Source organism: Zosterops lateralis (assembly GCF_965231275.1).
Source record: "Zosterops lateralis genome assembly, contig: HAP1_HAP1_SCAFFOLD_57, whole genome shotgun sequence".
Lineage (NCBI taxonomy): Eukaryota > Metazoa > Chordata > Aves > Passeriformes > Zosteropidae > Zosterops > Zosterops lateralis.
In genome coordinates this window covers 436,182-580,360 of record NW_028154609.1, presented here as the reverse complement: position 1 = coordinate 580,360, position 144,179 = coordinate 436,182, and the positions used below count along the sequence as shown (strand labels likewise).

The 144,179-nt window shown below is 44.5% G+C and overlaps 1 protein-coding gene, 2 long non-coding RNA genes and 1 pseudogene across 4 annotated transcripts; 1 reads left to right on the top strand and 3 right to left on the bottom strand.

Moving 5' to 3' along the window:
- Positions 1-73,266: 73,266 nt before the first annotated feature.
- On the bottom strand, positions 73,267-75,562 carry LOC310923467. The gene is made up of 2 exons (XR_014592595.1): positions 74,748-75,562; positions 73,267-74,653 (listed from the first exon to the last, which is right to left on the bottom strand). It is a non-coding gene; the product is annotated as an uncharacterized lncRNA (long non-coding RNA).
- Positions 75,563-77,971: 2,409 nt separating this feature from the next.
- LOC310923468 lies at positions 77,972-79,562 on the bottom strand. Its single transcript, XR_014592596.1, has 3 exons — positions 79,419-79,562; positions 78,191-78,253; positions 77,972-78,090 (listed from the first exon to the last, which is right to left on the bottom strand). It is a non-coding gene; the product is annotated as an uncharacterized lncRNA (long non-coding RNA).
- A 1,433-nt stretch (positions 79,563-80,995) lies between these two features.
- Positions 80,996-114,422, top strand: LOC310923465 (F-box only protein 15-like; the record flags this gene model as incomplete). Its single annotated transcript, XM_083885460.1, has 10 exons — positions 80,996-81,527; positions 84,856-84,969; positions 86,871-86,975; positions 90,507-90,740; positions 90,991-91,200; positions 92,993-93,122; positions 95,404-95,486; positions 96,630-96,775; positions 102,161-102,285; positions 114,153-114,422. The coding sequence occupies exons 1-10, from the start codon at positions 81,508-81,510 to the stop codon at positions 114,420-114,422; spliced, it is 1,437 nt and encodes a 478-aa protein (XP_083741586.1). The 5' UTR covers positions 80,996-81,507.
- Positions 114,423-124,146: 9,724 nt separating this feature from the next.
- On the bottom strand, positions 124,147-128,552 carry LOC310923464 (beta-sarcoglycan-like; annotated as a pseudogene). The gene is made up of 6 exons: positions 128,520-128,552; positions 127,085-127,293; positions 126,112-126,297; positions 125,848-126,010; positions 125,204-125,335; positions 124,147-124,365 (listed from the first exon to the last, which is right to left on the bottom strand). The product of its transcript is annotated as a beta-sarcoglycan-like (transcript).
- Positions 128,553-144,179: the final 15,627 nt, after the last annotated feature.

The following is a 144,179-nucleotide window of genomic DNA, read 5'->3' as shown; positions in this document are numbered from 1 at the left end:
GAGACGAAGAGATTGGGCTGACGCTTTTGAAAGGGAATCTGGGATATCAATAGACCGCTGGCAAGAGGTTTATGATTCTCCTGAACAAATAATCTTAGCATGGATGAGATGGGAATTTAGGTTTTTGCTTTGGAAGCGACACATATTGACAAATTCTCATATTGTAAAAGCAAAATGTTGTAGTAAGGTACCACTGAGGGATGCAAGGTGGATTGGGCCTATCAGACAAGGCCAAGACCCGGAGCAAGTATTACAAAATCAGATTGATAATTTGAGACGATTATCTATTGGGAAACATTATAAGAAAAAATGATGAAACCTTTGGAGTTATTGGGAGCATTTGGTTATATCTGCATAGGTTATTGTTTTTATGTTCCTCCACAGCCAAAACAAAATGTATGGGTAACTTTGGCAAATCAAACAGGTCAGGATGCAATTTGTTTATCTTTAAGTTCTCCAGGTAATCCCTTCTCTACTTGTTTGGTGGGAGTGCCTTTGGAGGAATGGCCATGTCCCAATTTGCAGCCTTTGTCGTGCCCTTCTTCACAACCACGTAACTATACTAATCGGTGGGATCAAGTGGTCCCTTACTTCCCAGGAGCTGGATTGGAGCCCCAAGAGTTGGAAATATTGGGTTCAATCAAAGCAGATGCATGCTTTTATTTTAATTGGACAAGTGTTTTTAGAGGAACTGGGTATAATCAATCCCTGCCCATAGTGGTCAACGCCACCCAACCGATATATCGTAATAGTTCGCAATGGTGTAATTACACCTCTGTGAAAGTGTCACGATCGTCTAATACACCCATCACACTGCCACGGGGGGTGTTTTTGATCTGTGGAGATCGAGCATGGGCAGGTATACCATCCAAATTAGAGGGAGGTCCCTGTACTTTGGGGAGACTGACACTGTTAACCCCAAACATGACAATGATTTATACAAGGTATCTACAGCATCATAGGGTTAAACGGATGACACATGCTTTTACTAGTGACTGTAGTGATAAGGTGGAATTCTGGAATCCAACTCAGACTATTTTTGGTTCTTTGGTATCAGGGATTGGTACCGCTCACGCTCTGGCCAGTTTGCGAAAATTAGGGTGTTGGCTTGCAAAACAAACTAATGCTACTTCTATAGCCTTAGCTGACTTGTTACAAGATGTTGATTCTGTACGTCATGCCACTTTGCAAAACAGGGCGGCTATCGATTTTTTACTATTGGCTCAAGGACATGGGTGTGAAGACTTTGAAGGTATGTGTTGTATGAATTTGTCTGATCACTCACAATCAATTCATAAACAAATTCAAAAGCTTCGGGAATTGACACAACATCTACAAGTTAGCAATGGATGGGATATTTTCGATTGGCTAAAAAGCTTAGGATTGTCAGGATGGTTGCGTTCATTACTCATGTTTGGACTGTTGTGTTTAGCTGTGCTTATAATGCTAGTTGTTTGTATTCCATGCTTTTGTTCGTGTATACAACAAGTGATGAAACAGACAATGACTAAAATGTGGCATAACACACTGTTGGCACAAAAAGAAAACGGGAAAAATATGGAAGATTTAATTGAAGAATGGTTAGAAGGAAAAGGCCACAGTCGAATAGATTTAATAGCGATGTAAGTTTGCAAATTCACCTCGGACAGACGAGTCCCAAGGATCCAGGACTCGTCTTCTGAAATCTGCAGGTCGGTGATCAGGAAACCTCCGAGCTGAATTTGAGAACACCTGCATTGTGAGTGGAACAGACAGTTATGTGTTAACCACAAAAATATAAAAGTTTGGCTTCCAACAGTGCCTATGATGATAATAGCTGATAACCAATGATGAGCTATGATTTTTGTTTATGATTTTAATTGTCATTTCTATGTGTAGTCAGTCTTTAATGCTAGTAATTCTTAAAAGAAAAAGGGGGAATTGTGGAGAGGTTGAGAAGCTGGCTGAGAAATGGGAAGAAGATAAAGGACACAATAGCTTTCAGAAAAGACACAATGGATCTCAGAACTAGAAGCTAGGACAAGGCCAGCATGAGGATGAGGGAGAGGAACTGAGATCATGAGAAAGAGGAGTTAAATGCTACAAGGTGATACAAACTGTTGCAATATGCTGATATAACATGAAGTAAACTATTGTATAGTCACTACCAATTAGGAGCTTAGCTTTTGCAATATGTATGAGTTAATTAAGCAAAGTATATAACTCAAGACTGTACTTAAATAAACTGAGTTCTGCTGATGACCATATGGTGTCAGTGTCTCCCTTCTCCGACAGATGATCAGTTTGGACCTCCGGTTGAAGCCCTTCCCACATTCCCCACACTTGTATGGCCTTTCCTCAGCGTGGGTGTTCTGGTGATGGATCAAGTTGGATCTGTTGCTAAAGCTCTTCCCACATTGCTCACACTGGTAGGGCCGTTCTCTGGTGTGGATCCTCTGGTGGCAGATCAGGTGGGAGTTTCTGCTGAAGCTCATCCCACATTCCCCACACTCGTGGGGCCTCTCCCCAGTGTGGATGCGCCGGTGGGTGACGAGGTGGGAGTTTCGCTTGAAGCCCTTCCTGCAGTCGGGGCAGCGGAAGGGCCTCTCATCAGTGTGAATCCGCTGGTGCCTGAGGAGATTGGAGCTGGTCTTAAACCTCTTCCCACACTGGGGACACTCATAGGGTCTCTCCCCAGTGTGGATCCGCTGGTGGCTGATCAGTTGGGACCTCTGGTTGAAGCCCTTCCCACACTCCAAGCACTTGTGGGGCTTCTCCCCATCATGAAGCTGCTCATGGACCAGCTCAGAGCCCTGGCTGAAGCTCTGTCCACCTTCCCGGCTCAGGGAGGGTCTTTCCGCCTCAGAGGCCCCTGGGATGGGTTTAGAGCCTCTTCTCATGCGGGATCTTTCGGGCTTTTCTTCCCCATTGGATTCTTGCACTGTGGAGCTGCTCAAAACAGCCTCATCCATGAGGTTCTCTCGTGGGGATTTGTCCTCCCTGGTCTCCATCCTCAGCTCCTTGTCTGGGGAAGGAAGGACAAGGAGAGGACGGAATTTGCTTCCGTGCCAGAGGGAAGAGGAAGGACAATCCCCCCAGTCCATCCCCAGCAGGACAGTGTTGGCAGCAGGGTTGTCCTGCAGCCGGGGGTCGTGCTGGGCTGGGAGATGGAGCAGGAGAGAGGGGGAAAGGGGCACTGACTTCCTCCTCACCTGCCTGGCTGTCCTGGGACATCTTCCTCTTCCTTGCAGCCTCCTCCTCCACTTGGCCAATGCTTTGGAATGGGAGGTCCTGATTTGGGGTGAAAACAAGAGATCAGCAAGTTGAGTTTAAGGTTTTACCTAAGTCCATCTCTAGAGGTGACTGCCCATTTGGGGTCCAGAAAAACCTCCCAAACATCAACATTCAGCCCTGAAAATGCCTCCCAGCAGTTCCCCGTCTCTCCTCTGTCATCTTTGGTGTTCGAGGGTTCCCCCTGTCCCAGCTTCTGGGGGAAACACTTGAATGGGGGTCCCCCGTCTACTTGGTCCTTGACCTACCCCGACTGCTGTGATTCCCAGGAATATGAGAAGTTCCCCTCTTTTCCATCTCCTCAAAGAGATGCTGCAGGTTTTTGGGATCCCAAGGTCCCTTCTCCCCTTATTCTCTGCTTTGGGGTGCAGGGGGTCCAAGGAGTCCCCCCTGCCCCTCTCCAGGCTGTTGAGGGTCCCGCCAATCGCGGCGCTCCCCCCCCTCTGGGCTCCCCACTTTGGGCTCCTGGGGGACACAGGGCTCTGCTCCTCCAGGCTGCCTCTGCCAGCAGCTGCCACTGGGACCCCCCCAATGTCCCCCCAAGGGGCATTTTCCACTCAGATTTGGAGTTCTCCATTCTCCAGATATCCCCCCAAAAAAACCCAACCCAGGGACCCCCCAGGATATCTGGGCCCAGCTCCCCCTCCCTGGTCACCTGTGGGATGGGGGGTGATGATCCCACGGGTGGGGGGCTGTGAATTCAGAGAGTGCTCAACCTCATGGTTCTTTCTCTGTTAAGGGTAGAAGGTTCTTAGCTCAGGAACTGGCTGACCTCATTCAGAGGGCTTTAAACTAGGTTTGAAGGGGGAAGGGGATGCAGCTGGGCTGCCTGGAAGCAGACCCAAGGGTGCTAAGCCTGAGTTAGGGCTGAAATCAGTAGCCCAGCTGAAGGGCATGTACACCAATGCACGTAGCATGGGTAACAAACAGGAGGAGCTGGAGGTCATGGGGCAACAGCAAAACTGTGATGTAGTCACCATCACAGAAACGTGGTGGGATGACTCACACAGCTGGAGCACTGCACTCCATGGCTACAGGCCCTTCAGAAGAGACAGGAAAGGGAGAAGAGGTGGAGGGGTGGCCCTTTATATTAAGAAGGCTTATGATGCAATAGGTATTGAAACTAATGAAGATTCAGTTGAATGGCTGTGGGTAAGAATTAAGGGGAAAGCCAACAAGGCTGACATCCTACTGGGAGTCTGTTATCATCCACCCAACCAGGAGGAAGAGGTGGACAACTTATTCTATCAGCAGCTGGAGAATGTTTCAGTATCATCAGCCCCTGTTCTTGTAGGTGACTTCAACCTGCCAGACATCTGCTGGGAACTTAATACAGCAGAAATGAGGCAGTCCAGGAAATTTTTAGAGTGCATGGATGATAACTTTTTGTTAGGTGAGCCCATCAGGAGAGGGACTGTGTTAGATTTGTTGTTCACAGACATGGGCTGGTGGGAGATGTGGTGGTTGGAGGACAACTGGGGCAGAGTGATCATGAAATTATAGAGTTCTTAATAACTGGTGAAATCAGGAGCTACATCAATAAGACTTTTTCACTGGACTTCCAGAGGGCAGACTTTGGCCTATATAGGAGACTTATTCAGAGAGTTCCTTGGGAAGCAGCTCTTAAAAAGAAAGGAGTCCAGGAAAGCTGGGTGTTCTTCAAAACAGAGGTTTTGAGGGCACAGGAACAGACTGTCCGTGTGTGCCAAAAGATGAGCTGATGAGGCAAACGTCCAGCCTGGATGGGCAATGAGGCTTTGGATGAACTCAGGAATAAAAAGAGGATGCATCATGTTTGGAAGGAGGGTCAGGGGGCTCAGGAAGTATTTCAGGTACTGCTAGAGAATGTAGGAAAAAATTAGGGAGGCCAAAGGTCAGTTTGAAATCAAAATGGCAACTACTGTAAAGGACAATACAAAATGTTTCTATAAATACATTAATGGTAAAAGGAAAGGTAAGGCCAACCTTTGCTCTCTGTTGGAAAAGGGAGGGAACATAGTAGCTGCAGATGAGGGGAAGGCAAAAGTGCTTAAGGCCTTCTTTGCCTCAGTCTTCAGTGGGAAGATGACTTGTTCTCAGGACAACTGCCCTCCTGGGCTGGTTGATGGTGTCAGGGAGCAGAATGGTGCTCCTGGTATCCAGGAGGAGGCAGTCAGAGAACTGCTGAGATGACTGGACACTATAAATCTCTGGGCCAGATGGGATCCACCCCAGGGTGAGGAGGGAGCTGGCAGATGAGCTTGTGAAGCCACTCTCCATCATTTACCAACAGTCCTGGCTCACTGCTGAGGTTCCAGGTGACTGGAAGCTGCCAATGTGACACCCATTCACAAGAAGGGTGGGAAGGAGGATCCCAGTAATTATAGCCCAGTCAGCCTGACCTCAGTACCTGGTAAAGGTAATGGAGCAGTTTATATTGAGTGTCATCACACAGCACCTCCAGGATGGCCAGGGTGTCAGAGCCAGCCAGCACGCGTTTAGGAGGGGTGGGTCCTGTTTGACCAACCTGGTCTCCTTTGATGACCAGGTGACCTGCCTGGTGGATGCAGGAAGGGCTGTGGATGTCTGTTTGGACTTCAGCAAGGCCTTTGGCACTGTCTCCCACAGCACACTCCTGGATAAGCTGGCAGCCCGGGGCTTGGACAGGAGCACTCTTTGCTGGGTTAGGAACTGGCTGCATGGCCAGGCCCAGAGAGTGGTGGGGAATGGTGCTGCATCCAGCTGGGGACAGTCACCAGGGGTGTTCCTCAGGGGTCTGTGCTGGGGCCAGCTCTGTTCAGTATTTGTATTGACAACATGGATGAGGGTATTGAGTCTTTCATTAGTAAATTTGCAGATGACACTAAGCTGGGAACATTTGTTGATCTGTTGGCAGGTGGGAGGGCTCTGCAGAGAGACCTGGAATGGTTGGATGGGTGGGCAGAGTGCAACAAGATGGAGTTTAATGAGTCCAAGTGCCAAGTCCTGCACTTTGGCCACAATAACCCCTGCAGTGCTCTAGGCTGGGGATGGTGTGGCTGGACAGTGCCCAGGCAGAAAGGGACCTGGGGCTTCTGGTCAGCAGCGGTTGAACATGAGCCTGCAGTGTGCCCAGGTGGCCAAGAGGGCCAATGGCCCCTGGGCTGGATCAGGAATGGTGTGGCCAGCAGGAGCAGGGAGCTCATTCTTCCCCTGGACTCAGCACTGGTGAGGCCACACCTCGAGTGCTGTGTCCAGTTCTGGCCCCTCAGTTTAGGAAGGACCTTGAGACGCTTGAACGTGTCCAGAGGAGGCAACGAGGCTGGTGAGGGGCTTGGAAAACAAGCCAGAGGAAGAACGACTGAGGGAGCTGGGGGTGTTTAGCCTGGAGAAAAGGAGACTCAGAGGTGACCTTATCACTCTCTACAACTTCCTGAAGGGGGGTTGCAGACAGCTGGGGGTTGGTCTCTTTGTCCAGGCAGCAACTGACAGAAGGACAGGACACAGTCTTCAGCTGTGACAAGGGAAATATAGGTTGGATAGTAGGAAGAAGTTTTTCACAGAAAGAGTGATTAAATACTGGAATAGTCTGCCCGGGGAGGTGGTGGAGTCACCATCCCTGGATGTGTTTAAGAAGAGACTGGATGTGGCACTCGATGCCATGATCCAGTTGAGGTGCTGGGGCTGGGTTGGACTCGATGATCTTGAAGGTCTCTTCCAACCTACACATTCTGTGATTCTGTGATGGGATCCTGACTGGGGTTACTGGGAGCTACCAGAGCCACGCAGGAAACCAGCTGTGCACACACTGGGAGGAACTGGGGAAAACTGGGAATGACAGGATGCATACTGGTGACAACTGGGAGGTTCTGGCAGGGACTGGGATAAAACTGGGGGCAACTGAACCATGCTGAGGGAACTGGGAGTGCCTGGCAATGACTACAAGGGCAACTGGGATATACTGGGAGTACCTGAGACCATGCAGGTGGTGACTGGGATCACACTGGGAGCCACTGGGAATGTGCTGGTGGGAACTTGGACCAATTGTGAGTGACTGGGGCCCTGCTGGGAGAGACTGGCATCATACTGGGAGTGATGGGGGTTTTCTAGGGGTAACTGGGAGAACTGGGAACACAGCAGACAAAAGAAGGAGGAACTGGGAGCAATTGGGACCCTGCTGGGGGCAAATTGTACCATACTGGGGAATAATTGGGAATGACTTGGCTCATACTGGGAGTGCCAAGGAAACTGGAACCACACGGGGGTGTGTGGTTACTAATAAACCTCCTTCCTCCCCAAAAAACAACAACCCAACCCAAACAAACAAACAAAAAAACCCGAAAAAACCCCCAAACAAAACCAAACCAAACCCAAACCCAAAACCAACCAAACAAAAACAAACAAAACCACCTCCCGGGGACCCCCCCATGTCCCCCCGAGGGCCATCTGCGCCTCGCCTTTGGAGCCCTGCCAGCTCCAAACATCCCCCCAAAAACCCCAAGCCCAGGGAGTCCAAACCCGGGATATCTGGGGCGAGCTCCCCCTCCCCGGGCACCTGCGGGATGGGGCTGACCGTCCCGGGCCGAAGGAACTGCAGGTAAAGAGCGCTGAACACACGTGGGGCTTCCTCTGCCTTCTCCTCCTCCTGCTGCTGCTCCTCCTCTTCCTCCTCCTCTGTCCCTCCTCTTCCTCCTCCTCCTCCCGGCCGGGACACGCTGGGGCAGGGCCGGGTCACTCCCAGCCAAGCTCAGGGCAGAGTAAGTTTGGGGGGAACAGAGGGAAGGGGATGGGAGAGGGGGCCCAGGGGGATCTGGACCCCCCGAGGGTCCCCCAGTTCAGCCCCAAGTTCCCAGGAAAACTCCCCTTCAAAGGGCAACACCACTCCCGGTGATTCTGGCAGTGGAGCCCCGGGGGGGGGCTGGGGGTCCCAGGGGGGATTTGGGGGTCCCACGGGGGATTTGGGGTTCCCAGGGGGGATTTGGGGATCCCGGGAGGGTTTGGAGGTCCCGGGAGGGTTTGGGGGTCCCGGGAGGGTTTGGGGGTCCCAGGGGGGATTTGGGGGTCCCGGGAGGGTTTGGGGGTCCCGGGAGGGTTTGGGGGTCCCAGGGCGGGGCCGGTGACAGAGCTGGGACCCCGAGGCGGGTCTGAACCTTCTCACTGTGCCCGGGCAGCGTCAGCGTGTTCAGGGAGATCCTGGGGCCCGGGGGGTCACCCCAAATCCCAGGGGAGCCCAAATGGCCAGGGAGCCCCTGCAGTGCCCCCAGCGCTGGATCTGCTGCAGGCAGGGGGGCACCAGCACTCGGCCCCCACCCCCCACCATCACAGGGGGGCAGAAACGGGGGAGGGGCACGGACAGGTCGGGGGGACCCCCAAAGTCCTGGGGGAGGGGACACGGGGGGACTCCCAGGAATCCCCGTGGGGGGATGAGGGGGGACCCAGGAGGAGTTTGGGGGGGCCGGGGGGGTCATGGGGGGACCCCCAGGAGTCTTGTGGGGGGTGGGGAGGGCAAAGAACAGGGCGACCCCCAGGATGGGTTTGGGGGGGATCTGGACTGGAGCTTCCCTGGCAGTGGGATGGGGATGGGAACTGCCCATGGAATTCCATGGGAATGGGATGGCAGTGAGATCCAGCTCAGAATTCCCATGGGAATGGGACAGCAGTGGGGTCCATCCTTGGAGGCCCCACGGGAATTCCCATGTTCCCAAATTCTGCCCTCCCAAATCCCACATTTCCCAGTCCCACATTCCCACGGGAATTCTGCCCTCCCCCCCTTTATGCTCCAGTGCCTCCCGCCCATATCTGACACATTTCCGGAGCCATTCCAGGCAGGAGTGCCCCAGGGCATTTGTCACTTCCTCAGCCTGGATCTCCTCCTGTTCCCGGCGCCTCTTGGTGACCTGGGCAGCGCCGTGGCCACCAGGAATCCCCCGGATCCCCGGGGGCTCGGGAGGAATGCCAGGAGTGGGAGTGACTGGGCTGTACTGGGATCCTACTGGGATCCTGCTGGGAGTGAGCAGGAGCAGCGGGATGGCTCCAGGGCTGGGGCTGGGGGCGCTCCTGGGGGGGCCAGGGGGAGTGGGACCCCCGGCCCCGGGACCCTGACCCGCCATTCCCGGCCCCGGGACCTCCCTGCTCCCCTTATCCTGCACAGGGACCCCCTGAATCCCCCATTTCTGAACACCAGCACCCCCTGCTCCCCTTTTCCCGGCCATCCCATGGCTCCCAGCCTCCAGACTTCCCCTGTGCTTGACTTTGGGATGGTAAGGAATGCCTTGGACCCCCATTCCTGCCTTTCCCAACCCCCAGCCCCACCTTTCTTCCAAACCAGAGACTCCCTGAACTCCCCCTTCCCAAACACTCTGAGTGTCCCCACCCTGGTTCCCCCTTTTTGGGAAACCCTGAATTTTCCTTTCTTGGGCTCAAGGACCCCCTGGAACTCCCTTCTACCTCTCCAAGTCCCTGCTCCCCATTTCCCTGACCCTGAGACCCCCCTGCACCCCCATTCCTGAGAACCCAGGTGCCCTTTTACCCCTTTGCCCTGCCCTGAGACCCCCCTGCACCCCCTGATCCGGCACCAACACAACCTTTTCCCGGCCACCCCGCCTCTCCCAGCCCCCAGACCCCCCTTTTCCTTCTCCCTGGGACCCCTGGGCACCCATTCCTGCATTTCCCAGCCCCTCCTTTCCTCACACTGAGGAGCCCTGGCACCCCCTTTGCTGGGCACAGGATTCCCTGGACACCCCATCCCACCTCTCCCAGTCCCTGCACCCCCTTGCCTTGACTCGGAGCCCCTGAACCTCCTTCAGCTGTCCCAGCTCTTCCAGTCCCCCCTTTCCTTGGCCTCTTGACCCCCCTGGATCCCCAAACTCCCACTTTCAGCCCCTCAGCTCCCCCAAATCTCCGTGTCCCCCCAGTTCCCCACTCCCTGCAGTCCCTGGAAGTGGTGCTGTTGGAGCCCGGCCCGGGGGTCCCCCAGTCCTGGATTGTGGGGACGGGACCCCCTGCGAGCGCTGGGACAGCGAGCGGGGCCGGATGGAGCCGCAGACACCGGGGATGGCAGCAGGAGCTGGGCTGGGATATTGGGATAGCCAGAGCTGGATATGGGATAGCCAGAGCTGGATATTGGGATAGCCAGGGCTGGATACTGGGATAGCCAGAGCTGGATATGGGATAGCCAGAGCTGGGATATTGGGATAGCCAGGGCTGGGTATTGGGATAGCCAGAGCTGGGATATTGGGATAGCCAGAGCTGGGATATTGGGATAGCCAGAGCTGGGTATTGGGATAGCCAGAGCTGGGATATTGGGATAGCCAGGGCTGGGTATTGGGATAGCCAGAGCTGGGATACTGGGATAGCCAGAGCTGGATATTGGGATAGCCAGAGCTGGATACTGGGATAGCCAGAGCTGGGATACTGGGATAGCCAGAGCTGGGAAGCTGGGGGAGGAGGCAAAGAAGTAAAATTTTTAGTTGACACTGGAGCAACATATTCTGCTTTGAAAAAGGGTTTAGTGCCTATAGAAGATGATTATGTCACAGTAGTAGAAGCAACTGGCCCATCTGAAAAATCATATTTTTGTAAAACATTAAAATACAAGTTTGAGAAACACTAGGGCATTCATAGATTACTGTATCTACCAGGAAGGGATTTGCTGGAATTACTATAAGTAAATATTAATTTTTTTAATGTTAACATGAAATTTTTTTATGTCAACAATAAAATATTGTGGGATAATCAGACCTGGCATATTGGGATAGCCAGAGACAGGATATTAGGATAACCAGACCCAGGACATTGGGATAACCAGCCCCAGGACATTGGGATAACCAGGGGATGGAGGGAATGGAGGACTCTGAGGGGCTGCAATGGGATCTCTGGGGTTGGGGGGATCTGTGGGGCTGGAATGTGAATCCAGGGAGCTCCAAGGGGCTCTGTGGGGCTGGGACACGACTCCATGGGTCCCTTCTCTCCTCGTTCCCAGGTCTCCACACGGTGCAGGTGGTTTCCAGCTGTGACCTCCTGTCCAATGAAGAATCCATGGATCCCACAGGTACGGCTACGATGGGTGGGATTTCATCTCCTTCCAGCTGGGATCCAGGAGCTTTGCAGTGTCCCACGGTGCCACTGGATCACCCAGAGGTGCTGGGAATGCAAAGGGATCCTGGTGGAGCAGATGAAGCATTACCTGGGACACACCTGTGTGGAAGGGCCCCGAAAAGACATCAGATATGGTCGGGAGGCTCTGGAGCACAAAGGTGGGTGTGGGAGGGGAAGGGGAATTCCCATGGGAATGTGGGATTCAAAAATGAGGAGACTTGAGAATACAGGAATTCCTATGGAATTTCCATGGCTGGATCTCACTGTCATCCCAGTCAGGTGAGAATTCCATGGCTGGATCTCCCCCCCAGCCCACTGCCATGGGAATTCCATGGGGAAATGATTTGAATGGATGACCAGTGCAATGAGAGCAGTGAGGTGAGGAGCAATCCCTGCTGGGATTCCAGGGCCCATCAATGCCAATGCTGTCCCCAGGCCGGCTCTGCTGTGCCCGTGGCAGCGCCAGGGGAGTGCCCTGTCCCTGCCCTGAGCCCAGCTGGAACAGGGCATGGGGTACAGACACTGCACTGTGTCGCCCAGGGAGGAGGTTTTGGGCTTCCTGCATCAGGAGGAGTGTGGCTGCCACAGCCCTCAGGCATCCTGGGCAGCCCTGGGGAACATTGTCTGTCTGTCTGGAAAAGTGGCCCCAGCCCTCTGTGGATTCCCGAGGCTGTGCTGGTGCCCCCAGAGCCAGATTCCGTCTGTGGGCTGTGAAAAGTTCCAAAGGCTCAGTTAAGTCTGGCAGTGCCAGGGCTGGGGCTGGCCCTAGAGAGTGTTTCAGCTGTTGAAATGCTGCTCTGGTGTTCTCAGCCCACAGGATAATTCTTTTCTCAGCTGCTTTTCCTGCCCCATGTTGGGGTTTTTCCAGCAGTCCATAATTAGCCCTCCACAAAGGACACCACCCCCCCATTCCCAGGAAAGCTGCCTCTCTCTCCCAGTGTGGGGCTCTGGGAGTCCACAGGTGGCTTCTTTCCCTTCTTTGCTCAGCTGCCCGTGTCCACGGGAGATCTCCAGGCCCCAGTAAACTCCTGCTCCCTTGGCCATCTGTGCTTTGTCTTTAGAAACTTTGGACTCACTCCCTCCCAAAAAGTGTAATAAACTCAGGGTAAGTCGTGTGCAACCATCTCTAGTTTTGGCTGCACTCAGGATGTCATCTGCACATTGAAGAATAATTCCTTCTGGTTCTTGTTTTTTCCAGTCTTTAAATTCCTTATTAGCTGGTTTTCAAATATTGTGGGGCTGTTCTTGTAATCTTGTGATAAAACTGTCCATGTGAGCTGAGTTTTCCTCCCTGTCTCAGGATTTCCCCACTCCAAAGCAAAGAGCTCCTGGCTGTTTTCATGCCCAGGAATGCAGAAAAAGGCAATTACAACAGTAAACCCCCCTAATTCGTCTGTCAGTGTGGTCAGAAGGGTGTAGGGATTGGCCACTATTGGGTTTATGTCCTCGGTATTTTGTTAATTGCTCTTAACTCTTGTACTAATGGATAACTCTCCCCATCTGCTTTCTCAATGGCCAAAATTGGGCTGTTGGATTTGGGCTCCCATTGCACTAACAGACCGGGCTGCAGGAATGTTTTAGTTGCAGGTGCCAATCCCTTCCAGCTCTCTGATTTCCAAGGGAATTGTTTTTGCCTTCCCTTTGCTGTGGCTCCTGGTTTGAGTGCAATCCTCACTGGTTCTGCTGCCTTGGATCTTCCTGGGACACCCCTGGCCCCCACTATTGGATTGGCCACATTTTCCACTTGGGCAGGGATTGCATCCAATTTTTCCTGTATAAAACATGCAGCAACTTGGGGAAATTTAGGTACAGGAATTCCTTGTGGACCCTTCCCCTTTTTAAATTTAATTTCTGCTTCCAATTTCTGCAGCAAGTCCCTCCCCAGCAGCGGTTCAGGGGAGTTGGGCATAAAAAGGATGGATGCGGCACGGGTGGGGTTAAAGCGGTTCCTGTGCTTAGGAAAGGGAGCTCCAAGGGTCCCCGCTGTCCCCACTCCCATCCAAAGGTGGGAAAACCCGGGATGGTTGGGAATGGGGGTCCCGGGTGTCCCCGGTGCTGAGGAAAGGAGGGGCCCAGGGCGTCCCGGGCAAGGCAGGAATAGGGGCCCAGGGGGTCTGTGGGCCAAGGCCAAGGGGGCTCTGGGGGCAGGGAGAGGCGGGATGTCCGGGAAAGGGGCGCAGGGCTGTCGGTGCCGGGTCAGGGGGTGCAGGGGGAACCCATGGCCGGGAATGGGGGTCCGGGGCTCCCCGGGCTGACGGGAACAGGGGATGCCGGGGCTGGGAGAGGAGGATCCCCGGGCAAGGGGCTGCGGGGCGGGGTCAGGGCAGGATAAGGGGGCGCGGGGGGTCCCGGGGCCGGGGAAGGAGCTGCGGGGGGGTCCCGGTGCCCGGGAATGGGGATTCCAGGGGCTCCCGGGGGGGCTCCACAAAGCCCCTCCCAGGGGGAAGCAGGAGCCGGCTCAGGAGCTGTGGGGAGAGAAAAGGGGCCGAGCCCGGCACGGGGGGACACGGGGGAGTCCCGGGCGCTCCGAGGGGGGGACACGAGCCCCGGGGACCCCCCTCACCTTCTCCCGCAGGGGAGGCCGAGCCCCAGCCCCGGCAGACGGAGCCAAGACGGAGCCCCCGAGCCCCAGAGAACACTGGGACCCAGCAGGACAAGAACTGGGGAACAGGGATCAGAGTGGGACCAACTGGGATAGACTGGGATTAGACTGAGAGTGACTGGGATCGTACTGGGGGAAACTGGAACCTCACTGGGACAAGTGGATGTGGCTGGGAATGACCATGAGTTTGCTGAGGGCAACTGGGATATACTGGGAGTGTCTGTGACCAGACTGGGAGTGACTGGGAACACACTGAGAGGGACTGGGGGTAACTGGGTCTACACTAGGGGAACTGGGATCCAGGGATTCTCCATTGGACAGGAGGTCCCAGCTGGAAACCACCTGCACTGTGTGGAGACCTGGGAACGAGGAGAGAAGGGACCCATGGAGTCGTGTCCCAGCCCTGTTGGAAAGCAGATAGAAATCTCCCAGGACCCCGTGCACACAGGCTTAGAGGCAGAAAAGAATGCAGGGGCTGCTTTGAAACCCTCGGGGAAACTGAGATCCATAAAGTCACACAGACATGAAGTGGGAATGTGAGTTTTAGTTTTAGGTGAGTAAAAATATGCTTTAAGTGCCTGAAGTGCCTTAAGCAAATAAGAGACTGTATTAGTTGATAGAAGAGCCCCAAAGTCCAAGTTAAAGTTCAGCAGCATTACTTTGTACAAAGTTAACTAAGTCCTAGACATAATATAAACATACCAGAGCATTGCTGACATTGCCAGACAGAATAGACAGGCTGTAGGCACAGGCCTTGTGTAAGAAATGATTACCATTGTCACACAACTGGGTTAGACCAGGAGAGGTGCAAAAAGACAGGAACAGCATCGTGTTTGTGGCTGGTTGGATGATTTAGGAATAGAATTCATTGTACTGGGGCTGCTGCTGCTGCTTCTGCTTGGGCCATGGGGACACTGTGCTGGAAGGCATTTTGCATGATGGCCCGGACTGTAACAGCCTGACCTTGGTGAGGCTGATCCAGCCATGCCATCAACTACTTTTCCAAGCAGCAGCACCTCTCTTGTTCCTGGGCTGGCCGCTCCAACTTGCCAGCTGTCCATCAGCAATGTGCCCGCTGCTCCTGCCTGCTGCCAGTCCTTCCCTGGCAGTGACAGCAGGAGCTGCTCCTGCCGCCGGCAGCTCCTGTGCCTGGAGTCCCTTCCCGTGCTGGCAGCACCAGCTGCCTCTTGCCTTCAGCCCAATGCCTGCCTGCACCTCGGCCTGCCTTTGCCAGCTCTCTTTTCCCAAGCCTTTGGCTGCCAGGCTTCTGCCACAGCCCAGGGACATTTGTTATTCCCATCACCTGCTGCTTTGACACCAGGAACCATTCTGGTTTGACCTAAGAGGTGAATCATGAAGATTGTGGTGCTTTCTTGTCCACAATGTCCTGTTAAGGCCCAGAACACGCTGTTCTTACAGCTGGGATTGTGGCTGTTCCTACACCATTTATTCCACACTGCAGGACTAAAGGTAATCTCTCCTTTTCCTTACTAAGCTGAAGCTACAGCTTAGTGCAAGTACGTGTTAAAAGAGAGTGAATGCCATAATCCTCCTTTTCTTTTTCAGTCACTAGTGGATAGCTCCCTGAAGGATACAGAACAACTCAACAATGTTGTGCATACAATGAAGAAGAAAAAGCAACACAAAATTCCCTCTGGATGACGAGGTTAGAAAACCTGTTTTAATCCGTGCAACTGTTTCTCACACGTCTACTTAAACTGACAAGAAATTAAGGTGATTTTCTCCACACTGAGGCAGTTTTGCAATGAAGCAGCAGCGTGTCATGATGCTAAATAAGAATCTGGCATTACCTCTAATGGTCACTGCTACAAAGTGTATCAGTGCACAGCAAGGCACACTGGGTTATCACAGTTATTCCTCCCCTCCCGTCCCCTCCCCTCCATCAGCCTGAGTGCAAGTGGGGCATGTGCTGGGCATGGCTGGAGAATTCCATGGACAAAATCCTCCCCCATCATCACCTTTACATCTGCTCATTGCTCTGGGCAGCACAAACCTACACTTCTTTTAGTGGAAACATTGAATTGCTTGCAGATCATGACATCTGCAATACTAATGTACAAATACAGAAAAATCAACTTTGGTTTAAAAATGAAATATATTTTAAATTGCTACATCCACACTGCCGGTATAGAAGCACACAAATATCCAAGTTTAGAAAACTAGTTTATTGTTACAGTTGTGTTATGTAAATAAATGCAATAATAACTTTCAGTTAAAAAAACTAATTTACTAAAACCCTCTACAACCACTCACTACACACAAATATCCATGGAAATTTAACAATTTAATGTATTACATATTATTCCAACTGTACAGCCTATATACAAATACAGAAATATCAGTATCCCTCTCTAAAGGATCTTAGATCCAGTACTAAAGAAACAGAATTCTGTAAGCATATAACTGAAGATATATTAAAATATTTATATCCACATTATTATACAATATACAGATGTAAAACTGCAGTTTATATTTCATATGACATAAAGTAAAGCATATAGAAATACACACAGAACCTATCTATAAGTATACAAATACCAATGTACCAATATAAGAATCCTTACAACCCCATCAACAAACTCTACAGCCATACATCTGAACAAGTATGTCAGTATAAATACAGATGTCAGCACATCAATATACATGCATCAAGAGAACAATAGACATACATATATACCTGTACAAATACCAGTCTACATCAGGCTATATAAATAACCATCAACTTCTAACTCTCAGTGCCACTGTGACCATCTCTAACTCCAAGTCCATCAGCAGGAATTGCAGCTGCCCAAGTCCCCGGGCTCTCCCTGGGTCTCTTCCTCCCGTGCAGAGCAGCTCTCCTGGACAGGGACAGCAGATGGGACCCGTGGGGAGCAAAGGGAACACTGAGTCAGGATGGGGCCGTTTCCCTTGGCAGCAGCTGCCCTTCAGTCAGGGCAGGGCAAATGGCAGCGCCTCCCCAGGAGGGTGAGAAAGAACAAGTTTGTCCAAAGGCCAGGGCCAAAGGCCAGGCCACCCTCAGCCCCAGGCTGCCTGAGCGGCCCTGCGGCCTCACCCGGGCTCTGGGCTGGCAGCAGCAGCTCCCTGGGCACTGCTGGAGCTGGTGGCCTTCAGCTTCTCCCTGCTGCCTCCTGTCAGTGCCCGCCTGTGCTCAAGGTCTGCAGGGCAGCTGTGGCCAAAGTGGAGCCTCTGCAATTGGTTCCAAGGGCTGGCAGAGCTGCAGGCCCGGAGCCCTGTGTGCTCCCTGCTGGCCCCTCCATCCCCTGAGCCCCAGCGTGCCCTGGGCAAAGCCCCGGCCCCCTTCAGTTTCTTCAGCCCCTCACAGTCCTCTCAGCCCACTCCATCCCTTCGGAGCCATCCCGGGGCCTTGGAGCCGCCAGCGCCCTCAGCCTGTGCCACTTCCCTGTGCCCTGAGTGCCCCCGTGGCCCTCTGCTCCCCCAGAGCCCTCAGTGCCCCCAGCAGCTCAAGGGCACCGTCCCTGCAGCGTCAGCGCCTCCTCAGCCCCCTCAGCCCCCTGTGTCTCCCTGTCCTTCAGCAGCTCCTCAGGGGACAGTGCCTGGGGCCACTGGCAGCTCCCAGCGCTCCAGGGACACCCGGGGCTGGAACTGCTGCTCCGCCCGGCCCGGCCGCCAGCTGGGACCCAGCACAGACACAGGGGACACAGGGGGCACAGGGGGAAAAACAAGAGCTGAAAAAGGCAGCCCAGGGGGGACACAGGGAAAAATGCAGCCTGGGCCTACACAAACGTCACTCCATCCACCTGCACCAATTCACAGACCAGCACAGAGCCTTTGCTTTGTGATGTCAGGGCACGGTTGCCACGTGCTCGTGGTGACATCACAAGGTTGCCTTGGAGCACGGGAGGCCTCAGGGGTGTCAGAGCAGCTCTTGGGCTCGCTCTGTGCAGGAGTTCGCTCCTGTGCTGGAGGTTTTTGTCAGTGTTCACTGACAAGAGACTTCGTTTTTCTTGTTTTTCAAGCAGATTGAAAACTTGCACAGCAGTTCCCAAAATGATTGGGCAACTCGCTGCTGCAGTTTTCACTGCTTATAAAATAGGTTATTCAACCTATTTTATGACCAACCTGGCACGTAAGTAGAGGTTTTCCCTGGGTGTCACCTAACCTGCCTTTTGTGTCTTCCTGCTCTTTCGAAACAGAAAGACCACTTGGATGCCACTTGGGTAAAGCTCCTCCTGCCAACACGTTCAGCTCCAAAGGGGGTGTCTGTGGCCAGGGCTCTGCGGGCAGCATTTGCAAGGGAACCTGCAAGGGTTGTGTTCCCTCCATGGGACAGTCTGTGGCAGCAGAGTCTGTCATTTCCTCCCTTTGCTGGGTCAAGCAGCACAACTTGGAAAATGGGGGCTGGGAGACCTTCTAAAAATGCTCTGGTTGTTTCCAGTTTCCTCAAAGAATCTGGTTCATTTTCCCTTGCCCACTGCAGGTCACCTGAGCCAGGTATTCAGAGGGGCCGATCCAGAGGTGAGTGAGAAAGGAACATTTGATGTTCCTGGTGTTTAGGAATTGTGCAGCAAGCTGTGAGCTTGGCCTGGGGCAGTAGAGAGTAGAGGGCCAGCTGAGTAGGCTGCAAGAAAATCCATTTCCATGTCTGCAGCAGCAAGAGCAAAGGCATCCCTGGCTATTTCCTAATTTTCCATTGCAGAGCTTTAAATGAACTAAAAGCCCAGTTTTGCAGAGAGAATGTTGCCTGCCCAGAGTAGCCACAGGGGGGATTATCTAATTCAGAGCAATTTGCAGTCCACTTGAATCAGCCCATTTGAATTTAGTCTGAGCAACTTAGAATCCCATTGCTATCAAAGATGATGATTTGTGCTTAGTAGAGCTGTTTCTAGAACTGAACAGAAATAAGGTTATAAATGAGAGGAAATGGCCTGTGTCTCACACTCCTGTCTCTCCACAGAGCACAGAACCAAGACAAGATTCTTCCCTGGCTCCCTGTGCTCCTGGAGAAGAGGCCAGAGAGGAGCCCAATGACCACCAGGCTCCAGCTGTGGTCACACCACAACCACAGCTTTCCCAGACAGTAAGTGCCAGTTCTGGAGGGTGCTGTCTTTAGTGCAAGGCAGAGCTGCAAGTTTCTGAGCAGCCAGCTCTTGCTGTTGGTGGCTGAGGATGCTGAGTGCTGGAGTCCTGCCAGGACTCAGCCATTCCCCTCAGCCAGTGACCCCTGGAAAATGGGCTTTGAGCTGTCCTGTTTAGGCCCCAGCTTGCTGGGATTCTGACAGGGGCAGCATCTCACAGTCACTTGCTCTGCATTTGTGTCTACAGAACATGGAGGCAGAGGCACAAGCAGAGCTGTGTGTGTTCCCCAGTGACATCATGGGAGTGAAGAGGAGAGACACGGAACAGATCAGGCGACTTCAAGACCACTGGAACATCTATTGGCTGAGGCGCAATCTAAAAAACCAGGTGAGTAGAGCAGTGGCAGCAACTCCACTCATGAAAGCTTCTCCTTGTTCTTCTCAGAACTTTAGTGAGGAGCTTCAGGAAGAGCTGCAGGAAACCCAGGCTAGGATCAGGACAACGGACGAGGGGCTGGAGGACGAAACGACTGGCAGCGAGGAGACCCAAGATTCCTGCGAGGACCAGAAACTGTCCCAGGCAGAAGCGCTGCCCCTTGGACACTTTCTGAAGATGGGGGAGAAAAAGAGGACTCCATGGGAGGAGGTAGAACATCTGAACAAGGAGCTGCAAGTGTGTCTGCAGCCCTTGGAAGGGGGAAAAAAGTTCTTTCAGGGAAATGGAATGGTCATTTTGGCAGTCATCCTTCAGAAAATCCATGCAAATGGATTTTGGAGGAAATGGAAAATGAATCTGGTCATGAACTTGAGTAAAACCAGCCTTTGGGATTGTCCCATCCAGTTAGAGAAGTGAACAGCAGAAAAAACCCATGGCAGAGCCCTGCATGTGGCTGACAGCAGCTCCCTAAGGGCTTGCATTTGAAATGGCATCTGGGGCTAATCTCTGCCAGCCACTTTTCTGACACAAACTCCTTTGTTGTCTCAGATCTCCACAGGCTCTTCTGTTGAACCTGCAGCAGCAGCAGCAGCAGCAGCAGCAGCAGTGTCACCTGAAGGAGCCTTTGCTGGCCCAGCTCAGAAGTGGAGCCTGGGCAGTTGGTTCCTCTCCAGCAGTGACAGAGCTGCTGCTCAGCAACAGGAGGTGAAGGATGACTCCCTGGAGCTCCTGAGTACGTCTGGTGTCTTTCTTCTCTGAGGGACAGTGCACTGTGTGCACGTGTCAGCACAGCTGCACCAAATGATCCTCCTCACTGTGGTGTCCCGGGGGCATTTAGGGCTCCCCACAGGAAATGCTGTGCTCCAAGGCAGCAAGAGAGTGCTCTGGGTGTTCCTGCTGCCTCTGAGGGCAGCTTGGACGTGCTGGGCTTTGCCTGAGCTTCCCTGTCTGCTGAAGGCAGAAGCAGGGCTTGTTCTTGCATCAGCAGAAGGCTGTGACCTAGGAAATGATGTGGGCAAGTCCTGTGTGCTAGTGGCCAAACTGGATAGAATGGTTAGCTTCCTAAATTCTCCTTAGACTCCTGACTTCTCACCCATCACCAGGGCAAAAAACTTCACAGAATTTCTTTGGTTTTGGCGTTTTGTTTCTTGGTTGTGGTTTTAGTTTTAGTTTGGTGTTTTTCTGGATATTTTTGGGTAGAGTTTTTTCTTCATCTTGAAGCAGCTCTTCTCCCCCATGTGTCTTACTGGTGTCATTTTTATGACTGTTTTTATTACCACTACTACATTTACAGGGGTTTTTTTTGGATAATATTTTATATTTGTCAGTGAGAACTCATTTGAAAGAACATCAGGTGACACAGAAACAGAGAGCCAAATGTGTTCTTTTTGTGCCCACAATGAAAAGACAGATAATTTTATCACAATCTGTATTTAATATCCTAGTTTTGTTCTTAGAAAGATGTGTCCAAGAAACACATCCCTGGGGCTTGATCAGATCAAAGTGCACTGTAGGCATTTCTCAGGAGCAAGCCTCCAGCCCCTCTGCTGTATATTCCTCAGATCCATGGCACTTTTCCATCCCTGATTACCAGTCATTCCCATGACTGTTAGAATGCTGCCCATTGACCCAAGCCCTGCTCAGATCAGTCTCGAGGAACACACATCAAGTCCTCTGTGATTCTGCAGCACAAGTCATTGAATCTGCTTCTTGCCCAGAAGAGCTGCCAGTGCTGTGCTCTCAGATAAGACCTGGGGGGGCTGAGAACAGAGCCCAGGTGACTCTGTGTCTCCCATCCCCTGTTGGCACAAAAAGGGCCTTGATGTGCACCTGGGTGTGTCTGAGCTCAGAGCCAATCCTGCTGTGTCCTGTGGGGCTGCCTTTTGTATCTCTTGGATGGTGGGATCTCTGCTTTCAAGTGAGCATCTTGCATTTTGTTTCCCTCAGGGAAAATGGTGAACGTGGAGAATCCCCGCAGGAAATACATTGAACTGGAAAATGTCGGCAGAGGGTGAGTCCAACTACAGTTGCTTCTACACAGTCATGGGGCAGGTGATTTGCTGCTGGAATATCCACCAAGTGTGAAGTCAGGCACGCTGCAAACATATTCAGACACTGGGTTAGTCTGCCCCATGTCTCAGTACCAGCCAGAATTTGTAAGTGTGGTCAGGAGGCATTGTCAAAGACACTTGTAATTCATTGCCACAAACAGCAACCTACCCCCCAAGCACAGCAGTGAGATAACAGTTCTCAGGAATATTCCTTCCCAAGTGTTTGCTGAAGGAAATAGTCTGTGCTCAGGATAAAAACTGCCCAGTTTAGAAACTGAAACCCGAGATGAAAGAATCACCTGGCCTTTTGAGCTGAGGCACTACAGCCCAATGCTTCAGGAACAGGCCCAGTGCCCATGCACTGGAGAGGAAAATGCATCATCTGCCTTCTGGCAGAGCCCTCCTGGATGCTGCAGGTTTGAGGCATTTCCAGCAGACATCTCCTGTCTGGGCTGGCTTTCACTCCAAGATCTAAATGGCTTCTCCTTTCTTTGCTGCTCTTTTGTTTCTAGGGGATTTGGAGATGTTTGCAGAGCATTAGACACTGCCACAGGAGGAGAGGTAAATGTCACCAGCCCCTGCAGATCCTGCTGCTCTCCAGGGCTTTCCTCTCTTGTGTCAACTGGGGCTGGAGCTGTGGCTAGAGCTGTGCTGCAAAGGCACAAGAAGCACAGACTGGTGCCAGCCTGCCAAGTGCATTTGGAACAGTCTTTGTCCTGCTCAGCTGCCAGGAGGAAGGCAAGGAGGGCAGCGGTTCCTTTCAGAGAAGGACGCTCTCCCTGGCTCTCAATTGCTCCAACAAAGGTGGTGCCTTAGAGCATCTCACTGCTCTCTGGGCCGACGGCTTCAGAGTACTGAATTCTCATTTCTGGCTGCCAGCAAATCCATCTGAATGTTCCTGGCAGTTCCTCAGCCACCTGCAGTGCTGCACGTGGGAACTGCACGTAGGGAGAGATCTGCAAGGCCTCCCTAAAAGCCCCAAGCCCTGCCTGTAGCCCAAGATGTATCCACAGAGTACCAAGGCACGCTTTACTTCTTCTGAAGTGCAGACAGAGAAACAGAGAGTGTGCTCAGAGCTTTGGGGGTGATAGCTGAGACATGATTGCTGACAAGTGGACAAGGCAAAATGTCAGTGGCCACGTGTCCTGTAAGTGGCCCCCAAAGGAGCAGAGAAATGAGCTGTTGGAATGTCAGTTCCTAATTTCTCCTTTGTCTAATCCCAAGGCACTTTGGCAAGGCTCACCCGTGTCATTGCTAAATCACTCATCCCATGTGTGCTGTGGTCTCGTGCCACCAACTTCTAAAGTTGCTGATTTTCAATGTCATTCTAGGTGGCCATCAAGAAAATGGATATTCAAGGACTCATGACGGAAGGCATTCTTACGGAAATCAGAGTCATGAGTATGAGCATGAGTCCGCAAATTGTGAATTATTTAGACAGGTGAGTGATCATGGTCTCATCCAATGAAGGTGTGTTTACATACTAAAAGCATGCAAGGTTAAAAACCCACTTTGGACACTGGCAGAAATGAGAGCTGGTAATTATTGGCTAATTGTTGTTTCTCTACTCATCTCCAATGGATGGGAAGAGAGTGTATTTTGTCTGCATGAGTCTTCCCTGGCTTTCAAACACATAGTTGAAAAACTGTTCAAAAACCTGCATCAACCCTACCATACTCAGTCAATACCCTGTAAGCTCACTGGCTCCATGTTGTCTCAGGATTGATTTTTAAGGTTTCTTTAATGCTGATGAAGCATTCTAGAGAGGATTTCCCATTGGACTGTTGCCCCTCTATTCCATGGCTGTCCATGCCAGGAACACTAGGTGCTTATTTCCAGAAATACCCCGTGGGACAGGTTTTTCATCTTGGCTGTTACTAAACTGCACTTTTTGCCTGCTGGCCATCTAAAACATCTCCTTTTTCACAGATGTGCTGTTCTCCTTGAGACTGCACAGACTGCAAACAATGCACAGCCTGGAGGGAATGTCTATTCCTTTCATTCTGTCCTTGTCACAGAGGAATCCAGAAACAAGAATCAAGCAAAGAAACCAACACATGCATGTTCATCTGCATGGCCTTGTTCCCTTCTTTCAGCTACCTTGTGCATGAGGAACTCTGGCTGGTGATGGAGTTCATGGATGGAGGCACTCTGTTTGACGCTGTCAAGGCGTTCGAGATGACAGAAGACGAGATTGCCATCGTCAGTCGGGAGGTCAGTCAGGGATCCCAGCTGTGCTTCCCAGGGCTGGGGCAGGACTGTCTGGGAAAGGGGCTCAGAACAGGAGCCATTCCATGGGCCAGGCTTTGTTTCTGTGTCGCTGGAATGCTCTGGGCAAGCAAGAGCATCCCACGTGAACTGCCTGCCAGTGCCCCTGCACTCACTGGGCTCTGTTCTTGTCCTCTTCTCTTCTGCTCTCGCATTCTCACTCTGGCTCTTGTATTTGCTCTTCTCCATCTTACCTCTCTAAACTTTGGCCTGCACTGCATTCCTTGCCTGTAAAAGCAAAGGTGGTGGTGGCAGCATTTGAAAGGAACAGCAAAGAAAAAAGAGAGACTCATTTCTCTCAGTGCTCAGCTGAAAAGGTTGGCAGTGCAGCCAAAATGCTCTTGACTTGTGAGCACCTCCACTGCAGCAGCATCATCCTGGCAGGTTTGCAGGGCAGAGTCTACACCAGCAGTTGCTGTTGCTCTTTGACAAGCTGACATGCCTTTCTTTAGAAGGGTGCTGCTCTGCCAGTGTTGGAGCAGCAAGCTCTTCCTCTCAATGGCACTGTGTTCTGCCATTCCTCCCCATTCCCCTGGAGAGGGAATCTTGGAGAGCTGTTTCCTTTCTTGTGTGATGAAATCCCATCCCTGATTTTTGCCCTCCTGTTTCTGGTTTCTCTCTCAGTGCCTCCAAGGACTGAATTACCTCCACTCCCACCACGTGATGCACCGAGACTTGAAGAGCCCCAACATCCTCCTCAGGACCGATGGCTCTGTCAAGCTGGGTCAGTATATTCTTGGTCAGGTGCAGCATTCCAGGGATAGGGGGGGTGTGGGGCTGCTTTGGAGTGACTGCCAGCTCCCCAGAAATGGTGCTGCTGGCAGTGCAGGGAGCCCTGCTGTGAGCTGACCACACGGTTGCAACGTGCACAGAGCTATGGCAGGGAACAAGCAGTCCAGAGTGGCATTGCTCTGTGTGTGTCCCTTCCAGAGAGAGGGAGCTACAAGTCTAAAGCTTCAGGGCAACAAAAGCCACTGCTGGAGGCAGTGTAAAAAATGTGGGGATTTTGGAAGTAGCCAATGCCATATTTCCTTGGCTAAAGTCCTGAGGAAACAGAGCGGGGACTGTTGCAGGAGATTCAACCGCACATTCTCCAACTTCTACTGGGCAATTCGTTTGCTTGCTTTCCTAATTGCACAGGATTCAAATCAAAACAGTCTTTTGCTTTCTCCCCAGCTGATTTTGGCGTGTCTGCTCTACTCACCCCTGAGCAGAGTAGACGCAGCTCAGAGGTCGGCACTTACTGGTGGAGAGCACCTGAGCTGGTGAAAGGTCACCCATATGGCCCCAAAATTGACATCTGGGCCTTTGGGATTGTGACAATTGAAATGGTGGAAGGAGAACCTCCTTATTACAATGAAACTCCTCGCTCGGTAAGGTGTAAATACTCTCTGATCCCGCTGCCTTTCTCCCCCAGCCCACCTTCTGTGTGCCATTGGACAAAATCCCATTGCCATCTGCTGGAACTACTTCCACCACGGTCCCTTTCTGAAAATGTCCCTGCAGCACATCAGCATCTGCTGGAGTTTTGGTTCCATCACTGGGGGAGCTCAAGCCTTACCCCACACAAACAATCTCCCTTCTCAGGCAACATTTGGCTTTGGCTTAGAAGTCGTTCCAGTTCTTTTGGCCACATAGATGGCCCCACTAACAGGAAACAACCATCTTAGAACTGCTGTTCTCTTTCCTGAAATGAAGGGAAGAAGCCCAAACCCAATCAAGTTTCTAAAAGAGTGGTTTGGAGAGAAGAAACAAACAAAAAGCTTGATGACTTTTGTTTGATGGCAGCTGTGTTTTAGGGACCAACAAGCACTGCCGAGATGCTTTGCATGTAATAATTCTTGGAAATAGTAGAGTGAGTTAGTAGAGCAAAGTCCCTCTTCCAAATAGCCTGCCAAGCTGGTCAGGTGCATCCTCAGAGAAGCAAAGGGGCTTTTGCTGATGTAGTTTCCACTAACAAGGTCAGTCAATGAAATCAGCTGCCAAGGCAAGATCTGCTGCATGTTGGAAAAGCTGTGGCTGCATCGGGCTTTGGGTTTTTGTTGGTCCAGGAAGGTCATCTCTGCCTCTGTGCCACGGCAGAAACTGCCACTGCAGAGTGCAGCTTGAACAATGGGATCTGGGAGAGCAGTTCCAGAGGTGAAAGAAGCAGCTGAGAGACTGGTGTTTCCTTTTTCTCCAGGCTCAGCTCCTGATAGCCACCAAAGGGACCCCAGAGCTGCAGCAGCCCAAGCTCCTCTCCCCTTTGCTGCGGGACTTCCTGAGCTGCTGCCTGCAGACAGACGAGGCGCGGCGCTGGTCTGCCCAGGAGCTGCTGCAGGTAAAATGCCAAGGGGCTGCAGGGAAACAGTGTCCCAGGGATGGGCTCCTCCTCCACTCAAGTGCAAGGCATCAGATGAGCCCCCTCCTCCTCACCTCCCCTCTTGGTGCTGTTCAAATGGAAACAGCCAGGAGTCCTAGACTGGGCTGGGCTGGCAGGGACCTGGAAAGCTCATCTGGTCCAAGGGCCCTGCAGTGAGCAGGGGCATCTTGAAAGAGATCAGGATGCTCAGACGTGAACTCTTTCCAGGGCTGGGGCACTTAGCAGCTCTTGCAGCAAACTTTGCCACTGCTGCCTCACTGATGGTCCTTAGTCCTACTCTGACTCAATCCCCTTTTCATTTAAAAGATATTGGACAGTATTGGGTTATTGTTGTGTTATTTTCCCTTTGTGCAGCATCCATTTGTAACACTGGCGAAGCCGATATCCAGCCTGGTGCCACTGATCATGACCGTGAAAGAGTGGAGGGAGGAGAGAAGAAGGAGACATCAACGTTAAAACTGCTCCATCACCAGTTCAGAAAAGGATTATAGAGTAGGATTGTAGTTAAAAAATGTAGTTAGGACACTAGCGTAGGATTGGAGCCTAGGATAGTAGCACAAGATACTGATTGATTGTAAACAAATAAATTTTGTGAAATCTCAACTCCTTGCAAAGATTCCCCTCCTTCTGAGCCTCTGAGAAAGCTCAACATTTCCTCCTGAACTTAGAGGTGGAAAATGACATTGAGGGCTTCTTTGGTGCAGTTGGAAAGTGGGGAAGACTCTTCTTCAGTCATCCTCTCCAGACCACAGGGCCTTTGGAATGTGGCCCACTGGCTGGGTTTTACCCAGCTGTGGCACTTGTGTTTGAGGCAGAAAGGGCAGTGGCATTTGCAGGCAGAACCAAAGGAGGAGTGGGGCAGCCCAAACACCCTGTGCATCTGCAGGCCTTGAGCTCTGACTGGAGAGCATTTGAGTTCCTGCCCCTTGGATTTGTATCCCTAAGTGCAGTCTCTGTGTGTGGAGGAGAGTTTTGCCCCAGTGAGAAAGCAGCAAGGTCAGGGAGGCTGCTGGGAAAGGCGCAGAGCTGGTGCAGAGCTGTCAGCGGGCGCCAGGTGAGAGCAGGCCCTGCCTTGGCCAGGCTGGAGCCCCAGCAGAGCCCTGGCAGAGCCCGGAGCAGCCTGAGCCTGGGCAGGGGCAGGCTGGAAGGAGGCCCTTGGAGCTGCAAGAGGCAGCAGCCCGGCCCTGGGGGCCTCTTGGTGGCCGTGGGCGAATGCTGCGCTCTCAGAGCCCAGCTGGCAGCCGGCTGCTCCCGAGGGGAAGCGCAGCCGTGCCGGGCACAGCCCAGACTGGTGGCATTGGCCGCCCGCAGTCTGCACAGGAGGAGAGAAAGGCACAGCACAGCCCAGGGCTGCAGGCCTGCCTGAGGATTCCTACTCTTGTGCCGGCTGCCCTGGCACTCCTGGCAAAGGTGAGCAGTGTGTGCAGCACTCTGGGCACAGGGAGGGAGCCGGGCTGCTCCGCAGGCTCTAGCACAGGGCAGCGTCCTTCAGGCACGGCGCTTCTTCCTCCCGGGGGAACCGAGGCCAGCGGGAGGCAGGGACAGCTTGGCAGGTCACATCTGCAGCACAAAAGGGCCTCACACAGCTCTGCCAGGAAGCGCCTGCACTCCTGGAGCTCTGCACTCCAGGGCCAGAGCAAAGGGGTGAAATGCAGAGTGCTCTGCAGAAATATTCAGGGGCACCAGCCCAGCCTGCTTTGTGCTCTCTGGCACACAGCAAGCGCTGTGCAACACAGCCCTGAGCTGCTGGGAGAGAGGTGTTAGAAAGGAGCCAAGTCTTGGATGAAATTAAATGGGGACAAAGTCATCAAAGCAAAAGAGAACTGTTTCTTAGTAAGGATTCACCTGAGCTGGGTGTGTATCTCGCTCTCCCAAGAGCCAAACACACACACAACACACACTCACACAGAATGCTGCTTTTTATTGCCTTGCCCCGCCCAGGGTGAACTGTGTCCCTTTCCCTTTGGCTGGGTACTAGGGAACTTATATTCTCTCCCCACTGTCTCCTTTTCTGTCCCCTTCCCTCTTATCCTACTTCACTTTTGGTCTGGTCTTCAACCTGGCCCCTCTCCCAGCTCACAGCAACACCCAACAAATTAACCAGAACAAACACAAACCCTAAGTAACAACACCCAGGACCAACTACTTTGTTTCTTTTTTTTTTTAATACCCTCTCAGGTGCAGCAAAATATTACCTCCTATCTCACTGAGGGACTCGGGGATGTGCCTGTGCCTTGTGCTTGAGCAGTGAACTGATTTGGAAGGGAACAGAAGGGTTTCAGGAGGCAATTGGTGTTTTCTTTCTGAATTGCTGAAGGAAAGACACAAGGTGGTTTCAGAAAGCAAAAATACTTTCACAGTAAATTGAGGAAATGCTTGTGAGCAATTCCCAGAGAAGGAAGGTGTTGAGAAAACGCTGAACTGTAAAAAATCATGAATTCCCATTGCATTAACAGTGTTGAGCCCTCTATTCCCCCAGTGCAGTGATGGATGTGTGCAAGTGGCTACCTTAGCCTTGAGAATAGAGTAGTCCTCCTAAGAAGGAAGCTGGAAAACTACTGGTAGGGGAAGAAAGTGGTTGTAGGAGGCTCTTGAATATCAGAGAATTGGAGGAATGGGATGTTCCCCAAATGACCACCAGAGACCCTCAAGAGAGCCCTACTCTCCTGTCAGTAACTTCTGAGAAGTGATTCAAATATGTCAACTAATTGGAGAGAATGTTTAGCCTGTGAGTTTCAGCAAAGTAATGAGTAGGTCTTCTTTCCATGGTTACAAGTTAGCAAGTGAGATTTCTGAGTGAGCACCTGTGTTAGAAAAGTGATTCCCCATGCACCCAGCACTGAAATAAAGTCATGCCTCCTTTCTCCCACTGAGCTGGCACCAGGGATTGGGCCCTGCTTAATGACTTGCATTTGGGTCGCTTCTATTGCAAGGTGAAAATTAAACCTTTTCCAGCTGTTTCCCTCGGGGTTACCTTTTTGGGGGCCAAAGCTCTGTGCTGCAGCTGGCCCGGGTGTGTGCAGAGCAATGCAGCCTCCACAAAGCCCTTGGTTTCCCCACAAGTCATGGGGATTTGTTGCCAGCTGTGCCCAGCTGTGGCAGGAGAAAGAGCCCGCAGTGCAGTGGGCGCCGTGCCCTGCCCAGCCGGGGCACTCTGGCACAGAGGAGCAGCAGCACCAGCACCTTTCAACCCACTCCTGCCTTGGCCTCACCTGGCACACAGAAGCCTCTGGAAATCAGCACCACCTGGCGCCTTCCCAGCTTGGAGCAGCTCCTGCTGCTGGGCACATCCTGCCACTTCTACTGCTTCCAAACAGGAATCAAGGCACAGGTGGAGATGGACATACAGAGAAGCCCTGGGCTTGTGCAATCAATGGGCAAATGCATGGGGGAATGTGTTAGGAATTATTTCAGCTCTTATGCCAATACTGCCTTCTCTCCTTTTCTCTCTTCACATTTCCTGCTCTTTTCCCTCTCACATTCCCACCCCTTCCCCCTCTTGAGTCTCACAGTTTTCCTCTCATGTTTCCCTCCCAAGTTTTACTCATTTTCCCCACCCTTTTCAGCTCCCTTTCCTCACACTTTACCTCTCACATTTCCCCACCTTCCCACTGTTTCCTGCTTTTTTCTGCCCTCATGTTTCTCACAATTTTTCCCTGACATATCCTGCCCTTTTCTCCCCTCATGTTTCTCTCTTTTCTCAGTCATTTTTTCCCAAGATATCTCCTCACATTTCTCACTTTTGGCCTCATGTTTCTCACACTTTCCCCCTCACATTTATCATTTTTTCCCCTCATGTTCCTTATACTTTTCCTCTTGCATTTTGTGCCCTTTTTTCACTTCTGTTTTCTGACACTTTTCCTGTCAGACTTCCCACCCTTTTTTTCCCCCCTCTTGTTTTCTGCCTTTCTCTGCCCTCTGGTTTCTCACTCTTTTCCCCTCAGGATTCTCACAATGTTCCCCTCACATTTGCTGCCTGTTTTTCTCTCTTTGCCACTAAATTTTCTCACTCTCTTCCCCTCACATTTCCCTCCATTTCCCCACCTTCGTTTCTCACCCTTTCCCACTCATGTTTCTTAGAATTTTCCCATTGTATTTCCTGCCTTTTCCTCCTCTCACCTTCCTCTCCCATTTTCACTCACATTTCTCACCATTTTCCCCTCAGTTCTCTCACCCTTTCCCACACAGGTTTCCTACCCTTCTCTTCCCTCACACTTCTCTCCTTTTTCCACTCCCATTTCTCACACTTGTCACCTCACAATTTCTGCCTTTTTTCCCCTCACGTTTCTTAACCCACTGGTTCCTGTCAGTGACTGCTCCTCTTCAGTAGAGGATGGGCTTCTCTTGTTTTTCCCTGCAATCCCCGACTCCAAAGAATGGGTGCCAGAGCAGCGCTCCAAGGAGCCCCTGCCTGTGCGTCTGCTGAACAGAACGGCCGTGCTCAGCTTGGAGAGTCTCATGGAGAACAACCTAAAGTGCACTGGGCTTCCTGCTGCAGTTCTGGTTTGTATTTCAGTTCTCTGTAGTCTTCATGGTGTTCTAAAGAAATAGGTCCCCTGAGGGATACACATTGCGGGTGAGCAGCCACTGCACCATCCGCCTCCAGCAGATCCATCTCCGTTTTCATCCCCTCACAGTCACTGTGACTCCTGCCTGGACCAAACCACTTGTGATGCTTCTTGATGCTAAACAGAGTCCATCTGCACAGGAAATGCTTTTGGCCCTCTTTTGAAGAAACAATAAAAGCCTTTATTTTAAAATGTTCAGTGCCTGCAGTTTTTTCCTATTTTCACCAATTTGAATTGCCTTGACATCAAAATACTGCCAGCTGACATTCCAAACTGGCTGGTCTATGTTTGTGTGCACAGAGCAAATGTGCCACATCGTGCCCATTTCCCGGGTGTCTGTTAATGTCCTGTTCAACAAAGGGCTGAAGGGAAGGACTCTCGCTGCCCCGCGTGGCTCCCGGGCTGGAGCTGGGCTGGCAGGGGCCACAGACCGTGCTGGGAGGCCCCGCCTCAGCCCCATTTGCCATCTTGTGTGTGTCTGCCTCAGCCCCATCCGCCATCTTGTGTGTGTCTGCCTCAGCCCCATCCGCCATCTTGTGTGTGTCTGCCTCAGGCTCATCCGCCATCTTGTGTGTGTCTGCCTCAGCCCCATCCACCATTTTGTGTGTGTCTGCCTCAGGCTCATTTGCCATCTTGTGTGTGTCTGCCTCGGCGACTTCCGCCATCTTGTGTGTGACTGCCTCAGCCCCATCCGCCATCTTGTGTGTGGCTCCCTCCGCCCCATCCGCCATCTTGTGCCTCAACCCAGTCCAGCTCTGAAGTGAAAGTGTTGCTGTTTTGTCAGCAGTCAGGGTCAGCACCAAAAACACCAACACCAGCAGGACAGTCTACAGGAAATGGCCTAGGCTGGGCTCAAAGCACCCTGTCCTGACTTGTCACTGTCCCTTAGCCATTGACAGGTTCCCATGTCCAGCCATAGCAAATGTCCAACAGCAGCTCCATCAGCCTCTTCCTCCTGCTGGCATTGGCAGACACGCGGCACAATTCCCTCTGGGACACCAGGAACATCTCCTACACTGGATGTGCTGCTCAAGTCTTTTTCTTTCTGTTCTTCATCTCAGTGGAATTTTATCTCCTGACCATCATGTGCTCTGACGGCTACGTGTCCATCTGCAAACCCCTGCACTACGGGACCCTCCTGGGCAGCAGAGCTTGTGCCCACATGGCAGCAGCTGCCTGGGCCAGTGCCTTTCTCTATTCACTGCTGCACACAGCCAATACATTTTCCCTGCCCCTGTGCCATGGGTTCTTCTGTGAAATTCCACACATCCTCAAGCGCCCCTGCTCACACTCCTGCTTTAGCAAACTGGGCCTTCTTGCAATTAGTGCCTATTTAGTACTTGGCTGTTTTGTGTTCATTGTTTTCTCCTATGTGCAGATCTTCAGGGCTGTGCTGAGGATCCCCTCTGAGCAGGGACAGCACAAAGCCTTTTCCACCTGCCTCCCTCACCTGGCCGTGGTCTCCCTTTTCCTCAGCACTTCCATGTTTTCCTACCTGAAGCTCCCATCTGTCTCCTGGCCCTTTCAGTTCAGGGATCTGGCCCTTTCAGTTTTCTACTCAGTGGTGCCTCCAGCCCTGAACCCCCTCATCTACAGCCTGAGGAACCAGGGGATCAAGGATCCCCTGAGGAAAATGATGCCTGGATCTTTGCAGAAGCAATAAACTCCCTCTTTTCTGCTCCAGAAGCTTCAGAATGTAACTTTTTACAATCTCAGACTTTTTTTTCCCTATTTGTCCATTTTTTCACTGGGACATTTCCTGTTTCTTTTTCTAGAGTTACATCTTTATGTTATCACAACCCACTTTCTGATGTCACAGACTCACCTTCTATGAAGTCACAGCTAGCTCTGTGATGTCACAACCCATTCAGTGATGTCACACAGCTCACTCAGTGATGTCATGCAGCCACCCTGTAATGTCACAGCACACTCTATGACCTCACAGCCCTCTCTATGATGTCATAAAGCCACAGCAAAATGTCACATCTTGCTCTGCAATGTCACACACTCCCCTGTGTGATGCTGTAGCTGCCTGATGACCTCACACAACAAATTCTGTGATGTCATAGCCCAATCTGTGACCTCACACAACCCACTCTATGCTGTCACACAGCCCCTTTGTGACATCACAGCTACTCTGGGGCTCTGTGACATGGATTTGAGCGGATTTTGGCCATTGTATCTAAGATTTTCCTCAGATTTCTTCCTCTGTGTATCCCAAGATGTTTTCCAGCTTTTCTCCCAGAAATCCCAGGAATCTCCCAGAGTTTGGGGACATTTTTGGGTGTTAAAGTGCAGATTTTGGGTGTTTAAGTGCACATTTTAGATGTTTTAGTGCAGATTTTGGGCCTCTTGCAGCCACTTTCCATGTGATTTCTGGGCAGATTTTGGCCATTTTCCCCAGATTTTTCTTAGTTGTCATTCCCAACCATTTTTCCTAGATTTTCCCCCCAAAATTCCTGGAATCTCCTTAAGTTTGGGACCATATCTGGGTGATGTGGTGGTTTGAGGACGACTGGGGCAGTGATCATGAAATTACAGAGTTCTTGATATTTGGTGAAATCAGGAGCTACATCAATAAGACTCTTTCATTGGACTTCCAGAGGGAAGACTTTGGCCTATAAAGGAGACTTATTCAGAGAGTTCCTTGGGAAGCAGCCCTTAAGAACAAAGGAGTTCAGGAAAGCTGGGTGTTCTTCAAAACAGAGATTTTGAGGGCACAGGAACAGACTGTCCTGTGTGCCAAAAGATGAGTCGACGAGGCAAATGCCCAGCCTGGATAGGCAAGGAGGCTTTGGATGAACTCAGCTATAAAAAAACTGCAGTGTTGGAGCAGCGGTTATAAATCCAGCCAATGGCCAAACTATGCAGTGATTAACTAGTTCCTGAAACTGCATAGATCTCTACAGATAGCTGTAGCCTGCAAGGTGAAGTGATTGCTCATATTGACGGGTGTCAGTATCTACCAAATGATTTGTTTTGCACAGGCCTTTATTTCTGGAGTCTGCCACGTGAAGGGAAGACTCTTAAAGCCATTGCCAACTATTTTACTGACATGGATGCCTTGCTTTTAAAATTTGCTACCACTGTTGCATCTGAGGGAAGTCTAAGAGGATTCTGTGTAGAAGAAGGAAGATCTATCAGAATTGGGAGGGGGTTGAAAAACAGCTTGGAAAACCACTGAATAAACTTTCTAAAGTTATATCCTGCTGACAATTGCCTACTGCTGAAACCTCAGAGGACTCTTCTGTGACCCTCTGGGTGGGGAGTTTGAGTGCTTAGAAGTGTCATTGTGATGCTGCTACTTAAATGGGTTTTGAATGAATGACATTCTGGTCAGCACACCGTGACTTTAAATGTGCCTAGGATTTTACTCTTCTCTAGTAAGCAAACTTCTTGTAAGCTCCAGTACAAAGCCTTACTGTACAAGCTTCTTCCCTTGTCTGGAGTATTACTGGCTAATCCAGGTGTTCTGTTGCCCTGAATTTGAAGTATTTGTTGAAGTGGGGAGGAAGGACCTCTTTAAGCAATGACTTTTCTGTTTGTTTGTTTTTATAACTTGTTGGTTCTCACTTCCTAATCTGCTTTTTCAAAAACTTCCCTTTAGTTCATGGTCCAACTGGGTGATCCCAGCAATAGCAGCGATTATCGTGGCCCTGATGTATCGTTCCTACATGTCAGAGTAAGCGCCTTACTGAGAATTCATGCAAGAAGAGAATACATTCTCTGGGAGAAAATATAAACAATCCTAACCCAATGTGTTCATGGACAGAAGCCTGACATCTGAAGAAAAATTCAAGTGTTTCGGAAAACAAAACAATTCTTTTTCTGCTGTGCACTTTTCTTAACGTTGCCTTCTTATATGCTGCTGTGAAGTGATAAAAAGGCACCATTTCTCTTTTTGTATAACACTTTTATTCTCTAATTAATTATTTGATAACTGTATTGGTTTCTGTGGTAGAATATTATTTTGTATGTAACACTGATTCTGGTTATTTCTCTTTAATCTGTAATAGGGTCATTAGACTCTCTTTATGTATACATTTTACAGCTTTAAAAGACTACCAAAACTGTGTACATGTACACAACTTAACTTAAAAAAAAAAATCATGTTGTCTTTTTAAATGTAGTATGAATGAAATGCAAGTTAAACGTAATGAATAAAACTGAATGGAGTTACAGGTGCCTGGAAGTGGGTTGGCCCTACCAATCAGCTGTAATGAGCTGGAGTTTTTTTTCCATTTTTTTGGCAACTGCTCTTATAGTTGTTGTAGGTACTCCTACTAGCAAACTGTTCTGTTTGTCTCCCATTGAAAAATGCAGGTGAAATATACATCTCAATGTTTGGCCCAATTATGTCTGTCTCATTTTCGTGAAAAATAGCTCTTTTTTACAAAACAGGCAGAAAAAAGTAACTGCTACTGAATAGTACTGTTCCTGCCAAACACTCAGGTGACTATAGAATTTGTTCTGGAACTTTTAGCCTTCGATAAAATCTTCAACTTTGTCAAGTACATTGTGTGGAGAAAAATTGACAAATGAAATCTATTTCTGACTCTTCTGTGATGTGCTATGGTGCTTTACTATGAAGAGGTGACTGTTTTCACTGCTGAATACAAGTACAAGTTTGCATTTTGTGGTGAACATTTTTAGTCATATGTAAAGGATCATGAATAAAAGTTTAATTGCTTACACCTGCTGGCTCAAGCACCTTCATTTCTGAACTTTTTGAAGGCCTTGAAAGGGATGTCCTATTGGGGCACTTCTCAGAAGTGCACTTACAGTAGCTCCCGTCAGCTTCGTATCAAGCACTAACTTTTGTCCTGTTTTTGCCATGGCTTTCCCTCTGAATGTGGTGAAACAGAGTTTAAAACTTCAAGTTTTATTGATATTTTTATAGATAACCTTTAAAAAGGATATAATAACTCAGAGTTGGTATTTAGAATCACGAATCAAGCTTCATTTTAAAAACAATACTTGAGTCCATAAATCTAGTCAAGGCAAAAAAAAAAAAAAAAAAAAGGGGCCACTTTAGAAAGCTTAGCTTCCCCCCTCCAATAATTTCAGGCAGATAAGTATGTCCACAGCAGCAGATGGAGCAGTGCAATTAAGGTGGATCTGTAATGTGAAACACTTACTGTGAAATGTATTTTTTCCCATGCTGTGTAAGTTGGAGTTTTAATATGATGTAGCATTCTTTTGGTCCTGTATACTGAATATTCATGAAATTCCCTGGAGTAACTATGGAAGCTCAGTCCCATCTAACAATATTCAAGCTGCCATGTGCAGGGAACTTCCACAATGTGAACCAGAAGCATGTTGAGTACAGACAAGTAGGCAGTGCTTCAAAAACTGATACAAGTAAAAGTACTAATGTTGATGTGCACCCCTCTCCACTGGTGTGGATACAAGTTGTTCCTCAGAGATACACACTCCTTTTGAGTTTTTAAATGTAAACTGATTTTGTAAATGGAGATAGATCTTAACTAGAAAAATGATCACGCTTATTTTCCTTTTTAATACTCTTAAGGTTAGTGCTGCTTTCCTTAGAGGTGTCATATAGAACTTTTTATGTGACTTTAGCTTTTGAGTATGAATAGAAGATAAAGTATATATGGGTGTGGTGAGGAATGAATGACTATGCTATTGTAAAAGCAAGTGAATTAAGGGTAGTCAATGTTTTTACAGTCTGACAGCAAAAAGAAAAGAATATACAGTGCTTTCTTCTCAAAACAAAATCCTTTGTCCACAGATCCAATCTGAAAGTATTTGCTCTAATTGTCTGATAATAAATCTAATTTTTGTTTAAAGAGGCTGGCTTTAGTGGTTGATGCTTTAAATCAGTTGTCATCTTTTATTGTCTACTTGTACAACCTTGTAATGTTTACACTGCCTTAAATTATTTGGGCATTGCATTTTTGGCCTTTATTTGCCTGTCCTCTGGTGTTCACAAGAGTGCACAGTGATGGGGAGCTCCCCCTTAAATGGAGGTGGCCTTGGCTGCTTCTTGGTGTCTGTGGAGTAAAGCCAGCACAACTTGTTCACTTGTTCCCTCGGAGATGACAAGGAAAAATAGTGTGCTGTTCTTTTCTCTGGCTTCCTTGCTCTGTCATGTCGGTCCGATGCCTTTCCCTAGTCATCATGCTGCAGTCAGGATTTTGCAGAATGCTAAAGAGAAGCTGGCAAGGGGGTGAAAGCTAGGCAAATGGAAGCTGATCACAAATTTTCTTCAGAGACAAAAAAAATGCAAAGGTTTTTTTTAAATTTTCTGTATGTTTGACTACTGAGGGTAAAACAGTTTGTAAATCCATGGACATTTGAAGCAAAACTGTTCCTGTATTCTCTGCAAGGCTGGCAATGCCTTAACTGAAACTCAGCGGGAATGAATGAGCTATATCAGTGTGCATAAAACACAGAACAATAATAGTATTGCAGCATTTTCTCCTGAATGTAGAAAAGGATTTCAGAATTGCCATAGAAGGAATGAGAAGCAGGAGGAATCTCATGCTGCTCTATGCTTAGTTCTTAACACCTGTCCACATCTATGGTGAAGGTAGTAACTGATGGATGACGTATTTGAATTCCACTTTACTTTCATACTTCATTACATTTCTTCCTGTGATTTATTCATTATGTGTTGAAATATTTCGGGGTTTTAAGTAGGTGGGCAGACAAGCGCATGAATTAATGAGAAAATGTTGAAATGTTGGATCTTGGTAGATGATTAATGCTGGATTTTCTGTTCTTTCTGAAAACTAGTTAGGCTTGTTCTTAGTCTTCTTACAGATAGGAGTTGCAAAAAGCAATCTTTGATATTTTCTTTGCAAGGTTTTTTAAAGTAGGGACATAAAATGTGACTTTCTAGAAGTGGGAATATGCAGTAGTCCACATTGATGCTGCTAAAACAAAATTCTGAATAGATGTAATTGCACTGCAGTCTCGTGTGTAAGGAAACAGATTTTTACTTTTATTCTGTGTATAATTCCTGTGCCTGTACTTTTGTTCGGTGCACTTAGGCAGACACAGCATAAGTACTGCCCATGGTTGTCAGTTCTGCTTGCTGAAAGTGGCACTGTCAGGCAAGAAGAGTTATGCACAGGAAAGCCTCAGGGAAAGTTTTTTTGTGTTTCTGGACAGAACACCAGAGAGCTCCCACAGACCACCAGAGCCCAGGAACTGTACCCAGTAGCACAACTACCACAGAAATTTTCACTTGTTTCACAGACCCTGGTCTGTGGATAAACCTGATTGATCCTGTTACAGGGTGGGAGTGCCGCACTGTGTCTCTGGAGTCCCACCTATTTAGGTCTTGGGTAAATACAGCCGTGTATTGTTTGAAATTAATAGGGGGTTTACCTTTCAGCAGTGGGAAATGTGTTCTGGAAACTGCTTCAAGGTTTAGGAGGACATGAATAGAGAGAAAAAGGTCAGCCAAGCAACGGGTGTGCTTTCCGAAATGACTTTTTTTTTTTTTTAAAAAAAAGAAACATCATTCTCCTGATTTCTGAAGGCAATTGATGCTTTTAGTGTCACTCATCTTAATGTGGGTTGCAGAGATATCCATAAAAGGTGGGTTTTCTGCATAGGTGCTTGAGGGTAGATGTCAAAGAAGAGTCTAACCTGCTGCTTTAGAAGCCTTAGAAGCAGGGTGGTGGACTGGTCTCTGGAAACGAAAAAAAAAATCCTTTCATTTGTAAACTGAGTGGATTCACAACTTGTATTTATTTGGATCCATTTTCAGAGTAGTGTTACAGTTGGTAACATTCTGTGTATCAGTCTGAGGAGAGCAAGCAATTTAAAACCACTCAAGGGAAGTTTGTTCTTGAGCAGTCATGGCTTCTGGGGTCAGAATGAGAAAACCTTTGTTTTATTTTTAGGTGATTCTTTATTACTACTTTTTGACCCGATGGAAGTCACAAAGAAATTTGAAAATGCAGGTTATTATATATTTTGTTGTCATGGTGAGATCTTTAGGCATGAGAATATGGATGAACAAGTGACTAGAATACAAGCTGGGGTGTGCAGACTTAGAGCTAACTCGCTGCTCTCAGGCAGCTCTTAGTCTTGGTTGCATGCAAGATAATTTGTTGCCCCTTTGCTGAAGGCAAGACCATCACAGGCTTGGGAAGCTCAGCATCTATTGGATGTGCCAGCTGAACAGACAAGATTATCCTGCCTCAAGGTCCCAGGAGAGTCTTGATCTGAGATTGTCTCAGATCACATATAACACACATCTACAGGATCAGACTCTTCAAAATTGAAAATTATGTTTTTTCATATAGTAAAATGGTGTCTCCAAATAAATGTCAGCAGGTGAGGAAGAACAGGAATCATGGCTGAAGAAAAAAAAACCCAGCCTGTGAAACAAGGACTGTTGTCCGTGATTTTCTTTCCAAGCTCTCTGCCCTAACTGCTAAGTGCAGAGATTTTTACTCTCTTCTCCCTGCTATGAGTTGTTGTTTCTACTGGAACGGATGAACTGATTGAATATTTATCCTGATTCTTGGACAAAGTTTTACAGCCTGTGCAGACTCTGGCCTAGTTTAGAATGAGTTTGGATATGTCTGCATCATTCCTGTAGGCGTAACCTCACTGGTTTGTGCTGGGCCTCGCTTCTGGTTTGCCTGAAGCATGAGAATGCAGCTCCAGACTTGTCACACACTTTCATGTGGGAACCTTTCAGTTTGTTCTTGAAGTCATCACAAGCTTATTATGAATGCCTTAAAAATAGGCCTTCCTAATTTCAACTGCTGTTATGCAGTTAAAAAAAAAAAAAAAAAAAAAAAAAAAAAAAAAAAAAAAAAAAAAACCACAAAGCAGCATAGGGTTAAAAAATAAGTCATCAAACTATGTTCCTTTTGTACTTTAAAAATCCACATATTTTAAATGCATTGCTGCAGGGACTTCACTCCCGTGTGTAGAAGAAAACCCTGGGCAAACAGATTCTGATTTTGTTTGGAATGCTGAGGAGTTCTAGTAACACTGTTGAAAAGGGTGTCAGTAATGCAGCTTGCAAGCAAACAGATGAGTGTAAATTCCCTCATAAATATTAATTTTTACCTCTGTTAGATTTTTGTTTTGTTTACTAAGTAAACTAGCAGCACAATTAAAAATCAAAAGTATGGAATGAATTAAGACAGCAAACTTTGTCTTGAAACTAAGCACGGATTGAGTCCCGGAGTGTGAGCACTGTGAGGCACTGCAGCTGTGTGCTCGCTGTGCTGTGCTGTGCTGTGCACTATTATTGAAAAGCAAGCCAGGGGACTATGTGTCAACATCCTATTTCTTCTGGCACACAGCACTCTGGTAATTCTGTCTTCTGGGAAAGCTTCCCTTAATACTCTCATTTTGAATCCACTAGTACAATGCTATTAGAAGAAGGCTAAATTTACTTTAATATTTGCTTTATTAACATAATGAAAAATGACTTACAGATTTTGAAAATGTCATACAAATATCATGATTTCTATTATTCATTGATCGTGTCCTGGCTCAGATATTAACTCTGGCGATCAGTGACCAGAAAGATCATGAAGGAAAGAGGATTTCCACAAAAATTATATTCTATATCATAAACATACTTTCTCTATTTTTAATTTAAAACTTCAAAGAATCTTTAAACTCAAACAGTGTTCACTTTAGAGGGATCAACCGTGTCTATGCAACAAAGTGCCATCAAAATGCCCTGAAAAAGAGCAGTCTTCTTCCAGAAACACATTTGCTTAGGTATATGTATTTTTAGCATCTTGTTGCATAAATCAGACATGTGTAGGTTACAAATTCTTGTAGGATGTGTAGGCCACAAGCAGCTGTTCAGCATATGACAAATTTTGTCTCCTATGTGTACAACGAAGTTAGCATATCTTTGTCAATGTGTTACACTATAAACAGCATAAAGAGAAAGTAGTATCCAACCAAGTTTTAGTGGCTTTTCTTTAGGTGGCTCAAACCTTAGTGGAAGGTACACCTGGTTATCATCCTCCTCCCAGTTCCTCTATTTCATGAAATAGTGTGAGCCTTCTTCTTACAATTAATGTGCCCAAGTCAGAGCACAGGCATTTTATATCTCTGCCCTAGTAATAAAAATTTCATAAGGTACATTCTATGACTTTGCAAGATGAGAACTTGATTTGATTTCCATTCTGAAAGGCAAAAGGAATGTTTGCCAATGCTTCAAGTACTGAGGTTTGCATCCAAAAGGTCCTCTAGCTTTTAATTATACTATGAGTTAACATATTACCAGGCTGTTCAGCAATTAGAAGTATCATAGCAAAATAGAAAAATGCATGGGACTCACCAGGGCTCTTTAAATTGCTGGCAATAGAAGGAAATGCGAAAGGTAAGTGCAATTTTAACAGTTTTTAATTGGTGAAGTGAAAGTAAGTTTTGCTCCAGGCAATGGTAAAAGACAAAGCACATGGATTTGAAAACTCTTCTCAATAAACAGGAGTTGCTTTTCTTGTGCCACTTTCTGAGTGTCCTGCAACATTTCACTGGTGCTGATTTTCAAATGCAGAGGAACTCTGAAGTTATATTTGGGTAATGATAGTCCTCCTGTCTGACTCCTCCCCTGTTGCTCCTGTACTAAGCCCCCATGCTCTGGCTGCTGCAGCCTCCTCAGATATCAGTGTATATCCTCATGCTGAGCATTTTGGCAGTGCTTTGTTCCATTGACCAGGTTGGTCCCTCTGAAATGGGCACCATTGGCTCAGTTTAAAGATATTTTGTACCAGTGAGGCTGCATTCATGAGATGTCTTGTGCTGGTAAAACAAGGTCACCTTCACCCCCTTCTTTCATTTATACTCCAACCTTCTTGAAACCTAGTGTCAAGGTAGTTGCACTTCTTGGAGGCACAGACATGAAAGGCAGTATTTATTAGAAACACTTGAGCAAAGTAAGCAGATTCACTGAGCTAAAGTCAGATCTATAGTTGCTTAATGCCAAAGCCTAGCTGGATTATTGTTCCATGCTTCTGAAATCTTGCCAATTGTTTATCTAGCTGCATATATGGAGATATATATTAACATCTGAAAAAGGAAAAGCTCTCATTATACATCAAATTCTCAGACTTAGCTGCTCATCTGTGAGTACAGAGCACTGAACAATTCTTTTCTTTTTTTTTTTTTTTTTTTTTTTTTTTTTTTGAAAACTTCTGTTCACACTTTTACTTAAGAATTATTAGCTCTCTTCCACATTCTTTTGAGTCCTTAATGCCTTCTCCTGTGTCTGGGGTTTGTAGCTATGCCAAAATACAGCCAAGACAAAGAACTCAGCTCAAACATAGAGCTGTTCTGTTGTCAGACAATGTGAGCAGTAAGGAACAAAAGGTTTTCTAAGAGGTTGAGCTATTAATTAATTTTTTTCCTTCACATCTATGCCATATGAAATTACATGGCTTTTGTGAGTTCCACTACAGGGTTTTCTTCTTTCAAAGCTTTTCCATCCCCAGCAGGGTGATGCAGAGCATGTCATGGGCAGGGGCAGCTGGGGGATCTGTACAAACACCCCACTCAGTCCCACTCCCTCAGTTTTGCTGTGCCTTTAATTGAAAGTTAGACAGAGGCAGAAGCAAACTCTGCCATTAACAGATGTTGGGCCAAATGCTTTGTGACCATAAGTTCAGGCTAACTCCCTCTGACCTTGCTGAAATAACAGGGCTCTAAGCCATGGAGGGCTTGGTCTGTGTCCAGGGGAGTTTTTGGAAGATTCCTACATTCCTAGGGGATTTTATTGTTTTTAAGTATTCATGGTTCAGAGGAGGAAAAAGTGCTGCATGCCCACCACAGAAGATTCATATCATGTATTGTGTGTTTTCACAGTGCTTGCCAGTGCTGTTGTGTTGGCTGAAGGCATTCACAGATTCCTCTGTGGCCAAGGGTTTAAAAGCTACAGCTGAAAGTTTTTAAACACGCCTGGCTGTAGAGGGTTGGGTCTTAAGGGTGATGGTTCAGGGCTGCCTCTTGTGTTTCCATAATTCTTCCTTTTCTGCTGCTAGTGTGGGTTTATTTGCAAGGCTCCTTTCACAGGCACCTCTGAAGGCTGCTAAGCTCTGAGAGCAAACACTTCCCTGAGGGCTTTGAGGGGTTCTTTTGAAGCTGTGCCAGGATCAGCTGTGTCACGCAAGTGGATGTTAATGAGGAGAAATTCAGTGACCTTAGAAGTAAGGCATCACAGAGTTGTGCTAAGGGACCATATGCTGGGATCCTTGCAGGAGTCTTGTTAAGTTGATTAACTGTCAAAAAGGTTTTCTGCGGGGATGAGGCATATAGTTATGTCAGGCTGTGGGCTTAACTGCAGAGACATAATGAAGCTAACATTTTGAATTAGAGTAGTGTTGTCTTCTGTAAAAAGTTACTAAAACATTTAATGATAAAAAAATTGGAAAAAAACCCTTAAGATCTTTTTTTCCCCAGTGTAATGATAGGTCAAAAATAGTTTTTATTCTTAGAAAATTATTTTTAAACCTGAATGGTATAAACAGAAAAGAATATGAGATGATTGATCTTAAGTAAGATCATGGTCTTTACATTTGGTTTTGATTTCTTTTTTAAAAGAGAAGAAATCATAAGAAACTTTTCCCTTCTACATGTTCAGTAAGTTTTTTAACTTAGTGTCTATGTGTTGAATAATTTTCATATAAATACAAGTGGAAAAGGCTTTGTTCTTTTTTTTTCTATTTTTTGTCGCCACAAAACTTGGATAACCTCTTATAAATCTCTTATACTTTCTCTATCCCTGCCCTGCACTAGAGGCAACAATCAATCTTTTTATGGTTATCCAGGCAGTTTAATTTATCTTTCCTGTCCTTCCCAGTTGCCCAAGCAGACCAATAATCTTTTGTTTACTTGAACTTTGTGTCCGTCTGGACTATGTGAAGGCAACAGGCTCGGGACAGAGTCCAAGGCAAAAGAGTTAAATTGACCCTGTTGCATGACAACTCCATTCAGAGGTTCCCTGCTTAATTAACTATTTCTGTTGCCTAAGAGCCATTGTCATGGTCCAGTGTCCAAATTGGAAGGAAGAATGTCCAGAATTATGTATTCCCTCAGACCTAAGCCAAGTTCAGAGACACCAGAGAGCAGGAAGCCCAAAGGAAAACTGAGACTGCTTTGGGGACAGTGAACAGTTTTGGAGTCTCCATGAGAAGCCTCTCTCCATTTCCCTGCCTGTTGGCCCAGCATCAGTCTTTATAAGCTCCAAGCCTCCAGATTTAGGCAGAAGCAGCAGAGCAGCTGGGAAGCTGTGGGGGTGCTGGTGGTACCAGCTAGACTCAGCTCCAGCCTACTGCTGCTCACAGGTGCTTGCAATCCTGAGCCATCATCCTTACCCACAGCCTGGCCATAGCTGGAATTTGGGATATACCGAGGGAACTGGTAAGTTAAAAAAGGTGGTAGTGGGTTAAGTTGTCAGCTGATGCCTGCAAGGATCACTGAGGTTTGCCTCTGCACAGGGTCACTGAACAGGGGTCAGTGCTTTTGTTAGAGTTGGGGATACATGCAAAAACGTAGCTACGGATGTGAAGGGATGGATTACAGTGAATGATATGGGTTTAACTCATCAACACCTGACAGCCCTTTTGCAGCCCAAGGTCTTCTGGAAAAACCTTCCAAACTTGAGCTATGAATCCAACCTTAAGCCAAACTCTGACTCTTAGCATTAGTGTAACTGAAGTCTTATCAGACCAATTAAAAAGCTGTTATTCTGCAGCTTCATTTGTTTGTTTTTCAAAATTATTAATGGAAAGCCTCAGTAGTAATAATACAGTCAAAACTGTTATGTGCACATGTTGTAGGCTCTTCACCTTTCCTCTGGTGTCCCACTCGCTGTTCCACTGTTCCTCTGGGCCAATGGTTTCAGCAGGGGGGAATGGGAATGGGTATGGCCAGGCAACAGCTTTTTTTTTTTTTTTTTTTTTTTTTTTTTTTTTTTTTTTTTTAATTATTATTATTCCCAAAATGGGTTTTTCTCAGCTTCCAGGCCAGCACTTCTTTTTCTCACCACTGGCATGCTGATTATAGCCCTGCGGCACTCAGCACCAACCCATGCCCTGTCTCCAACATGCTGTGCCTGTACTCCTCTACGGCACCTTTTAGGAGCCCACCTTTGCAGCCTTTTCTCTCATACCAGGCCTGCATTGCATCATTCTGATAAGATTGCAAAAGTTTCACACCCCACACAAGAGCTGCATGTTGCTACTCTCTGTATAAAAGCCATGGTTGTACCTTTGGAAGGTAAGCAATGCAGGTTCAGTGTAGCTACTTGGTCATTAGAACCAACAGATCAAACCAAGTAAAAGGAAAGCTTTGTTCAGGTCTAGGCAAATTCGGGCAAAGCAAAACTTCCATATCAAAGCTCTACAGAGCCAAAGCAAAGCCTTGTGTCCTGTTACCTGCAGGAGCTGTGCTGGCTTAAAGGGGCTGCAGCCTGCAAGGATAACCCGTTTTTTTAAACCTGGGTACCCATGCTGTCCTGAAAAACTATCCCAAACCTAATCCTGGTCTAGGCATCCTGTGTAGCCTTAAGTGCTGAAATGTTGTGATGCAAACTACAGGGAGTAGCCCACAGTTCAGCCCAGCAAACCCTGGCCAGCTCAGTCACCTTCCTGTACTGGGCTTTGCAGGGTCTGATACCCAGCTTAAGTCCATGGCCCCACATGCAAGTGTTCTCAGGTTCTTCCTGGACCTCCAGCACACTCTTGGGATGAGCCTCTGACCCAGCAAACCATCTCCCATGGGATGGTTGGTGTGGGAGCCCTCACAAGAAAGCGAGTCCAGGCTTATCCAGAGACCCCTGTGGGTGCCAGCCTGGTGCCTTCTCAACACCCTCAAGTTATGGCTCTGTCCTTGGCACTGGGGCACAGTGGTGGAAGTCCCGCCGGAAGCCAGATCTTCTGCATAGCCTCAGGTCCATGCTTAAGGCCTCAACATTTCTGGCTCTCCTATGTCAGGAGCTGCCAAATCATGTGTCCTCAAAGAGAGGCAGGGAGGGCTGGAACTGTTTTGAAAAATGCTGACCTCTGTCAGAGGTAGCAAGATGAATTTTTCTCTGGCAATACCAGATAAGGCTCTTTTCTCTCTGTTTTGGCCTAAGTTTGACATGGATCACGTGCCAGGATCCCCTTGCCATGTCAATTTTGTAAAGAAGCATGGGATCCTTTCTGGGTTTGATGACCAATTTTTTTTCAGACAGTGTATTTTAATATGGTTGGGCAAGGGGGAAAAATTCATTCATTTCATAACAATCTTGGCTATTGTTTCAGCAACTGGTATTCTTAACTTTATCCCATTTCATTTCTTGATCAACCCAATTTCTAAGTGGGGGATATTTTTGGTAAGATTATGACTGATTCTGCATTTGTGGTTTTAGCTGTAGGAAGCTGGAGACTAAGCACAGGACAAATGCTAAAGGTCCTAAAAACCACGCCTAGGTATTGCCTCTAAGTACCCACAAAACACCTTTCCCATCTGACTTTTCTGAATGACTGCAGTAGCATCTATACGTGTAACCAGAGAATTCCCAGGAGTTAATCAGGTTGAGCAGGTTGACACCTTGATTAGAGGAACCATAAAATGTTCTTCTGTGTAAAGTCTCTGAGGGCATGACCTGAGAGGAATGAATGACTCTTCCTATCTTCCGAGAGCACAGGCAGGCTGAGGCTCAGTGTGCTGTGGGGGTGCTGAAATTGTCTCATAGGTTTTTTAGTTGTAGGTTTGATGTGATTTGGACTTTAACCCTAGCCAGGCAAAGTTCTTGTCTTGGAGGGTTCTTATCAGAAGTTGATAAGAGTTACTAAGGCAACCTAATCCTCTGCCCAGGGTTTCGGTCATCCTATTGTATTTTCCCCCATCACATTGTATTCTCCCCCACGTGTCCATCATCCCCCAGAACCCAAAACCTTCAGGAGAGGTGTCTGACAGTGATTGGTGGTCTCCCAGGACTCCATCCCAAATTCACCTGATTTGTTAATGTTGTGTATTGCATTTTGACCTTACCCACCTGGCTTTGTTTCATTGGTCTTGTAACTTGTATCCACCCCTGAGATTCTGGGAGAACAAAAACCCCCTGTAACCAAGGCCGGGGGTCACTCCCCAGAGGCACAGGCCTGGAACCAGGGGCTGCCCCTGAGTTACCTGAATAAAACCTTTCTCCCTGAGCCTGGAGTGTCCCCTCTTTCGAACCACGGCCGAGACAGCCAAGGTAAAAGGACTGCGGAGCCAAAGACCCACGCAAAGGTACTGTTGGGCGTATCAGAGCTAGCAGGGTGGCCCAGCCGACGCTGAGCTGACCTGAGAGACAGATACGCGAAGCAACAGTGTGCTATAGTGGGGGGGCTAAACTTTTCTTCTAAGAGATGAGATGGGTTTTTTCCTCGTTTGGGGAAAAATTCTCTAAAGCACACTGCTGATCCTAATAGCTCTGAAAGACAGGGACTGGTGAATTTAGTCCCATTCTGCTGGAGGTGTCAGCTTTGTGCCAGGGTGGTATAGAACCCAGTTTACAAATCAGCACGTTAGTACAAGCCCATCTTCATAGGTGAGAGTTTTGCCACGGCCATGACTGTGATGGATGAAGAATGGAGACAGGGCAATGTCTCCATGGGCTCGGCAATCTCCACTGGTGAACAGAGAGACCTTTAGCAGGATGAAGGACATCTGAAATTATTTTGACATAAGTTACAGCAGCCTTTGTTTTCCAGTGTCATCCTGTATTTCACTTGGGTCCTACCTATCTGAAAACTTAACATAGCTATTCAATATTTTGTATGTTTAAAACATTGTCTGTGCTAGTTTTTTCTCAAAATATATATATTTTAAGTGATTACATTTTATAATGTAAAATATCAATATTTTTCATAGCTTTCCAAAATAAATATAGAACTGATCAAATGCCACATTTTCAAAATTACCTCGAAATAAACCTATATTTTCACCAAATGATTTTATTATTTTGCCTACTGACAACTCTAAGGTGGTGAAAAAGATTTTTTTTTTTCCCCAGGTAATTTATTAAAAAGCCTAACTAATTACTTTTATAGCTCATTGAAAAGGTTCATCATTGATAAAGTGCAAAAGAGTTCAGTCCTGCCAATAAAACTTTGTACCGTTTGATTGCCAGAATCTATTAATGAGTAAAAGAAGTGTTTTAGTGTCCATGGGTGAGAGAGAACCTAAAAGGAAAGATCTGGATACAATTTAAACTCTTAAATTGCATGCCTGCATATAATGTAATTAACTTTTTCTTCTAAGGGGAAAAAGGCCTAGGATTTTTGTGATATTAGGGTGAGAGTCAAACAGTGGAATTGCAAAAGCAAAATTAATCATCAGAGCAGTAAATTATAATTGAAGCCCAGGTCTGGGTCTAGTGAATGGGATGAAGTGTCTATGCTTTTACATGATCCCTTCCACTAGTGTCCTTAATTTATTTTGCAGATAAACTCCAAAAGGTTAAGTCCTTGAGCTGTCTGTGCTCTAGATCTAAGCCACTTGTTTATTGTGGAAAGAGCATGTATCTCCATCCTTGGAGATAATCAGAACTTGACGAGACATGACCCTGAGCGATCCGATCTAATTTTAACATTGACTCTAAATTCAAGGTTGGCCCTGCTTTGAGCAGGGATCAGACTAGATGAGATCAGGAGGATCCTTCTGACTGGGGTTCTTCTAGGAGTTTGTGTATGTGTATACATGTGTATGCAAACAATTACTGAAAGAAGTTACTCCTTGGCTCCAGGCTAAGGATATAAGTTTCACACCAAAAGCATCACCATGAAATTTGTCATAAGGCACTTTGGCTAAATCAGTGTGTAGAGAAAATTATTTATCTTGCTATTCTAAAGCAAGAATTTAAATTCTAAATTCTGAATTAAATTCTAAAGCATTAAAAGCAATTAAATCAGCTACTGAGCAGTCGACCCATGTGAGTAAGGGGCCACTATTTGAAGATTTCTGCAAGTTTTTTTTTTTTTTCTCCCAAGATACTTTTTTCTTGCAGGAAAAAAACTATACAGTCTTGAGTTATTGGGTTTTTTGTATTTCTCACTCCAAAACAGGTAAATTTAGAAGTCCTGCCTGCCTGCACAGAAAAAAGTTACCTGCAGCAAAAAGGCAGAGGTGGTGGCCTAAGACAGTGTGGAGGCAGGGTGTTGGTCTCTCCATCAGTGTGACTTGATCAGCCATTGCTGGTAACCTGATTGCAATCTCCCTAGGTTGTTTTTTTTTTTAAATTTTCCTCCCTCTATTCCTGCTCTCCTTCAGCTTGTTCTTCTCTCTTCTAGTTGGTCTTATCTAGGAAGAGAACCTAAACCCCATCTAAGTCCTTTTAAAATGGCTGTAATATGTCTGCTGAAGTATTTGTTCGTAGGAGATGGAACACCATTAGGAGAAAAAGCCTCATAGAACACAAGATGTATTACTGTGCGTTGGTTTTTCAACATGCAAACAGAGAGCTACTCCAGTTTTTGGAACAGAATAAGAAACTTTGAAAGTTGGATGGATTTTGACAACTGTTCAAAGCTAGGATTATACCAAGTGTTTCTTCAGTCTGATCTCTGAGGGTTTAATGGGGCTCAGGTTCAGGCAGTTATCTGTGAAGCCTGAAAATTTTGTAATCTAAGGCTCAACTGCATTCAAAAAAAGTTGTGTAAGAAGATGAAAATCACTTTGCAGTGGATTACAGGAACAATATAATTGAGAAATTATATAGAAGCCTGATCATAGCTTAGGGTGATCCCAGTATAAGTCAATGTAACCCTGTGTCAATCCAAAGATTTATTCCATCTTTCAGCATCTGTGAGAAGATTTCCAGAGCAGCAAAGTAGTTACTGGTGTGTCGTGCTGCAAGGGAGAGGAAAGCAAAGCAAAACAAAAACCCTGAAAGCATGGATGGAAAAGTAAGGATTTTTCTATCAAGAAATCACTCAGAAATCTCTTTATTATTTCTTTCATTCATAGCATCAAGTTCAGGGTTTGAAATACTTTCATATTTAGAGTAAATATTTGTAGGGTAAGGAACACAGAACTATTTTAAAAAGAAAAAAAAAAAAGAGTAAGAATTAAATTGTGGCAACTTTTCCATTAAAAATGAATATTTCACTAAATACCTAATTAATGCCAGGAACATGCAATACCTATTTCTGTAGTGCTTCACTTCAGAATGTCACTGTAAAAACAGTGTAAATGGTGTTTCTGGAGAGAGAAATCAAAATTATCTTGAAATTAAGTATTTACACTAGAAATTCTCTCACTGACTCACTTTGACTTCTACCAAATGAAGTCAAAGGAAAAATGTACTATAAAATCCCAAAGAGACAGTACTGAATAATAAGGTTGGTCCCTTGATAGCATTTCTCTTTTATTTCTGTCTTTCTCATAGGAATGTTGATCACCCTCAGGGATGTGAGGGCTGGAGCAGGGTCTGGGGCAGGTGCTGACTTTTGCATCCCAACTGAAACCTGTTGCACATTTTGCAGCTCTAGAGAACAGTGTGCCTACCAGAATTACTTAGAAGAGCACTGTAATGATTTCCCTCTAGTGATGAAATATGTCAACTACAGATTATTCTACATATTTTGAGTGCTGGCATAGTACAAGTAGTTGTTTCTTCCTTCTTTTGAACAGACACTTTTGGAGAGGAAGAAAAGGCAATCAGAAGTTTATTGCTGTCTGGAACACTATGAAGTCAAAGTGAAAATAACAGCACTCTCTACTATGAAAGAAAAAACCCCAGCAACCAACCAAACCAACAAATGAAGCAAAAAAAAAACACCCAAAAAAACCCCAAAACCACCCAAACAAAAAACCAGCCAAAACAATTAGAAACAAAATTTTGCACTAAAAGTGCCTCTACATTTAGTTTGGTATTCTGCATAGAAAATGGCTACCTCTTAAATTGAATATCAGTGTATTTTTTGGTTGGAACAAGTAACTCTTTCATCAGTTGTTTTCTCTTAGTACTTGGAAAATACCTTATCTTCTCTGAGCCTGAGACACTACTTTAACAGTTATCATTTCAATGACAGGGCTTGAAAATTATAGCAGAAATAGGAATGAATTCCTCTATTTTTGCTAAGCCAATGAAGAAATTATTTAACTAACATGGGCACAAAATGCTTTAACCAACCTTTTATTATTTTCTAAAGAGCTGTCACTTTCGGCATCAGAAGTCTGTATTATTCCTCCTGAAAAATTATAAAATTATTGCCCATAGCCAAATGAATTTGACAGTGGGAAAAGGGTTTTGGAGATACTAAGTTTGACATTATTTGTAAAAATAACTAGATATTTACAAAGGAAAACTAATTAAAAATGCCCCGAAGGGCATCAGAACACCAGTAAAGTCTGTGTGGACACAGAATGCCTGTGGGAGGCTGACATGGAGAGAACCCAGCCACACCTTCACTGGTGTCTCACACCAGATTAGAGAGCAGGTAATTTACACCTAGCTCGAGGTGTCTCTTACATGGATTTTCTTGGCCACAAGAAGATGTGAGCAGAGGGGAACAAGGTTAGAATTAAAAAAAGTTGAGAATTTTGAGATAGGGATGACTTTCATCACAGTGATAAAAGAAAGATGGTACAGTTGGGCAAGAGTCACTGAGTACTGTCACTGGACAGGGAAAGGATCAGAGGACTTTTGGGGACTGCAGGTCCAACAGTGCTGCAGTAACCTCCCAAGGATATGAAGCTATGGAAGAGCCTGCATGGGTGGTTGTGGAGCTAAAACAGCCAAAGGTTGGGAAGTTTATTTTTACCTGTAGTTCTCCCTGGCCTTGATGCAGGACCTAGACTCACTGACTTCTTTAGGTCTTGTACTGCCTTATGGCTGCACAAATTATCTTTCTTGTGGTTAAATCACAGTTTGCTGCCTGAGGATGAGGTGGTGGCATTGGCATCACAGAGTTTTTCATGTAAATAGTCAATCAAAAATGAAACTTAAGGAAATGGGGCCTCTCTAATCCTGGTTAACTTGACAAATGCAGAGAACTGACTGATTATGTGATTAGATACCAAATTTTTTAATGAGTTAAGTCATGAATTGGTCACAATTTATTAAAATTGAAACACTGGATAGGCAACCTGGCTTGCACAAATGGCTTGTATCTTGATTAAAACCACTTCCTTATATGTTATCCTTAATTTTGCAGGAAACGCTTGATGCAAAATGCTAAAGTGAGGTGAACAGTGGCAAATTTCTGGTTGATCCTGACTTGTACAGTCACTCACCTCTGACAAACCCTGCCCTGTGTCTTTGTCCATCAGATGACCTAAGATATGAGGACAAGGTGGGGCAGAAAGAATAATATACTTTCAAACTGTCATTGGGGACATGCCAAACACAGTTTTGGAGGGTTACATTGCCATAATGTGCAGCTTTGGTAAGGGAGGTCCATGCCCAATGTCTCCAGCTTCTTGGAGGGGGGATGCCCCCCACTGCCTCTAGCCATCTGGGCTGTGGATGCACAGATGAAATTTGGTGTGTGTGGGACCACCAATCATAGTTTAGGCATCCTGGTATTGATGATCCCCAGTTTTTCAAGATTCAATTGGGCAAAGCCAGCAGCAGCTAAGTCTGACCTCGGGGCTGTGAGCAGGAGGTTGGGCTGAGACCTCCTGAATGGTGCTGTGAGCCTGTGGCCAGGTGCTGGGCTGCTCTGCAACTACCTCCAGATAACATTGTTTCTATACCTTATCTTCCACTCTCTTATCCATTCCTTCTTGCTTTCTTGATCGCCTTTTTCATTTCCCTCTCACATCCCTTTTCCCACCTCCCCCTATCTCCACTTAGATAAACAGTCTGCCCCAAATCAGTTTTTCCTCACTGCTCCCAGTTTTGCTGCATCCCACTTCAACTTTGCAATTGGTGACATCCTCAGCCTTGGAGGGCATTACCAAAGTAGATCCCCAGGTCTTGGGAGGTACAATGTGCCCAAAAGTCCCTAGCACAACCTTCAGCTGTCATGTCTGCCCCTTGCTCACACACCTTCTCCTCAGCTCCCTGTGAAACCTAGTTTCTCCCCCTGTCATCTGTCACCACCAGCAATTTCTCCATGTCCTGCTGAGAGAGGTGGCATCAGCTCAGGCCGGGGACCAGCTGTCCACCTGCAGTCATTAGAAATCCTCTCATTTCTTCCCTCCAGCTTACTCCTTAAGATTTCTGCCTCTCTCTCTGCCCCCATCTTCCTCTCCACACATTATACTCTAATTATTTAATGTGGTTTTATTTACGGAATATTCAGCATGTGCAGGAAGACAGTGTTAACAAATATTTAAAGAGGTGGAGGATAGAAGGACATTATAGTTGCTTGATACTCTGCATATCCTGTGTACTGTGGTCATCACAATTGCGAAAAAACCCCACCATCCTGTTAATTTTAAATTTCAGTCTCAGTGGTCATGAGATATCTATGTGAACATGCAAAAATCCAAAGCTGGAAGGCTGCAGAATCTGAAAAATAATCGGCATCACTTTAGCAAGACCTGAAAATCGCTAAATATGTGAACAAGTTTCTCTGAGGATTTTAATTATATTTAAAGAGCAATTCTTCTTTTGCACATGAAAACAAGAATGGTGTCTTCTGTGTCAGTAAATTTGCATCTAGGCTATATTTGCACTCAGTGCCATGGTTTAGTTGAGGTGTGAGAGCATGGGTTGGACTTGTTGATATTGAAGTTCTCTTCCAACCTAGTAATTCTTTGATTATATTTGAAATCAATTATGCATATTTTAAAAATTAAAATAAATTATTTTTGTTTTTTAGAGTTGCTATCATCCCAATACTGATGTAAAAAAACCCATCTATAATTAGATCTTTTACCTTCCCTCTAATGAGTTCACGTCTCCAAAAGTTAATTTTGTATATATTGCAAATACAAAATTTAAGGGCATCTATCTTTTTTTCAGCAGCACATTAACTATGTATCTTTTCAGTTTTATTTGCAGTGACTAGGCATCTTCGTCTTAAAAAATCCCTACTATGGGCAAGACCCATAAACTAACGTGCTCACAGCAAATTATTTTTCCACTGCAAGTGCACTTGGGATGAGAATCAGTGTTATTTTTAATCAGGAAGCCAGTCAAAAACCTTCAAGCCACTTCACAGTTTTCAGTATAGTTTAAATGGCTTAAAAAGAATAGGATACAATTGTTGGTGCTGAAAAATGGAAACCTTTGCTCCTGCGGGAACTTAATTAATGAAGATTAAAAAAAAAATAAAACAAAACAACAAAACCCTCCTAATTTGACAGCTCTCTGGCAGGCTTTGCAGGGCTGACTATGTAAAAACTCTTTGACCTCGTAAACTCATCAGATTCAAAACACATCTGAGAGACAGGGTAGGTACCAAGCTTCATTCTCACACTTGCTTAAAACCTATCTGTTCAAACTTACATCTCCAAGTACATAGAAACCTTTATTAAAAAAAAAAATTGAAGTAGATTTTGGCCAAATTAACTTTTTTACTGAATGGTATCCAAAATACCCATTTTGTGTCAGTATCTTTCTGTAACTACATCTATGTAGTTTAGTTTTCATTTAGATGAAATCATCTATGCATGATTTCAGTTCCTTTAAGGCAAGAATTGTTCTCCTATAGACATTTTGACTTAAGGCATGCAGTAGCCTTCCTTAAACCAGGAAAGTAGGATCAACTCCTAAGTACTTTGTAGCTTTACATTTCAGCAGTGAGATGTCAAAGCAGCTTTGCTTGGCACATCGATTAACTCCTGTGTCAGGGAACAACAAGAACAGACCACAAAAGCTTTAGATAAATACAAGAAGAAAGCTGTTTAATGTGTTCAGTGGATATTTATTTACCTGTGTCAGGGTACTACAAGGCAAGACATACACAACTGTTAAGATCAGCAGCTCTGATAGATAAGTAGCGTGTCACTGCATGTCACAGAATCAGAGATGTTTTGGAGAAGGGTGAACACATCTCATTTATTTTGGAGGAGAGTCTAAAACTGAAATGCTGAAATGTCCCAAAAGCATTAATCATCAGCAAAGGTTTAGGATCCAAAGTGCTTCTCATCTAAACTCATTCTTGCTAATTAAGCTAAGAAAGGGGGCAGAATCCATGAGGCAAGCACCTAATGCTCTTGTGGCAAAAGAAAGGAGTTATTAATTTTCTGCTAGTAATACACAAAGGAATATGTTTCTGTGCTCCAAACTATCAAATCAATCATGTACAAAAAGAGGCCAACAATTCTTTTTCTTTGGGATTTATTCTCTTCTGAGGCTGTCATCCAGGCCTTGGCAGGAACTCAGAGTGAACTAGGACAACCCATCACCTCCCAGGGACATAGATGAGAAAAATACCATCCAACTTTCTTTCCAGTATGGCAGCAGATACTGCAGCAGTTCAGTCACACAAATGGCCCATTTGTAAGCTGCTGATCAATATGAGTTAATGGCAATTATGGGAGAGTGTTTCCTCTAAAACCCAGGGGGAGAACAGTCTGTACCTGCAGATGAAAAATATTTATAGTAAGAGCAATAAAAATACATGGGTTTTGTAGGAAGAATGAGTTGCCCTTATACTGATACCTAATTTTCATACACATAAAGAATTTTTGTATACATTTTTTACCATATCAGAAGTTGACACTGTACATGAAACCAAGCAGTGAGGTTGCTGACATTTGCAGAAGACAGTTTTTTTATGTTTGTTCCACATTATATATGTCCTAGAGAAGGTACAGCGTCACCCCTGCATTTCTTGCTTTCAAGTGTTTGAGTCTTTGCAGCAGCTTCTAATGCTGCTTCATGTAAACAATATGTATTCTTAGAATTTATCTGTATGTTTTGCATTCTTGTTCTCTGAGAGAGAACTTGACTGATGGTCATATTGACCAATGGAGTCAGGAGATTGTAACTTCTTTGGGCCAATCTTGGCTCTCTGTACAAAATGTATATAAGCCTTTGGAGTCAGATAATAAAGAGCCTTCCATGTTTCACCCTGCTACTGCCTGCTGTCCTCTGTGAGGGTCCACACCACGTCGCAACGTGTTGCCCCTCTAAGGGCAGGGGTAACAGTACAGAACAGCACCATTGTGCAGTTTCCTTCAGGTTTCTGCAGAAAATCTCTCTTGCAGCTTCGGAAAGTACTTATTTTACAACATTGCTGTGGCCTTTGCTATTGCAGCTGACGATCTACTGATTAATTTTAAATTAGTAGAATTTTAAAGCAAGAAGTTCTTCTCCTGTTAAACATGGCAGTTAATAATATGGTATGTGATGACAAATATGTAAGGGTAATTTTGGGTGAAAGATAACAACTTTCCCTCTGATGATAAAAATTATTTTTTCTTTGCATTCTAATTGAATAATTTCCAGTGGCATCTTGTGCATAAGAATCCTCCAGTGTTTCTCTGCCCTTGTTTACTAGTTTCTTCAGGAAAAAGACGATCCTGTTTTGCATCTCTGGGAAGTCCCTAACTGTTCCTTATAAACAGTCTGCAAATATTTCACTTACAACACACTTCCCTTTCATTTATTTCCATTTACCATTTGTTGGATATTGGCAGTGCTGGATGTGGGTGTGGGATGTGTTAGCTTCAGACTACTTTCATAAGAGTAGTCTGTCTCTCCCATGACTTCTCAGGTCCAAAAGCAGTTTGCAATATCAAGATACAGTGGAAGCTGAAAGGGTGGGTGTGCATGCATTGGCTTCCTCTAACAAACACTCTGTTGTGCAAGTATAGCAAAAGGTCTCTGGGTTTAAAATTCTTGGCAACCTGTGCAGCTAAATACACACTGAGAACAGCTGTTCAGGAGAGACTGACTAATTGTTGTGGCTGGTGCCTGCAAAGCAGAGGAGAAATGGGATATGGAGATGGGTATGATAACCTGAGCTCTGTGTGGGCAAGTCCCACTCATTTCCAGATTTTGTTGTGGGGCTGTGTATCCCGGTGAGTGCAAAGATGTGCTGGGTAGTTTTCCATATGTTTCTCTGACACAGTTCTCTTGCACTGACCTTGTGCTCTCCTGTGGGTGCTTTACCTGTAAATATGAGTTAAGAAAATGGGAGTCTAGACACTGAGGTCAAAGGTAGCATGAACAAGAGAGAAAAGTCAGCAGTGAAACTATGACAGGTTGTAGCAGTGGCGATTTGAGTCACAGACATTCAGGTTGTCCAGCCCACAGATTTAGGAAAGACTGTAGATTGTCCTCCCTGCACTGTGCAAAAGTGACAGGTCTCACACAGGGTCAGCACGGGCTTTTGGGCAAAGCTGGAGCAAAGCTTGCAAAGAAGCAAGAGTATGGAGCTGTACCCAGAGTGGTAGCCTCCAAGGATCCTGGAGCCAGGGGCAGCATGAACAGAAGCAAGAGACCAAACACTTCACTTTCCTGCACACTCCCTTTTCCCTCTGCCTCCTTTATCACAGATAAAGGCAAGTGGCTGCTGGCTGCATAGCTTCATTGTGGAAACCAATAGTAGTAAAAGTTGGGGGTGAAAAAAATGTGTTTGTGAAAATACTCCAATTAGTAAATACTTTAGGAAAGTATTTACTAATTTAAAAGATGGATGATCGTATTTCAGGAAATTAGCAGGGGAGTCTACAAGACCTAAAAGCTACTATGATTTCCTTTAATAGTCTTAACATTTTCTCCTTGCTGGCTAAGAATTGCATTAAGAACTATTGCAGAGCTTGTATATTCAGTATACGGTAATTTAAACTAGTATACACTTTCTTTTGAATTTTGTGATGATACAGTACAATATTTTGCAGCTACACTAGAAAAAAGGTGCATTTTTTGAACTAATAGGCTACTTCTGCAGTACCAGCAAAATGGAGAAAGATTAAAAGTTGTTAACTCTCAATAGTTACTATGGTTTCATGCGTATGTTCTTTATGGTTATTGTGCAATGTAACACAATTTTATTATTATGCTTGCAGTACACAACATGTAGTCGATATAGCTATCACAAATGCCTCCGTGTTATTCAGGATCAGTGCCTGCAGGCTGACCTGTCAGGATGAACTCTGGGCAAGTCAGCAGTTAAATATCTGGGAACATCTATCCAGTCAGCAGTAGTTCAATCAAATCAGTAGGACTTTTGCCATGTCCTGCTGATTCTTTGGTAATACCCATAGGCTCTGAAAGACATTTCATCAGTTCTGAGAAACCATGAGGCATATCCAACCCAACGGCTCATTCCTCTGCCTGCTGTAGCCCCTTCATTGCTATGTTAATCTAACAAAAAATTGTGTTGAATCTGTTTCCTGGTCACACACAAAGACTTTGAGTTATTTGGCTTCAGCCAGAGTTAATATTATCCTCTTAGGGGCTGTGTGAATTTGGTATGAGTCATAGTTTGCTGACATATGGCATTGGAAAGAAAATCACTAAGCATCTAGCCAGATTTGCTGGTTATCAGGGAAAGTTTGTAAACCTGTGAGCATTGTTTGGAAGTTATCTTCCCATTTTATACTATGTCACTGTAGCTATGTAAAAAGAGATGCATGATGTACACAAAGTACTATGAAATCCTATACCTGCTCTTTGTAAAGATCAGCTGAACAAGTTAAGTTATGAATAGAGAAAAGAATTTTGATATTGTTCAGGAAAAAAACTCAAGAAACTGCATTTCCAGCTACCTTTCATCTATTTTTCATTCAGGGTAAAATGCCTGTCACTGCAACACTGCAATGTAGTGGGAAGCACAAAACATTTTTGAAGCAAAGACATAATTCACAGGACTGTTTTTTATGTGGTGATCAATCCCCCTCAAAATGGAGGATCAGCAGATCTGAGGCAGCAGACATCACTGTGTAGGGTTGATGTGATCCCTTCTGCTGTCATTAAACTCAAGCCTTCTTCTGAATGTCATAAATCCTAAAAAAACAACCAAAGGGAAGAGGTTTTCCCATTTCCAGAGAAGTGAGCTTAGGCTTTCTGTACTTCTATATGAAGTAAGAAGCCTTGCTTTACTTTTTTAGGAATTGTCATTTGTTTTGCCAAATTTTCATTGTCCTATGTGCCCTCCAAGACACTCATGTTCCATGGCCAACACATGTGACTAGGAACTCTCAGTGGAACCACAACAGTGAAGATTAAACAATTAAATTATACTTTCAGTTATAAATAATCCTCATCTTGTCTACCAAGAGTTCTTATGGAAAAAAGAAATACTTAAATTACCTAATCTAGTTTTCCTACTTCGTCTTCTTGTCCTTCAATTTGATTAGAAATAGGTTATAAACTTCTCTTTCCCTTTAGTTTATAGGCTTTTACTTGCAACACTGCATTTTAAAAACAGATCCACATAAATCTTCAATTTCTAGAGTCAAGTGATTTATCCAAGATTCTCAGTTTATGAGTTTGTAGGCTTTGTGACTGTGATGAAAATCAGAGCACATTGACATGTAATTCAAAGCCTAAAGAGATATATAAGTAAAACAAAAGGATTAGAAATGTTTTTCAAGAGCCCTGATCCATGATTAGTGAATAGGCAGTGTTTGGTTGCGATACAACAAAACAATCACATCATAAAAACTGTGGTTGATAAAGCTCCATTTTCCTAAAAGTGTAATGTTTTTTCAAAGTCTTAAATTCTGGGGTTGTTAAATCTAGAAATGTCCTTTGAAATGTAACATTTATTCCTTACGAAGAATCTTCTTTTTTGGAGTTTTCATTGAAACATCTGAAGACAAGAAGAGTTCTTTTATGCATCACGTCTCTAAGAGTCATCAGGGACCCAAGGATGACAGAAAGACATATAGGGACACAAAGATTGTTGGAATAGGTAAGGTTGGACCTAAGAATTCTACTGACACTTTCAAAGTCTCAGGAGAGCAGATAATGAGAGATCCATTTACATTTATTAAAAATATTACTGAATTACTGGTCTTCTAGAGTAGATAGAAAATAGAAACACTTAGTTTTTATATTTCACAGTTCTTCAGTAAGTTCTGAAGTGCTAATCAGAGGTAATAACTTTAGAAGTAATAATGTAAATATTAATAATTTTAATACCTACCAAGAATATTATTTACAGAAGCCTGAAACTAAGTTGTCACAGGCCACAGAAGTTCAGGTAGTAGCAGAAAGACAAATAGTTGTATCACTGAAATAATTAAAAAGCATTTATTTTTATATATGAGTGAGCATGTCAGGTCCTGAGTATTGCCACTGGTCACCCAGGCAAGGAATGCTGGCACTTAGCAGTTCTGCATGGAAGTAATAACAGGGCAAGTCAGAGCAGATGACAGAGAAAAGTGGGGAAAACAGTTACTCAGGGTGTGTGTTAGTCTGTTTCAAATTTTACACTGAAAATGTTCACAGCCTTCAGCATCCATCTTCATCTAATGGATGAAGACTTCATTAACACATACATCATACGTACTGCTGCTGCTCATGAAGGATAATAAATGCTGAATATGGCAGGACCTGTTTCCAGTAAAGCAATAAATTGTATTTTTTGTTGATCACTCTATTGCAGACTGGCACCAGGAAGACCAAAAAGACAGAAGCTGGCAGAATAGGATAAAAATTTAATGAGATAAAACCTCTAATTCTTTACTTTCAAGTCCCTCTAACACCTGTATTTGTACATCTTGACCTAGCTTGAGTGGGGACCTTGGACATGGTGACCTCCAGAGGTCCCTTCCAACCTCAACTGTCATCTCAGAGCTTTTTACTTCAGGGACAAGGGTCAGGCACTTCTACCTCCAGTGAAGCCCTTGGAAGAGCTAAGTTGGGGTGCTCCTTCCATTGGCTCACCAGGGCTCCCCCACTGTAGTGTGGGGTGCCTATTTTCTGGGTCTCCATCTTTAGTACACTGGACCCACATGACACATAGACCCCGAGGTTCAAACCCACTTCCAGCACTTCTTGCTCCTCTATTCAGCTGTGTAGGCCTGTGTAGAATCCTTGTTGCCTGCCCTGGGACCAGACATACCACGAGAGCACCAGGGATTTCAGCCATGCCAAACATTGCCCAGATTTTCTGACCACCTCCTGAAGGCACACGCCCTGTGCTAATCCAGCTGGTGTCTGGTGAAGAGCACGGTGCTCTGGGGGCTTGGAGGCTCCAGCTCTCCCCTCATGTCCCCCCAACAGCTCTCCACAGTTTGCCCCAGGCATCTTGCCTGAGGGGGCTTGAAAGCTGAGGAATTGCTGAGGAGATCCATCTGGGTGTCCTCCACAGCTCTCTGGGCTTTTATCTGCTCCTCTTTTCTCAGCACCAGAAAAGCTCCAGCACTTTGCATGTCTCTCTTGGCAGGACATGACATTGGGCACCATTGAGCCAGACCTGCAGGAGCAAAGAACAGCAGCATGAGGCAGGTGCCACAGGCAGGCCTGGAGGAGCCCATCAATGCCCCCTCTCCCTGGAAGATGTCAAGGACTCGGCCTGTGTGCCCTTCTGCCTCCACGGGCTCTGCTCTGCCTGCATCCAGCACTGGGCCAGACAGAGTGCGATGTGCTCGCTCTGCAGGCAGCTGTTCCAGCTGCTCGTGTGCTCGGTGCCAGCAGATGGCCACTCTAAAGAGTACACGGTCCCCTCACATGACCCCTGCCACAGCACCAGGCCCAGAGGGGAGCCCCAGTGCCCAGCTGGAAGCTGCACTGGCAGAGCACATTGGCAGAGTGCTGCAGCCAGCTTGGCGTTTTGCTGGCTCCCGCCCTCAATAAACACTCAAATGCCTTCCAAGAGTTGTTTTTTGTTTTATTTTCAACACCAGAGACCTACCTATTCTAGGCAATGCTTTCCAACACAGTGAGCTGCCCCAGGGTGTGTATTTTGCAAATGGAGAGCGAGCATTAGGAGCAGAAAGGTTGCACTCCTCCCTGCCACCAGTAGACACATATTAGGGCAGAGCACAGTACATAGGTCTGACTAAACTTATCTGGCTCCTTGAATTCCTGGAAGATGTCATCCCCATAACTGTGGGTGCTCTGGGGCCCTCTGCATCCAAAAAGATATAGCATTCCATTGGGTTCTTCACTTCTTAGCTTAGCTCCACTTTGGGGAATGGACTATTCTTGCAATATATTTTATATTGTGTCTAAATAGCTGTGGACACAGAAAGCCATGGAGCTAAAACTGCCACTAAGACAAGAATCAGATTTATTCAGATATTGTAGAAATACTATGGCATTTTAATTCTATCCTTAGAATCACTCTGAAATGAATGTGTAGTCCAAAGCAGCCACAGTACAACCTCTCTTTCTGCCACCACTCACCATAAGTCAGAAGATGACTATAATGCTTTTTACAGCTTGAAGGAATGACCCAAAGCCACATTTAGATTTTGTTGTGACAGACCAGGAGAGACAAAGAGCATGTCTCCAGCATCTTACTGCAACTGGCTCTTTTCTGATGTCATTTTCTGACACTTGTTTTATAGCTGTTCAGCACTTTTGTTGCCCTCCAGTTCACAGAAAGGCTATTCCCTGTTGCTTGCTCTAAATGCTGTAGGAAAGGGTGAGATGCTGGAGAAAGGCTATTTACAAAGCTCCAGGGGATCTTCTGCTGCCCAGCAGGACATCTACATGGATATGACCCAGCAGCATGGGGCATGGTCACCCAGAGGTGCTTGGGTGCCCCAAGGCATTTGGCCTGTGCAAAGCAGACAAGTGCAATCATCACTTTTTTATTTATTGGAAAAGTTTACCTGGATTTTCATGAGAATAAAAGGGCAGATTTCTGCTGCACAAACTGTCTGCAGGCAAGTCCAAATCCCTACTTCAAATCTGAGGTTGCTGGAGCTGATAGAAGGTCTTGGTACTTTACATCAGGCAGAGGAAAAGCAGTGACATATTTTTTCCTCAGCCTTGGCCCCAAAAATGGGCAAACTATCTTGACTGAAGCTTTTGGAGTACGGGGGAAAATCAACTGATAACAGATGCTCATTGTGTAAAATTTAATTCCAAGTTGTTAAGCAACTGTAAGCACAACTTTTTCAGCTTTTATAGCTGGCGCTATTACTTTGTATTCATCAAACAATAATTGCTAATTCTGTTTGCCTTCTGTTCTCTCTGTATGCTTTTTGTTCTATTCCAATTTCTAACAACACACAATGCCATCAAATTTGAAGTGCAGCAGCTGGAGACAAAGAGAGTGTCGTTAATGGAACGATTTTCATACAAATACCATGCTCAGGAGCTAATTGGGAAGTTCACTTACCTGAAAGATGGAAAACTGCTTGGCAAACAAATGTCTTCACCAGACATATCTCCCTGCTCACAATAGTTTGACTTCCTCATCTGTCACTTACGAGAAGAGATAGACTATACTGAAGAAAAGCATTAAATCAAAGTGACTGAGGTCCATAACTCCTGCTCATGGGCAACCCACAGATCCTTCTCCAGGCTCCTTTTTCACAATACCTCAGAGTCCCCAGGTGCTGCTGGCCTCTGGCACTGCCAGCAATGCTACATGTGAAGGAAGATGGGGAGGAAGAAGAAGCGCTATCGGCCCAGGGCGACTGCCTACTTGGCTGGCTGTGCTTGTGACTTTTGTTGGACCACAGCTGTAAAGGGCTTTTTTGTCCAGTGCTAATACTTCTGAGACACCTGCTGACTCACTTACAGAGCTAATGTTTTACAAAGAGAAGCCAGAGCCTACCAAAATCAGCTTCATGAACAGGAGATATAAATATTGTGACTGGAAAATGCCATGATGCCCTGAGTCCACCCCACGGCTTTTCTGACTAAACTACCTGTCCTACACTGTGGCTGGGCTGCATCTGATACTGGAGAATCTCAGAGAGGTTTTAGAGATAATGATTGGTGTCTGAGAAGGTCTGGACAGCCAGGGAATTACAGACAACTAAAACCAGTTTCCCTGCTGAATAGGAGCTAATCTGTTTACACTTGGCAAGTTTGCATAAAAATGAGTAGCTCCTGTGAAGGTAAATATCATATATGATATTTATATCATATATGATATATGTGTTATATAAGAATACTCTTATATAACACATTTTTCTATGCAAACTCCAGGCACAATTATAGTAAAATTCAAATTTTAACAGAAGCATAAAAAATATGTGCCATATGAACATACAGTTGCATGTGCTCATGCAGTTGCCTCTGTTGAGTAGCAGTGTATGTGGAAATATTTGTAGAATCCATTAAATAGGACAAAAATTAATATATATTTGTTTAGCATTGCACACTATCGTGACACTCTTCCCAGTAATGTATTTGTTATTTGGCTTCTCAGGGCTGCACTGGAAATGCAGCCCCAGGAAATTAAAGATGTGAATTGAAAAGTCAAGAATTAAACCTCATTTAAAAACATAACACAGACGCTCCTACCCAGAATTTCAGTTTCCTTAATACAATCTGCTTTAGTTCTCCTTGGAAATTAAATAAATTAAATTAGGGCCACTTTAGGATTTTTTTTTTTAAATTCTGAATGAGCATATCCAGATAAAAGTGTAAAGAAATTAAACTAATACACCTTAAAAGACTCATTCACATGCATTTTCTTGAGGTTGCTTGAAGCAACCTTACCTGATTCACATGTGGAACTCAGGGAAGATTTTAAAGACTGACACCTACAGCTCCTTTCTTATCATTTATTTTTCTCTGTGTGTTTTTGCCCACAGTCAGCAGATGTTAAATGAGTGCCCATTTCTCAACTCACTGACTTAATTAAAACTGCAATAATTTGCCACTGAGGTACTGATTTTGGGAAAGTGTGATATAAGGCTGGATACCTAGCAGGGAAAATGTTGCTTAATATGTAATATCATGGGGTTTTTTCTTCCCTCAAAGACACAAAAATGAGGTGTTGTTTTATATTCACAGTGTATATATACTCGTGTATATATACACTTGAGTAATTTCACAGGCAAAGAAATGAAGGAACAAAATGCCAAAAAGGTCTCCCCAACAACAGAAGTGTTTTCTAGTTGGTGAATAAAGTAGAGGGAAGCAAAGGCTTAAGAGGGGATGGAGCTTCAGTGTCCAACATGGCAGTGAGCGGCTTAGCCACTGGACTGTCCAGAGAATCATAGGGAGGATTGCTGGAGTCCAGGGCATCCCCTTGGATGACCTGGGATCCGAGGAAAGGAGCTTGAACCCTGGACAGGAGGGTGTGGAGCCAGTCCACAGGGGTTGGAGACCTTGGCACAGAGCCCAGGAAGACACTGGCTTTGATTTTAGTCCATGGGAGAGGCTTCCAACACTGAGAGAGGAATTACAAACCACAAAAGTGTGAAAACAATAATTTAGCACATCACAAGATGAAAAATTTAGTAGTTTTGGGGTTCTTAGAATAGAGGTAAGTGGAGGGACAAAATGGAGGAATTAGGGTGGTTCCTTGAGTTCCTCTCCTTCTTCCTCTTCCTCCATCTTCTGAGGTGATGATGACAAAAAGTAGTCTGAGACGATTGGGTCAAAGTAGAAATGACCCTTCTAGTATAGGCACTAGGCATTGGTATGAAATTGTAAATAACCAACATGTAGTTATCTGTATAAAAGCAAAGCGACACTCCATCAGCAGTCAGTCGCCTGGTGTCCCAGTCACTGTTCAGATCTTGGCTGGTGTGGAGAAAAATTTTGAGATATCAAATAATAAACAACACGAGAAACCTGAAAACGAGACCTTGAAGACTCCGCTTTTTTCCTTGTGACGCGACTCGGGGCTTTTAGAGGGCCAAGGACTTTTAATCATTTAATCACCTGAATCACCCAAACTGAGAGAGGATGGTGATGTGCCACCCAGAATTTTGTGACAACGTACTAGGGAGCACCTTCTGGGACTTCCTCATACAGTGCTGATGGGAAGCACCAAGCCAATTACCAAGCACACAGACCTCTAGCTTGTTTTCAGGGATCAATATGTGAGAATTTTGCAAAACAGGTCATGTCATGGTGGGTATTTGCAGCTTCTGGGTCACAAGATAAGGAGCTCAGTGTAGAAGGAGGTTTTGCAGGGGGTGACTGTAAGGTAATTTTGTGATTAAGCTTATTCTTGGGTAGCTGATCCTGGTCATACCCCATGCAAGTGAGGACATGCTGGGGAAACACACAGAAAGGGAAAATTGAATAATGAATTTTTAAAAAAATCTGCATGCTTTGCATGAATGTTCTTTGAGGTATGGGTTTGTCTTTGACACCACAGCAGGTCAGTTACCCATGTGTCTGTCACCTTTACCATTTTTCTTACCAACTCCTCGGATTATGGAAGAAAATATTTATATTTTGTACTATGAGGCTACAGACTACCATTGTCAATCCTGTTTTTCAAAGAGACATCAAAACTCTCTCCTTAACAGCTATTTATCATGAACTGCAGAAAAGAAGTTGAAATTTGTTGTCTGTGAATGTTGAGTGAAAATACCATGTTCACATCAAGCATTCACAAGCTCATTTTTAAACATTAAAACACACTATATTCAGCATAAAATACAGTTTACATTAGAAACTTCAGTTTTCATTACTTGGAAACAAAAGCAATGGGCCCTGAAATTATGACAGCATAGAGCCGCAGCTATAGGGCCATAAATGAAGTGCTACAGGGAGCACTGGTCTGTGGTATGGTTTCTGAAAACTGATGAACTGCAAAAGTTGATGAGGACAGAGGATGCTATCTTGTTAAAAAGGTCTAATAATTAAAACAGATATGGAAATAACCACTGTGGGTTTGCCTCACACTCTGAGGGTCCAGCCTGGCAGAAAAGTGCCTGTAATTAATTTCAGTGAGACTGCTTCTCGAAGGTGTTTTGTAAACCAAAAGGTTTAATAAAGAAAAAATAACAAAATAACAAACTTTGCAGAAAACAAATAATAAGTTGTGCATAGGCACCTGAGAAACCTCAGACACCCTGCTAACACACCTTGAAAAGCCTAGAGTTCCCTTTTGTGCTCTTTCTTAAATTCTTAATATTTTAGGAGGGATAACCTGGCTTAGAGCCAATAGAGAGGGATAGAGGGTTTGAAGAACAGTGACAAGATCCAATAGATGCTTCTTTCTTGGCCCTCAGCCAACCCTTGTCAGAAGGGTAGGGAACAATCTGGGCTCTTTACCTTAAGGGGTGAGCCTTAAACTTTCCCTGTATGGAAAACACTTGCTGGGTGTGAGAAATGCTTTACTACAAACTACCTTTCTTTGCACTTTCCTTTTTGTTCTAAGGCTTTCAAGCCAAATGTTCTGGCAGTGCAAAGCTGCAATTCTTTGGTGTCTAGGAAGGTGGTGCTAAACTACAAATTATGGAAAAAGCTGAGGGAGCTGCATACCCTGCAGCTAAAGGACTTAGTGATGGTTGTTGCCGTTTCTTAAAATCCAGAAATCCAGAAAGATTGCAGAAGGAATGCTGTAGGAAGTAAAAAAAAAAAAAAAAAAAAAAAAAGGAGAAGGTGAATAAGCTTAGGATACTATTATTTATTATCTCCTGATAAGTTCCCAGTCCAGTGTCAGGAAAGCTCAATCCTTCCTGCAGCATCTCTTACTTTTATTATGTGAGAATCAAGATCTGCTTTCAACTTTGTGGCTTCTAGGCTGTTTATAATGTAGAGTGATGTATGTGCACATAGGACTGTGCCTGCTGTTTGCATCATAAGCAAGCTGCATCCAGCTCAGGATAAAATATATTTTATTCTTCATATGCATAAAGAATTTCATTCTGTCCTCAAGTGATGAGTTTTGTTCTGCTATGCATAAAATTCTTCTGTTTGCTGTTTTTAACCTGAGTTTAAAACTGAGCTTCTGCTTCTGGTCACATTCTTTTTCAAGTCTGAAGATGTTTTCACTAAAACCAGAGATTAATTGCAGTGCAGGCATGTGGGATGTCCAGGAATACCAGGCTTGGGCTACTGGACACTTCCACCCTTCATCATCAGTGCTAATATTCTCAGTTTACTATGAAACTTCCTACATAACAATGGATTTTTTGGAGGAATGGCTTGAGATAAAGGTCAATAGTGTTTGTTTCCCTAATGTTGTGACACGTTATCAAACAATTTCTTTACTCATCATTTTGATAGACAGAAGTGATGAAATCTTCTTCCTGGAAAAATAGTTTCAGGTACTGACTTGAAATGTGTTTAGAAATCAAGGGTTTCTGAAAATTGATCCTTCTGGGGTCCTCAGACTCATTGTTTTCTCCTGCTTACCTGACCAGGCTGTCTGCAGCTTCAGTTCCTTACCTGATTCTCACAACATTTGCAAGAAGTGATTATTATAGCAGAGAAAAAGACAACAATACTCACTCCTGGTCCACAGAAGAGAAGGGTGATAGAATTTATCATACAATCAGTATTTTCTGAGTGCCATCTGTGCTCACTACCTATCTGTGTGATGAAAAAAAAATAAATCTGTATCATTACTAATATGTCCTTATTTCTACTAAGGAAATTATTTCAGTGTGAAAGTGTGATTTGCACATAACCCTGTATGAAGCAGTGGTAATGTACAGGCTGTTCCAAAAATACCCATGTTATTTCTGGTCTTTAAAATCCAGTGACATCTGCATGGAATTGCTTCAGAAAGCATGGCCTGAGGGACATGTGTGGTATGCAGAGGTCTGAAAGACCTGCCTGCAGTTGGTCGCTTAATAAGAGGCCAACCAGCAAACGGCTTCTTATTCCTTAAGAAGAGATGAATTAGAGAAGAATTAGACAAGAACCATTCCTGGGGCTCCAAGGGTGAGGAGAATGTACTTTTAGAAAGCATCAGATGTCTGCCATTTGAAAGCTGGAGACTCCCATGAGCAGGACACCAGCTGGCACAGCAGCAAAACCCTTTATAAAAACCATCACAATCACCTCAACATGGATATGTATGTGCTGGTTGCTCCTGAACTCTGTGACAAGGGACAGCAATGTAACCACATCCAAATGGGCACATAGCAGAGTATTTAATCCTCTCACAGAGCAAGATTGCTCACTGATTACAGCATTACCTGGTAATGTTCACAGAAATGTGCTAAATGTAAAAACATTGATTTCAGTCCATGGAATCCATATTGTTTTCTTCATGTTTCATTTTTTTAAAGCATTAGTTTTCCCTTGATTTTGTGTATGCATTGGTATTTATGTTGAGGTGTACAGTTATTTTAGAGGCATTATGCAGGAACACTGTTTAGGACGCACAGAGCTTGTCCTCTGGGAAAAGGAAGTCCCTATGTCACATCCCTTGTGGGAGCAGTACAGCATGACAGCTATAGCCTGTGGATAAATGGGGCTGACTGTGACATTGATGGTTGCTTTAGGATACTTCCCACACGAAAAATGCATGTTTTTACAAAAGCACAAAAGCCATGTTCACATACTTCCACTTCTAATCCCATCCCAAAGGCTGACAAGCTGACAACTACCAGCAAGGCAGGACAACTTTACTGGCCTTTACCATTATAATGCAGGATGGCTTATCAAGAAGGAATTGCCATCATGATTCACTCAGTACAGAAGAGATTAGAATTGACTGGCTCTAATCTTAGCACAACTCACATCCTTTTGCTTATCTAATTTCTTCATAACTCACCTTGAAGTATTTGCCACTGAGAGATACCTGGAGCTTTTGTAGCTGTCAGTCATCCAACGCTCGGATGGGGTGCGGGATATCAGCTAAAAATGAAGGTGTCAATCGGACCCACCACCCAGAATTCAAGAGTTGTTTGTTCCATTCCTATGAGGATCACAGTGCTCTCAGGACCATCTCTGGAGACCAGCTCTGCAACATGACTTGGTCAGTAATGGGAAGTGTCTGTTTTGGAATGGCCCTAGAAGCTGGTTTATTTTGATGTTACCTGAAAAGCTTTCGAGATGAAGTCAGGAACATAAATATATACATATATGGAGATATGTATTTTTTTAAATCTGTGTAATATATATTATGCAACATATATGCTCTACATTATATATTTATAATGTTTTTATGCATGGGTCTATATATGTATAAGGGCAATGAAGCTGACAAAGGGTCTAGAAAATATCTTACGATGAGAAGTTGAGGGAGATTAGCTTTTATTCTGCTAAATTAAATATAGGTAAAGGAGAGACATGCAGACACACAAGTTAAACACAGTAATTTGAAGGAAAAGAGAAATACATGCAGATGCTGGAAGGAGTCCCCACAAAAAAAGGTGTTAAAAGAGAAATTCAAGGAAAATAAGTGTGAAAAATACAAAAAAGTTAGCACAGCAGGACACTTTGCATAGATGTTTTCAGGGAAAAATAGTTGTAGATTATGAGGCTTTTATGCTCAAGGCAGTTGATAGAAAGCTGCTGTTTTAAATCTTGAGATGTCTCAGTTATTTCTCCCCAACACTATTATCCTAACTCCAGTGTCAGACCCCTGAATGTGGTTCTTTGCAGCCACACAGAGGAGACAAGGGCATCTGTACCTCACCAGGTATCACACCAAAAAGCAACTGGTGGCATTTTGCAAATCTGCACTCCGACACTGGGATTTGTCTCTGTTTTATTAAAACACAGGAAAATGCATGGTCCCAGACAGCATACAAGATAGCAATTCACTTCCAGCTCCTCTACAGAGGTTGTAGCACTAATGAAGCAAATCACATCTCAGGGAATATAGCCATGATTTAGTACGTGTATAACTGTAATAAAATGTTGTTATGGCTGAGATTGTTATGTTTTTAATGGAAAAAAAGAAGAATTAGGATTGAAATTGAAAAACAACCCAGTTCCCATAAAGGGTAAAAATGTGCTTGGATAAAAGGTTAATAGAGTTAATTGTGGGGAGTAATACAAGACAGCAACTCGTGCTAGAGAAGATAATTGTGATTCTGATAAAGGGGAATTGTAATTAAATAGAGGTTGGATAAACACGATTATCCTGAAAAGGTTTCCCAGCACAGTACGGGAAGGTTTTAAGATGTGGAGGCAGACGCCTGTACGTGATCTGGAAGTCGAGACACCACTGCTGCCAGCCCTGCTAAGTGCTCACCACTGCGGCACACTGCCCACGCTGCTGCTCTGGCCAGCAAAAGGCAATAAATTGAGCTCATTTTGAAGTTTAGTTCACCTGCAACACTTAACTGGCAAGTGATGTCCCTGTCTTGCTCACAACCCCCAAGATTTCTCATTTCTGCTGGTCCCCATTTCCACCCCCATCCTGCTGTGGGGGGAGCAGCTCTGGGTGCTGGCCAAGGTTGATCTGCTGCAGGGTGGCTGCGGGCTGGAGCAGGTGAGGGCATCCCTCCCATACTACGCTTTTTCCAGAACTGACAGAATTTTTTTACATGGATATTAAAACGAAATGCAGTAGTTTGATACTGAACCCTGAGAGGCAAACAGAGGCTTTCCACACTGATCTCTTTTACTGAAATGGGTATTTGTGATAAATATTTTTGATTAGCTGAGTTACAAATGTTCTACAATAACCTATATAGAGGAAGGGAATCAAATACAGCATATTTCTCCCAAGAAGAACAAAATTCCAAAAAGCTTTTTTGTTTCCTTTGTTTCCTTTAAATTGCAAAATATTTTCGCTACATTTTCAACTTTTAAGTATATATCATTAAAAAATATAAATAGACTGAATTTGAATACAGGATGGTATTAATTCACATTTTTCTAGAATTCCTATACATTATTTTACAGAACACATACACAATAAAAAACCCTGAGAATTTACTAAGAAAAACTATCAAATACTTCTGCTGTTCAATTATTTATTGTACTGTTTGGAATCACTGTATACCATAACAACATACATTCCCAGATGCCTAAGGAAAATTTCTACTGGAGTTCTATTATTTCCTATTTGGAGCAAGTGAACATCTCTCTAGGGACTCTCTAGGGCCTTTTTTCCCCCTCTCAAAAAAAGAGGGTGAAGATCTTTTTGCTTTCAAATTTTTTGGCTTTGCTTTCAAACTTTTGTTTTTCCAGTGCCAACTGTACCCCAGATCTTCAGACAGACTTCACAACCCCATACGCAGAGACCAGTTGTGAGCCCTGTCACCTTTAAGCTTGACTTCTGTCAGTTTACAAGCTGGAGTGAATCATAAAAGTGGGCTTGGGTTCAAAATGTGTCCTTGATGATTTTTGGGCATAATCTGCAATGTTTGGTTGCTGACAATATACACAGTGGAATAATCCTGTAAGTATTAGGGTGGATAGCATCTGTTGTGATAGTGAATGAGACTGAGAGCAAAGTGAAAGCTGAAAGCAAACTCCCAGCACATTTTCTTTGGCTTTTTATCTCTGCATCTGGCACGTGATACAGTAATTGTCTTACTCACATTCCTGTCTTGTTTGTTTCTTCGCTTGTTAAATGAGTTTGTTGAAGTTTCTTGTATCAGATATGCATTTATTCACAACCATTTCTAAGATCATGACTCCATTGCCTAAATCAGTTGCTGAAACTTGAATTCTGTGCAAGAAATATTTAGGTAACAAGGTTATTTTTAAACTCAGTCATGCACAACAACACCTTTGCTTCCCAATCTACATTCATTTTTTTTTACAAGAGCTTCTGTTTATCAAAGCTTATTGAGTGGTTTTTTTTTTTTGTTATTGGTTTTTTTAATTCATTTATTTATTTAATTTTCTTATTTATTTTTTTTTTTTTTTTTTGTTTGCTGCTGTTGTTGCTGTTTGGATTTTTTTTAATATAGATATTTTAAAGTTTCCACTCAGTTCATTTCCTAGAGGGATTTTCTTTTTGTTGCTATACAGCAAGTATACACAGGATCTAGAATCAAACACAGGTCATAGAGATGACACAGTAACATTATTCCCATAAACCACCTCTAAGGATATTGGCTGCCTATGAAGCATACATAGGGTTTGGCATCCACAAAAATGAATGTAGAGATGGGAAACTTAAGACCAAGTTGTACACCTACTTAAAAGACATTTTGAATAGTCTGCCACACAGTGTTTCTGGAAAAACAACCTTTCACTGGTGAGTAACATATTTCCGATTCCTAAAGGAGGGGTTTTAAGAATACTACTTTTATTTATTCTGCAACAATCAAAACTGAACTCTGAAAAATGTGTTTAATTTCTATGAAAACTTAATTTCTTTGGCTCTGACTTGCTAGCAGTGATTTTTTTCCCCAATACTTGAGTAACAATAACATGACACATTTACTTCAGAAAGTAACTGGCAGATGCTGTAATTTTGTTTTCCCAAGGGAAAAAGAAGTGAGAGCTTTAAAAAGGAAATAGTGAAATGGTTACTGCTTGTGTTTACCGACAACTGAAGGTGAATCTTTCAGTTATTTTGCTGTCTCCCCAGCCTAACAGCCTCCAGTGAGAGGATGGAACACTGAGCTCTGCCATGGAGAAGGATCTCTGCACGACTTTCTGGTAGTACAATGATCCAGTGAAGCAGGGGCAGCTCCATATGGAAAACTGAGGCTAACACTCTTTGGAATTACCAAAGCGGTGTTCTAAAACATTGTTTAAACTCAGTGAACACAGCTATTCCCCTCCAGTGCAAACTACCACCAGGAAAGATGATACTGCACAAGAGATCAATGTTCAGTATTCCAAATGTCTTGTTCAACTAATCTTCACCTAATTTTGATTACAGTGTCTCCATAGATGCATTTGTATGAAACAGAATTTAAGAAAGCTTTGTAAGCATGGGTGCCAGCCAAGTCCACAAAGCGAACTTCAGCCTCAGGAGAAATATGGAAAGAAGTAATCAGTTCACATAAGACTTCTGTTAGCAAAAAATGTTTGACTTTTATTTCTGCAGACAATCTATATTTCTAAAAAGCTTTAACACTCCTGAAGTTTCAAGAGGCTTAAATAATCTTGCTGGTGATAGGTATCCAGCTAGTAGAAAGTTGACAAACAAAGCTATGAAGTGTTTTTTTTTTTTCTTCACTGATGAGATGTTCCTAGAAAAAAGATTACAAAAAGCTTCCTGCAATGAGATTGGAAAGCATTTGAGCCTTGTATTTGTAATTCATTCAAATTAAGAACATTAAGGTCAGATAAAGGTGGATTTCTTCTGCTACTTTTTCTGTCTTAATTTTATCAAGAATATTCTCAGCTTTTTCACAACACAGGAGAAATTATGTCCTTCACAGCTGTGTCCCTCATTCATGAAATATAAAGAAGCATCCTGGTAAATCTCAGCTAGCAAGGTGATGCAGGCAGTAAAAGAAAATAATGTGGAACATTTTACGGATCAAAGATGCCATGATAAACACCACAGGTGTTTATCAGATGTAGATACAGACAAGGTGGCAAAGAGAAGTTTAAATTAAATATTGTGGTTTTCAAAACATTTTGAAGGTGATGTCCAACCCAAATCTCCCCTGACAGAGGTTGAGGCCATGTCCTCTTGTCCTGTCACTAGTTGCCTGGGAGAAAAGGCCAACCCCCACCTTGCTACAACCATGCAGAGCAGCATGGCAAACACCGGAAAGAGCAGATGGTAGTGATGTTCTGCTTGCTGGTAATTTATTTAGAAGACACCAATATTAAAGTGTTTATCTTCAGTTGTTTGCCATGGGTGTGTGTGCCTCCACCATTCCTACCCTTACATGCCTAGATCTCTTTTGCATCACTAACATTCTTACTTTACCTTTTTACTACAAAGGTATCCAAAATGAAAACAGTAGAGTTCTGTCTACAGTTAAACTACCTCTTTCTTTATTGCAGTGGTAGTGGGAAATCCAAGCCAAGGAAGACAAAAAACTCCCCATCCAAACCTAAATCCTTGAAAAACTCAGGTTTTGGGTGTGCAGAAGTATTATCGATCATTAGACTGTTCATTAGGAGGCATTATTTTCCTATGTCAAGAATATCTTCCATGATAGTTCTGCTATATTTCATTGGTTTCACTTTAAATCCCTTATCTGTTAGTGGAGGTCCTGAGAGGCTACTTCCCATAACACAGCCCTGAAGCTGTGAGACACAATTGGCAACACCACACAATTCATGTGTAGCCTGGCTACAACATCATTATCCAATGTGAGATAAGGCAGCAGCTTTGATCGTTGGCTATCTGTTGTCTTCTATAACAATGGTTCTTCTTGGATAGGTCTCAACGTCCACAATAATATAGTGAACCTTGAATTTTCCTGTTTCAAGATTCTGCAAAGAAAAAAATTCAGAGTGTTTTTTTCTCTTTGGTAGTTTAAATTCATGACTTGTCAGGTTGTCAGGTGTATCAAGCAATTGTACATACCTCTTTGACTTCCACATGGACCGTTCCCTGTTTCCCTGATTCAATGCCCTCAATATAGAACTTCAAACGCATATGTTTCAGTCCGTCCTTTACGTATTCAATGTGACTAAAAACAGCAACAGAAAACAAAAACCCAACCACCCAGCAAGAATACAGATTATATGCTAGTTAAGACTTCAAATTTAAACTTACTTAGAGGAGTTGCTTACTTATTTTGTAAGAAAGTGTATTCCAGTGGTGTCCTTACTCTACCTTGGGTTCCTTCTCTACTGCTCCTCTCAAGCTTTACTGTCAGTGCCTAAGGACTAGTGGAGTTAGAAGAGCTAATTAGCTGCTGAGGATTAAGAGATGAAATGCTTAAATGTCCTCACCCCAGTCCTCCCCTCAAAACTGAAAAGCAATCCAGTGCTGAAGACTATGGAAATGCCTTGTATTAATTCTAAAAAACCCCAGATTTGAAGCCTGACATCTAGAAAGGGACCCCACATCACCAAGAATTCCAGAGTTATTTTAGGCACCTAAACTAAGTTATCAAACCGAAACACACACAGCATATTTTTTCAAATTAATTATTAGGTTGGTTAAACCACATCAAAACAAACAGTTTACTATGTGCAAAGTTACTTTGGCAATAATTTTGTTCTGCTGAAATTGTGTAACTTTGGCACTGATATGAGATCTCCAACCTAAATGCTGGTATTCAGACTGGAGTTGGGTTGCGCTCAAGTATTAAATAAATAGCACATCACTTTCAAAGTGACCACTTTGGGAAACTAATGACCCCATTAGAGTTCTGGTTTATGTTTCCTACTGAAAATATTAACTGCTGCTTAGCACCAATCTCTTATGTCCATCAGTCATGCCCAGGTACACACTGTGAAATAAACTTCCAATATAGTTTAAAGTGACATGATGGTAGAGAGAACAAATATGAAAGAAGAGCCTTACTGCAGTAAATTTACATTCAGGGTATTCATACACAAAAAAAACCTGTAGATTTTTGAGACATTTAAGGTCATTCTTATACTGCAGATGCAAACTCTACAATCTTACACAGTTCTCATCTCAAAAATTTATTTAAGATACTAGTCATTCAAAATAATGGAAATTAAATACTAGGAAAGCTGATTCATAGTACATTTACTTATTTACAGACAGGTGCTCAAGATGTTTGTGCACGTTGATTTCATTTAGCAGCTTTACTTTAAACATTTTTTCACTGAGTCTGGTGAAGAGATAGAGCTTCAATGATTAAAAGCCACTTTCCTCAGACCTAACAAGGAATCTCAATTTCATGGTTCAACCTCTGTCTGGGCTTATGTGTCTCATCCTATATGAAACCTCACTGAATATATTCCTGCCAAATAACCCAATAAAGGCAAAGCAGGGAGGACTTACGTTTTGTAAGAAATAGTTTTCTTGTTTCTTTTAAAAGGAAAGTAATAAAAAGACACACTCATGAGAGGTTAAGGTGATAGACGTTCTGTTAAATATGCAGTAGAGATGCTGCTTCAAGTACCAAAAAGCATCCTGTGTATCAGCTCAGTATAGTTTCAGACTGTAAACTTCTGTCAGATTACTGCTCTCCTCATGCAAGCCTAGGCCTCTGCACTACTGTTTTCAGGCTCATCCCATTTTCTGGAGAGCTCTATGTTTACCATGATGACCATTGCTTGTTCTGAGGCATTCAGAATTGGCATTTTATATTATATGTACACTGTACTTAGTGATATATGGCACACAAGAGGCACTGCAAAAAAACTTCTATGTTTGATCAAAAGTGACAGGATATGTTACGTACAGTTCATCACTCTAGAACTAACTTGTGATCCAAAAATATCTTTGCTGTGCAGAAACTGATGTCTTTATGGGGCAAACACCAAGGGGTATCTGACATGCTGTAGTCTTCCTCTTCTTGTTGCCTCTCCGTAACCTTTGATAGATTCACCAAAAACACCAATTACCTACAAGGGAAAAGAGGTTTGAGCTGTCAGAAGGGATAACATACAAACAGGTATTCCAGTATCAGCTCACGCCTCTGCTGTGAATACACCCTCTTTTAACAAAATGCCCCTGGAGAATCTAACATGTCAAGAATAGGAGTGTTTATGAAAAAAAAAGAATTTAAGAAAAATGCCTCTGTATTCCAGTCTTTTTTTTACAGTTCTGTATTAAATGCCTAAAATAAATCCTATTGATATCTTCTATTTGTACTGTTCTCTGAGATGAAGATGTGGAAATTGACATTTTGTGTAAAAAGAAAAAAAAAAAAAGCACAAAATATTTGCCTATGTCTCCTCCAAGAGAATGTTTCAAAGTTTAAAATGCAAATGCATTCCCCTTCCTATTATCTAAAAACCACGACTGAATAAGAAATTCAGTAATTTTTTTTTTTCAGATCTATAAAATCAGAGTAGATCAACATAGTCTTAAACTTACTTTAAATTTGGTTAGAAGAAGAGAAGTTTTACTGTGCAAGTACTGGAAAGAAGTATTAATTCTACAAACTTGTTCCAAAGCAGTCTTTTTATTGTTACTAGAGCAACGACTTGTCACTTCATTTCTAGGTTACCTTCAAAGGCATCTGCTACAATCTTTTCTGAAGGATGTTTTGTCTGAAGTAGTGTTTTTTAAAATCTAGTTTCACACTGATTTTTTTGTTTACACCTAGCTATGATGACTGTGTGATCCCATGACTGTTCTCTGCCTGTTTTCCTGTTAGCCAAAGGAATGCTAACTGTGCTTCAAATGAAGAATTTCAATTCCTGGGTATCAGTGCAGTGCTTCACAGAATGACAGAACCATAGGGAAGTGTCACAATAGAGTAAGAGTGTTGAGAAAAGGCAGCAGGTTAGATCTACACAACTTAGTGGGACTAGTTGCCTCTCTGACATGGAGAATTCAAGTTCTATATTTAGCAGGCACTTAGGTAAGTCCCTAAGAGTTTCTGTATGGTGACACAAGCCCAGGCTCTGAAAGACAGACTGTATTTCCATCAGTTTTTATGCTGTGGCACACTCACTTGGCTTCTAGCAGGCTAGTTCAATGCTTGCACTGACCTGTCCTGATGAAGGCTCTGCTCTGGAGCTGACCCAGCCAATCCCAGCTAAAAGCACTGGCAGAACTGCTAAAGCACCACACGGGTCTTCAAGTAGCTTGTGAGATTCCTAGTGTGAAGTTTTGACTTGAAGAAAGGCAGTAACTACTGAGAAACACAAACTGATGACTGAAGTTCAAAAACCAACCTCGGGGTGAGATCTGCATTTCTCCAAGGCATCTCCATAGATCTTATTTGGACTAGAAGAAGAGAATAGCTCTTTAAAAATCACATAGAACAAGCCACCTGTAACAGAGACAACAGCAGATGAAATGAAAACTTATGAAACCAGATGGAATTAACGAGAAGTGTCTTCTGATAAAGAATGTAATTTAAAAAAAATAACCTGTAACACCAATTCCAACAAGCACCACAATAAAATAGGTAAAGTCTCTTCCAGCTTCTTTCACTGAAATAAAAAAGATAATAACACATAAGTTGCAGCCTTGGATAACACTTGTATGCCTTTCTTACATAAATGCTCTTCTGTTAATCTGTAGTTCAAACAACGTTTTACCAGAAGAAAAAATTCCAGTAACAGTTTCCATAATGCCACATTGCTGTAAAACAGGCCAAGGAACATCTCTTACATTGTACAGGTCATGCTTACATGTCAGTGTTAAGCCTTATTACTTTCGGTTTGCCAGATGTTTGCAAGATCCAAAGTAGCAATGACTGCTACTTCTTGGGTACATGAGAGCTAGATTTTTTAGGAACTAATGAGGCATTTAGCACTGCAGTATTCACACTACCACCTAAACGCACAATCACTGCAATCCTTATGCAAAGAAAAGAAGTAAAAATAAAAAAGTGAAAGCTTAAAAGTCACACACACTGAAAATAACCGGTTTTATGAATTAGCAATCAATAGAACAGTAAAAGGGGCAATATTAGCCCCAAAACAATATTTTATTTATTAACAAAACTAACTGCTGTTTGATTAGTTTTTATCTTTCAATTTTGATCTAAAGTACAAGTGTCAGTATATACTTCAAAGTAAGTCATATGAGAGTCTCTCTTTCAAAATATTTGAGTATTTGGAAAGAGACTACTATCTTTTAGTGGCAGTGTGCATTTTAGTGGAGTACAAGTTAAGGAGGAAACGTTAGTAACTATTTCTCCTGCAGTCTTCTAATTAGTTGAAGGCATTTTTTGTAAATCATTTCAAAGTACTTAAACTTTCTGAGGCTAATTATGCAGTAATCACTTTTCACTGAAGTGAATGAGTGAAGGCAATCCATCACGTGTAGTGACGATTTGGTTGGAGGTGAATTTATCCCAACAGCCCTACAGTCAGGCTGCATGTGATAGGTTTTCCTTCTGAAAAGGAAAATGAGAGTCTGCTACACCTTGTGCCTGATAATTACTTAAATCCACAGATTATTTAGAAGAAATCACATAATTTGTTCTGATTGTGCAACGCATACATAGAAATGTAATAGCTGCTCCAAACAATATGATGCGAAAAGAAACCGGCTCGGTGTGCTGAGATTTATTTTTTTTTTTTTCCTAGATACTTGATGTTTGGAACTACAAAACTTTAGCTGAGCAGCGTACAGCATCCTGCGCCTTACCTTTCTGAGCCGCCGACACCAGCGTCTCCTCGTTCAGTGCCCTTTGCACGGACACATCTTTGCTATCGCCGCCAGGCTTTGCAGCTTTCAGCCCTCCTGCCTGGGTCCCGATTCCCCGACGGGCGGCCCTGAGCAGCAGCTGTCCAGGAGGTCCAAGGTGGGCGGCGCCTTCCCGTCTCGGTCCTCTTCTGGGCGTGGCCAATCCCGGACGAGCCCCCAGTTGTTATGAATAAAAATGGGCGGAGAAAATACTAATCTCCATAAACGCCTTTATTAATCAGCTCTTATTGATATTTGCCTGAGGGGTTTGGTCGCCGTGGAGGAGGAGGGCTTTATCAGCTCTGCTGCATGCAATTCAACAGAGCTGGAGGACTGGCCCTCGCCTGGGGAGCAACCCCAGAGTCCTGACAGTTCTTTGTTTTCTCCTGTGGTCTCATCTCCGGTTTGGTCTTTTTAACTTACGGCTAGTAAGCAAAACCGGAGAAATTAGCTCTTCTGATTCCTCAGGGTCCACACGGCTGAGTATTAGTTCTTATCTGTTTTAATTTTACTTGGTTTTTATTTGATAAGGGTTTTTTTATGTCAGATTTCATCCCGAGACTCTTTTGGAGTCTTTAATTTGCATGCGGGATCACCGGGGCGGGCACTTGAAGCTCTTTGCGGCCACGTGGTAGTCTTTGCCGCAGCAATGGCGTTTCGGTCTCACGCTGCTTCACAGCGGCGGCAACGTTGTGGGGGTTTGGACCGGGGCTTGTGCGGTGGGAGGTGGAACGTGGCGGGTGTGGGGTTTTTCTCTTGAAGCGGGGCAGCGGTCCGGCCAGCTCGGGGACGCTTCATCTGGCCGAGGCGGCTGACCGCGTGGCGGCTGCGGGCGGCTCGTACGGGGAGCATGGCAACTGCGGGCAGACGGGGCGGCCGGGGCTCTTTTCTCCGCTCCGGCACGGGGAGCGGCTGCAGTCAGGCTGCTCTTCGGCTGGAACTCTTTGTGCTGAGCCTGGGGGGGGGAAAGCGGCCGGCTCCTTTCCGCTCCGGCGGCGGCGGCGGGGGTCGGAACCTCCCCGTGCCAGACGGCCGACTGCTCCGCGGCTGGAGCTCCACTGAGGCGGGCGGCTCCGCTGCGGCTCCCTCGCCCCATCTCTGACCCGGGGTGGGGGCGCGGCGCCTGAGAGTTCCTTGATGGGAACGGGTTCTCCGTTTTTAAGGTGGTCTGGGAGGAAAGGTGCCACGTGCCACTGAGGTGGCTTTCCACTGTTACATTGTAGGATAAACATTTTATTTTTATCAGGCACTGTTGAGGCCACACCACTGAGAGTACTGTGTTCGGTTTTGACACCCTCGATTTAAGAAGGACATTGAGTTGCTGGAGTGTGTCCAGGGAAAGGCAGTGGAGCTGGTGAAGAGTCTGGAGCACAAGTCTGAGGAGTGGCCGAGGGAGCTGGGGATGTTTAGCCTGGAGAACAGGAGGCTCAGGGGGACTTGATCACTCTGCACAAATGCCTGAAGGTGGGACTCGGCCTGTTCTCCAAGAGGAAATGGCCTCAAGCTGTACTAGGGAGGTCTGGGTTGGATATTAGGAAGAATTTCTTCACAGAAAAGGCAATTAGACATTGGAATGGGCTGCTCAGGGAGGTGGTGGAGCCACCGGGTCTGGAGGTGTTTAAGGAAAGACTGGAATCTGCACTTAGTGCTGTGGTCTAACTGCCGTGGTGGTGTTTGGTCATAAATTGTAAAGTAATCTCAGAGGTATTTTCCAGCCTAATTAATTATGTGATTCTGAGACCCGAGCCCACAGTGCCCGAGAGCTCGGAGCTCGCCGTGGAGCCGGGGCGAGGCTCAGGCACCTCCGCCGTCCCCGTTACCGCCTCCCCCGTGCCCGCCCGGCCCCGCTCCAGCCCCGCCCGCCCTCAGCCAGCGCTCCCGGCCCCGCTCGGCCCCGCCTCGGCCCCGCCCGCCCTCAGCCAGCGCTCCGGGCGCCGCCGTTCCGGCCCACCCCGCCCCAGGGCGTGCCCCGGGGGGTGGCTGCCCTTGTTCCTTCCCTGCCCTCCCCGCGGGCGGTGCGAGGCCGGCGCTGTCCCGTGCTGGAGCGGCCATGGCGACGGGCCGGGGCAGGTAACCGTGGGCTCTGCCGGCCCGGGGCCGCCCGCTCGGCCTTCTTCACCTTTAACGGGGAGGGGGGTTTAATTGTTTTCCCTCAGCTCCCATTGCTCCTCTGAAAAACTTATTTCACGTGTTGCACGGCTCTGGTTTCCAGCTCTCGAGTCTTCGTGGCGAGGGCTGTGGGCATGGTACTCTCCTCTCCTGGCCCAGTGGACGCCTTGCAGTGGAGAACGCTGGTGTTGCCAGGTGCACAGAGGCCTGGGGTTAACACTTTTTTTCCTGCCTGGGGAGCCTAAACTTCTGTGTCCTTCAGCTTGGAGGAGATGCTGTAATGGGTACCCACAAAGTTAGTTTAGTGGCTGCTTTATACGTCCAGGGTAGTTTGGGTTTTGTGATAAATAGGAGGGTTTCGCTGTGGAAGGTGTGATTACCATAATTCTTACAGTACAGGGTAGGCTTTCAAAATTTTAAAGCATCAGTCTTAGAGGCAAAGTTGAGAAAACAGATTTTTCTGCTAACCCATTTCTACAGCCTTAGGTTTCATAGCAGTTTCATTCCCCCTGCTGTTTTTTGGGTGGGTTTTTTTGCCTTTTTTCAACCTGCTAATGGATTGGGGTAATATCCACCCTTTAAAAATTAAATTGAAATAGACAGCTGAAGGAAAAAAAAAAACCCACAACCAACCCATCCAAAACATCATTGTAATTTTTCTTTTTCCCTGCATACGCTTACAGAGGTGGAGGAGACACGTTTTTTCACTACTTAAAACTTTGTGTACATCATTTGAAATGTTTCTCAGAAGACAATTGTTTGCTGACCATCAAAAAACCAAGGCACATTGCAAGTATTATAGGGTATGAAAATGAAAATACTGGAAAAGTGAGCCCCACAGGTTGAAAGCTAATGAAAAAGCAATTGAAGTTGTGCCTCTTGAGTAAGATCATCTCAGTTCTAGAAGTCTCTAAAGAGGGGGTGTAACAGCTGTCATTGACTTTCATCTTAGGCTAATCTGCCCAAACTGTGTCAATGCAACCTAAAAGCATTTTGTTAATGCTAATTTAAAATCTTAGCACACGCAGTACTTGAAAAGTAATTTATGGATTCGGTTGCTGTTTGTTTCTTCACACCTTGAGAATATTTTTGTTTTGGCGAATACAAAAGTTCAGCAGATTTTTTTTAAAATTGAAGCTTACAAAAACAATAGCTATTACATTAAAGTTTTCAAGGCACCCATGGGCAAAGTGTTTCTTCCCTCAGATATTTCTCCCTGGAGTGAAGAAGGGAGAGGTTAGTGGTTAAAATGAGCAAGAAGGACAGTCTGTGCAGTTTATGCTTGTCCAAGGTAGCTTATTTTAAAATCCAGAATCCAGCTTCGTATCTGAATTATTTCTGTGCCTGGAGTTTGTGAAATTGCATCCCTAGAGAGTATGCCCAAACTCTCTGCTTTCAGCATGGATTTAGGGCAGAATAGCCTGGGATGTGCTGCCCTGGAACATACAGAAGTGATGGCTCTGCTGCTGTTGAACACAACTTGTGTCTCTAAATCCCTTTAACAGCAGTTTGTTACTGCTTCATCATCTAAGTGTTTAGGGCCTCATCATCTAAGTGTTTTTGATAATGATACATTAGTAAAACCCTTTGTTTGATCTCCAGATTGTATTTATTACAAGACTACTTTTTTGTAGTTGTTAATGTAGTTGGTTAGCACCCAAGCTCAAATGTGCATGTCTTTTTGTTAAGCTTGTAACAATTCTTAGTAAAGTGTCTTGGATATTTTTGTTTTGTTTTACATAGCACAGTTGACAATGTAGGCCAGCGCTGTTAATTTATTTTGATTTTTTTTTTCTTTAAGCATAAATCAATCTTAAATCAAGAACTTATTAAATGTATATGATAACCATATACTTCAAAATTAGCTATTTCCCCCCCATATGGATTGGTTGCCTAGAAACCCCGAGCTGGTTTGACCAGGTGTTGGAAATCTGCTGGCAATTTAAAGCGTCAGTAATGCAGTGAATGGGGAGCTCTGCTTGTTCAGTGGCATCCGAGGGTATGAAGTGTAAGGATTTGGTTTAAGATTGAAACTCTGTCCCCATCTTTCTCTGTGGATTAATGATAGGATTTGTTTGCAATTACAGCTGACAAAGATCTTTCTATCAGAAAACTTGGAAAAATCTGTGAGCAGTTGGATTGTAAGAATTTGTGTTAGAAATATGCAAAGTTTCTTCCTTTTCTATCCCAACTGTGATGTGGAAATGTTGCCAGAGCAGGTTCTTTCACCATGGTGTGCAAGAGACCAATCCAGACATGGAGTTATTTGATGTATTTACAGTTCTGCACAGTGCTGGGTGGCATTTAGCAAAGGAAGGAATTAGTTCCTTGGCTACAAGCTACATAATTCTCTTATTAATTAATTTTCTATCTTCTGTTGGTTAACAATTCTCTTGCTTCTCATGCTGATTAGTTTGCATGCTCAGTCTTTCTCTTTTTTGAGTCAGTGGTGGCAGTCTCACATTTCTGGAAGCTGTAGCTGATTTCAGCACAATTGCTGAGTTGGCTTTAATAGTTTCTTCCTTATCTTGGGAGTTGTTCCAGGTATCCCTCTGGCCTGTAAATTCTGCATTCTTTGTGTCCACTCTCAGTGGTCATCCTTCTTCCCAAGCTTTGTTAACCTCTCACTACATCTGAAATCTTTGAAGCGTGTCAAACCATAAACCTTACTAAAGCAATTCTACCGACAAGTAATTTGTCTGTCTAACACCTAGACATCCCTTAGACCTTGTTAGCTGCTCTCTGTTTCATGGGTTAAATCTCCTTTCTTTTTGTTTATGCTTGAAAGGATACAAATTCTTTTTGAACCTCAGCAGTTTCTGAGGAAGTTTCAACGTATTGTTTTTATCTGGTATCTTTTAATCGCTTAGCAAAGTTGAGTGGCTCAAAAATGTCTCTGGAGTAATGTTGTGAAACAGAAGAATAATCAGTGAGTTTGACTTGCTGCAGGGGCCTCAGTGGAGCTTGGCTGTAGTGGCCACAGGGGTGCAGCTGTCTAAGGGTAATAAACCTCTACCAGATTCAAACTGATTTGGGGGAGCAGCAACACTATTATTGCCTTTGCCTGCTGTGAGAGATCAATCACAGGGTTGACAGCTGTGAGTTTAAATCTGAATCTTCCTGATGCCAGGTATTTTAACTTGGGTGTAATTGTTCAAATCATAATGATTGCCACGTGGTGTATTCCCTGCATCCTGCCTTGGTTGAAGTGTTGTGTCTAGGTGTGCGCAATATGCGTATTTCTTCATTTTGTGAATATGTGTTAACAGCTTTTCCTTCTTACAAGTAGGTTAAGGACCTTTGCTGCCAGGCCTGGGGAATGTTCTGAAAGTGTAAATGCTGGCATTGAAAGTCTGTATTTGACACCTCCCAGAAAACTGAAACGAAACATGAGCTTTGAGAGGTGAGTATGTCTGTGAGTAAGTCACCCTGTAAACTGCCTTTTGACTGCTTGCAGTAATTGTATTCATATCTTGGAGATTTCTATGTCAAATATTCTGAGTTGAAAAGATTTTCTTTCCTGGCCTGCTTTGGGATCCTGTGTTCACCTTCTAATGTTTTCTGGCATGGTTCTCCTTTGTGTTATTTGCTAGGTTCATAAGGATTATGTAGGTTTTCCAAGCCATGTGAAGCCTTCAGCAACTTCTTTGGAAGTCATGGGCAGTGTTGTTCCTTGAGAATAAAAATTGTTATTTTATTACTTCAATAAAAGCCAGATTGGAATTAAACTTCATGTGTTTCTCTTGGTTATTGGTTGTCATCAAGTGTATCTTAGTGTATGGAGAGGCTGAGAATGGTGGATTGGGATAAAAGGAGGGAGGAATTACTGGCTGCTGCATATTTACTGCAAGGTAAATGTTTCTCTTCCTGCTTGGCAGTGAAAGAGTAGTTTCAATATAATTATGAGTTGTTTTCTTTTTGAAAATTAGTTACATTTTTACAAAAAATATTCTAAGACTATGTTACCTGAAAAAGCAATTAGTTTTATACATTTGATCACTACTGTGTAGTGATTTCTCTGTTTTGCATTGGATGGCCAGTTCAGCACCTCTATGCTGTCTGACTGGTGTGATAGTGAGAGAAAAAAGAAAAAAAAATCAGCTTCCTTCAAAGGAGAAAGAATACAGCTGTAAAAACTGCTGTTGAAAATTCTGGATCAAGTATATTATTTTAGCTAATTTGCAGCTTTTTAAGGTATCACTTCTAAATTGTCTCTGGAATGAGTGCACTAATTGCTTTGGACTTAGAGTTTATGAGTTATTTCACATAATAACAGTGCAAGTTTTTGCATGTTATTTCTATGTCAATGTAACTAAGATTGTGAGTTTAATACAAACATTGAGGTATTGGCATTGTTGTGCTACCCTTTAAAGCTCTCTGCTTCTGAAACAGTGTCATAAATCAACAAGTGTTGCAAATAACCCCTTAGTAAAAGGACAAGAGGCACAGATGGGGTGTTGACTTTCACAGCACCTTTTATTTTCAGCAGTGATTTTGATGTGGCCATACTCAATGCTCAAAAAAATTAAGAGTATAAAATGCGTGTATTTTAAACTCTGCAGCTATGAGCTACTGCTCAAATTGTATGAGGTTCATGTCTGCTAATGCAAAAATCACTTTGGCTCAATCCCAGGGTATGTTCTGCTTGTCATGCCTAGACTGGCTCCTGCATTTCAGGCAGCCTTCCAGATGCAGAGACATTGGCATTTTCAGGATATCACTTGGCTCTTACTTTGAAGTTCACATCTTTCTGCTGACATAAATGAAAACTGCACAAGACCCCTGAGCACGTACAGTTTGGAGATGATGATGAGGTAGAGCATGATCTTGCTGTTAGACTAGGACATTTCTGTCCTGGTGCGTTCTCAGGCCAGACGCGGCAGTCAAAAGGGAGAGTGAATGTATCTGCAGTTTTGCAAATGCTGGTGATTGTGGAATTGTGGTTAAAATCATGGTACAAGCAGTAAGGAACTGAAGCTAAATGAGATAGTTTCATATCAAACATAGTTAAAGTTAACAAAGTCTAATAAAACCTCAAACTTACAACTTTTTGTGTAATCGTGCTGTGCCACTGGAATAAGTTGTGATGAATTATTTTAGGCAAATGCCACATACCAAAGAGTGAAGTTACAGCCCAAACTCCACAATTTAACTCTTTAGGTGATTTTTTGTTTCATCTGTTTACAACCTGCTGCTTTCCACCTCTTCTGTTTTTGTCTGGTTTGAAATTAAAATTCTCTGCCATTGTAATTTCTGGAGTTTGCAGGCAAGTCTAACAGAATTCCTCTTTCTCTTCTTTTCTAGCATGCCATCAGAAATGCTGCTGAAGATATTTTCCTATTTAGATGCTGTGTCCCTACTGTCTCTTGGTTGTGTGAATAGACGCTTCTATGAGTTGGCCAATGACAAGTAAGGAAGAGAGAAGATCTCAGTTTGTGCCCTAGTTGTGTTTACCTGAATTATGAGTCTTTCCAGTTCAGTTTCTCTGATGCCAGAGCACCTCTGGGCAGTTACTCTGCTGAAATTGCCCTGCACAGCGTACAGTACATGTTGCATGCAATTCTAGCTGTGCAGGGCCTGTTGTTTATTGGGGGTTATGAGGCAAAAACTAAATCCAGTGCTTTGAAATGTTGGTGTTAGCACTTTTTTAATTTTAAAATTTCTATATATTTATTTGTATTCACATGGACCTGCAGAAACTTTTCGGTTCAGGTGATCCTTAATGGTGTGTTGCCAGTAGCTTTATGGAATTGTAGCTTTGACAATTTTGAAGTCCTGCATACTTTATTCTTTCATTAGATTTTTGAAGAGGAATTGATTCAATCAAATGATCCACTAGTGGTTTTTATCTGTTGCTCTGTTTGTGACTCTTTGGTGACGTCTAAATGAGAACAAAAGAGACAAAGATAAATACCGACACGTTTTTTAATAAGGATTGCTTATACAGAGTTCATAAATTGCTCCAACCAATATCATGATAATTTTGTGAAAGGGTAAAGAGGAGAGACTTGGGTTGGTGTGTGATAACTAGGATCTGGGCATCCTTTTCTTTGTAGGATTCTACTGCATTAGTGTTGTTTGAATGAGAAAATGTCTTCCTCTATAGGAAGTTGCTGTACCAGGTATGAATCTATTTCTCCCTTATTTACTAAAAATTGTGTGGTGAATTAGTTGGTTTACCTTGGCATTAATACCTTTAGAACTGATGAGTTTAAAGGGAAGATCTGTAATCCAGATTTAGGTTTTGAGGGTAGATAAAAATTGCATAGTTGACACAAATTACCAATCTTGGTATGTGTTTTCCACTTCAGGATGGTGAAGCAGGATAAAATCACTGTGGCTGTCCAGGGGAAGATGATTCATCTGTCTCCATCTCGACAATGTCTGTTTCCATTTTCTAATCTCAATAGAGATTAGTGTGCGTGCACAAATGAGACTTTGGAAAGAGTTAGTTTCTCTTATCTAGGAGCCTGACTGGTTCAGGGGGGACCAGGTAATTTCTTCCTGATGGATTTTCCTGGACCTTCTCAAGACCCTGAATCTTGCAGTGAATGAACAGAAGTTTTAATGGGAGTCACTGCATATTTCTGTGACAAATCTGACTGTGGTTTTTAGGATATTTCTGGTGTCCTGGATGTACAGGGAGCTGTCCTTGTTGCAACAGGACCATCAGTCTTTCATTGTGCTATGTCTGTGCTGCCTAATGCAGTGATTTGTCTTTGGGCTGTTCACTTGAACAGTTCTTGGCACTGATGTCTCTCCAGTGTAACTATTGAGGACAAGGAAATGTTTATGACCCTCCCTTTCTGTACCCTCCTTGTCACAGCATGGGATATTCCAGCCTTCCTACCATGCAGTGTGGGAAGTTCATGGGTATGGTCTGCCTGTGAAGGCCTGAGGATTCTGATCACCAGCAGAACGTGCTTGTGTGAGAGGAAGTGAGAGCACAGGGCAAAGTCTTTGCCACTGTGGTCAAGTGATGACTGATGATGATGTGTCTGATTCTGGCATCTGAGTTAGCAGTAGAAGATTTGTTTGGTTTGTTGTAGTCATGTTCAGTAAGAGACCTTGAGATGAGTATTAACAATTTGAGGCAAGAAGGGCAGGGCATGTATTCTGCTGTGAAAGAGGCAAACTTGTGCTTCCCTGTTGGATGCCTTTTTGATTTATCTGCCCTGACTTCTTCAGAAGTTGAGGATGAAGGGGAAGTGATACCTTCCTAAACACTTGTGATTCCAAGTCCTCCTTCATCTTCTTCTCTGTCTCCCTGCCCTAGCTGAATTTTTGAGTTTCTTGAACTAATTTCTTTGCTTGCCCAACACTGTTTTGGGAAAGGAAGATGCAATATGTTTCTGAGAGTGAGGATGAACATGGTAGGTATTTGTCCTTAGTCTATCTTCAGTCAACTAAATTGCCTGAGCCTGCAACTTCAAAATGCAGGAAATGCCTAGTACTAAGCCCTGTCTTTTCAGCATCATACAGTAAGATGCAGAGTATCTCTCTCCATCAAAGGATATCTTTTTTTGGGAAGGAGTTTCTAGTTATCAGGAAAGTTTTATAGGAGGTTATTTTACTGGGTGTTTTAGGCTGGTGAAGACCAATTGGATGATACACAGCTCAAATTCCCCATGTGATGTTATGTTAAGGACATCTCTCCTTTTTTCATGACTGGACAGTTCTAAACTGCTTTGGAGTTAAAAAAAGAACTTTCCCCCTCCATCAGAAATGTTTTTATACTGTCTGGTAACTTGGCTACCCTTTATGGTCTTAAAGTAGAAGGATTTTAAAACTTTGTTTCAGTTATGGGGATTGTTCTTTATGTTACCCTTCCCACTCTGCTTTTGGTGAATGGAAGGTTGAAAACTCATGTTGACTGTGAACCCACCTTTACCAGTTATGGTAACTTATTGGTCTGTGTGTTTTAGACACTTTTGTCTTAAAAAATGGCAGTGGGGAATTCTGTCTATATCTGCAGAGCAGCAGGCTGGAAGGTTTTTGCGAAATTCCTGGGTCTGCTTGCATCAATAACCAGAGCTGGCTCTCAATATGTGGGGAGTTATTCTCAGTAGCTAATGAATTGAGAATGCTTTTGATGGGTAGGAGGCAGTGTGGGATGGATCTAGTCCTTGAATACTTTAAGGAGAAGGGAAGATGCCATACCATACATGCTAGTGTAAGTTTGCCTGAGGATAAGTGAGAACTGGTAGCCTTGCTGATAAATGGTAGAAAATGTCTCAACTATTTGTTGCCCTCACTAGTAATTTTCTTCAGTGCAGTTATGTACACTGTGTGTCTAGCATTTCAAAATTAGAAAACTTATTGGCAACCTATATTCACAGATTATTGATTGAATTTTTGTAGGTTCCTGGACTCAATGTTCTGTGAATTGTCCTAGAGATACTGGGGTGTGCTAGAGATACTGGGGTGTGAGGGGCTGAAATGTGAACTAATAGTTTTCCTGGCATGAAAGAGATGAACCCATCATTACAGTCACATATTTCTTTGACTTCAGAAAGTCATGTCTTCTCTGGGCTTTTCCAAAGAGAGTGCAGAAAGGATTGAAATTACATTAGTACCACCAAACAAAGGTGATTCTAATTGTCCTCCTCAGCTGAACTGAGAAACTTGAAGTCTACAGATGGTCTTTCTTGAATAGGAGATATTAAACCACTTTTTCCACTAGCTGATTTTCTATGAGGAGGACACATCATTGTTTTAGGGTGGAATTTTCAAAAATTTCTGCTTAACCTTTATCAGTTTTCACTTACTTGCTGACTGACTGTGCTGTCACAGAGCTTCATCCTGGATCCCATATTTTTGAGAAGACAGACAAGACTGGTTTTTTGCTAACACTGTGCTCAGTGGTAGCTGAGATGTGCATGTAAAAATGAAGTGACTATTCTTGAAATTTACTCCTCTTTATTCTATTTTTATTTTCAGTGGAATTTGGCTGAAACTTTATTCCAATTATTTGCAACCAAAATGGAAAATGAAGTCTAAACAAACAGAAGCTGTTTCTTTGGGCCGTGCTGCTCTACATGATAAAAAGCCTGGGTACTGGAAGAAAGAATACATCTTCAAACAAACGTGTGCCTTCAAGACTAGAGTAATGCGACTCGTTAAATTTCTAGATCCTTACACAGGTCTTCCATGTAAAACCAAAGAAGCTATGAAGTAAGCAATGCCTTGTCACAAAGATTTACTTCAGAACAATGTACAAAACATTAATGGCTTGGAGTAGTATAGAATTAGAGCTATAAAATGTATATCATAATGGAATGATACAATGATAATCTATAAATGACTGAAACTGAGTCGCAGTTAGTAGAAATGTAAAAATTCTGTTGAAAGCATAGTTTAAATTTTATCACTTTGAGAATTTGTTTTTAAACACTCCTCTCCCCTCTCAATTCCTAAATAACAGAGTCTCTGGCTTGAGTTGGATAATTGTTCTAAAGGACAAAAATGGAAAAGAACATGTAGTAGAGAATCCAAAACTATCATTTAAGGACACATCTGTTACCATACTTTGGTATGGTACAGACTGGCCATGCTTGGACATCCTGTCAACCCTAAAACTGTTTGGAGTTACACCATTGCTTCCTGACCAAAACAGACCTCCCAGCAAGAATGGGTGAGTTTTAATATAGGATTTTTGAGGACTTTTTGGGTGTAACTGATTGATAATATGTCTGTAGGACCTATCTGACATTTGTTTGATTCAATAAGTTAACCCTTCATTTGAAAGCCTCCCCGCAGTAGTTCTTTCTATGTTCTTCTCTTTGGTAGAGCTTTTTAGAGAGGAATAGTAGAAATAGTATAATCCAGCAAGCTATGGCATTAATTCATAGGTTAATTGGCATGTGATATGCAGGCTGATAGGTCCTGACTTGGAAAGCTGAATCTAAGCCCTAGAGCATGAAAGAAAAATGTAAATCTAGAAGACTTTATTGTGAGAAATTTAGCTTGGAAGAGTTAATCAGTATTTATGTGGCTACAGTCAGGTATTCTATGTTGTTAAAATTTGTTTTCTGTCTGGTAGGTGTGTATATGAATTTAGGGAACTTGATGTTTAACTATGTGTGCAGTCTTCAGTACATGCATATGAAGTCACACAGTCCACAGCATGTCCCTTGTTTTTTAATTTACATGTGTACAGTGGTTTTTGTCATTATATTCTAAAAAATAAATGAAAAGTGTTTATTTGAGGTATTTGGTTGCTGTCAAGGAGTTTTGCCCACATCTGGGCCTGTGTGTATAGTAGGTACAGAGTCAGCTGCCTGCTTCTTACACAAAGCCCCTGGCCATAGAGCTCTGAAAAGAGGGAATTGGTCACCTACAAAACATCTGGTTCTTCAACCATAAGCAGAGTATATACTTATAAAACAAATAAATCAAGAGAAGCCTTTTGTATAAAGTTAACTGAACAAGTCTTGCAGTCAAATTATGTGGGAAATGTAGTTGTTTTACCGAGATGATGATTCATATGTAGAAAATAAAAAAGCTTGCAGGCAGTTGATGTGTTTATTTCACAGAGTTACAAGTTTTAGAAATTGTGACTAGAGATGAAGTCAGTGGTTTCACCAATTTCAGTATGTCATTGTTTAGACTATAAGGCAGTAGTGCAGGGACAGGCCTGATTGACTTAAAGATGGAAAAGGTTGATGTTGATCAAGAAGAAATGTTTTACTGTAAGAGTGGTGTGACACTGGAATGGGTTGTCCAGGGAGGTTGTGGATGCCCCATCCCAGACAGTGTTCAGTGTTTGATTGTAGGTGGTATTACAGTGATACTATGTGGAAGTCTAGGAACTGTTTTGAATATAGTAAGAGCCTGAGTCTGAAAAGGATTTGAGGAAGACTTCTTCATTCTGAGTAGGTAATGCAAACTCTTACTTACTGCCCTTTTTTAAAATGCATCATTAGTTAATAAGAGTGTTCATGAACTTATATTTAAGATTTTTTTGGAGCTAATGGCTTTAATTATAGGTAAAATATAGAAAAAAAATCTAAAAAAGGAAAGCTTCCTGTAGCACATACTTTTAATTTATTATATGTACAGTTTGATACTTTCCTTTGAATTTTGCTTCTCAGTGATTTCATCTAGTATCAATAGAGTATGAAAAACAAGTTATAAAGTAATTCTGTATCTTGAAAAATTGGGCAAGTACGTAAGTTCTTTTTTTAAGCATGTTTTAGAAGATCGTAGTGTTTTTTATTTCTTTTCTTGTTAGGGGTTGAGATCCTGCTAGTACACTGTGGTTGTTCAAATGTATGGTTTATGATTCTGCATGGCAAATGCTTTCAAAACCATTTTCATCATGTGCTGCTGGTCAGACTTTACAGTTAAAAATGAAATTAAACTGAACTTTTACATGAATAAGGAGACACAGCCTTTTTACTTCATTCTGTATGTTCTTTTCAAAGACCTCGTCGATTTTCCTTGATTGCTGAATACCCTCTTGGCAACCTGACTGAAAGTAGTGTCGCAGTTGGTGCTGATGAGCTTGTCCAGCTCTTCAGTCTGAGTCCAGGACTCTTAGTAGGAATTTGGAAGGTAAGATAACATTTTGTTTCTGTATTTTATTATGATTTGAATGAAAAAAAAAAAAAAAATGGCTTGTAGTTTGGGTTTGAGGAGGGCTTTTTTTTTTTTAATCTTCCTTTTTTTTCCCCTTTGGATTTTGAAAGATCTTGTCTAAACTAGTAACCACAAAACACATGTAGGGACAGTAAGTGGAAGATTTATTGTATCCTGAAGAGCTGTCACAGGAGTATATATACTTTTTTAAAAAATCCACTTCTAATTAAGAGATCAGTTATCTATCATTCCATATTAGATGCTGTGTTCAATTTTATTTATTTTACAGTCTTCACATGCCCAAGTTTGATATGCTAGAATAATTTTAAATGGAATGGTTTGAGAAAAGAAGTGCTTCTTCCTCTGATTCATGCCATTACCTGCCCATGCCACTCAAAGTGATGAGTTCCCACATAGCAACTTAATTTTAATCTACATCACCAGGTAGCTGTATCCTGCTCCAGCAGCAGGAATGCTGTAAATGGTGCCCTTTTGGGGGTATTAAATTCTTGGTATTAAGAGTCTAGGTTAAGCAGTTAGCCTCTGTAGGGTAAGTCTAGACATGAATGTCTTTAGAGGGCAGTGCCGAACATCTGAAGTCGACTTCAGAAGGAATCTGCATCTTTGCATGGGATGCACTGGCACCTCTGTGTCTGCCTGTGGCTATGTAGCTCTGGGTGCTATGGAGGCCTGTTTCAGGTGTTCTGCTCTTGGTCTGAATTGAGAGGTGGTAGCCCTTTTTTCCTCCCCTCAGCCATGCTCTTGATGTAGACTTAGGTTATTTGGAACTTTCCTAAGGGAGGCTGTGAGCAGTTCCTCAAAGTTGTGTCTAATCTCCAGCTGCAAACATGCTGCCTCAAATGTACACAATCGCCAGAGGCAATGTTTAAAAGTGCAGAAGGACTATTTCTTTCACTCCTACTTAAAGGTAAGAGTGAAAATCCATTTCCTGGAAAACTTGAAAACCTGACTGGCATAAACCCATTATTGGTTGTTTCAGTCTGTGAAAATCTCTGCTAAGTGAACAGCCATTTCTCTCTTATCTTCAGACGTTTTGTAGATGGGTGCCCCTGTATTGTTGGCTCTCTGGTCTTGCTCATGCATTGGCCCCATCCATGCTCAGAAAGAGAGATCTTTCAGCACCTGGAAATGGTTCAGTCATAACCAAGTTTCACATCATTGTTAAGAATCGAGTGCCTCACTCCAGTATATTTTCCCTGCTTGCTTTTCTGAACAGCAGTTCTTATTCTCTGTGTAGGCAGAGTAATATGAGGTAGTTAAGTGTCAGTGGGTGTAATAATTGTAAATGCCACACGTCTTGTTTTTTGCACATATCTGCATAACAGAAACCAAGGGCAGGTTACGTGGGCCTTCTGGTATTTGGACAGAGAAAGACTGAGAAATTATGAGATTGATAGATCTCCCTAGTTAAATCTTTTATAGCTGTAATTTTGCACTTTGAAAATACAGGAGCAGTTAAAAAGCCAAAAGTTTGAATAGAGGATGTCATTTTCTGGTAACCCAGAGAGATGAAAACAGTAGTTGCCCACATTTCAGGAGAGTAATAGACTTCTGGCAGGGAATTATTTTCCTATTGACTTCTGTGTTTGGAAATGCAGGATTTTAAAAAATGCATTTAAAGAAAAAAAAAACTTGATATCCTAGTATTGTGTTCTTGAAGTAAATATATACCTCTGTCTCTAGTTTTCGCATTGATGTTTTCTCTGTATAGACATCTGTAGAAGGTTATGTTTTTAATGTTTTCCTAGGACTAAATAGTCTGGTGAAGACATGTTTTTTACTTTGAAATTCACAGTTTCTATTGAATAATTCTGTATTCCTCACTGATGTTAGCCCTCTTTGGAAATAGTTCTTTACATGGGAAAATAATCTTGATGTTTCAGCAGTTGGGAGTAAGTGCAGTTTGATTTTGTTTAGGTATCTTTTTAAAAGTGGTTATTAGAAGCTAGGGGCAATTCTTGGAGCTCTCATAATTTTTGCCTAGACATAGGTAGTTTCCCTCTCTTTCCCTGTAATACAGAAATTCTGTAATCTTTTATATATATTCTGTACTCTTGTGAAAAAACAGTAAAGGTTTTAGGAGTCCAAGTATTAAAGCAAGCCATTACTAACATTATTACAGTAACTGGCAGAGTAATAAGCGGCAGCATTTCTCTATGAATTTTAATGCTCAGAAAGACCTTGTGAAAAAAAGAATTTCCAGATAAAAATACATATACTTTAATTAACTTTTCAGGAGAAAAATGAAATTGCTTTTGTTATGGCGAATCTTCATTATAATCAACTTCTTGAGAGAAGCATTTTGGGTTCTGCTACTGTGTAAGTTTGGTTTTCCTTTGTGGGAAGTAAAGATAACCTTTTGAATAAAGCTTTGAGTTTTACAATTAAAATTGCCTGCTGGTAAGATGCTTATGTTTAGGCAGTAATTAACTATTCTTGTGTAATATAAACAACAGTTACAGTAAATACAAAAATGTAGAAGCATTTTCATACTAAAATATTGCCATCATTATGCTATTGTGGAGATAATTTAGTTAAAAAAGTGTACTAGTACTGGCTGTATTGAGAAAGTTAGAAATACACTGCCCATACTTTCTCCCTTTTCATAAGCAGTCTTTTTATTTCCTCTTCCTATCTGAAACAGTGATAGAAAAGAGGGAGACATTTCAGGAAGTAGAGAAGTAATCTTTGGCTGTGTAAGAGGGGAGAAAAATTCTGGTAAACTGGTGAGGTGCTTGCAATTATCTTTTAGTCCTATTCAGAGAGTAGCAGGGTTTCCTATTAAGTGTTTGTATATGTGTATATTGCAGTGTATAATGTAATACCTGTTTATACATTATAAACTGTTTAAAAATACAATTTTTTTTTTTTTTTTAGCTTTAGAACAGTATTTGGGGAATTTATTTGCCACTCCGCTTTCTAGTCAGATACTTTTGTATCTACCAGTAGTCTTAAATGCCCACTATAACTCAGTGTGGCTCTTCTCTCACAGAATGTAAGATTTAACACCTTCTCTCTTAGTACCAGATTGGATCCTGTGTAGAAGTTGCTCAGTTGCCTCTGGCATGTGGTCACTTCAGGTCATTTATGTGCAGTAGTTATTTAGTTAGGCACAGGCAAAATAATTTCAATATTTGCTATTTCAGAGAAGTCTCTAGAGCTAGTGGGCTTTTAGATTTGTAGTTAAGCTGATGCTTTTTTCTTTGTTGAAGACAAATCCGTGTTTTGAAGTTTAACAGATGTACCTTTTAAAGTTGACTGCCATATTTTCTCCCTTTGGCTGGGCTGAACAGCTGATCAGCAGTTTTAGACACTGTATTAGTTTAAAAGAAGTGTGATGAACTAGAGATGTTTGATTTCAAAACTGTCTTAAGATGACAGTCTCAGTGTAGGGCTGTATGTTACATCTCTATTAAGTCATGTTCCCCCTTGCTAAATTCTATTATTTTTCTTTTTTTCAAGTCAATATACTCCTCCACCTAATCAACCTTTACTGGATGATATTGACTCAGAGTATGGACTGCATGAGTACAACCTGCATCTTGACCTTCATGGCAGAACCTGCATGTACCTGTGTGGATCATTCAAGTGCCTCTTCTGCAGAAAACGTAAAGTTGACAGAACAATAATGTTTGTTTTAGAAATGATCCCTGTCTTTCCTTCTTGTATCCAGTTTCTCTCTTTTAAGGGGTGAAACTGAAATGGAATTTTAAGAGTAAGATGTCTGTTAGTTGTGTGGTTTCTTTATATCTGCATGGTGCTTTGTGTGGCATCCTAAGGCTGCTCTGTAAGAAGTCTGCCCATTGTTACATTTTTATAGTGTCAGGCCTGGGACTGAATTCTTCAGATTGTCAGGGTCTTTTCTTTTAGTTCTCTGCTGCATTAATAATGCGGTGGCATAGCTCTTGGTGCAGGCTGATGTTTCTTTCAGTTGTATTTTATAAAGGAGAGACAGTTTGTCCTCGTACAATTTGGAAGCTTATTTCTGTAGAATTCTCCTTGAGTATACTTTGGATGCACAGACAGATTGAAAATATAGATAAATTTGTAGAAGTTACTGTGAACTTTAAGATCTATAGGGTTTTTTTTGGTGAGCTTGAGGTTGCCTGTTCTGGCATCTCGTCATTGTGTGGTAAACAATTTCAGTCATTTTTTTTAACTGCTGCTTCATTCTGTTTTCAGCACTTCTTTCCATGAGACGTGATTGACCATCCCTGTTATTCTCATACAGCCCAAATTCATAATTGTACTGAGGTTTTGAAAAATACATGTGTGATCTCTCTTTTGACATAACTTCAGCATAAATTCCTACAGCTACATAGCTGTCTTTCTGTAAGCAGAGACAGATTAAAATATTAAAATTAGACATTGTCATGAATTTAATTTAGAATTAAGTACTGTAAATTAATTATTGCTCCCAAATAATTTTTTTTTGTATCGGCAGTAATTTTTTTTATCCACACTCCTGAGCAGTGCGGATTGCAGAACATGTTGTTTTTCGGTCAGTAGAGGGCACTGTTGTCAGACGTGAGCGCTTTTACCGGGCTACAGAATTTCCCCGTGATTTGGTTTGGTTTTTCTCGTTGGTGTTTGGTGATTCCAAGAGCTGTCATTTAGATGGCAGCCTTGTGCAGTGTGGAGTGTAGTAGTCCTTGAACCTGAAATATACCTGAAATACATTTTTCAGATTCCAGAAAAGTTGCAAGCTTAAACTAAATGAATAATTCTACAGCTAAAACTTCAGTGAAAGTCTACGCATGTAGCAAGAAATCTTACCTGAAGTGTTGTGTAGTACAAGAATCCTCTTTATATTATCCGAAAAAACCCCAAAACGTCTCAAAATTGGCAAGAGGATTGAGTTTTTGGAATTGTGTTGGTTGTTCTGGTTTAGCTGAATGTCATATTTTGTTTTCTAAAATGAAAATGTTATGCTCCTAGCAATACAGTTGCACAAGAAAAAGTATTATGTGGCATACTTCCTTTCTTGATACCACTTTCTTGCTGCTTAGAAGCTACTTCCACAAAAGATTAAGCTGATAAGCTGATCTTTATGCAAATTTTAGGAAATGTCCCTGAGCTACAGTTGTGATGCCATCTCACTTTGCAAGTTACAGAATCTGTTTTATGCTCACGAGTGTTTTCTGAATTACTGGTTTTGTGACCTTCAGCAGTGTGACAGCCACCAGATTCTGGTCTCACAGGACATCAGGCAGCTGAAGCCATGGTTCTGCAGACAATAAGCTCATTTGTCAACTTGTCCCTTCCATGTGCTCACACAATAATTCCTTGTGGAAAATGCTTGACTTCCTCCTGAAATGGTGTAGTGATGCAGCATATGGTTGTCTGCTCTCACATTTTTCATTCTAAGTTGTTGTTCATTTTTCTCATTTTGGTGAACATGGTGTTGCTGAATGTGGTGGCCAGGTTTGTCCAGACTGGTTGTGTTTGCTGGTTTGTGTTTTGGTTTTAGGCTCCCTTCTAATAATATTCTTTGTCCCTTCCTCTGGGAGGACTCTGAAGCATGGAAGTCTGCAATGTTCTTGTCTTGCTATTTTTGAAAATTCTCTACTGAGTCCAGTTTTATTTTAAATTATAGACATGCCCATGGCAATTTCTACAACTTGAGGCACAGATCAGTTGTCAGCTATTATACTGTTCTTTTACTTATTTATTGGTTTTCGTTAGGGAGCTCTAGGCCTTCCTAGGTTACCAGAGAATGCCCATTTGTATTTTGCAGAATAACTGGTTTATTTGTTCAATATTAATATTTATCTGCTTTTTGTTAGTGTCTATTAGTATTGAGCTTCATTTTGCTACTCTGTTTGCAATTCTTTTTGCAGAATTCTTAATATTAAATTAAAAAAGTTATGTCACACTTCATTGAACCAAGTAGATGGAGTGTATATGGCTTCAGATTTTTTTTTCTGTTATTAATACTTACATTACAGTAATTAGCTGGTTTGCCACTGTTTGGGCTGGGGTTTAGCATTTTGTTTTATTCTCCTTTTCATGTAAACAGAATTGGCAATATGGTCTCACTGGCAGATAGTGTAGGGTGAATATGCTAAATACTTTGTAACTGAATTGAAAATATTTAGAAAACTTTCCTTGTTTTCAGGAAGGTATGACAGGCTTTTCTCCCAGAAGACTCCCAGAAGCTATGAATCCAGCTTCTTAATAAATACTTTTGAAGTGTATTTACCTAGGTTTTCAACTTTTTAAGCACAGCTTTGTACCCACATGGTAGTTTAAGCTTTGACTTTTCAATGTCATTTCTTGTTGATGTAAACTGATGTGATGTGCTTGCAAAATGTGAGAGTTGATTTTTGTGTATTTAGAGAGCTTTTAAGATTTGTTTGAAAAATTTCATATCAGGCTTTTGAAATGTTTTGCTTGACCTTGAAGATTGATTTGCAAGTTTAAATAACCATTTCAGTGTCTTAAGGCTGGTTGTTGGCACCAGAATTAGTGTTAAGCACAGCTTTTCCTCTGAAAATACCAATCAAATGACAATTTGCAACAAAGGCTTGGTTAGCAAAACAAACTTCCTTGGCTTTTAGCTAAAATAAGTACTCCGGAACTATTGGTCTATTTGTTTCTTTCCCCTGAAGTTTGTCTACATGATATATGTTCTTTATTACCTTTACTTGGAAATATTTGTTCCCTATAACTTACTCTGCTGCTTTGCTGCTATGCGTGTCTTGCATAAACCAAGGACTAGAGATGTTATAAGGGGACAATGAAACAAAGTCTGGATCAGGCTGAAGAAAGCCCTGTCCAATTTGCTTTCTCTGTGTTTCTCTTCATATGTTTAACATAGCTTGTTCTGTCCTTTAATTTCATTTTCTTATGTGACTGGGGTGAGGAAGGGAAGACTTCAGTACTTAGCCTGCAGTTCCTTGCTTGTTTCTAGGCAGACTTTTCCCTCCTCTGGAATATAAAGACTGCAATGGAGCTTTTATATTAAAAAAACCCATATATAAAGACTGGATTAACCAGCCCATGAATAATTAGCCTTCAGATTCTTGATCTGTTGCCTATTTCCATTCTGGCTAAAGTTAAGAAGTAACTATAATACACCTTAGCCAGCTGATCTATCTAGCAGTGGTGTATTAATGTCATGCAGTGGCAGTGATGTCCTGGGCTTCATTAATTTATTAGCAGAATGCTTTTTTCAATCCATTTTTAATCCATTCAAACTTCATTTGATTTGAATGAGTAAGAGAAATGGCCACTTCCATTCAGACTGGAATTGTGGATAACCAAATAGTCATCTTAGAAAAAAATGCTTGTTGACTGATGTTTTCAAATCTTGTTCAAAAACTCAACTTTAAGTGTGGTCTTTCAGTGGTTAGTTAGTAAACTAAGTAAAATATTTTTACCTTGAATGACATTTTGTCATTGAATTTGATTTACTGAGGTTTTGGAACTGAACCATTTGGACAGGTATCAAGTTAATGCCCTTTTTCTACTTTGAGCTGGGTCCTGGAAACGAATTCTGCTTACATTTTTCTCACTGATTTCTTTTGCACTTCACTGCAAAGACAGTGGGTATCATGGTCCGGACGATTGCATTTTCCTTCAACCATACAAAGTATTTCCTACAAAATATTTCCTGGGCATGGTCACGTTGGTTACTGTATTCACACTCCTATTCCAGACAGTGTCTGTATTGAAAAACCTGCAGCTGCTGTTCTCTGTCATGTGCTGGGCTGCTTCCTCCCCAGAGTAAGTATTCTCTGGACTCCCCACTGGTGAGTGATGCCTTTCCAGCATTGGTTTGTGCCTTGGCTCTACAGCACCAGTTCAGAGAAGTTTTTGGCCTCTGTGTTGAAGTGTGGGCTTTCTTTCTCCTTCACTGCCTCTAACGATCTGCTTCAAGCAGCCACCAAGCAGAGGTTTTGCTGGCACTGCCTGCTGGATGCAGCCATTTAACTCACAGCCAGCCTTTCTGATGTTGCTTCTTCTGTCTGTGGCCTCATGCTGCTACTTCAGCTTGATCGAAGGAGAATCACAGGCAAAACACTTCCTTTTTCACTCTGTCACTTCCATCTTAAACCTCTGCAAGCCCCTTAGCTTGTTACCTTACCATCCAGGACCTGCTACTGGATCCTGACAGGCATTATATTCCTGGGAATTCCTTCTCGCCCTTCTCATTTGTCTCCTGCAAGTCCTAGATATTTTCTTTTTTGTACTGAGGTCTCTAGTGCTTTTGTTTTGCTCTTTTGAGAGAGAATCTCTTGTTCAAGGAAACTTGTCTAAGGGATGTCCTACCAAGAAATCTGCTTGTGTCATGTGATGCTTTTATTTTCACTTTTCTTTGTAGTCAGATTGTGTTCATTATAATGTTCCCAAACTTATAATTAGAATGTTGGAGTCCCTGGTTCCTCCTCTGATAGCAAAGGAAAAAAAAAAAAAAAAAAGTCAATCTCTTCTGAGAGAAGAGATACCAAAGAAATATGGATATACGTAGTAATAAAAAAATCACAAATCATAGTAGTTCTGCCAAAAAAACCCCAAGAACCAGGAGTTTTGGAAAGCTACTTTAAAAAAAATTAAATTCATAATTTAAAAACTTGATTCAAATCAAATCATAATGCATGTCAATTTAAATGATGCAATATCCTTTCTAAGGAGAAATTGTTACCTGTATACCCTTTTTATTGGGTTGAGTTTCCAGTTAGAGATGGAAGTGTTGAATATGAAATTTACTCCTTGCATCCTTGTGTAAGTTCTTTAGGTGCCATTCCTATTTTTATGCTAAAAAATACAAAAGAATTTTTAGCTGCTATTTCTGCTGTGGATCACAGAATCAAACTTCGAACTGCAACTTAATTCCTCTATGAAGTGCTTGATATTTAGCTGTTGGTGTATGGCAGGGTTTCTTATTGGTGAGTGAGATGAAAAAGACATGAAAAGGAGAACATTTACAGCGTACTTGGACTGAATTTGATTTATACTGCTGTAATGTTGTATATTGTTTATATTTTCAGATGACATTGAAAATGGATACCTGAGGCTCAGAGTTGTAAACTTGAAGGATAATAGGAAGCACTTTCCTATTACTGGGACACTTGGCATATGCTGGGAAACAGATGTGTTTAAAGGCAATGTAAAGGTCAGAAATATTTTTTTGTTTGTGGAAATGCTTATCTCAAAACAGAATTATGTTTGTGCATCTTAAATATGCTAATTTTAAAACAATTTTTTGATATGTAGAAGGTGTCTGTTACTAGACAAAGACCTGTGTTCCAATATTTTAAAAAATAAGTGAATTTTGAGGAAAAACATTTTCTGCTTTCTCTCATAGTGTGTGGATTGCATGCTAGACTCATTCATGTAATGTGTGTTATCACTCCAGTGCTTTCCACTCAGCAAAGATGCTGTGGCTGACCAGCCTTGCTTGTAAATGCTGGACAAAAAAAAAAAAAAGAAAAAATACTGCAGATGTACTTTTTGTGAGGGCTTTTTTTGGGTTTGATGTGAGGGTGGGTTGGTTTTTTTTGTTTTGTTTTGTGGTTTTTTGTTTGTTTTGGGTTGGTTGGTTGGTTGGGGTTTGTTTGTGAGCAATAAGCCTTGAACCTCTGGGGAAATACTCTGCAGTTCTGTGGTGTGTATGCAGTGAAAGTTAGGAACTGCTGGGGAATGTTAAAATGCCAGTGGCCACAGGGAGAAACTACAGACCACATCCACACAGTCAGCACCTAGCTCCAGTCAGGTACATCAGTCAGCTGGATTAACTTTTTATTTTTTTAGAGGAATGCTCACACATTCTGTTGGATAAAATTCCTGAAAGAGTTACTTCAAACAAAGCTTCAGATTATTTCTGTACCTTTTGCAATAGTGGTGAAGGCACATATTTTTAAATGTACTTTATCGGCGTGAATGTTTCAGAAGTTGTAAAAATTCTGATGAATGTAGTTTAAGCACTACTGGAAAATCACTTAGTTCAACACTTGATTTCAAATTTGGCACTTCTTTTGAAAAGACCCTCAAAATTAATAAAACTGCTGTTTCTGCCAATCATGTATAGATGTGGAATGAAATATTGTTTGATAAGGTGAGACTTTTTTACTGAGGCATGTGTTGACAAAACAAGGGACAATATTTTTAAACTGAAAGAGGGTAGATTTAAATTGGACATTGACAAAAAAAGGCAAAAAAATTCTTTCGCCCATGATGAGCATGGTGAGGCAGGGGAGTTGGAATTAGATGACTTATGTAAGTCCCTTCTAACCCAAATCATTCTGTGATTTTAACCCGAGTCTAATCTGTGATTCAGCTGCTTGGCAGGATTTTTTTTTTCCATGAAAATACTCCTGAGTAGTATATAAGAATTTAGGAAGTTATCTGACAGAGGAAACAGCTGTGGCTGTAGTCTTTAGTTTTTCAGTTTTAGTCTCCCTCCTATGTGCATACGGCATAAATTATATTGAGTGTTTGTTTCTACGACAAAATAAAGAATACAATTTTTTTAAATGCCTCATTTTGGGGTGACAGATAGAATTTGTCAGCATATAGCCATGGGTTGAATTCACTGTGGTCTTTACCATAAGTGTCTAAAATTCTTAAAATGTGTGGAGGCCGAATAACATCAGCCACAGAAGTAGGACATTCCACTACTTGGAATTTATTTGAATTTTGTTTAATACTCTTAAGGAAAACCAAAAAACCCAAAAGCTTTCTTGGCACTTCTGGGTTTTTTAGTAAAAAATTTAATTGCTGAAGTACAGATAGTTGGAAATTGTCATGGCTTAGGAATGGTATTCTCCAATTTAATGTTCTCACTGTAACCACTCCAAATCACACTCTCTACTGGCTCTCTCCCCTTCCTCTGCCCTGTGCTGAGCTGGAGGGGAGAACTGGAGGCACAAAGGTAAAGGTCAAGGTTGAGATAAGAGCAGTTTACTGGAAACAGCAATGGGAGAAGAAAATGGAGAGTAGCAGCAACAAAATTAATAATAAGAAGGTACAAGAGAGGCGAGTGATTAACATGCAAACATGCATGTGAAGGGAGGAACTCAACCTGACCATGCCACAATAGCCTGACTGAGAAGAAAACCTTTTCCTTGCTCCTGGAAATGAGATGAGGTGGTATAGAACAATGTCACTGTGTTAGCCATGCTACCTCCTGGCTGCTGCAAAAATTAACCTGATCCTGACTAGAACCAGGAAGGAAATGCATGGAAACCTCACCATCCCACCACCCAACACCATCCCTGTGGTGGTGCTTAAATTCAATTCCAATTGGGTTTTCACTGCTCCGGTTTGGTTTTATAATTTGTGTTTTATAATTTTGTATTTATTACTATTGTTTAAGATGGCCTCTCCTTCCCTCTCCTTCTCTCCTTCCCTCAGACTTTCCTTCCCCCCCCCCTCAAACCTTCCCGCCAAAATCTTGGTTGTCCTGGTAACCCCATCCCATAATGGTTGTTTGCCACTTTTCGGTTACCTGTCAATCTTTAAGTTATATAACTTCCCCACCCCCTCATCATGTATTCCTCCTCCCCAAGTTACTTCTTATTGGTTCAAAAGTTCTGCATCCCTCATTATATGTTGGCAAAGAGTTTTAATTGGTCCCACGCAATCCCACCCCTGAACCCACCTAATAAAAAGCCGTGCCATCTTGAGGCCAGCGTCTCTCTCCGGAGCGCTGCCTTGGGGCTACGCATCCCTTGGTTGCACCCCCTGAGAGTCCCGCCTTTCTATTCTGCGCACCATCCGCACCTTGGTCGAGTTTGCCCACGCCTCTGGCAAAGTGAGCCCCTGGATGTAGTGGCGGCAGGGCTGGCCGGAACTGCACCCATTGGAAAAAGCCGAACCACTGCAAGCTGGCGCCCAACGTGGGGCTGTCACGCGTGGGCGAAGAACTGGCAGCTCGACGGCGACGGCTCTGACGCTGTGCCCTCAATTTGAGAGCCACGTGCTTGAATCCGGTCCGTCAGGACCTTTTACGGATTTTTCATTGTCGTCGCGCCTCCTAGTGGAAGCAGCCTTCAGGTGCGCTCCCGGGAGGGAGAGGAGGGTAGCTTCGCAGCACCCAGCGAAGTCCTCTTCAGTGCGGATTTACCCCAGACCAAACCGCTGTACCCACGCAGGAACCAGGGACGGGTAAGCGTGTGAGCCCCTTGCCCTCACCCTACCCAAAAGGGAAGATCCAGCCCAGGAGAGACTGTCCTCGGGGGGATCCAGCCGCGCGGCGCCCGTGGGGGGGTTGTTTTCCTCTCTCGGGTTTTTGTTTCGCGGTTCCTGTTTTTATTTCTTTTTGTTGTTTTATGTTTTGAGTTTCCGTGGTTCCGAGCTGGTCCCAGCTCGCTCCGGGATCGGGGGAAGCGACACGGGCGCGCCGCGGGAAGAAACCGGGGCCGCGAGATCGGGAGCAGCACGGCAGAGCCCGTGGTGTAGTGGTTAGGGTTCAGCGCTCTGACCGCCGCGACCTGGGTTCGATTCCCGGTGAAGCCGGTTGCCCCGGGAGCGGGATCGCGGGACCGGAGCGGTGCCGTGCTCGTCCTTTTGCCGGCCCGGGCGCGGGAGACGTAGGTTCGATTCCCGGTCTGGACCGGGACCGCGGAAGGCGCGGCGAGCCCGGCGGGTCCCGGCGCGGAGCCCCCCCGCTTTTTGTCTGCGCACGGGCACAGACGGGGTTTAAAGCGGGCTTTTTTGGTTTTACGAGGCACCTTCGGGGCGGAGGCAGTGGGGGGGGCTGCCTGACCGGAGTTTTTTAGTGCTGGGATTCGGTTTTTAGTTTATTTTGTGTTGCGGAACGGTTTGGAAGTGGAGAATGGGTGCCAGGCTCTCGGCAGAGGAGAAAGGCGTTTTTCGTTGTTTTGTTGGTGTTCTCAGTTTTAATAAGGTTAAGTTTTCTAAAGGAGAACTGAAGCATTTCGTGCGCATGCTCTGTCTGCATTTCCCCGGAACGAACCCGGAAGTTGTGACAGACCCCCGATATTGGGACCCCGTCATCTTAAAACTTACCAAATTAGCTGCCGCTGGAGACAAAAATGCAGCGAAATACCTGTTCTGGTCGCGGCAAATTCAAACTGCCGTGAAAAACATGAAGGGAGTGCAGAAAGAGCGGTCTCCCGGAGAAAGCTCTGTTACCCCCTGTTCTTCCCGTTCTGTGTCCCCCTCCCCTTCTCCCCGCCGTGGCATCCTCAGAGGTGCAGCGGGCATACCCCAGCCCGCCAGCCCTGGCGCTCTCAGGACGCCATCCCCCCGCCCGGGACAGACAGGGCAGTCTGCCCGGGATGTCCGACGGAGCACTGGCCATGCTCCCGAGGAATTTTCCCTTCCCCGAACCTCCCTAAACAAACCCCGAGTTCGGTTCAGTGTTAATGGAGAAGAATGCACGCAAAATGCCTGCGCGGAGCCAAACGGCGCCCGCGCGGGGGGCGCGGGAGGCACCGGCGCGGAGCCGCTCGGCGCCCGCGCGGGAGGCGCGGGGGAAAAGCCGCTCGGTGCCCGCGTGGCAGGCGTCCATGCGGAAGAACCGCATGGCGACCGCGTGGCACGGGCATGCGGCGTCCATGCGGCAAACGCACGCGGTGTCCATGAGGCAGAGGCACGCGCCGCCCATGCGGCAGACGCACGCGCCGCCCATGCGACAGGCGCACGCGCCTTCCATGCGGAAGGAGACCCCGGCGCCGATGCGACAGGCGCATGCGGCTTCCATGCCGCAGGCGCATGCGGCGTCCACGCGGAAGGCGCGCGCTGCGCGCGCGTGGAATGCGCACGCGGTGCCCACGCGGGAGAACCGCGTGGCAGCCATGCGGCAGAGGCGCAGGCACGCAGTGCTCGCGCGGCAGAGGCGCGGAATGGCGGCGGCCGCATGGTGCGGTCGTTCTCTTTGTCCGCCCTGCCCGCCAGCCCGCTGCCGGGGGTGCCGCTCGCCGCCGCCGCCGCCATTGCCCCGCTCCCGTTCCCTTCCCCTTCCCAGTCCCCCAAGTTTTCCCCCCCCAACCCTTTTCCGTCCCCTTCCACCCTTCCCCGAGGCTGTCACTGTTCTGAAACCCCTTCCTATGACCCCCCCACCTGCCGCTCCTCCCGAGTCTCCACCCAAAACCACTCCTCCGAAGGCGTGCCTTTCCCAGACCCTGGCACGCCCCCCTCCCGTCGCAGGCCACTCCCCTCGGTGACGCCCAAGTCCCGCCCACTGCCTCCCGGTTCCCACGCCCCTTCTTTCGGTTCCCACGCTTGGGGCAAGGAGGGGGAGGGGTGGGATCCAGGAAGTGATGGTCCCCATGTCCCTTCTATCGCTCCAGTTACCTACAGGAGGGGTAGAGGAGGGCATGAGGAGGCAAAGTGGCAGCAGTTGTCCCAGAATGTTGTCAGGGAACTCATGAAGGCCCTCAAGGAGTACGGCCGCATGAGTCCGTACTTCCTTGGTTTGTTAGATGGCCAAGTTACCGGGAGTGAGGTTGTCCCCCATGACATCAAGTACCTATTCAAGTGCTTGCATTCCAGAACTGAGTATCAGCTCTGGTTTGCAACCTGGAAAAGGCACTTGCAGGACGCTCTCCCAGGATGGTCAAATGACCCTGACACAGCTGTGGACAATGAAGGGAACATGATCACGCTGTCACATGTGATGGGTGAGGGAGAATGGGAGATGCCCCAAAAGCAAGCTGAAAGCCTCCCAAAGCCGTTGTTAAGGCAAATTGCTCGTGTTGCTGTGAAAGCGTTTTCCACCATGCGGCCTTCCGGCCCCATGGAATCGTATTCAGATGTTTTTCAGGGACCTCAGGAAAACTTCCTGCTGTTTGTGGAAAGGCTAACGGTAGCCATAGAGCAGCAGGAAGAGGACGAAGTGGCAAGGGAGAGGCTGGTCACGTTGCTGGCGTTCAGGCACGCCAACGAAGTCTGCAAACAGGCCATGCTGACCCTTCCACGGATTCCCAAGCCGACATTACAGGACTATGTCGAGGTGGTAACTGAGGTGGTCCCCCTGATGACATCAGCAAAGCCAGAGAGGCCGGAACAGCGACGGAAAACCGTGAATGCAGCAACCGCAGAGAGCCCAACCTGCCATCAGGACAACGCGGCCGTGGTACCAAAAGGAAGGCGTCCATCTGGAAATTCAGCTGACAGGCCTTGCGCCTTATGTGGCAAGCAAGGACACTGGTGGCAGGCTTGTCCCCTGAGACGGGAGTTTCAGGAATTTAAACAAGCCAAAGAGGGAGAAGGAGGAAATGGGAGGGGAGGACGCTCCCAACAAAAAAACGAATAAGGGAGCGCGGAGCCACCCAGTGCGATGACCCCAATCGGGTGGCCCAAGCCGGGGGAGGAGGAATGGGGAATGATGATTTGAGTTGTACCGGACATGACATTTTAACGGACTTGACTTTTTCTTCCCAGAGGCAGCAGAGGAGCCCTCTGAGAGGGAATTCACCGGACAAGACAAGAGACTCCCCTTTGAGGAGTCCTTCACCTGATGATCCTGACCCGAATGTGCCTGTTCCTTTCACAGGAAAGTCCTTGACAACAACAAGCGAAGGAGTGCCCTTTCATCTTCAAGTGTCTGATGCCCTGTGGATCCGTGATGATGAATGGCACCGTGTGGCGGTATCTAAAAATCGAGGTACCTGGCACAAAATTGGCACAACATATGTAGTCGTGGGGGATTGTAAACATACCCCGCCGGAAATCGAGATTGTTCCCCAAACCACTCCTGCGGATCCCGAGTGGTTTGAACTCTGGCTTCGCTGCACGACTCCACCCATTTATCTGTCAAAGGGACAGATAGTCGCCCAGGCAATACCATCACTCCCTGAAAGGGTGTGTCCCGAGGGCGACTGCAAGACCTGCCACCCCCAGATAAGCACGGTCGTGTACATCACACATGACAGACCTGAGGAGGTGTGCAAATTAAGGGTGGGCGGGGAGACCACCATCATTAAAGGTCTCCTTGACTCGGGGGCGGACGTAACGGTGATCCCGGAACACCTATGGCCGTCACGTTGGCCGTTGCAGACAGTGGTGGAGCAAGTTGAGGGTGTTGGAGGCCTTCAATTGGCGAAAAAATCAAAGCACATGGTGCAAATTAAGGGGTCCAATGGGCAATTGGCGAACATCCAGCCCTTTGTTTTGAATTACAAAGCACCCCTGTGGGGGAGAGATGTCCTGGCCCAGTGGGGGGCAACAATTGAATTCCCTGACCCTCCACAAAATTTTCAGGCTGCGGTCACTGAACTGCGCCCCACCCAAAAACTGAATTGGAAAACGGATTCTCCAGTTTGGGTGGAGCAGTGGCCGCTTTCTAAGGAAAAATTAAAGGCGCTGAATGAGCTCGTGGAAGAGCAACTCCGAAAGGGTCACATAGAGGAGACCACCTCTCCTTGGAACACCCCAGTGTTCGTAATACAAAAATCGGATAAGACCCGATGGAGGCTTCTCCAGGACCTCAGACAAATTAACGAGGTCATCGAGGACATAGGCTCTCTCCAACCAGGGATGCCTTCCCCAGCCATGTTGCCCCAAAATTATAATCTGGCAGTAATTGACATTAAAGACTGCTTTTTTCAAATTCCTCTCCACCCCGACGATGCTCCGCGGTTTGCGTTCTCGGTTCCTAACATCAACCGAGAGGCCCCAAGGAAAAGGTATCACTGGAAGGTTCTTCCCCAAGGAGTCAAAAATTCTCCTGCCATTTGCCAGTGGTACGTGTCTTCCTTGCTGACCCCCGTGCGTGCAGCTGCACACCAGGCCGTCATCTTTCATTATATGGACGACGTGCTCGTGTGCGCCCCCAACGACGACCTGTTGACGCATGCGCTTGACCTGACAGTGGCTGCACTGGTTGCTGCAGGGTTTGAGTTGCAGGAAGCGAAAATTCAAAAGATGCCACCATGGAAATATCTTGGCCTCGAAATTAATAAGCGGACCATTGTTCCGCAAAAATTGGCGATCAGAACCAACATCAAGACCTTAGCGGATGTGCACCAGCTGTGTGGGGCTTTGAACTGGGTGAGGCCTTGGCTGGGTCTCACTACCGAGGACCTAGCACCTCTTTTCAGTTTATTGAAAGGGGGAGAGGGGCTGAGTTCCCCTAGGTCACTCACCCCGGAGGCACAGAAAGCACTGAAAAGGGTTCAAGAGTTGATGTCCACCAGACAGGCAAATCGATGCCATGCTGATTTGCCTTTCCGATTTGTCATTCTAGGGAATCTGCCGCACCTCCATGGAATGATATTCCAATGGGACAACGAGGTGACCAGCATACCCCGGAAGGACCGAGGCAGGAGAGATCCTCTTCTTATTATAGAATGGGTCTTTCTCAGCCATCACAGGTCCAAGAGGATGACACGCCCACAGGAGTTGATGGCTGAATTAATTCGGAAAGCCAGAGTTCGCATTAGAGAACTGGCTGGCTGCGACTTTGAGGTGATCCACGTACCAATTCGGTTGAATTCGGGCCAAATTTCAAAGGCAATGTTAGAGCACTTGCTTCAAGAGAATGAAGCACTTCAGTTTGCCCTGGACAGTTACACTGGTCAAATTTCAATCCATCGGCCTGCCCACAAAATTTTTAATTCGGATGCTCAATTTAAATTAAATTTAAGGAGTGTTCAGAGCAAAAGACCGCTCGAAGCCTTGACAGTTTTCACAGACGCGTCCGGAGGGTCCCACAAGTCAGTGGTGACTTGGAAAGATCCTCAGACTCAGCAGTGGGAGTCTGACGTTGCTGAGGTGGAAGGATCCCCTCAGATTGCTGAGTTGGCCGCAGTCGTCAGGGCCTTCGAAAGGTTCTCTGAACCATTTAATTTGGTAACCGATTCGAGCTATGTAGCAGGTGTAGTGTCCAGAGCGGAGAACTCAGTTCTCCAAGAAGTGACTAACATTGCTCTGTTTAAGTTGCTCTCGAAGCTAATAAGGCTGATCTCCCACCGAGAGCAACCGTTTTACGTGATGCACACCAGGTCGCACACGGATTTGCCGGGGTTCATAGCGGAGGGAAACAGGAGGGCTGATGCTCTTGCTGCCCCTGTCGCGAAGGCCCCGCTGCCTGACGTTTTCCAGCAGGCAAAGCTCAGCCACCAACTGTTCCATCAGAATGTGCCAGGTTTGGTCCGAGGGTTCAAACTAACCCGAGATCAGGCCAAGGCCATTGTGGCGACGTGTCCCAGCTGCCAGCGACATGCAGTCCCAACCTTGCATGCCGGGGTAAACCCCCGAGGGCTGAGCAGCAACGAGGTATGGCAGATGGACGTTACTCATGTCCCTCAGTTTGGGAGGCTGAAGTACGTCCATGTGTCTGTGGACACCTTTTCTGGAGCAGTCTATGCATCCGCCCATACAGGGGAGAAAGCAGGGGATGTTGTTAAACACCTCCTCCAAGCCTTCTCTTTCCTAGGCATCCCTAAGGTCATCAAATCGGACAACGGGCCAAGCTATATTTCCAAGGAGTTCCGCAGCTTCCTCCAGCAATGGGGAGTAGAACACAAAACCGGCATCCCCTATTCCCCGACAGGCCAAGCAATTGTGGAGAGGACACACCAAAACATCAAAAGAGTCCTCAATCAACAGGGACAAATTCTAAAATTGGAGTCACCCCAAATTCGATTAGCCAGGGCCTTGCACACAATTAATTTTCTAAATTGTTCATTTGAATTGATGAATCCCCCAATAATTAGGCACTTTGGAGGGAACCCAAATTTGAAATTAGAATCCAAGCCGCCAGTTCTTGTCAAGGACCCGGAGACCATGAGAATGGAAGGTCCACACGATTTAATCACTTGGGGACGCGGATACGCCTGCGTATCGACACCCACCGAACTTAAATGGGTGCCGGCCAAGTGGGTGAGACCTTATGTTCCCAGGGCCTCCAAAGAGTCAGATAATCAGGTGAAAAATGTCACTTGGCGAAGAAAAAGGAAGCCCGTTGGTCCGGAGGAAGAGAGGTCCGCTCCTTCCTTCCCCATTCCTCACTGGCTTTTTGTTGATTAATTTATTTTGTTATATTTTAAGTTACTCCTAAGTTTTTGTTACTTATAATTGGAATTGCATTTGGCATCATCCGACGAGTCACCCAAAAGACCATCACTGCAGCCACCTCGTCACTCAGCGTGAACAACGTCTGGGCCAGTGTTCCTCCCGTCGAGAAGATCGAGATGCAGCAGCTCCCGTCATGGGAAGATGAGGAATACCCTGACCCAGAGGACTTCTTCACCGGAGACTGATGACGAGAGGTGGCTCACGGAACAGAACATCTATCCCCCAAGCAGACACTACCAAAAGCCATCACAAAAAAATAAAAAAGGGGAAGATGTGGTGGTGCTTAAATTCAATTCCAATTGGGTTTTCACTGCTCCGGTTTGGTTTTATAATTTGTGTTTTATAATTTTGTATTTATTACTATTGTTTAAGATGGCCTCTCCTTCCCTCTCCTTCTCTCCTTCCCTCAGACTTTCCTTCCCCCCCCCCTCAAACCTTCCCGCCAAAATCTTGGTTGTCCTGGTAACCCCATCCCATAATGGTTGTTTGCCACTTTTCGGTTACCTGTCAATCTTTAAGTTATATAACTTCCCCACCCCCTCATCATGTATTCCTCCTCCCCAAGTTACTTCTTATTGGTTCAAAAGTTCTGCATCCCTCATTATATGTTGGCAAAGAGTTTTAATTGGTCCCACGCAATCCCACCCCTGAACCCACCTAATAAAAAGCCGTGCCATCTTGAGGCCAGCGTCTCTCTCCGGAGCGCTGCCTTGGGGCTACGCATCCCTTGGTTGCACCCCCTGAGAGTCCCGCCTTTCTATTCTGCGCACCATCCGCACCTTGGTCGAGTTTGCCCACGCCTCTGGCAAAGTGAGCCCCTGGACGTAGTGGCGGCAGGGCTGGCCGGAACTGCACCCATTGGAAAAAGCCGAACCACTGCACATCCCACTTTACATTTTGTAATTGGCCTTATATATGCAAGTTGTCAGACCAGAAAATTGTAATTCTTTCTGGTTTCCAGTGATTCTGTAGCTCATATAAGTTTATGATACCATCATTATCAGGTTTGGTTTGAATTTTGTATTTTCAGCATAGTCTGCATTAAAAGGCTTAGGGAAACTGTGTGTATCATACTGCCTCATGTTTGTGCCATCTGCCCTTATGTTGTTTGATTGAAGTAAAGTAATAGTGAAAGCAATGTTAGAGCAACAGAAACACAACTATGTAGTACAGAGAAATAAAGCATTCCAAATGAATTTTTTTGGCATGGAATATGTTGGTTTTGGTTTATTTCTGCTTTTGGACCACAGATACAACATAATTAAGATAATTTGATTCATTTAGTGATTCAGAACTCAAGAGAATAAGGAACAGCTGATACTAACCATGACAGACAACTCCTGTGCTTCTAAGGGATATGGGAAACTATCAGTTTGCAAAGACAAAAGAATTGGCATTAACATTTTTAAATTATCTAGTTGTGTAATCTTGTAAAGAAATATTTTCAAGAATTTGTAAGAGGAGGAATTACATCAGGATTATTACTATTACCTTTTTGGGAACTGAAGCTGTGAGCCTTTCAAAAAGTACTGTATACAGCTGGCTTGGAAGGGTAATTTTGTGTGCTCTGCCTTGAGTGGTCCCTGAGTATCTTTGCAAACATTGCTACATTCACACAAGTTTAGCAACTGACATTAAGCTTAGGTTGCTTACTCATATTGAAGGGACTATAATCATTTGAATGGTAAAGTAACTAATAATTGAGAAAAACAGATGTTAAGGGCTGAAAAATGTTCAAGAAATAATGTCTGATTTGGTTTGGCAGTGGTACCTTCTGTACTGCAGTGTTTCATGTCTGTGGGTTGCAATTTTGATTTCTGTAGAAAACCTCTAAGTAAGTATTTCTTGCAATAGGTCAGTGAACCATTATCAATTTTATTTTGAGGTTTTAACCTTTGTACAAAACCCTCTGAACCCTTTATATTTCTTCTAACATCAGGGACAGATCTACTTACTGGGCCATGGGGAAATAATCTCTTCTGCTTGTGTTTGTAGGACTGCTTTGTGATGGATCTGACTCTCTTGGATGAAACTGGAAAGCCCTTCTGGTGTTTTAGTGCTCCAGTCCACATGGGATTGTCTACCAAGTCATCTGGCCTTTATGACTACATGGGTCATATTTATACTGCAGACTATGCAGATTCAGAGGGTAAAGTCTGTGTTGAGTTTGTGTGGTTGGAAGAAACCAAGGAATATATTGTGGTCAGTTTGGTGCTTTATGTAAGCACCAAAAAGGTAAATAGCTGGTATGGAACAAATTACTGACTTAATTAGGTCACTAATTTCCTTGCTTTAAAAACCAAACAAACAACCCTCCCACAATAAAAAAAAACACAAACTGATATTTAAGATTGACACCAACGAGCAAGACTGCAAATTTTCCAGTAATAAGCGCAATTGCCTAAATTTTTTTAATAGGCAACTGAGGGATCAAAGAGACATATTGATTTATGTGAGAGGCTTTCTTCTCTGTTGAACATTAGTCTGTTTCTCGCTGGCTATATTTAAATTATTTTTAGGAAGATTTTTCTTTATAGACACATGTTACTGTCATTAAGGAATTGCTTCTTTTGAGAGCCATACGGTGGAGATGCCTTACCTTACATAAGCTGCACTGGTTTTGAGAACGTTGGCTTTTAATGCTTAGTAATAAAACAGCATGTGTGCTGTTTGCTCCAGGTTTGTTGGAGTATTACTGGTAAATTACAGGCTTTGTTAAATGCTTTTTCCAGAAAAACGTCACTTAAATATATTTTAGTAAAAGATTGAAAGGGTAGATGGGAAGTCAGGTTTGAAAAATATGTCAGTCAAGGCATTTGTTAAGGAAGTAATGTGTAAAACCTATTTATGACGTTTCTTTAAATTCCTGTTTGTTCTGTTTTCCCATGTTCTAACCTTGTCTGATTTGAGCCTAGATACTTGCCTCACATATTGGCCTCTGAGTAAGTGTCCCAATTATAAGCTAACCTCAGCTGGTGTCTGTTCATACTGAATTTATGTAACATCCAGTTGTTTTGGAAACAATGTATATCTGATAGTTTATCTAACAATATGAATACAATTGAAAATTGAATATATGTGCCTGGTCTTTCCAGTTCCTTGGAGTAAGTTTAGGATCAAATTTTCCACTTCCTGTATTTAAAAAACAAAAACAAAAAAAAACCAAAAAAACACAAAAACAAAAACAAAAACAAAAACAAAAACAAAAACAAAAAAAAAAAAAAAAAAAAAATTACACGATACTGAGAGTCCAATGTCATTACCTGTCAGGGACAATTACATAGCTGACTGCTCTGACTTTATTATGGTAATGATTTCCTTAAAAATAAATACTCTTTATTTGTTTCCATACGTTAATTGGTTTGTACAATGTTTATATGTAAGCATGTCTTCCATGCTACAGAGGTAGATAGATGTTACAGCCACAGAGTTGTATGTTAATTTGACTTTCAAAGGCAATAAGCTGAGGCTGTTACCGTTCTAGTTCACCTTGTTAACTTTACCCAAAGAGACAGTGGAAATGTTTCTACCTTTGGTCGTTAGCCAGAACAAGAATGATCAGCTGCATTTTGTCGTCTTTCTTACTGGATGCTGATGGGAACAGGGATCCCTTGAAGTGATATAAAGGTTTTAACATGTGGGCTGGGTGTGATGAATGCCAGAACGACGGACACTGAAAGTGATCTGCACAGACAAGCAGCCAGTCTGGATATTTGGTTTTGCCCAAATTTAACGTTTGAGATACCAGTTTTAGCAAGGAAATGGTAGCTCAGTCCTAAAGTTTTCTTAGGCATTGGCCTTCCTGCTAAGCTTGTAAACAAAAATGTAGAATTATTCTGGCTATATTGTTCCTTTGAAATGTGCAAGTATGTTCTCTTCCCTGCTGTGAAGCTATCAAAGTCAATGGGCACCCAGCAGCCATCAAATGGTGAGAGGTCTGTCACTGTTCATTCCAGCTGAATTTTTATTGTATTGCCAATGTTTCTGGGTTTAGAGGTTTTTTAATAAAAGTAAAATACTTCCTTTAATAAGCAATTTCAATTTATAAAGTATTTGAGTATTTTATACAATTGAATGTTTTATAGAAAATTCTGGCATCACTATTGGAAATGAAAAAAGAGAATGTGCTGTCCCTACCCCTGACAGGCTAATCTAGTAGCCTGAAAGCTTACTAACTGAATTGATTGGGATGAGAATAAGTCTTTAGCAGCTCTGTCAACCTAAAAGGTGATACAAGGCAGAGCAGTTTCCTCAGGTTATTGCTGGGCTGGCTTATTTCTGCTGTTCAACAACGTGTATTCAGCAAAACCCAGGCAAACTGTTCCAAGATCTTAAAAAATGGACCCAACTGTTGCAGAGCTATTCTCCTGTATCTTCACTGACTATAATTATATGAAGGATGAAGGATGTGTCCTGAAACAGGCCTCAGATGGACCTAAACTTGATACCATATTTATGCCACTTCTTTGATTTCAGTTGGTTTTAACTTGCACAAATTCAGTAGGTACCACCTGTATGATCAAACCTAGTAAGTTACATATGCCTTAACTGAAGCTTCCATTTCTTCAATTTGCATCTTCTTTTCATTATATATGTAAGGATATACACTCCACAACCTCCACAAAGGATAAGAACCTCCACAGAGGAAAGGGTTTACATTAGGTCAACTGCAGTGGTCCGTTTCATGAAAGAAAGCATCTCTTCCAAAAACTGTTGGAGTCCAGGGCATCCCTCTGGGCGCCCTGGGAAGTCACAGACCTCGGTAGAGAGGCCTGGGACCCAAAAAAGAGGGTCTGGGGTCTGTGCAGGGGGATTTGCCTGGCACAGAGCCCAGGAAGACACAGGCTTTGATTTTGGTCCATGAGAAAAACATCCAACAGAGAGAAGAATTGCAAGTCACAAAGGTGTTACTGAGAGTAGTGTAGTTATCACTGTGCAGAAGATTTTGTAGTTTTGGGTTTTTAGAATGTAGATGCAAAGGGACAAGATGGTGGTTTTAGGGCGGTGCCCTGGGTTCTTCTTCTTCTCCCTTGGCATCCATCTTCTGCAGTGACATGGGCACAAAATAGTTTCAGTGGATTGGATCAGAGTAGACATGACCCTGTTAGTATAGGTGATAGACATTGGCATAGAATTGTAAACAATGGGTACGTAGTTATCTGTATAAGAGGTAGCGACCTCCCATCACACGGGGGAGTCGCCTTGTGTCCGAGCTGCTGAGAACACCATGGCCGGACACAGGGGAGTCGTCTTGTGTCCGAGCTGCTGAGAACACCATGGCCGGACACAGGGGAAGGGGAGTCACCTCGTGTCCGAGCTGCTGTGAACACCATGGCCGGACACAGAGAATTGTAAGATAAGAACTAATAAACAACGCGAGAAACCAGAAAAGCAAGACCTTGAGACTCCCTTCATTCTCGCGCCGAACACCGAGCTCAGCACAGAACACAGAGACACAGAGTCAGACAGCAGACCTAAATCCTTCAGAGATCAAGAGGGAAAATCACTCCCTTCGTGCCCACATGAGCCACCAGCCAGCCTTGGAATCTCGGGTGAGGAAACAACCGAATAAAAACCCCGAGAATTGGCGTCCCTGGGTGGGCACATGGATGGGCACGAACGGGCACGAATGGACACCGGTGTGGGCAGAATCGGTGCTTTCCAGTGGACACAGCAAGACCTCTGAAGGAAAGAAGACAAGCTGAGAAGACAGGGGAAGAAATCTCTAACCAGAGACGGCAGCTGATTGCAAATTCACCTCGGACCAACGAGTTCCAAGGGCCCAGGACTCGTCATCCTGAAATCTGCAGGTCGGTGATCAGGAAACCTCCGAACTGAATTTGAGAACACCTGCACTGCATTCTTCAATTTTGGTAAGAACAGTTAAATTTAGAACACGGGAGGCGACCCTCTCCCGGGAAAAATAAGGGAAAAACCTTCTCCGTGCAGCAGCAGTGTAGCGGGGAGGGAGGAAGAAACACTTTACCAGCTGGCCTGCAGCCAGCACCGGGTTTGTCTGTGGCCAGCAGCGAGCAGCGGGTTCTTTTGCTGGCCGGCAGCCAGGCAGGTCCTGTCGTCTGTTATCAGCAGACGGGTCTCATACACCTCTTACAGGAGGTGGGGAAGGGGAGAGCCATCAGCCTCCTCTGAGTTTTAATAGGAAAGGAGAGATACCAGCACCCTCAGGATTACCGCAGGGAGGTAAAAAAAACCCTCGAGACAGGAGAGTCAGCAGGTCTCCTTGAGTTTAGCACAGAAAAGTCACCAACTTTCCCTGGGTTCGCCACAGTCCTCAGGAATTCAGTCCCAGAAATTCGTCTCGGGAAAGTCAAAACTTCTAATCCATCCCGAGATAAGGACATGCTTGTTTTCGAGGCGTGTTCCGTGAGCACGGGACACTTGCCGCAGCAGTGGGGGAGGGAGAGGTGAGACAAAGTGCATCCAGGAGTCTTTGCAGCCCCCCTCAGACACAGCGCGTTCAGACACGGCCTGAAAGTTTTCCACTGCCCTTTCCCCTTCAGCGCAGGGACAGACAGAGAGAGGGGGGAAGGGGGAGTGGAGGAGACACCAGGAAAACAGGGAAAACAAGCCCAGATCGCGTCAGTGGTGAGAGATAACACTGCGGCGTGTGCGCGCGAAAGCGATCGCGACTGAGGGCGGCCGGGGAGTGCCCCGTGTCGGGACAGCGCGGGCGCGGCGCGGGCGGAGCAGGGCCTGTGTCGCGGAGCGCGAGTGAGGAGCCGGAACAGGCAGAGAAAGTACAGAGTTGGAAACTACAAACCCCAGAAAGCCTTGCGGTTGGTGCATGCGCAGTGACAGAGCCAAGATGGACGGCGCAAGTGCAAAGCTAGAAACTACAAATCCCAGAAGGCCTTGCGGCAGGCAGAGAGCGAGTGGGATGCAGCTGGAGCAGTGGGATCGCTCCAGGCGGGACAAACCCCGACAGAGAGCGAGACGCGGGCAGCGCCGGGGCGGCACAGGCAGTGCCGAGGCAGGCGGTGCCAGCGCAGGCAGGACCGGGGCAGGCAAAGGCAGAGCAAGCAGGGAGGAGGCGTGGCCAGGGCGGAGAGTTTCTCCAAGGCGCCACCCCCTCAGAGCGAGTGCTGCAGAGCCTGACCCCGCCCACAAGCGGCACTTTGACATTGTCAGTCCAGTTCCCTCAAGTTTTCCTTTCAGCAAAAGGTAGCCAAGTTTCCCTTGAATCCACTGCACACACCCTTTCTTCATTTATCCTTCGGCTACATGCTGGGTTTACCCTTTTCTTAGAGTTTTAAAGTCTCCACTCCTCATCCAGGAGAGGGAGGGATGCCGGGGAAGGCAGTAACCCTCGGGGTTAGGAGGGGCTGCATTCAGGCAAAATAAGAATTCAATTAAAGTTACAGGTTTTGTGAATTCAGAAGCAGAGATCTGGAAATCATTGGATGTTTGCAAAGCAGCTGCATGATCAGGAGCAAAAGACTTATTGTCATGACATGGAAAAGGATTTTTGATTATAGTGTTGATGTATTTGGATCCAAGTTGATTTGTGTTTTAGTATTGTATTGACATTAGAAGGGATTTCTATGTGGTTTTAAGATTTGTTAAGTAAGTAAAGTTGAATTTAAGATAAGGATTGATAAAGTTTAAGTGATAGATTTATATTTTATAAATTTAAAGTTTTATTGTATGTAAATTTTAAATGTATTTTATATTAAGCTAAATAAGTTTTAAGATAAATAAGTTAAGAGAATAAGTTTTAAGATAAGTTAAGTTTTAAGTTAAGTAAGTGAAAGTTAAGATAAGAAATAAGTTAAAATAATAAGGTAATAAGTAAGATAAGTTGGTAAAATAAGATAAGTTTAAGATAATAAGTTTTAAGTAATAAGTATTGTTAATTGTATCATGATACATTTCAAAATTCTCCTTTATGTTCTTTAGTTGTTTAAGCATTTCATAATTGTTGTTGTTAAGAGCTTTGTTCCAAAAATGTATTAAAGGATATCACTCTAGATAAGGCCAGGGTTTTGGCCACACTTTGGCTTTAACTAGAGGAGAGATGTGTTCATCAACAAGCACAGATGTTGCATGTGAAACTTTTCCTGATGGATTTCAGGTTTTAACAAGAGTTGTGCATTTTCCATCAAAGTACAGTTTTAACTAACCTATGGCAAAGAAGTAGCTTTTGTTTCTGCAGATACAGAACACAAGTGAATTTCTGCAAAGAGTGTGGAAATCATGTCAAGCGCAGAAGCTCTGACGGCTTCAAGAGTAGAGGAGAGAGCATGCAGATGTGAACCAGTGTCAAGACTGCAGACATCTTTCATTCTGCGTGCAAGGACTTATATCTTGCGTTTTCTTTTCCTTCTGTATTGCATGAATTTGTCAGATGGTTCAGAATCAATTCACGAGAGCACAGAGCGGTTGGGAAATGGAGTGAACAAACTCAGAGAAGAAACCAGATCACGGATGAATGGCATGTTTGATTTCTTCAACCTTTCACGGTTGTGGAAGAAAATTTTGAAAAAAATTGTATGTATTTTATTGAGACTTGTAATTCTTCTCACGATCAAGTCGTGTTTGCTTTAATGCATATGGCAAAGCAGCCAAAGAGGTGTTTTTTGGTGAAAACAAAGGGAGGAGATGTTGGAGTCCAGGGCATCCCTCTGGGCGCCCTGGGAAGTCACAGACCTCGGTAGAGAGGCCTGGGACCCAAAAAAGAGGGTCTGGGGTCTGTGCAGGGGGATTTGCCTGGCACAGAGCCCAGGAAGACACAGGCTTTGATTTTGGTCCATGAGAAAAACATCCAACAGAGAGAAGAATTGCAAGTCACAAATGTGTGACAGAGAGTAGTGTAGTTATCACTGTGCAGAAGATTTTGTAGTTATGGATTTTTAGAATGTAGATGCAAAGGGACAAGATGGTGATTTTAGGGCAGTGCCCTGGGTTCTTCTTCTTCTCCCTTGGCATCCATCTTCTGCAGTGACGTGGGCACAAAATAGTTTCAGTGGATTGGATCAAAGTAGAAATGACCGTGTTAGTATAGGTGATAGGCATTGGCACAGAATTGTAAACAATGGGTACGTAGTTATCTGTATAAGAGGTAGCGACCTCCCATCACAGGGGGGAGTCGCCTTGTGTCCGAGCTGCTGAGAACACCATGGCCGGACACAGGAGGGGAGTCGCCTTGTGTCCGAGCTGCTGTGAACACCATGGCCGGACACAGGAGGGGAGTCACCTCGTGTCCAGGCTGCTGTGAACACCATGGCCGGACACAGAGAATTGTAAGATAAGAACTAATCAACAACGCGAGAAACCAGAAAAGCAAGACCTTGAGACTCCTCATCATTCTCGCGCCGAACACCGAGCACCGAGCTCAGCACAGAACACAGAGACACAGAGTCAGACAGCAGACCCTAAATCCTTCAGAGGTCCAGAGGGAAAATCACTCCCTTCGTGCCCACACGAACCACCAGCCAGCCTTGGAATCTCGGGTGAGGAAACAACCGGATTGAAACCCCGAGAGATGGTGAGAACTCTTCACATGCAAGTTGTTTCAGCGTACCCAGTATAGCATTTTACACAGGCATGTAGAATGCACTTTATACACAAAAAATCTTAAGTGCATCTGTGGGACTGAAATAAACAGTGTTCTACTCTATGCTTTTAATACATACAGAAAAATGTACCTTAGGCAGTTAGAAGATAAATAAATGCTCAACAGAAGGCATGTGTGGTGCCAACGTTTATCAAACTGCGTAATATAAATGTAAAATATATTAACAATACATAGTGGCTAGCAAATTTGATAATTTATTTAATTTGGTATTTTTATGACTGGTTTTGCTACATTTTGACAAAAAAAATCCACACTTGAAAAAAAATTCTGCAGATCATGATTTAAGAGTACCTTTGTGACAAAATCTTTCAGCTGTACATTGCACACAGTATTTTAAAAAGAACTCTTGATAATTATGGGAATCCAATACTAGCATATAGACATGTCAGTATTAATCAGAGAAGAGCTTTAATACGTGTGTAATCTAGTTGACCAAGGCATTTTCAAGATGTATGTCAGCTTTGAGGATACTGCTCTTTATATTTTGTGTTTCCATTTGTATACAGAAAGTGACAAGCTGCCATTAGCATGAGTGACAATTTGAAAAATGTTAGTTTATTTCCTCCTTTTAACTGTAACAGAAATTGAGTTACCGCTTAGCAGCAAAGATGGGTGTAAAGCAGCAAAATGTGTGTTAAAGTGTTTAGTAACTATTATCTCTGATAAAAGTCTGAGGTCCATAAAGACAGTATGCAAAATGTTAGTACTTCCCCGTAATCTTTAGTGTGAGAACTCAGTGGTTTTTGCTACATTATATTCTGCTTATTCTGATTTTGTCAGAACGGCTCCACTGCTGACCAGCCCCAAACCCCCAACAACTACTGAGCATCAAAATCTGCCTTTGAGCAGTGAGAGAAATACAACTCCTCTGACCTCCCCCATGTGCTGTAATGCCTGACTTATGAATATCCCTCCAGCAACCACTTCCACCCATACACGTTCTGCATGAGCGTTTACTGCCTTCCATGAAGTTCAGAAATTGGGGCCTTAGAGTTGAATTTCTTGTTACAGCAGGAGCTGATTTGTATTTTATGGAATCCTATGTACTTTAAGCACTGTAAAACAAGGGTAGATGGTTTACCTTCATGTAACAAATAATCAGTTCTGAAGTTAATGTGCAAAACTCATGCAACTTGAAGGTAATGAAGGGTGTGCTTATCAAAAATCTTGTCAAAAAGCTGTTACAAACAGTTTTTTGAGACCTCCAATATTAAGATTACTTGACGCTACTGCTAAACCAAGCTATTTTAAACTGAAGAAATACATGGGGTGGGGAAAGAAAGAATCTTATAAATAGCTGGTTTATTTTTAGCTCAAAACACATCACTGCTGCAAATGCCACTGGAAGGCTGCAGCAGGCCCCAGTTCACCATAGTTTCACTGTTGACAAATTCTGATACACATAGTCTGATGTCCTCCCACCACGTTTAGAATTACAAAACTGCAGTTTAACTTCAGAATTTAATTCCGATGTTTCAGTAATGCATCAGTACTGAAAATTATGGGGAAGGAGAGAACTGACCTCAGACACTGCTGCAACAGTTAAGCTTAGATTATTACCTATCGAGTAATGGACTCAGACACTGTTCACATTAGAGCACCTCGGAAAACACTATTTTTGGGTAGTAAGCAAGTTGTAAGTACATCTTTAAAAACGTACTTCTAATATAAACACATTTTGTAAGTATTTCACATAAATTAAACAACTGCAGAATGCATTAACTGCACAGACAGAATGGAAGTTCAAGCAACACTTCAATAACTGCAAGACTACTTCAAAATTCAAGTTACATTTCCATACTCAGTATTACTTTGCAAATATTATTTATGATAGCACAGTTTTTTTAATAACATGAGAATACATGGCAGAAATCATGTGATATTTTTAAGTGAATCTGGCATTACCCCTCAGTACACATCTGGTAAACCACCTAAGTTTGGGGTAAATCAATGTATCAACAAGAAAGCAGAGAAAAGTCTGCCACTTCAGCCATCCTAGGAGAATCTATTTTCAACAAAAAGTTGACATTCGTGTTGAAGTACTTCAGACTGTGGTTATATTCTCAGCAGTCTTCAAGGTCTTGAGACAGGACAAAAACCTCCTCAAGAGACTACTGTAGGCAGTAGAGGTGTTGCCAAGATCATGTTCTTTTACATATATTCTACTGATCCCAATTCGAGAAGGTACTTCAGTATGCACGTACACTGAAAGCTTATAGATTCAGTGCCAGTACTGCAGCTAACAGGATGATGACCTAATACTGCTGACTGTAACAGCCTTTCCTTAAAAATACAGTGTAAGAAATGTTAGCATAAACTGCTGCAAAAGAAGAAACCCTTGAAGGCATGCAATTACTTCATACAAATATGTGTAAACACGGAGGAGACCTGTCCCTGCAGCAGTTTCTTTCAGTGCGTGGCTCCACAGGGGTTGACAGAGGTCTGGCAGCCCACGTTGTGCCCTGTCACCTGAACCTTGAACAGCGTCCCGTCCGCACACATGCACAGCTTGAAGCGCAGCCAGTTGCCGTTATTGAACTGTTCCCCGTGAGAAGAACTTGGCAGTCGTGACGGGCTGACCATCACAGTTCCGTTCAGGATGATGCTGTTTTCCTAGTAAGGAGACAGGAAAAAAAAAAAAGAAGTTGTAGAATTACAACTTCTAATGTAAATAAGGCATATTGTTTTTGAGAAGGACAAGCTGGTTTAATGGATAAATAACACGTCTAGGATGGCTGTAGAATCAACAGTAAAAAAAAGGTATGTATGCAAATGTTTAATTTTTTAATAACAATTACAGCAATGCCTGTGGATTTCTTGACTATATACAGCAATGTACTTTGCTATTTCAGTGGTGTATTGATATTGAGAAAGACAGCAGTAGGGTGACTTTCCACTTTACATTCTTATTAGCAAATGCAGTAAATATAAAATATGGACATGAAACAGGAAAGAGTGTTTGAATTCATGCATGAAATTCATTCACATTTGAAAGTGCATATACCTTTATTTTTATCCTTTTTTTCCATCGTTCTATATATACTACCATCTTAATCTCCAAAAATCTTAAAGAAATGCCAGTGAATCTTAGAGCAGCAGCACAGAATGCTCCAAACTATATGCTCTGCTCTTCTGGCAAACATTGCCATCCCTGGTTAAGCTTTCAGAGGAGATTAACTTCCTTTGGTATTCATGCCAGTACAGAGGCCAATATATTAGCTTTAACTGCGTTGTAGGTTTTTGGTGTCTTAATAGTGGTAAATCAATATTACCTGGAACTATTCAACCACTACTTAACTGCAAAGTAATAAACCATCTATTTAAATCCAAATGACTTCTGTGCATGAGTAATTTTATAAAATTTGAAATGACATAAAGCTACATCAGTTTACTATCAGCCTAGATTTGAAACTAAGCTGTTAGAAGAATTGCTTTAATTTGAAATACTTACTGCTTTAAGTTCCATGTTTCCACCCATTCGAAACTCAATTGTCTTGCCTGTGATGAAAACACCTTCATTTCCCCGGACAATGGCACGACCATCAACCTTTATGTTTAGATCGCTGGTTGCATTGCTGGTAATCTAAGAACATAACCAAAAAAGCTGTATTACACCTTAATGAAAATGTGCTACTTGCATTTGTCTGAGTAACTTTAATTACCTTAAGAGTAGTGCTGTGCAATGTAATAAAAACCTTGAATGTACTTTTTGCCCTTCTGCCATTAGCTTCTGCATATTTGTTATTTCCCACGTTCAGTTTCAAAACAAGATCAGTGAATTTTGGAAGGTATGTGAAATTAATTTTTCTTGTATTAAAAAAAACAAATTTATATGACAATTTTATGAGATACACAGCTAACACTTGTACCAAATACAGGCTTCCTGTTAAGACAGATGATGTAAATTTACCCCTCATTTTCACTTAACCTGTTCCTCCTGTGTATTCATAGTTGTGAGTGGTTTTTCTGCAACACGATTGCTCAGTGTTTCCAAAGGCACACTCAACCCTCTATAAAACCACTAACCCAACTCTACTTTTACACAAACAAACAATGGGCTATATTCTTATTACTTACAAAAGATAAGAGACATACCCTCTCTGTAGAGGCCTTTTGTACATTCAATATTTTAACTCCATTTGGCAGATGAAATTCATGGGTTTGTTCGTGGGTCAACAAATTCCATGCCAATATCGCTGGTAATAGAAGTTTTGTCTTTTTCCACGCTAAGCTTGGTTGTTCCTTGCTGAAATACAATCTTCAGAAACAAAGTCATGAACTTAATGATGTTTCAAATTAGCAATGTGAGTGTAATTCTCTAGTGTTGCTCACAAACTTTCAATTCATGTTATAACTTACAGGCTGATTATTCCCAGTGATCACCAAGTCTTCATTCCGTCTCCCTCCTACAGTGCTTTTATATAAGGGATGTATAACACCCATGTCAGACACTTGCTTAAACCGCAGTAAGCCACTCTCATGGAATTCCATACTGTCACAACCATTGGGACCAATTCTTACCACTGCCCAGATAACCAGGGTAATCTGAAAGAGAAACACATTTTCAATCATCATGTTGATTGTTCGGATCTTCCTACCACAATTATTGTATTAATTAGATGTTTTATTTGAACAATTATTAATATCAATGTTTAAGTGAGGTTTAAGTATGAGTTTACTGTAGTCTGTTCCTATTGAAAACATCATAACACATTTAATTATGAAAAGCATTTAGAATTATTTTTAGACTTATTAGAAACAGTAGCTAAAATTATTTCTATATATATAAAATGTTAAATTGCATCCACAGTTACATCTTTCTTTTGTTTAAGGGTAACCACTGACTAAACAGATTTCCTGAACAGTTCAGCTTGGTATATACTTAACGTTGAACTGCAAGAATGCATCCTCAGAGATGGATGTGCAATTACAAAAAATAATTTATTATTTCTCATTGACCAAGCAATAAAAATGTGGTTATTAGAACAATGAAGTTTTAAAGTGCAGTACCTAGTTAATTCTAAATGTTCACATACAGCTCTGTAATGTAAAATATAACCATATTTTATATGCCATATATCCTGAATTCATATGTACTAGTAACACTTCTCATGGGGTGACCATGAGAACCGAAATAACCATGCCTGAATTGACACCATTCTTCCATCTAATCTTGCTCAGACTACAAAAGAACTAAAAAGAAAGGAGAAAAGTGGGAATCTCCTTCAGTACATTATAAGTCCTTGGCCATCCTGGAAGTTTTATTTTTTTTAGTGAACTGTCAGAATGAAACACGACCTAATGTTACTTACGCTATAGCTATTATACTCACAATCAGATTGATGACGGCCAAAATAAAAAGAACAACAATCACACATATGGCCAAGTTGCCTTTCCTGCACGTAACCCTGTCTTATGGAGACGGTCTTCATCAATTGGAATGTATCCTGCTTTGAAGTTGCTGTTGTGCTCCTTATTAACGTTCCTGCGTTCCACAGCCTTCTCTCGCATAGACTTCTTCACCGGGCCGTTAGAGCTTTGCTGTAACACAGGGCATGGGTTAGCTTCAAAAGGCACGTAAATTAGCTACAATGACACACACATATGTATGCAAACAATGTAAACTGACTAGTGGAATATACTGGATATTATGTTGAGAATAATTTTTCCGTCTGCCACCCTGCTGTCAGAATACACACTTAGAACCACAGCAACCTCTGCTAACATAATGACTAAATTTAAAATCCAGATACTTTCAGACAATATATGACTTTAATATTTATCATGGCAGATGGGAATTATTAATTATATTGTTACAGTTAAAAACCTAAAACCAGCTACCAAGAAATTCATCAAGTTTTTACCTCTCAGAGATGATACAGGACATAATCCTGCACGTCATCTGCCAGTACACAGGATTTTAGTTCCCTCCGTGCTCATATGTGATAGACTCTCAGTGACTATTCAAGAAGAGCATGGTGGATACAGTTTTTAAATTAGTTTGACAGTACAGGGTTTGCATTCAACTCCTGTTGCTTGCATGCAGCATCGAGAAAGATACTGTGAGGCTTCACACCTGGCATGGGGAACTTGGCCGGAGTGGCTTTCGTGTAATAATCTGAAGTTATGACATTGTAAGGGATTTCCTCTCAATGTAACAAATTAATAGAGGAAACTCTTGTACATATTCGTAGTGAAAATAAATCTTTAATGTATTTTTGTAGCTGTCCAAAACGGAACGGTTTGTTATTTAGGGATTCACATGTTCAAAGAAGAAGCTTGATCTTTTGGACGGAATTAAGTTTGTTCACTTGAATCCTAAAACTACACTTAAGTGACTGCACTTGCACGTCTACGCTGAAGTAGCAACACCGTGTTTTCTTCTGCTGCTGAAGAGCTAAGAGATAGTACTGAGAAAGGTGCTTGACCTGACAAGTTTATGGAGATGTTCGGGCCCCGTGTGGCCCTGCAGAGCACACACGACCTGCGGGCCCCGGGGCACCCGCCGCCTCCCGCCCCGGCCAGAACCCTGCGCCTCAGTGCAGTGCCGGGCACGCACCATTGCCGTCTGTGGCACACCCACGCCTCGGGCAGCACGGCGCCGCTGCGGGCCGCCCCGCCCCGCCCCGCCCGGACAGCAGCCTCGGGCCGCCTCTCCCCTCCCCAGCCGAGCGGGTCCCGCCCGCTCACCGCGGGCCCGGTCCCCCCTGACCCCGGCGGGGACGGCGCCGCCGCCCTCCCGTGCCCGTGTCCCGCCGCGTACGGACCTGCTCGGGGCCGGCCGCCGCCATCTTGCCCCGCCGCCGCCGCGCGGGGCCCGCGGGCGCCCCCTGGTGCCGCTCCGCGCGGCGGGTCCCCGCACCCGCTGCCGTTACCCGGCAGCGTCACCTGGCGGCCGCGGGCCGTACCCGCTCCTCGCTGCCCCTCTCCGTTACCGTGGCACCGCCGCCGCCGCCGGCCGTACATCACCATCGCGGCCGTACGGGCCCGGGGCAGGGGCACCGGGCCGGCTGTACCATCGCTGGTAGACCCGCGCCGCCCGAGGAGCGCTCCCGGAGCGACATCGAGTCAACGCAACACCCCCAAGAGCGAGCTAACATCCTGCCATGGCCAGAGACTTAAAGAGTTTGGTGGGCGCGGGGAGCGCCCGGGAGCTGCAGGAGAAGCTGGAGAACTGGCATCAGGACTACGAGGTGGGTGCCGGCGCTCCCGGGCTGGGGCGGCCGGCGCCGGGCGTTGCAGTGGCCGGTTTGGGCCCCGTCCCGCGCCCCTGCGGTTGGCGCCCCTCACTTACCTCTGAGTGCCAGCCCCGGCTTTTTGCCTCTTTGCCCATGGCGAGGCTCCCTGAAAACAAGGGCCGGAGGTTGAAAGTGAGGTTTGAGGCACACTGGCTCTAAACAGGAGAGAGCGTTGGAGTAAAAGAGCAGCAGGTGAAAAGGACCCGGGGCAGGCTTGTGCTCAGGAGAAACCGGCCGTGGGCCAGAAACGGGCAGGAGAACGGGGGGGAAAGAGGTGCTGAGGCGGAGAACGGGCTATCCAGCACCCCAGCCCTTCTGGGAGGGGAAAGAGGCTGCTGCAAGGCCACACGGCCCCGAGGGGTCAGAACGGGACTGACGGAAGAGTTTCGGCTGCAGAGGGAATGTAGTGGAATCCAGGAAGTGACAGGAAACTGAGGAGGTGAAACAGTGGAAGTAATAGAGAAGGTGTGAAATTAGGGAAAGATGAGGCAGAGGAACATGAAACTTGTCAGGTGTGACTTTGCTCAGTGGAAAATCGTGACAGAGTTTTCACTCCTGCATCCCCAGGTTTCTGTACCTTCAGGATGTAGATGGGGCTTGTGCTCAGGTCAGGAGCCTGTAACCACCTGCTGTGTGCTGTGCTTGGTGAGGAAAGAGATGCAGCGTTTCCAGGGAAAATCAGCTATTTTCTTTTACTTTATGGTTGGATAGGAGTTACAGTTACATAGCCAGTGTAACTCTCTGCAGGATTCATGACAAAGGACAATTTTAGGGAGTTTGAGAGTAGCTGGTAAAGCTACCACAGAGGAGGAACAGTGCCGTGCATTTCAAAATCTTGCAAATGGATGGTGAGGTAGACCTTAGGAGGGCTGAGCAGCAGTGGGGGCTGACCCCTCCATCATGAGTTGGTTGGGAATAGTCTTTCAGGTCTTGGAAAATGAAGATGAACAGTTTCAGGCTGCTGTTGCAGGAAAAGAGGAGCTGGCAGATGGAAACACTGTGTTATGTTGCTGTAATGAGCTGGAAAAATGCACTTTTGTAGCTGTGTTCTTGTGAAGGTGAGCAGGTTGACAGTGCTCCCCCAAGGCCCGAGGAAAGCATATTGCAGCGATCAAAACACAAGCTGATGGGCACATGGGTGGGATTTTCAGCTCTTTTGGAAGCTTGTAAAAACCATACGGAGTCATTAAAACCTGAAGACCTAGAGAGTGATCTATGTGGAAGGTGATACACAGGTTACAGATAAAGATTAAGGAAGGAAGTAAAAAAGTGTGTATTCTTCTGGCAGGTGTAGTTTAAATTGCAAAATTTTCAAAACTGCATTTGCTGAACGTGATGTAGTTTTGTTGTTTCCTAGGCATAGTTCTGGGTTTTGCTCCTTCAGTAGTATATGTTTCAGTTTGTAACTCTTAAAAATCAGGTGAAATTGCGTGGAGACTTCATGTGACTGCTGACAAAGCAAGATAAGAGCCTTTTCCTTGTATGTGTTATTTCAGCTAATATGGAAAACCAGATTTTGTTTTTTTTCTTTTAATCCGACAATCTGCTAGATTATTATTTTAATAACTGTTGAAAGATTTTAACCCAGATTCATAATTTCTATGATTCTTCTTTTAGAGATACTTGTGGTTGCAGCATCTTTATAATTGAAAAGGAGTATGTTTTCTCAAGTAGTGAATTATCTGAGTGATAGAAGTCCTGATGCATTGTTCATTTGCCTATTAAAAATGTGAACCTTAAAAAATGAGTATTCTAATGCATTCAGTAAGGAAAGGTTGGAAAGATGTAATTACAGGGGGGAAAACGTCGTGATTGTAGCTTTAAGTAAGAAAGCCCACACAGATGTAGTAATGCATGTTGGGGTTTGTAAAGTTTTATGTACATTTGTCTGTGTTTTATGTACATTTCAGTTTAGTGTACCCCAGTTTTATGTACCCAAAATGGCTTCCCTGGGCCCTGTTCCCCTGACTCCATCTTGTTGTTTACCACTTAAGTTATATAACCCTCTGCCTACCCTCCCTGGAGACAGTCCCTGATTGGCCCGTCCTTCCCGCCACAGGCCCTGTCCATCACCCTCACCCCCCATGCCAATCTCCCTGAGGCCTGGGCCTAGGGATTGGCTGGGTCCCTTCCCGCCTTTTCCCTGGTCACTCCTGGTTGGATCACCCCTCACCCTTGCCACTCCCTGGTTCCTGCTCATTGGTTGTTCTGTGCTTTCCCCACACCCACTCTGTGTTGTATTTAAGCCGGTGCATTTGTTTGCTCGGGGCTCTCCCTGGAGTGCCCGGGCAGGAATAAACTTCTCTGACCCCAAGCTCCCGGAGAGTCCTTCTCTCATTTATCACCGGCTTCGTGGCTGCAGCTCAGGTCGTTGGCCTAGGTGGAGGACCACAAATATCAGGTGTACTGCTACGTGCGCTCCGGGCTAGCCACACAGGGCAAGCGCACGGCGGCAGGGGTGGCGCCCAACGTGGGGCCCCTCAGTGTCAGCGCCTGATTCCTGCAGCGGCGCAGGAAGCGACAAGCGAACCATCGGGTTCGTTGCGGATTACAGTTCCAGGCTGTTTCGCAGTCTGCGCACCTTTCGTAGAGCAGCAGCTTAGGCTGAGCGCTCCGAAAGGGTGAAGAAGGCAGCTCCCTGCACCCGGGAGTCTTCTTCGAGGTCGGTCTACCCTCAAGCCTTTTTCCGAAGACCCTTGGACGGGTAAGTATCCCCAAAAGCCCTTCGCTCCCAGGGGGGAGGAGGTTTCGGGAGGAAGCTTACCCGTGGGAAGGAAAGGGGATACCGCCACCCGGGGGGAGGTGGTCCTTTCCGCAATAGGGGGAGGGAGTCTCGGGGTGACACCCGAGATTCCTAGGCTGCGCAGCCCCCGGGGGAGTGGGGAGGGAGCCTGCCGCGTTTTGGGTCCTTTCTCTCGCTTTTCTCGGGTTTTGGTTTCCAAGGGCTCTTCGCTTTTCAGTTAAGTTTTGTGATTTTCGTTGTTTGTGTTGTGGCCTTGGTGGCTTTGGTCTTTCGTTGATCCCGCCCCGGTTCAGAGGTTCGTGGCCTTGCCGGTTTTTAGTGCGGACGGTGTTGGTTTTTGAGTTGTCTTGTGTTTTGAGGCTTGTTGGTTGTGGTGTGGGCGCAATTGATATCGGATAGCCATGGGTGCACGGCTGAGCGCGCCACAGAGAGAAGTGCGTTGTAAAGTTAAGAGTTTGTTGGTTGCTACAAATTTCAGGTTTTCTAAGGGAGATTTAAATAAGTTTGTAAGATTTCTCTTCCTGCATTTCCCTAAGACAGTTGCCCGATCCGTGGACACTGCCGTGTTTTGGGCTGCAGTGTTCGTCAAATTTGCTAATCTGGCCAAGTCGGGCGACAAAAATGCACTTAAATTCCTTTATTGGGTTCGACAGCTACGAGCTGCATGTAATAGTTTAGAGGGAATGCAGAAAGGGAGCTCCCGGGGTTCGTTGACAAGTTTATGTTCTTCCCGTCCTAATCCCCCTGCCCGTCCTCCCTCTCCCCGGCCAGGAATCCTCAAGGGGTCCTCTAGCCCCGGCCCCTTGAGGGACGGCAAATCCCCCCGCCTGGGCTGTCCCGGCCAGACGGCTCAGGACTCTCGGAGCCGGTGTACCCCGCCGGTAACGACATCTTTCCTACCCCAGATGTCCCCTAAGCCTCGTGTTAGATTTTCCTTTGCAGAGCCGGATTCCCCTGGTGTCCAAAATGGCGCCCTGAACCCCTCTCCACAAAATGGCGGCGGGCGCCTTGCCCGCTCGTCGTCCCTCTCTTCGTTTTTCCCCTCCCACCCTCGTCCCCCTACCCTCAGGACGTCATCTAGGAACACCAACCCCTTTTTAGATACTCCTCCCCTTTCCCACAAAGAGTTTCCTCCCCTTTCTCCTCCCATTTCCCCACCTTCCTACTCCGCCCACTCTCCGCCCACAGAAAACACGCCCCTTCCCTCAGCACCGCCCACCGACTGGTCCCGCCCCTCTTCCGGTTCCCACGCCTACCCTTCCGGTTCCCACGGTTGGAGCCCGGAGGGGGAGGGCCTGGAAACCGGAAGCCCCGAACCAAGTGGTCTTCCCATGGTCGCCCCTGTCACCTATCGCGGCCGGGGTGGGGCAGCCACTTGGAGACCGTTTCCGCAGGCGGCTATCAAGGATCTCATGAAAACCCTGAAGGAGTACGGACGAGAGAGTCCGTACTTCCAGGGCATGTTGGAGTCAACACTTGCGGGGCATGTGGTCGTCCCTTGGGATCTTAAGCAGCTCTTCCGGTGCCTCAATAATAAAACAGAGTACAAGCTCTGGCAGGGCACTTGGAAAGACCTGCTAGGACGAGCACTCCCTAGCTTGTTAAGAGATCCGATAACTGCCACGGATAACGGTGGGGACCCCATCACCTTAGAACACCTGATGGGGGAGGGTGATTGGAAATCTGCTTCCGATCAGGCAGAAAACATACCAGAGGGGGTGCTGACGGTAATCAAGGAAAAAGCGGTGCAAGCCTTCTGTGAGATGCGGCCCACGGGACCTCTAACATCCTATAGTGAGATTTTCCAGGGTCCGGCGGAACCGTTTGTGGCTTTTGTCGAGCGGCTGACGGCGGCTATTGAGCAAAAGGTCAATAGGGTGGGTGCGAGGGAAGACCTCCTCGAGGAGATGGCATTCAAAAATGCTAACGAGGAGTGTCGCGAGGCCATCCTCAGGATCCCGAAGTTACCTGGGGAGCAGCCCACCCTAGATGAGATGCTCAAGGCCGTCAGTGCTAGAGTCGCCGCTGGAAAACCACGGACCCTACAGAAGAGGCCGTCTGGTCCCCGAGTCGCCACAGTCTCGCAGAAGGAAGAACAAAAAACGCCCAAGACGCCAAGAACATCTAAGAAACCACCGGACAATCGCCCGTGCTTTCTGTGCGGCCAGAAAGGGCATTGGTCTAGCCAATGCCCCCAAAGGGCACAGTTCCAAACATTTTTGAAAAAGGGGGGAGGTGGGAAGGGGGGACATCCCTCCTCAACAAACTAGATGAGGAGCGCGGCGCCCCCCGGCGTGCGGATACCAACAGGGAGGGCAACACTGCCGGGAAGGGTGACGTTCATGAAAATAATGATCTTTCTGTTTCTGCCCTCCACAGAAGGATGGTTGTGCCCTGCATGACCGAGACACCTACAATGACTGAAATACCGGACATGACACTTCAACTTGCTGAGACCGAAAGAGCTCCTCTCCAGGACGCCGAGCCGGAAACTAAGACCTTCGTCCGGGAACCCGAGGGAACCCTGACGACCGACTCAAGGTATGAGCCCTTTAGGCTCAAGTTGGCGCAGCCTCTTCACTTGCGGGATCGCGATTGGCACACAGTCGTGGTCTCGAAGGACAGGGGCTCCTGGGACGAAATAGGATGCAAATTTGCCGTGGTGGGAGACTGTAAACATACACCACCTGACATACACATAGCCCCCGGGGTCATCACCACCGACCCCAGGAGGTTCGAATTGTGGCTGCACACAGACCACCCACCCACATTCCTACCGAAAGGCCAAGTTATCGCGCAGCTCATCCCAGAACCCCTTCTCGCCATCTGCCAGGAAATAGGGGACGAAAATGAGACAACGGGGATGAGCTGCACCGAAGATGAAGAAATGAGCATCCTTTCGGTAAGGAAGATCACGCGCAGCAAACCAACAGACACATGCAGGATCAGTGTGGATGGGGACAGTAAAAACATCAAAGGGGTCTGGGACACGGGGGCGGATGTGACGGTCATACCGGAGAGTTTGTGGCCGTCACATTGGGAACTGCAATCCGTGGGAAAGCACGTCTCGGGTGTAGGCGGGCTTCAATTGGCGAAACAATCGAAGGACGTGGTCCAAATTGAGGGGCCAAACGGGCAATTGGCTTCACTGCGCCCGTTTGTTTTGAACTACGAGACACCCCTGTGGGGTAGAGACCTCATGCAGCAGTGGGGGGTCACAATTGGCTTTCCAGACCCCCCCAAGGTTAACACAGTGGCCATCGACGAGCGCCCTACCTTGAAGCTGAATTGGCTGTCTAACGAACCAGTCTGGGTAGAGCAATGGCCACTGTCTCAACAGAAATTAAAGGCGCTCAACGAGCTCGTGGGAGAGCAGCTGGCCAAAGGCCACATAGTGGAGTCCACCTCTCCGTGGAACTCCCCGGTCTTTGTCATTCAAAAATCAGACAAGACCAGATGGCGGCTCCTCCACGACCTCAGAAAAATTAATGAAGTGATTGAAGATATGGGGTCACTACAACCAGGGATGCCTTCCCCGACCATGCTCCCCCAAAATTGGAAATTGGCCGTCATAGATATAAAAGATTGTTTCTTTCAAATTCCGCTGCATCCGGATGATGCCCCACGATTTGCCTTCTCGGTTCCTACCACTAACCGAGAAGCCCCGAGGAAGAGGTATCACTGGCGGGTTTTACCGCAAGGAATGAAGAACTCTCCAGTTATTTGCCAGTGGTACGTCTCTTCCTTGCTCGCTCCTGTGCGTGCAGCCACGCACCAAGCCGTCATTCATCATTACATGGATGACGTCTTGGTGTGCGCTCCCACCGACGACCTGCTGGCCCACGTGCTTGACCTTACAGTGGCTTCACTGGCTGCTGCAGGGTTCGAGTTACAGGAAAATAAGATTCAGAAGATGCCCCCCTGGAGGTACCTGGGACTCGTCATCAGTCAGCGGACCATTGTGCCGCAGCAATTGGAAATAAGAACCAAAATTGAGACATTGGCGGATGTCCAACAGCTGTGTGGGACGTTAAATTGGGTGAGGCCTTGGCTGGGTCTCTCTACGGAGGACCTGGCCCCCCTTTTCAGTTTACTGAAAGGGGGAGAAGAGGGGCTCAGTTCCCCTAGGTCCCTTACCCCAGAGGCGGAACAGGCTCTGGAAAAGGTTCAGGAGGCAATGTCCACCAGGCAGGCCCACAGGTGCAGACCTGACCTGCCCTTCCGATTCGCAATCTTCGGAAGGCTGCCCCACCTCCAGGGACTGATATTTCAGTGGGACAATGTCATCCAGAAACTCCCTAAGAGGGACCGTGATGGCAACGACCCGCTCCTCGTCATCGAGTGGGTCTTCCTAGGCCATCACCGGTCCAAACGGATGACAAGGCCACAGGAGTTGATGGCTGACCTTATCCGGAAGGCTAGGCTCCGAATTCGGGACCTAGCCGGCTGTGATTTTGAGTGCATTCACATGCCAATTAGGCTATCATCGGGCCAAATTACAAAGGCAATGTTGGAACACCTTCTTATGGAGAATGAGTCACTCCAATTCGCGCTGGACAGTTACTCTGGGCAAATTTCAATAACTCGGCCTGCCCACAAAATTTTTAATTCGGATTCTACATTCCAATTGGAATTAAAATCAATTCAGAGTAAAAAACCCCTCGATGCCTTGACAGTTTTCACTGACGCGTCCGGGAGGACTCACAAGTCGGTCATGACTTGGAGGAATCCAGAAACTCAGCAGTGGGAGTCAGATGTTGCGGAGGTGAAGGGATCGCCTCAAGTTGCTGAGTTGGCCGCAGTCGTCAGGGCGTTTGAGAGGTTCTCTGAACCTATTAACATTGTAACAGATTCGGCATACGTAGCTGGGGTAGTATCCAGAGCGGAGAACTCCATACTGCAAGAGATGGACAACCTTGCCCTGTTCGAGCTGCTTTCGAAACTTGTAAAACTGATCTCCCACCGAAAGCAGCCATTTTATGTGATGCACATCAGATCACACACGGACCTGCCAGGAGTCATCGCCGAGGGAAACAGAAGGGCAGATGCCCTTGCTGCCCCTGTGGAGGTGATTCCATTGCCTAACACCTTTGAGCAGGCAAAGCTCAGCCACCAACTCCATCACCAGAACGCCCCAGGTTTGGTCCGGGAATTCCACCTTACCCGTGACCAGGCCAAGGCGATTGTGGCCTCTTGTCCCACTTGCCACCGAAATTCAGTCCCTTCGATGGCCACGGGGGTTAACCCCCGAGGGTTGTCGAGTTGTGAGGTGTGGCAAAGTGACGTCACACACTATGCCCCCTTCGGGAGGCAGAAGTTCGTGCACGTCACGGTGGACACCTTTTCGGGAGCAGTGTACGCCTCTGCCCACACAGGGGAGAAATCGGCGGATGCCATTCGGCATCTGATACACGCTTTCTCCTTCATGGGCATCCCCAAGTCTCTAAAGACTGATAACGGCCCAGCGTACACGTCCAGGGAGTTCTGTAGCTTCCTACAGCAGTGGGGAATAAGTCACAAGACTGGCATCCCTTATTCCCCAACGGGCCAAGCAATTGTGGAAAGGACCCATCAAAACATCAAGAGGGTCCTTAGCCAGCAGTCTAGCATCCTAAGAAACGAACCTCCATCTATCAGGTTGTCCCGGGCCCTCTTTACAATCAATTTTCTAAACTGTTCCTTCGAGACCATGAACCCGCCAGTGACGAGGCACTTTCGTGGGAGTGCACAGTTAGCGCCCCACGAAAGGCCAAAAGTCCTCGTCAGGGATCCAGAAACCTTGAGAACATTAGGACCTCACGATTTAATTACCTGGGGACGCGGGTACGCCTGCGTCTCCACTGACACCGGACTTCGGTGGGTTCCATCCCGCAATGTGAGACCTTATGTCCCCAAGGTTTCCAAGGAGGGTTCCAGGCCGGCTCAAGTGACAGTTGCCTCCTGGAGAAGGAGGAAGAGGTCCGGTACCGAGGGCAGTAAACAGAAAGACGATCCGGCAAGAGGGGCAGAAATTACAGCTGCAGTTACCTTGCCCCACTGGATGTTTCCCCCCGAGGGAGAGGAGGAAGACTCCTTCCCTTTTTCAGTTTCTGTCAATGATCCCGAACCAGGAACCCTGGAGTGGCTCTTTAATTGACTTAAAGTATGTGTTCTTAGTTCTCCCCCCAGGGAAGCCGCGGACCAGACCACCCGATCCTTCGCTAGAGGATGGCCCCCAAGCATCATCATTGCCATCTGGATGATGCTCCTAGCCAGCCTCGCGGGACCAGCGACCACCTGGATGGTCCCCCAGCCCAAGGCAAACGTATGGAGGACCTTGGCCAAGTCTCTAAAGCAGGACCATATCTGTCTGTCCTCCGCCTCAGCAGGAGATCCCCTGTCATCGTGCCTCGTGGGGATCCCGTCCGTAGAGAGTGAGTTCCCCCCTCAACTCTTGCGGTTCAGAGCAAGTTATAATCGTAAGCCCATCCAGGTTAATCATTGGAAGGAAATAGGCCACGATTCCCATCTAATCAAAAATCCCTTGGCGCTCTGGAAGGAGTGGACCTCCCACCTCCCTGTCGTTACCCAAGAACCCCAGGAGCTGGATCTCCTGGGGTCTTCCCCTGCAACCTTTTGCATCCACTTTTCCTTCCAGCCCGCGGCCAACGTCCGAAAGCACTATCGCGAAATCAAGCAGGTATCAGATAACTACGTGGGCCAGTTGGTGGTGCTCTGCCCTGGCCCACGTAGCAACAATCTCCAGCACCCAACCTCTTGCACTTCCCCCGAAAACGTTTTTGATTTGTGGAGATAGGGCTTACAGCGGCATCCCCTCTCTTGTGTACGGAGGCCCATGTACACTCGGGCGGTTAGGGCTGTTTACCCCCAACAAAACTCAAATTATTCATTGGATCAAGAAAAATTCTACTCAGCATGCATCAATCAAAAAGAGAGGCCTGGCAAACCTCCACCCTGATTGTGAATCGGAGATATTGCATTGGTCCAGGGCCAAGGCTACGGCCGTCACGATTTTTCTGCCCTGGGTTTCAATTGCAAAAAACATGGGGGAATTGGCCGAATTGGAGTGTTGGGTGGCAAAACAAGCGAATTTGACGTCTAACGCGCTATCGGACCTCCTTGCAGAGGAGAAAATAACGAGGCAGGCCACCCTGCAAAACAGGGCGGCCATTGATTATCTCCTGCTGCTTCATCAACACACTTGCGAAGAGTTCGAGGGGTTGTGAAAATCTGAGCCAATGCTGTAAATTATTAGAACTGAACACTGCGATTCGAAAACAGCTCGTCTCAATTCTCAATGAAACATCTCAAGAAGGTAAATCAGTGCCTTGTCTAATTACGAACATGTTTCACATATGGCATTTTTTCCAACTCTGGCTCTTTCTGTAAGTGTTCTCACCATTTCTTAATGTGTGTGTTTTTTTAGAAGACTGTCCAGCAGTAAAAAGCTGTCTCCTGCCAAAAGTATGCTGTTCTGCTTCAGGAGGTCAGGTGTGTAAGAAACTTATTTTAAGGGAATAGAACTACATGAATTGATACCAGCAGAAGATCTTTAATGACTTTCTGTTAATATTAGCCTCTCTCTCAGATTTTACTTAATGAAATATATCCTTAGATTCTTCAGGAGGAATTTGCTTTGTATGAGAAGAAGTCTGTGTTATTATACTGCTTTCCTCTCCTAGGTAAAGATTTGATATTTACATTTACATTTACATTTGCAGAGACATCATAAAAATGCCATTTTTAAAATGTTTATGAGATATTTGTGCTATATCTCTTTCAGAAAAAATAACACTGTGGAAATACATGTGTAAACTGAAGGTGTGCATAAACTCTATGCATTAATTTGTGAGCTCCTTTTATTTTCTTTTTTAAAGAAAAAAACCTCTAAGATTATCTTAACACTATATTATTTCCTGAAGTGTTAAAAAAAGAGAAGTGTTCATGTGTGTTGTAATACCATCGTGCTCCTGCCATGATATTTGGAGTTCGTATGTATTTGGTGTTTACTGAAGGGGTTGTAATACTAACAGTTTGGCAGAAAAGACAGATCTGTTGTGGCTTTCTGCTTTGAAAAAAATAAGAGAGTTGGCTAATTCAGGCTAGGGGAGGATCTTCAAGATCCTGAGATTTGAGAGTGATGTCTCCAGGTTCTTTGGTTTCTCATTTTTACACCTGCTCTGTCAAAACCTTTCACAATTAAAATAAGATGAATAAAAAGTGATATCCTTTAAGAGTCAGAGTCTAGTATAATGCAGTAGAAGGGTTCTGCCAAAACATCCCCAAAACACAAAATAACAATGTAATTAAATGACAGTACACCAGGCATACCAATTACAGATTTGTCATTGCACGTGACATTCAAAATTTAAAGAAAACCCTGTTGCTCAGTTACTTATTTAATTCCAGTTCTAGTTTTCAGAAAGAACAGAAAATCCAGCATTAATCATCTACCAAGATCCAACATTTCAACATTTTCTCATTAATTCATGCGCTTGTCTGCCCACCTACTTAAAAACCCGAAATATTTCAACACATAATGAATAAATCACAGGAAGAAATGTAATGAAGTATGAAAGTAAAGTGGAATTCAAATACGTCATCCATCAGTTACTACCTTCACCATAGATGTGGACAGGTGTTAAGAACTAAGCATAGAGCAGCATGAGATTCCTCCTGCTTCTCATTCCTTCTATGGCAATTCTGAAATCCTTTTCTACATTCAGGAGAAAATGCTGCAATACTATTATTGTTCTGTGTTTTATGCACACTGATATAGCTCATTCATTCCCGCTGAGTTTCAGTTAAGGCATTGCCAGCCTTGCAGAGAATACAGGAACAGTTTTGCTTCAAATGTCCATGGATTTACAAACTGTTTTACCCTCAGTAGTCAAACATACAGAAAATTTAAAAAAAAACTTTGCATTTTTTTTGTCTCTGAAGAAAATTTGTGATCAGCTTCCATTTGCCTAGCTTTCACCCCCTTGCCAGCTTCTCTTTAGCATTCTGCAAAATCCTGACTGCAGCATGATGACTAGGGAAAGGCATCGGACCGACATGACAGAGCAAGGAAGCCAGAGAAAAGAACAGCACACTATTTTTCCTTGTCATCTCCGAGGGAACAAGTGAACAAGTTGTGCTGGCTTTACTCCACAGACACCAAGAAGCAGCCAAGGCCACCTCCGTTTAAGGGGGAGCTCCCCATCACTGTGCACTCTTGTGAACAACAGAGGACAGGCAAATAAAGGCCAAAAATGCAATGCCCAAATAATTTAAGGCAGTGTAAACATTACAAGGTTGTACAAGTAGACAATAAAAGATGACAACTGATTTAAAGCATCAACCACTAAAGCCAGCCTCTTTAAACAAAAATTAGATTTATTATCAGACAATTAGAGCAAATACTTTCAGATTGGATCTGTGGACAAAGGATTTTGTTTTGAGAAGAAAGCACTGTATATTCTTTTCTTTTTGCTGTCAGACTGTAAAAACTTTGACTACCCTTAATTCACTTGCTTTTACAATAGCATAGTCATTCATTCCTCACCACACCCATATATACTTTATCTTCTATTCATACTCAAAAGCTAAAGTCACATAAAAAGTTCTATATGACACCTCTAAGGAAAGCAGCACTAACCTTAAGAGTATTAAAAAGGAAAATAAGCGTGATCATTTTTCTAGTTAAGATCTATCTCCATTTACAAAAATCAGTTTACATTTAAAAACTCAAAAGGAGTGTGTATCTCTGAGGAACAACTTGTATCCACACCAGTGGAGAGGGGTGCACATCAACATTAGTACTTTTACTTGTATCAGTTTTTGAAGCACTGCCTACTTGTCTGTACTCAACATGCTTCTGGTTCACATTGTGGAAGTTCCCTGCACATGGCAGCTTGAATATTTTTAGATGGGACTGAGCTTCCATAGTTACTCCAGGGAATTTCATGAATATTCAGTATACAGGACCAAAAGAATGCTACATCATATTAAAACTCCAACTTACACAGCATGGGAAAAAATACATTTCACAGTAAGTGTTTCACATTACAGATCCACCTTAATTGCACTGCTCCATCTGCTGCTGTGGACATACTTATCTGCCTGAAATTATTGGAGGGGGGAAGCTAAGCTTTCTAAAGTGGCCCCTTTTTTTTTTTTTTTTTTTTGCCTTGACTAGATTTATGGACTCAAGTATTGTTTTTAAAATGAAGCTTGATTCGTGATTCTAAATACCAACTCTGAGTTATTATATCCTTTTTAAAGGTTATCTATAAAAATATCAATAAAACTTGAAGTTTTAAACTCTGTTTCACTACATTCAGAGGGAAAGCCATGGCAAAAACAGGACAAAAGTTAGTGCTTGATACGAAGCTGACGGGAGCTACTGTAAGTGCACTTCTGAGAAGTGCCCCAATAGGACATCCCTTTCAAGGCCTTCAAAAAGTTCAGAAATGAAGGTGCTTGAGCCAGCAGGTGTAAGCAATTAAACTTTTATTCATGATCCTTTACATATGACTAAAAATGTTCACCACAAAATGCAAACTTGTACTTGTATTCAGCAGTGAAAACAGTCACCTCTTCATAGTAAAGCACCATAGCACATCACAGAAGAGTCAGAAATAGATTTCATTTGTCAATTTTTCTCCACACAATGTACTTGACAAAGTTGAAGATTTTATCGAAGGCTAAAAGTTCCAGAACAAATTCTATAGTCACCTGAGTGTTTGGCAGGAACAGTACTATTCAGTAGCAGTTACTTTTTTCTGCCTTTTTTGTAAAAAAGAGCTATTTTTCACGAAAATGAGACAGACATAATTGGGCCAAACATTGAGATGTATATTTCACCTGCATTTTTCAATGGGAGACAAACAGAACAGTTTGCTAGTAGGAGTACCTACAACAACTATAAGAGCAGTTGCCAAAAAAATGGAAAAAAACCTCCAGCTCATTACAGCTGATTGGTAGGGCCAACCCACTTCCAGGCACCTATAACTCCATTCAGTTTTATTCATTACGTTTAACTTGCATTTCATTCATACTACATTTAAAAAGACAACATGATTTTTTTTTTTTTTAAGTTAAGTTGTGTACATGTACACAGTTTTGGTAGTCTTTTAAAGCTGTAAAATGTATACATAAAGAGAGTCTAATGACCCTATTACAGATTAAAGAGAAATAACCAGAATCAGTGTTACATACAAAATAATATTCTACCACAGAAACCAATACAGTTATCAAATAATTAATTAGAGAATAAAAGTGTTATACAAAAAGAGAAATGGTGCCTTTTTATCACTTCACAGCAGCATATAAGAAGGCAACGTTAAGAAAAGTGCACAGCAGAAAAAGAATTGTTTTGTTTTCCGAAACACTTGAATTTTTCTTCAGATGTCAGGCTTCTGTCCATGAACACATTGGGTTAGGATTGTTTATATTTTCTCCCAGAGAATGTATTCTCTTCTTGCATGAATTCTCAGTAAGGCGCTTACTCTGACATGTAGGAACGATACATCAGGGCCACGATAATCGCTGCTATTGCTGGGATCACCCAGTTGGACCATGAACTAAAGGGAAGTTTTTGAAAAAGCAGATTAGGAAGTGAGAACCAACAAGTTATAAAAACAAACAAACAGAAAAGTCATTGCTTAAAGAGGTCCTTCCTCCCCACTTCAACAAATACTTCAAATTCAGGGCAACAGAACACCTGGATTAGCCAGTAATACTCCAGACAAGGGAAGAAGCTTGTACAGTAAGGCTTTGTACTGGAGCTTACAAGAAGTTTGCTTACTAGAGAAGAGTAAAACCCTAGGCACATTTAAAGTCACGGTGTGCTGACCAGAATGTCATTCATTCAAAACCCATTTAAGTAGCAGCATCACAATGACACTTCTAAGCACTCAAACTCCCCACCCAGAGGGTCACAGAAGAGTCCTCTGAGGTTTCAGCAGTAGGCAATTGTCAGCAGGATATAACTTTAGAAAGTTTATTCAGTGGTTTTCCAAGCTGTTTTTCAACCCCCTCCCAATTCTGATAGATCTTCCTTCTTCTACACAGAATCCTCTTAGACTTCCCTCAGATGCAACAGTGGTAGCAAATTTTAAAAGCAAGGCATCCATGTCAGTAAAATAGTTGGCAATGGCTTTAAGAGTCTTCCCTTCACGTGGCAGACTCCAGAAATAAAGGCCTGTGCAAAACAAATCATTTGGTAGATACTGACACCCGTCAATATGAGCAATCACTTCACCTTGCAGGCTACAGCTATCTGTAGAGATCTATGCAGTTTCAGGAACTAGTTAATCACTGCATAGTTTGGCCATTGGCTGGATTTATAACCGCTGCTCCAACACTGCAGTTTTTTTATAGCTGACTTCATCCAAAGCCTCCTTGCCTATCCAGGCTGGGCATTTGCCTCGTCGACTCATCTTTTGGCACACAGGGACAGT